Consider the following 118,059-nt stretch of genomic DNA (forward strand, 5'->3'; position numbering starts at 1 on the left):
TTTTATTTTACAAATGAAAATTGTTGTTATTTCTTTTGTTAAAATGTAAAAGTCTGTGCAACAAAATATGAAAAGTATAAACCAGCAGAAATACCGTTAAAGATAATCCTAATACGATAATTTCTGCCTAATAAAACGATATTAGTATAAAATTATATTTGTTCTAAAATTAATATACAGTCCTATTTTAGGGAATGTCTGAATATGCTTTAAATAGGCATATAAATCAATGAATCTACTGCTGCCTTTATCAGGGTAATAAATATATTCAGGAAAGTTTATTTTGAGTTTTGTGCAAAGCTACAAGAGGGCTATTTGCACTAGCTGTCCCTAATTTAGCAGTGTAAGGGAAGGCAACTAGTCATCACCATCTACTATCAACTCTTGGGCTACTACTTTACCAACGAATAGTGGGATTAACCGTCACGTTGTAATGCCCCCACGGCTGAAAGGGCGAGCATGTTTGGTGCGACAGGGATTCGAACCCGCGACCCTCAAATTAGGAGTCGAACGCCTTATCACACCTGGCCATGCCGAGCGTATTCAGAAAATAAACACAATAAAACTCTATTCATCTTTTAATTAAAAACTAGATTTTTAGTAGAAATAGCAGTAGCAAATGCAAAAAAGTACAAACTACATGGAAAAGCGTTGTAGGATTTAAAGGTTTATTGTTCGTGTCCCGTTGTTGCAAAAACGCGTACCACACTTTTGTTCTGTGAATACTCTATAAGAGTGACAGTGTTTTAGATTCGTGTACTTCTTTCTAGTTTATCACTTTAAAACTCTTTAGCTTTTAGGGTAAAATTTAAAATGGACAAACAGAACTTTTGAACTACATCGCATTGCCTGAAACACGTGCACGAATTAAAATAATTTTGGTCGAACAATCGAGTGCAACACAGAAGAAAAAACGAATTTAAAATCCGAACTGTCTTTTGGAATTTAAGTTATCTCCGAAACCATGCAGCAAAATAAGCATTAATTCATCACAGCTGAGTTTTACTGTATCAAATAAAATGTTGGCATATTTACCTGATGCTAAAAGATGTTTTATCCAGTAAGCAACAGATATAATTACAGTTTTTCACCATGAGGATGTGAAATAGCAAATTCTTTTTTTGTGTGTGATTATTGTTGTATTTATTGTTCATTTATTATTTTATTTAATCATTTGATTTATATGTGAATTTTTGGTTTTATTAAAGTGGCAACTCACCTTTTGCACAGTCATTTGTATTCTAAGTATGTATGTGTGTGTATATGACGAAACTGACACCACCTTTCCTAGCGGTGGCGCATAAATACTATTAATATAGCAGAAGAGTATGTAAATTTATTATCACATGAGGTGTACACCTCATAACCTCTCGTAACCTACTCTGTGAATAAATACCCTACCGGAAGCTTTACTAAGAGAGAGAGATTTTTTTTAAATTCACTTAATATTAAAATATATTGTTTGAATACTGTATTTGTTGTGTTTTTCTTCTTCTTTCTTTCTTATTTTGGTTTTATTTATCTGATTCCGCTATTAGCCAGTTATTAATATTTATTATACATATGGGTAAAGTTCTGGCCAGGCATTTGTTTATTAACTGTGCTGAATGTATTTGTAAGTGTCGTTATTGTGAATACATGGTGTTTTTCTTGTCTAACCCTGATTGTATAAGTGTATTCGTTTCAAACCGTTACAACGTGTCTTGTTGTATGCGTATATGTGTGTTTGGAGTCAAACACGAAGCTACATAATAGCGGTTTGAGTCCGCAGACATATTGTTGTGCCATTTTGTTGTATGAACCAACCTTTATACAGCCACAGAGGCGAGAGGTCGACAAAAATTTAAAGTTGTCTAAAGTTATCTGGACTTTAAAGGTCATGTTTCTCTAACCTTTTTATAGAAATGTATAAATCCTTCCAACGAGCTCTATAAGTTTTAAAACGTGTCTAGATATGTAACACGGATACTAAGCTCCATACACTCATTGCTTGTACCAAATGCTGCACTAAGTATTCAGACAATTCTTCGCTCTTCAGACTCCTCACAGTCATAACTGGCCGAAGTCTTTATTCGTCACACAGCATGTAATGCACGTGCACATGATACCTAATATCCTATTCTAGTTATATACTATAGGTAATTGCTTTCAAAAGCTAGGAACCTTAAATAGTATTCAGTTTATATGTTTAAAGTTAAGCAGAAAACTACACAATGTTCTGCCCGCCACGGGTATCGAACCACCTTCCTAGCATTGTAAGCCAGCAGACATACTGCTCTGCTTCTCGCAGAAGTAGAAGACCATCTATTATATTTATGGTTTTACATAAGAAAAAAACAAACTTGTTCGCTAATGTGTGTGTTTCGTCTGTAAAACTTGTGTTTTTTTTTTCACTGTAGTGGTGAGGACTTATGGAAAAACAACAACAAATAAATTAATCCTTATAGGAGTGTTACTAAGAACTTTGTTGATTATTTACAAGTTTCAGATTAGCTATTGTCAACATTTCCCGATTTCACGATTTCTCAGAAAAATCAATGAGGTGTTAAGAGATTGTGAAGATTTTCTGAGATCAAGGGCGAGCGTGGCTCAATGATTAACGTGTCTAACTGTAAGTCTGAAGTTTCGAGGTTCACGTACCATTACTGCTATGTGGTCGTAGGTGCGTGATAAGAGTGAGGGTCAGATACCACTATTCGCTCTCATAAAAGCAGCCCAGGAGTTGGCAGTAGGTGCTGACTATCTGCTCTTTTTCCTTATAGTTTATTAATTAAATTATAGATGGCTAGAGCAGAAAGTCCTCAAATATCTTTGCCCCAAATTCAACAAAGCACAAATTTTGGCGCTGAACAAAAGAAACAAATATGTCATATTATTTATCACTGTGTTGAAAAAAAAATTAAAAACTCTAACTGAAAATATTTATATAAAAGTAGATCAGCAGATTTTTATGATGGAATAATCTATGGATTAACGAAATATGTCACAAACAGAATACTCCTGAGAGACCAATGGTTTCAAACATTGGAACTTACAATCATAAACTGTCTCGTTTACTAGTTACTTCTCTTCGTAAACGTACGAACAATGAGTCAACTGTTAGGCGATAGCTCAGAATTTCCGGCTTCGTTCCAAACTTTTATGTTCAATCAGAATGTGTATATGGCCAGTTTTGATATGGAGTCTCTCTATACTAATATCTTGTCACAAGTGACTATTGATTTTTGCTCAAAACTGGCGTTTCTTTTTTCAGCTATAGTGAATGATCTTTCCAAAGATGTATTTTTATAAATTGACGTTGTTGCAGCTAAGGCTACACATTTTGTGTTTAGTGGAATAGCTGGTCCATAATGTTAGTAGGAATAATTTCTTTTTTCTTTAAAGTGGTTAAAAGATTGTTCTACAGAATCTAAACCACATTGTTATATATGGTAAATTGGTGAAGTGTTCACTATTTTTCAATAAGAAAGTCAATATTTGAAAAAGAAAAACAGAATGTCTCTATTATTTGTTAATAAACTGTATTGACTTTTACAAAATGTATAAAAACTCTCCTTCGTACCCATAAAAGTTTACTTAACTTAAAATTTTAAAGTAATGCACAATTTACTTAACACAGAATTTCTAAAATAATGTACAAATTATTCCGTGTTTTTTATCTCTGAGGCCTCATCACATAAGTATCATCTGCCTTTTAATTCGTAGTTGAAATAAGTTTTAATTTGGTTTGTTTTGAATTTCTTGCAAAAATACACGAAGGCTATCTGATCTAGTCGTCCCTAATTTAATAGTGTAGGACTAGAGGAAAGGCGGCTAGTGATCACCACCCACCACCAACCCTTGGGCTATTCTTTTACCAACTAATAGTACGATTTACCGTTACATAATGACGTCCCCTCCACTGAATGGGCGAATATGTTTGATGTGAAGGGGATTCGAACACTGAACCCTAGGATTACGAGTCGCGTGCCTTAACCACCTGGTCATGATGAAATAAGCGTTTACTGTAAACACATTTCTTCGGGACTATGTGAAGATTTTAGTGTGTTTTTTCAAACACATGCAAAATAAATTTAATTTAAATATTTATTATTCTGTTTACAGGACCTGTGACCAGTTATTAAACTTGCTTGATGAAATAACCCATCTTAAAACTTTCATGAAATCTAAGTAGGAAATCACAAGTATTAATGTTACCATATTTACGACAGTATTTACCATATATTAAACAGTAGTAGGTTTTAATATTGGGCAAAGTTATCCACAAGTCGAAATTAAATATATTTTAAATCTATTTTAAGAATAACTTTTTTTGTTCATATCAAGAATGAAATATCTAAAAATAAGAGAAGATTTGGTTTAGTTCTGTGTTTAATAATAAAGAAACTTTTCTGTGGGGAAGAATTTTAGACAATTTTCAAGCCGAGTAAAAGAGAACTCCCCTGGGATAGACCAAAAATGGTCACGTGACGAGATACCTTAAAACTTAATGAACGAAATATTATATAATTTCACGTATCTTAGTTATTTACGGTCCTTGAAGTATTAGAGAGAAATAAATATATTCGAAATGCTCATGGAACATCGTCTGAAAAGGCGAGTTCAACTTCGCGAAGCATTATATACTGTGTTCATATACATATATGTTTATGTAGTGCAACTAATCACCACCAGGTTTCTTACCAGATCAGAGAAGACCTATGGAAGAATTTAATTACTAATTGTTTATGTTGTACTAACATTCCGTATTTTAATTTTTGTTCATGAACATAATACTTAAAATTTCCAATATGTGGACTTACAACACTAGAAACCGGCTTTTATTACCGTAATGGGCAGAACACAGATAGTCCATTGTGTAGCTTTGGGCTTAATTACAAACCGACAAATGATTCAGTTTGCACAATTAACGCAGTGGCTGTTATAGTACTGATTTTCTCCTTTGTTCCCATTTCAAGGGCTTTACTGGAAATTTAAATTTATCCTGATACTTTTAACTGGCTTAATTTCGGAGACTTTCAATGACATTATTTAAAATGTTTGATGTTATTGTACGTCTTAGAAAGTGTCTAGTGTTACTCTATGTCTTAGCAGCGAATAAAACATTATAACTGACCTGATTTATGGCAGAGGTAGTTTATGTGTTATGTCTCAGCTACATAGTGCTTGTGTCTCAGCTACATAGTGCTTGTGTCTCAACTACATAATGCTTGTGTCTCAGCTACATAGTGCTTGTGTCTCAGCTACATAGTGCTTGTGATGAATGATATTGATACAATCAACTTTTTTTCACTCGCCAAGACTTTCGCAAATAATAAAAATACACTTTCAACATGAGAAAATATCTAACATGCAAGACGTAAGAATCTGTAGCAATGTGATGGAGTGTGAATAAACCATGCAAACCATTCGAAACAAACAACTGAAACGAATAACACGAAATAACACGAATTATATTACGTAGGTGGGCGGAGATGTCTTGAAATTTCGCTCATACATATGCAAGCAAGCAGATATTAAATAATCATCGTTTTATATATGCAACATTATTTACAGGGCTATCTGTGCTATGTCGATAAATAATAGTCGATAAATGAAAAGTTTCATTAGTTTTTCATTATGATTTTATTATATATAAGAGCCCTAGCTTACACTAAGTGTCACACCCTTGTTTCACTTTGAGATTTACTATAATGAGTCTCTCGCAAGCTTGGAAACTGAGTGAAAGTATTTTCAAATCACATTATTTTTCATCAACAAAAGAAAAAAATTACACACTCGAGTTTATGCTGCTTTGTTTCAATAAGTTTGAGGATTCATCAACTCGACGTCGAAAATACGGCTGTCACATGGTGATACACAAAGCGAATCTTAAATTCCCTATACGTAAGTGTGTAAATGACTACCTATTTACTGACAGTTTCATATGTTTAATGTATAGCTAATACTTAATTGCACAACTAAGGAATCACTTTTATAACTTCACGTTCCATGAACGTCATGCGTTGATTGTGTATTATATCAACAACTGTGCACTAGACATGCGTAATTATACAAAACATGTTACTTTCTACGGGCCTAATATTAAAGTCGTTTCATATACTATATGTAGATTCTATATGAAATGAACTATAATAAGTGTTGTGAAAGGATAAGAAATACTGTAATATATAGGCAGCTTTGGCTAGTCTTTAAATTGCTTGAAAGGGGGTTTTAGATATTTCATACCGATTTGAAATAAACTATTTTTTTCAATGGTTAATAACATCTGTTCTACTAGAATAAACAGCAACGCTCTTTCGAACTTCTGTAGTCATTTGGACGAACCTCTCGTGATTTTTCCAAGTTTCCTCTTCTTGATATGCATAATTTGTAGATACTATTTTAACGTAGCTGAAACTCTTTTGAGCACAGTAACAAGGAAAGAAAACTGTAATATCAAAGCAGCTCTTACAAATCTTTAAGTGTATTGCACGTTTCGCAAAACTTTGAAAACCCAGCAAAAAATACTAATCAGATAGATAAAGATCTTACAGTGTTTAAAATAGGCATGAAATTTACATTTCTGCCTGAAATTGTAAGGAAAACAACAATAAAAAGTGAGAAATTCGAGTGTCAGAAATAACACAAAACAAGGTTCTGGCTTTGGATGGCCAACTTTAAAAGAATCACTCCACCTGCTCGCCTCGGCATGGCTAGGTAGTTAAGGCACTCGACTCCTAATCCTAGGGTCGTGGGTTCAAATCCCTGTCACACCAACCATGCTCGTCCTTTCAGCCGTTATAATGTGATGGTCAGTCAATCCCACTATTCGTTGGTAAAAGAGTATCTAAGAATTGGCGGTGGGTGGTAATGACTAGGTGCCTTCCATCTACTAAATGACGGACGACTAGCGTAGATAGTCCTCGTGTAGTTTTGCGCAATATTCACAACTAACCAAATCCCACCTGATCTTGTTGTAGCTTTCTCAGGATATAAATGTATGGTTTTATGTCAAGCTGCCTCAAAATCTTAACACATTTATCATGATTAATGCAAGATCATTGAAATATAACTGTAAGTTGGTTTGTGAGCAAAATATGTAAAACTGCTGCTCACCAACCTCCCAGCTTTTTCTTATTTAATAGCTAATTATTTTTCATTGAAATGTTAATATTAAAACGCCTTGTAATATATGTTGTCCATAGAAAGACAAAAACACAGCTGAATATTTCAGATGGCACTGGTCTACAGGAAGTAATACCTTACGCCTGATTTCTACGTGATCCACGTGTCACACAAATACTTTACGTTATTTCACGTTTATCACTCGAAAATTCATTTTAGCAGAACGAACTGAGCTGGATATTTAAAGAAACAAAAATTCGTGAAATGACGTCAAGCTTACAAATTTTAAATTTATTTTTACGTTTACTGTTTGTTTAAAGAATATACTCTTTGATGTTGAACAGAATCTTTAAGTGTAATTTTATGTTAACTGTCTCACGTCTGGTAGAAAAGGAAATGATAACACTTTAACGTGATGATCCAAATGAAGATAGATGTTTTCTTCTTGACATCAGATCCCTAAGTGACTGACAAGTACCCATTAGTGTGTTTCCCTTTAAAGACTATTAGTACCACATTTGTAAGTGTGTTTTAAACTGTTTATAGACGACTTCGTTTCATTTTTGCATAATATAATTTATAATTTGATTTTCCTTAGACAGACGCGTATGAAAAAAAAACCTAAAAAATCAAAATGTATCAACCACAGGATATAATGGTTCGCTCATTACTAGAACAGGCGTAAATGTTGATAATATAATCAGTTTTAGAACCATGACTACCATACGTTGCTTGATGCCGTCTGCTCATTTTAGCTTCCTGTTATTTTAAGATGACCCAGCTGTCAGTGAGTCACAAGAGAAAATAACCCAGTGTAGTAGAAATCGAAGTAAGGCATATCTAGTGCGACAGAAGAAAGTACAGGAGATCATTACAAACTGAAATAAGTGCAGTTACAACCAACAGGTTGTATGTGCACGTGGTTACGAAAGGTCTTACTATTTGTTTATTTTCTATTTCGTCCATAGCTTTGTTTGTTTGTTTTTTACCTTTACAGCAAAGCCACAATGAGTTCCACCGGGAGAATCGATTCCCGGAATTTAGCGTCTTAAATCTATTAACTTACCGCTTTCCCATTGGAAAGGTACACGAGGACTGCCTGCCCTAGCTGTCCATAATTTAGCAGTGATAGAACAGAGAGAAAGTAACTAATAAATAGCACTCACTAACAACTTTTGTTGATGAATAGTGGGAGCGGCCGACACATATAACGTTCTCAAGGCTGAAAGGGTAAGAATGTCGTTGATTGGGATTCGAAACCGTGACCCTTAGCTTGAGAGAGGAGTGACTTAACCATCAGTTCATACTAGAGAGACCATACTAAACATAAACACGCGTTATTGACCATTATCTTTGTTTTCATTTGTTTCATAAAAAAGTGTTTGAAAAGAATGGATTACTTTGATTAATTGGATAGTATTTTTCCTTAATATATAAATACCACATGAAAGGTTAAAAGGTCCTAGTTTAAAATAGATATTTTTCTTTGAGCGGGTGTAGTTTATTCGCTAGTGTACCAGTGTGTTATCGAAGGATCAGAGGCTAGAGGTGCCACCTTTTTAAACACTTTATACTCAGTATTATTACGCATACAGTAAGCATATTTTTAGCGTTTGTTTGTTTTTAATTTCGTGCAAAACTGCACGAGGGCTATTTGCGAGCGCCGTCCTTACGTTAGCAGTATAATACTAGAAGGAAGGCTGCTAGTATTCAGCACCGACCGCCAACTCTTGGGCTACTATTTTACCAACTAATAACTGAAAGTGCGAGTATGTTTGGTGCGACAGGGATTCGAACTCGTGACCCTCAGATTATGAGTCGAGCGCCCTAACCACCTGGCCATGTCTGGTCCTTTTTTTAGTGTGCATTTAGAAATTAGCTTAATATACTCTTCAATATATCAGCTAAGGTCATTTTAATTTACTGAAAATAATCAGAAATTATCGTATGATTCTATTCTCTCAAAAAAGTTCAGTAAACAATGTTAGTTATCAAATTTAAATTTTTGCAAACTTGTTTGGTTAATCCTTTTACAAATTACAAAGGAAAAAGGTTATCAGAATGCAATACATCAGGTTTAGATTGCAAAAGTTTTCCGAGGAAATTTCAGTGGTTTCTCTATAGTAGAAGGTGTTAAAACCCCCTCCTACACCATTTCTTTCTGCCGAGCTATGCCACTTGTGAGAGAATAAGAAATAAATTATCTTAATTCGAAACGATTAGATGATGTTGAAACAGACACGACCTGAATATTAAATTTCAAAAATAGGTTATTACTCTTTGTTATTAAGTAAAAGAAAGAAAAAACGCAAGTAGGGCCCGGGATGGCCAGGTGGGTTAAGGCGTTCGACTCGTAATCCGAGGGTCGCAGGTTCGAATTCCGGTCGCACCAAACGTGCTCGCCCTTTCAGCCGTGGGGGCGTTATATAGTGACGGTCAATCCCACTATTCGTTGGTAAAAGAGTAGCCCAAGAGTTGGCGGTGAGTGGTGATGACTAGCTGCCTTCCCTCTAGTCTTACACTGCTAAATTAGGGACGGCTGGCGCAGATAACCCTCGAGTAGCTTTCCGCGAAATTAAAGAAAAACAAAAATGCAAGTACAGCAATAATATACGAAACATTCTGAAAAGTATCTCAAAGATCTGAGTAAAATGTTAAAAATAAGTTTTTGTCTCTTGGAATACTTTAAATATGCGCCCTCCCTTGTGGCACAGCGTTACTTCTGCTGAGTTATAATCCCACAAACCGAATTCCGACACTCGTGTTGGGCAGAGCACAGGTAGCCCATTGTGAAGCTTTGTGCTTAGCTACAAAGAAAGTTCGAATGCTGTGTGTAAGTAAAGTAACTCGGGTCTTATTTTAACTATTGTCGTCTATAATCTAGCAAGGAGCAAATTGTTTGCATGACGCATAGCTTGAACTACGCTGTAATGTTCCTCTCATTGAGAATTCCCATAAGAACGAGTACAATCATCCAATCCCCTAAAGTTCATCCAGTCGTGGAAGTGAGGGATCGTGACATTCTGTATTTGGGAGTGCCTAATTCTGTTTTGACCTGATTGATGCTAAAGCTGCATTCTAACGTCGAATAGAAGATAAACTTTAAACTAGAACTAACGTGTTAAATGCTCATAAAATACGATTTTAAATTGAACATTTTGAGGATAATACACTAATTTTGTTAATTTTGACATCTGAAGGAGAGAAAGACGAACTTGAATATTTGACTTCAACATAAATGCACCAAGGACATATTGATGTGATTGAAACAAATAGTTCGCTAAAAATATAAAAGGCTGTAACTTAAGAAATTGTAAACACTTCCACACAATTTAAAACCAGTTATCACTGTAGAGATATTAGGCTGTTGTTAGAAATTTATATACTGAAAAATATTTGTGAAAAGAGACTTTTACGTCAATATTAGACACAGATGTTGGCTTTAAAAATTAAGATTTATTCATTCATGTTTACATAATTTAAGATAAGAATATATAGACTGTTATGAGATGGAATTATTAGAATACTGCGTAAATCATGCATAATGTTAACAGATGTATATGGAAATATTCTGAAGATATCAACGACTGATTTTAACTTTATACAACTGGTTTGTTTTTAATTTCGCTCAAAGATACACGAGGGCTATCTGCGCTAGCCGTCCCTAATTTTACAGTGTAAGACTAGAGGGAATGCAGTTAGTCATCATCACCCTCCGCCAACTCTTAGGCTACTCTTTTACAAACGAATAGTGGAATTGACCGTCACATTATAACGCCTCCGTGGCTGAAAGGGCAGCATGTTTGGTGTGACGGGGATTCTAATCCGCGACCCTCAGATTACGAGTAGAGTGCCTTAACCACCTGGCTATGCCGGGCACTTTATGTAATAAAATTCATTTACTGTGTTTCTTTGCTTAGTTTAACTTCTAATATATTAAAATAGCACTCCCTTATGCACATACCTTCTAAAATCAAGATGCAACTAGTTTATATATTGTACTTCAGTTTTAGTAAAGGTCTTGATAAACATGGCACTCTGTCAGCCTCAACTTTACAACCTATTAAAGTTATCTCAAATGAAAGATTATAGAACAATTATTTTATTGTTTGCAATGCCAAAATGTAACGGTTTGCTCCTCAACTCTACTGCGTACATTTTCAGATATATGTTTTTATTTCAACATGTTTGTTGTCTTCAGACAAAAGGTGTGTGTTCCTTAGAACAAAGCCATATCAAGCTATCTGCTAAATCCACCGAAGGGAATCCAACCCCTAATTTATTGTTGTAAATTAGACTTACCGCTGTACCAGCGGGGGACTTGGACAAAGGGGGAAAAAGTACTGTTTAACATATATATATATATTATTTTTCATGCATGCTAGTGATTTGACTGGAGATTAATTTTAGAATGTAATTTAAAATAATTTTGTTAATTTGTAACATAGACCTTGTAAATTGTACACTTTAAATGATCGTCATTCGTAAATAAAAAAAGTTTATTATTTAGTATGTATTCATGGTTTTTTAAAAACAATACAATTCGTTGCTACATAGTATTGATTTTCTACAACTAATTTCGCGAGTTCTATGTAGCCCTAAAACGTATAAATCATAACAGACCAATGGAAATACATACTAAGATTATTGGTTTTTGGTTTTTCCAATTACGGCCTAGAAACCCGAAAGTTACTTTGTTTTCTCATTATCTTAAGAGAGGAAACTATATATCTCTTGTAATTGTTAAGAGAACCTCATCATTGGTATATTGATACCTATATAGTTTGTGGCCTATATTTTAATTAACTGTTTTCTTTTTAAAGATAATTTATATGGGGTTCTTTTTTGCATGAACATCAACTTTAGTGTCCTGTTATGATTTCGTGTGATACAAATTTTCATCACAATTTTGATGAAGGCTTCAGAGATTATCCAATGTCGTCAGTTTGTGACTGTAGTAACTTTATTAACAAAGTCTCTCAACCAGCTAATTTGTTTCTTCTGTCTCTTCTAACCAATATCTGGAAGTGAGCATCCCTTACTTCTAGTTTGCAACTATGTATGCCATACTCGTAGATACTCGATTAACACCCTAGTTTCTCTCCATCAACTAATAAATCGTACATACCAACATTACAATTAGGAGCAGTAAACTGAGAAGCAAAAGTAGGTTTGTATCTGTAGAAGAAACCTAATTATTAGATTAAAAATACTCTACTTTCAGGTTTTACAGTAACCTCTAGGACTATTTAACGTTGGTGTAAAAAAAAGAGGTTATACAACTGTTTTCTTAGTAAAAAAAATGATGTCCAGTGAAATACAATGATTTTAATAATGTGATGATCTGTGATTTCGATATATGAAATCCTTCTAAATATATTATTTTATCTACTCTATAAATAAGTACAAAGATAATCTTGAGAAAATATTGTACCATTCAGCTTATAAAATCACAAATGTTTATAGTATTTTCATAAAGATGTAAGCAGTATACATTTTTCTTGTAAAATTGTGCTTTTCCTATATATTAGAAGTTCAAAACAACAGATAATAGACGTACAAAATTTATCAACAGTAACGGTACTGCATCTGTTTAGAAATCGATTTTAATTTTCAGTAAGAAAACAATTACATAATCTTTTTCATTGAGTCTACTTTCAAATAGGTGTTTTTAAAATCATGTTGTATTAATCTTTTGAAAAAGACTTTCAATTTGTTTTTCGTTTTTTTAATTTAAATACTATATATTTCTGTACGATAAAAATATTTAACATTGTTTATAAATTCAGTTCTATTTTCGAGGCTACATATATCGGATTTAGCACTAAACGGCGAGAAACCAGTTATTGTGATATTTGAATGAGAGGAAGATATTTTTTATATATTTATCATGTAAAAATAGGAAAAGTAATTCACCTTTATCTGATGACCCTGTGGCTAGGACACTCAGTTCACGATCTGAGAGTCGCGGGTTTGAATCCCCGTTACACAAAGCATTCTTGCTATGGGGTCGTTATGATATTACGATCAATGTCACTAATCGTTAGTAAAAGAGTAGTCCAAGCGTTGGCGGTGGATAGTGATGATTAGCTTCTTTCCCTGTGACTTTGTACTGCTAAAATAGAGACAGAAGAAACAAATAAACTTTATCTAATTCTGATGAAACCCCTTGCAAATAGCCCTCGATTATTTACGTACGCAAGTTAATAAACAAACAAAATAATATGATTGATGAAAATTGTATTCGTGACACAAAATATGATGGAGAAAGCAATAAGTCGCCAGAGTGGTAGATCAATAGCTTGAGTACTTTAATCAAGTCTTAAGTAACACAAATGTCCATTTAATAAAAAAAAAAAGCATTATTTCTCTATACGTGGTAATGCCCATGCGTTGTGCATTTGCTTTCCCTTATCGCGAAGGAAACTCACTTTGGCCATAAAATCCGAGAGCTTCACAGAGTCAGATTGATATCAACTATGTAAAAGCAAAGTCGTGTTCCATACCCGCAGTTCCATCATACCACTGGGTTTCGGTTTGGCTCATGGTTGTGTCAACATGAGAGAACGACAAACAGGAAGCCTCTTAATAATCTTCAGGATTAAGTCTATCTTAGAACTCTCTCGGTAAGACCATAGGTGAAGTCAATTTCCGGTCATAAAAAAACAGGAAACTAAATAACCTTTCTTTATTTGCAAACCCACAAGCACGTGTAGCTAAGTATAATTTAATGTGCGTTTTTTTAGTTTTTCCTTTGTTATTTGATACTTGTGTTTAATGGTTTAATTTTATGGAAATATATTCTAGCAGCTTAATACATATGCTGTCTTAATTTTGTTTTCAACTTTTCTTATTAAATTCAACAGTCTGTTATAACCTAAATCGCTGCTACTGTTATTAAGTCATGAAAGCGAAATAGTGTAAGTAAAGGAAATGTAAAAGTATTATTATTTCAAAATATTGAGGATGTTATAGAATTTAGAAATGACCTCCATTATAAAAATGACTCTTTACAACGTGATCCTCGAATAGCTTTTTTTTCTTTCTTTACTTATATGATTTGCTGAGATATATTTGTTCGTTTGTTTTGAATTTTGCACAAAACTACTCGAGGGCTATCTGTGCTAGCCGTCCCTAATTTAGCAGTATAAGACTAGAGGAAAGGCTGCTAGTCATCACCACCCACCGCCAACTCTTGGGCTACTCTTTTACCAAAGAACAATGGGATTAACCATAACATTATAACGCCCCCACGGCTGAAAGGGCGAGCATGTTTGGTGCGAGTGCGATTCGAACCCGCGACCCTCAGATTACGAGTCGAACGCCTTAACACACTTGGCCACACCGGGCCGGTTTGCTGAGAAGTCACCCACTTCAGATGTTTTATATTTGATCACCTATGTATGATACACAAATAAGAGCATGTATTATTTAACATATTTAATGCTAGGGCAGAAAGCAATCCAAGTATCTGTTCACTGAGCAACTTACTGTTTAAAATAAATTATTTTGTTTAATAGTATTTCAGTCTTAGAATGAACTAGTTGTTATATTTATAAATTAAAATTTGATAACATGTAAATGATACAGAATTTCTCATTAAAAAAAACAGAATTAAATCCATTTAAAAATAGTTCTAGAATAATATTCAAGTGATAAATAACCCTACTTGAACGACCAAAAAGACAGTGTTAACATATTTCAAATTAAAACACATTGCAAACCAACCTAAACTTTGTTAAATAGTAAGTGGAAAAACATTAAGTACAACTGTCTTTATAGGCTAGTGTTGCTTTTTTGTTTATGGATTTCACGCATTTTTGATCTTTAATCAGTTTTTATTGTCGGATCTTAAGAACGAACAACTTTATTTGTAAGCTAAGTGAATCTTAAGAACAAAAAATATTTGTTAGGTGGGTGGATTTAAGAACGAACAACTTTATTTGTAAGTTAGGTGGATCTTAAAACAAAAAATTATTTGTAAGCTAGGTTGATTGTAAGAACAAATAATTTTATTTGTAAACGAGGTGGATCTTAAGAACAATAAAATATTTGTTGGGTAGTTGGATCTTAAGAACAAACAACTTTATTTGTAAACAAGGTGGATCTTAATAACAAATAATTATTTGTCAGGTAGGTGGATCTTAAAACAAAAAATTATTTGTTAGCTAGGTTGATCATAAGAACAAGCAACTTGAGAACAAAAAATATTCGTTAGGTAGGTGAATTTGAGAACAAACAACTTTATCTGTAAGCTAGATGGGTCTTAAGAACAAAATATATTTATTAGGTAGGTGGATCTTAAGAACAAACAATTATTTGTAAACTAAGTGGATCTTAAGATAAAAAATATTTGTTGGGTAGGTGGATCTTAAGAATAAAAAAATATTTGTTAGGTTGGTGGATTTAAGAACAAACAACTTTATCTGTAAGCTAGGTGGGTTTTAAGAACAAAACATATTTATTAGGTAGGTGGATCTAAAGAATAAACAAAGTGTTAGGTGGATCATAAGAATAAACAACTCTATTTGTAAGCTAGGTGAATCTTAAGACGAAAAATTATTTATAAGCTAGGTAGACCTCAAGAACAAACAACTTTCCTTATTTATATGTTTTGTGAATAATCGTAATAACTGACGAGAGAAAGCAAAGAAGAATATATGTCAACTGTGCCATATCTTCTATATCCACTGCCGACGAGGCCTTTCGTCCAGTCCTATAGATAGTTAGCCCAGCTTGTGTACAACCCACCTACACTGATGGTCCAGGTGATATCAGTTTTCATGATCAACAAGTGTTACGGTGTGAACTAGATTAAGTAAGCTAAGTGTAATTATTATCAATTATATTTAACTCTTTTATGAATCAACTTTTAAGGCAAGGATTAAAAACTTAACATTATTTACTTAATAGTTAACTCTAGCAAAGTAATACTTGATAAATAAGTAAGATAAGTTCATATTTTAAAAGATCTGTGGTGTTATTTGATAACATGATTTAATCGCGTTTGGATTTAACTCCTAAATTACATGAACTTTAGTAATATTATATGAACTTCATTATATATTTAAGCTCTGTAAGTTATGTGGACTGTAATAACATTTTATATTTGATTTTGGTGAATTCAAATTACTGTTTTGAAAATAAATAAATTGTTCCTAAAACTAACTTATTCTTTCTATCATAGTTCAGACTTAGCAATATTTTAATAACGTACACTTATCTTTCGTCCTGAGATGAAAATTAATAGTAAATATTTACGTCAGTTCAAACTAAAATCAACTAGGAGCTACACTGAAAGAGGGAATGGTGTCTCATCAATGTTAGAAAACGTGTAATCTTTTCGAAAAGGGAAGTGTATGTAAGCAGAAGATCTGGAACCATTTAAACAGTGATAACCCAAATGCATGTAATGATTCTTTTATCAGACACCCTTCTAGTGACTGCTTTAATAATTTAAAGTTTCTAGCTCTAACAATGAAAAGTGAAGTATGGAAATATTCTAAACCAACCAGTTCATGTCTTCTGTGTTACTACTTGATAATGTTGAATCATAATATCTGTGTCAGTTTATTAAATTAGATCTAATTTTCACGTTATCATACAATAGATAAGAATGGTAATTACTGAGTAAATCGTTATTTTGAAAACCAGCACATTTAATATCCTGTTATCAATGTATTTTGAAGACGTTCCATTAGATTATAATGACTACAAGATATATTTTGAAGTAGTTGTTTTTTTATAAATTATAAATAGTACAAATATTTCACTGTGTCGTTTTTCTTATGTTATCATTTAGCTAAAACGATGTCGGTGGGGATTTCAATTAGCTAATTAAATGTTTAATACTTTTACGTAAATGAGACTTTGTTTGAACAATAACTTATTACTGAAATCTGTAAGAGCAGTCATTAATCATAAATCATACTTGAACACGAACAATAGAGTTTTATAACTTAAAACTATTTACTAATATCTGTTAAGCCTAATACTTACTGATGTCAAAATAAGTACAGTTTCAGGCAAACAAAGTTATACTAATGGGTTGCGTAAAGGGATTGTAGCCATGTTAAGATATAATTACGTATCTTACACAGGTGTTTAGCCCAACATGGCCAGGTGGATAAGGCATTCGACTCGCAATCCGATGGTCACGGGTTCGAAACCTCGTCACACCAGCATGCTCGTTCTTACATCCGTGGGGGCGTTATAATGTGACCGTCAATCCCACTATGCATTGGTAAAAGAGTAGCCCAAGAGTTGGCGGTGGGTGGTGACGACTATTTGCTTTCCTTCTAGTCTTACACTGTTAAGTTTGGGACGGCTAGTGCAGATAGCCCTCGTGTAGCTTTGCGCAAATTTAAAACAAATCAAATGTGTTTAAAGAAAAAAAAGCACGTTTTGTCATTTGTGGTTTGAATTTCAAGCAAAACTACATTACAGCTGCTTGCGGTTTTTATTAATAAGGGAAACATTAATGAATCAGATAGGTTTTAGTAGAACGGAAAATATTAATGAAGCATATGAATTTTAAGGATAAGAGGAATATTTAAGCTACTTACGGTGTGTCTCTAGTTGTCCCTAACTTTGAAGTTGTATATTAAAAGAAAAGTCGACATCACCCACCGCCAACTAGAGAACTCGTCAAACAGTGGGATTTGACTGTAACTGTTATAACGTACCCAAAATGCGGGTTGCGATTTTGTTTTTATCGGAAACGGGGTCGTAACGTTTTGCGTATCACAAACCTCGAATCCACATTCTGGGGCACATTAAACACTGGGTAGTCAATAGCAGAAGAGTCTTAATGAATAAAGAGAATAATAAGTCAGGAGGGTTGAATAAAAAGACTGTTAATGAGTCAGGGGGGTTGAATAAGGGGACTGTTAATGAGTCAGGGGGGTTGGATAAGGAGAATGTTAATGAGTCATGAGGGTTGAATAAGGAGACTGTTAATGAGTCATGAGGATTGAATAAGATGACTGTTTATGAGTCAGGGGGTTGAATAAGGAGAATGTTCATGAGTCATGAGGGCTGAATAAGGAGACTTTTAATGAGTCATGAGGGCTGAATAAGGAGACTTTTAATGAGTCATGAGGATTGAATAAGGGGACTGTTAGTGTGTCAGGGGGGTTGAATAAGGAGAATGTTAATGAACCAGAAAGAAAAAAAATATTTCAATTAGGAAAATGTAATGGGTCAGAAGAGTTGAATAAGAAAAATGTTAATATGTTAGCAAGAATGAATAACGAAAATATTAATAAGTCAGAAGATTTTAATTAGAAGACTGTTAATGAGTCAGGATGGTTGAATGAGGAACACGTTAATGGGTCAGGAGGGTTGAATAAAGAGAATTTAATGAGTCAGCAGGGTCTTAAGGAATCAAAACTTACAGATATCAAAGGGTTGAATTAAACTATCATTTTAGAGTAAAAATATATATGAGCAGTAAATAATATTATTGTATTTCCTGTCACTATGAACACTTCAATGTACATGGAGAAATTAGTTCGAAGTTAAAGACATTTATAACTGAAATAGATTAATTAGTTCTTTCAACACTAACAGTGTTCTTTGGTCGTGTTTCTTTTTATTGTCCTTTATGTTTAGTAAAACCTTATACACATGACTGACTTACTTAGATTTATTAAATCATGTAAAGGGTTATTTTCGATAGTTTCTGATGTTTGGTTTGCTCTTAACCATCTCTGACACACATATAGTTCAGTTACAGCAGTTCATAAAGTGCGGACCAGAGAAAAAGAGAACAACTAGAATATCTGTCACTCTTATGGTTCGTTTAGAATTTCGCGCAAAGCTGCTCGAGGGCCATCTGTGTTAGCCGTCCCTAATTTGGCATTGTAAGACTATAAGACTAGAGGGAAGGCAGCTAGTTGTTACCACTCACCGCCAACACTTGGGTTACTCTTTTACCAACGAATAGTGGGATTGATCGTCACATTATAACGCCCTCACGGCTGAAAGAGCGAGCATGTTTGGTGTGACAGGGATTCCAACATGCGACTCTCGGATTGCGAGTCGAGTGCCTTAACCACTTGGTCATGCTGGGCCTCACTGTTCTGACACAACAGCATTTTTATACGCTATCCACTAGGCCATGACTGCCCATTTTATGTCTGAAATAGTAAATAGTGCAGCTACGTTGAGTTGTTCTTCCATTGGAAATATTTAATAGTGTGGCTTAACATAAAAATCAGTGACAATATTTTCTTACAATGAAATTGTTTGTTTTTACTTAAGTTTTCTTCGTTTCATTTCCATTTCAGACTTTTTAAAGCATTTAAGGCTGATTGACTAACACTCGTTTATTAACAACCTAAACGTTATTACAGAAGTGCTAAAATAACTTAAAAAGGAGAAAGTATTATAAATGTAAACTCAGAAAGAGTTGTTTGAACAGTGATAATTCATACTCATGCTAAATGAACCATAAATACTGATAATCACACTAGATGGAGCCACATACAGGTTTTTAAGTGAAGGTCCTAAGACAATGAAGAAAGATGTTTGCTTGTTTGTTTTTTGAATTTCGCGTAAAGCTACACAAGGGCTATCTGCGCTAGCCGTCCCTAATTTAGCAGTGTAAGACTAGAGGGAATGCAGTTAGTCATCATCACCCTCTGCCAACTCTTGGGCTACTCTTTTACCAACGAATAGTGGAATTGACTGCCACTTTATAACGCCCCCACGGCTGCGAGGGCGAGCATGTTTGGCGCGACGGGGATGCGAACCCGCGACCCTCGGAATACGACTCAAACGCCTTAACCCACCTGGCCATGCCAGAGAAGAAGGAAAAATCTATTTAATATAATTAAACAGCACAATAAAAACACACAACAGTTTTTTTCTTACATTCAGTTATAGAAAGCAATAACAGTTAAATAGATCTTTGAACCAAATAACAATCGACGTACGGTGGCGTTGTAAAACTAAATATGTTTAGAAAGTGGGTGTAGAGCTGTTACTCAGATTGTGGCATTTCTTGTGAAAAGGAAAAAACAGTATCACAGTGATCATCGGTTATATTAAAGTATAAAACAGTTAATATCACATTAGTCATAAACTATATTGATGTGTAAGACAATTAACATCAATGTTTAATTAATTACTTTAAAGTATAAAAGAATTAATCTCATAGTTGTATTTAATTAAAGTATAAAACCATTACTATAATATCAGTCATAAAGTATATTGAAGTACGGCAATTAGTATCATAGTATTCAGTAATTATATTAGAATATGAGCAGTTAGCACCATACTAGTCGCTAAATATACTGATGTATGAATAAGGTATTTGTTGAACTAGTTTCTCCCCCTATTGGTGAAGATTCTCTTACTTTTTAACATTGCAAACAGTTTCATATAGAAGCTGATATCAATATCAGTTAGTAACTATTTCATTGAAGTTGTAAATGTTATACTGAAACTGATTATTTATTTTCTTCTGGTATACTTTGATAATTCCTGATTATTCAAGGTTAGGTTTGAGTTGTATTGCTTTCAGTCTGGTTAAAAAATTTACTGATAAAATGTTCACGACACTAACTTTGATACTGGGTAAGTGAAATAAGCTAAGGGCCAGAGATGGAATTTCTTAAGTTTAATAAGCCACGGGTCAGAGATAATTTCGTAAGTGAAATGAACCAATGGCCAGAAAATTAATTTATTAAGTGTAAAGAGCTAAGGGTTAGAGAGGTAATCTGGTAAGTGTAACGAGCTAAGGGTAAGATAGATAATCTGGTAAGTGTAACGAGCTAAGGGTTAGAGAGGTAATAAGAGAGGTAACAGGTAATGGTAACGAGTGGGTAAGATAGGTAATCTGCGAGCTAAGGGTTAGAGAGGTAATCTGGTAAGTGTAACGAGCCAAGGGTAAGATAGGTAATCTGGTAAGTGTAACGAGCCAAGGGTTAGAGAGGTGATATGGTAAGTGTAACGAGCCAGGGTTCAGAGAGGTAATCTGGTAAGTGTAACGAGCCAAGGGAGAGGTAAGTGGTAACGAACCAAAGAGAGGTAATCTGAAAGGTAACGAGCCAAGGGTTAGAGAGGTAATCTGGTAAGTGTAACGAGCCAAGGGTTGGAGAGGTAATCTCAGTGAAAGTGCTTACTAATTACAGAAATAGAAGTCAGCACTGTGCTACTTTTAATTATCTTGATAAAGTATGTTTAAAAACACTCATTAAACATGAATAGTTTAATTCCTTTAGACTTGTTTATAGTATATTCATATGATGATTGTTTTTTACATTATCAGTGAAATAAGTAAACATTGTTCCTACATCACTATAACAGCAGACAAAAATAAGGTGTTATTGACAGCATGTCTTGCACTCTTTGTGTAATATTTATTCACTAACTTGACAATATCCTATTGATCTTTGTTATATAATTTTGTCACATGCGATCTGAATTTATAGCACAAACATTCTAACAGACTAGATCATAAAAGTGTCGTATTTCTTTCAAGGTTGTCTTCAGCTTACATTCTTGGTGTACAGGTAATTGAAAAACAAACAAAAATATTTTCAGAAATTTGGACTGTACTAAACTTTCTAAAAATTGTCTTATTTGTTTGTTTTGAGTTTTGCGCTAAGCTACATGAGGGCTATCTGCGCTAGCCGTCCCTAATTCAGCGGTATAAGACTAGAGAGAAGGCAGCTTTTAGTCATCACCAGTCACCTACAACTTTTGAGCTACTCTTTTTCCAACAAATAGTGCGATTGACCGTCGCTTTATAACGGCCCCACGCCTGAAAAGAAGAGAATGTTTGATGTATCGGGGTTTGAACCTGCGACCCTCATATTGCGAGTCAGGCGCCCTAACAACCTTGCCATGACGCGCCTAAATTGACTTAAACATAATTACAGAACACAAACTAATTTATTTCAGTAAACATTTAATAAGACGAAATGACATTTTCACAAAGGTAATTACTGGATGGATTTTGTTGGCTTGAATTACTACTAAAATTGTGATGAATCATAAATGAACGCATACTTGAAGTTTTAATCTGAGTGAAACTCATAACAGTATTGTGTTGTTCTTATATTATACTTGACCACATTTTTATCTATTGCTTTGAGCAGTAACAAAACTAAAAGAGTTTGTTGTGTTAACAAGCATGTTTATTATTACCCAGTCGTAAGGAGAATAAACAGTACTGCAATTTGTTGCAAGGTAGCACGGGGTGTAAAACTTTATTCTTATTAAATTACATGCGTTTGGTTTCACTGCTATGGAAACAAGCCCTTCAAGCGAGCATTTCTCATAGCAGTTTGTTTTTCAAATGAAGATACACAGCAGTATCTCCAGCCAAGCTGAAAGGAAGAAGTAAACCTGCCATGACACTACACGTAGGATCGAACCTTGGGCCTATTCTATATATTTGTCACAACTATTCCAAATGCTGGAAAACTACTATCAGTATGTCTTTAGACAGATCTGGACCTTCCTGCATCACATAAAAACAGCAGCTTCCTGTCTCTTTTAAATTAATAGCAATAGTTTTTGTTTCTTTTGGGTTATCTGTGTTTTGTCCGTAACGGAAAATCTAACGCTTGTAGGGTTTTAAGTCTATAATTTTATCGCTGACCAACCAACGGGAAAAAGGTTAGATGAGAAATAAAAAGTATTTCATTTCTTTTTATTGTTGAAGAAGCAAAAACATGTAGTAAACAAACGAGGACTTGCAGGACTGAAGAAAAAGCTTTTTGATAACTTTAACATTGAACTACTTTCCAATGGTCAAGGGACAAATGGAAACCTTAAAATGAGAGAATAGCGAATCTTTCTCAATAGTTTCTTCCGCCAGCTAGGATGGAGTTCTCTCTTGAATTGGTTTCAAAATATTTAAACTATATTTAAATACGAGAAGTGAAAGACACAAAATCCATCTGTTATAAGTTCAGAGGAACTGTAGTTTAAAGTATGGTAAAAAATAGTGCAGTTTTATTGTTAGTGTCTTTCTTCTTTCGTAGTATCAAAGTCATTTAATTGCACCTAGGCCTCGCGTGGCCTGGTGGTTGGGTGCCCCGACTCTCAACCTGAAGCTCACGACTTCGAATTTCCGTCACCAAACATACTCGTTCCTTTAGTAGTGAAAGCTTTATATTAAAACCGCCAATTCCACAACTCCTCAGTAAAAAAATGTATCCAAAGAGTTGGAGTCTGGCATGGCCAGGTGGTTAAGGCACTCGACTCGTAATCTGAAGGTCACGGGTACGAATACCTGCCACATCAAACATGCTCGCCATTTCAGCTGTGGGGGCGTTATAATGTTACGATCAACCCACTATTCGTTGGTAAAAGAGTAGTCCAAGAGTTGGCGGTGGGCGATGATGACTAGCTCCTTCCTCTAGTCTTACACTGTAAATTAAGAATGGCTAGCGCAGATAGCTCTCGTGTAGCTTTCGCAAAATTCAAAACAAACCAAACCAAAGAGTTTGGCGGTGGGTGTCGTTGATTAGCTGCTGTCCCTCTTATCTATCACTTCTAAGTTAGAGACGGACAACGCAGATAGCCCAGTGTTGCTTTACGCAAAATTTAAAACAAATTCAACTCTACTAACACAGTTTTGTTGTTGTTATCACTATACTAACCCAGTGTTATCACGCTGTTATCGACATAATTATAAACTTAGTAATTATTAAAAAAAATTAGTTTTACTGAATAAACATAATTTTACACGAGAGTAATTTGGAATGTTTTTATCATTAAAAATTGTTTCTTTCCTAATAGATCTCACAATATTTACCAAAACCATTAATTTCGAAGTACACACACAAAACAATGGTGACACAGTGGTATACGTACTGTGTTATTCACCATCTTGTAGTAGTAAAGTAAAACATGCTTGTTTGTTTGTTTAGAATTAAGCACACAGCTACACAAGGGGCTATCTGTGTTCTGACTACCACGTGTGTCAAATCTCGGTGTGAGTTCACAGATATCCCACTGTGTTAATGGGAAACCAAACATATTGTAAACAAAGTGGAGATGTCACGAAAAATCACACAGATACGTATTGACTGAAAGTAAAAATACATATACTGTAAATAAACAAAGGTGTTTCATACTTATGATATTCTACACATATTACAGCCACTAGCAGTATAAATGTGAGCTCAGTTAATACACGTAAAGATTTTAGTGTTTAGGAACGATTGGAAAACTAAATGATAGTATATTTATATGATAGTAGTCGCGGATTTATAAGTGATGGTGGCAAACCACCTAGGTTTTTATATTGTTTTAAATATAATTATGCCACTTTTTTAAAATAAAATATATACTATCATATTTTAAAACAATATAAAAATATTAGAGGTTAGCTACTCCCCTAAAACTGCCTATGAATAGTGTGGGCCAAAATATATTTTAGCTTAGATGTTTACTTTTCAGACATGCTGAAATTATATGACACACTCTGATAGAAGAAAACTGTTACTTATACATATAAGTATCATATATACACGAATGTATGTAGAAATATTTTTAAATTCAGTTTTTTGCTGGAAATAAAAAACTGATATACATGTTGAAGATTTAATGGATAAAAAGGGATACGATATTTAACGAGTTCAATCATAGTTTTTAACTGTAGAAGTGAAATAATGTACGATTACTAACACATGCACATATGTTTATATATATATATATATATTACTATTAGTAAGGATTAAGCAGCCAATGGGAAGAGGTTATTTGGTATGATAGTGTTTCACTCGGGCTGTATCTCTACTTAAAAGTTTATAAGGGAAGGAAATGTGCGAGTAGTTTTATTGCTGTTGAGTTTAGCATAGCTTACTATTTAAACTTCTTTAGTTTTTATAAACTTACAATAATTTTCTTGGCTTACGGTTTAACAGTTTGCATTATGAGAAAACGTTCATAGCTGTTAAAATGTTCTAAAACTATGGGAAATCTGTAATGCGTTCTTAAAGTCTATTTTTATGTATGGGATAATTGAACACATTTTTAGTACAACTGGAACAAGCAACAAGATAAATATAAAAATATCGATTTTTTCATAATTTTCTTAGTTACTTCAACGCTACATCTTCACAGTAATATATATGACCTGGTACATCTGTTTTTCAAATTTATTTATGTAGCATGTATGACTAGTGGCTCAGCTGTATGTCTGTGGACTTATAACGCTAAAAGCCCCCGCTAGTACAGCGGTATGTCTCTGGATTTACAACGCTAAAATCAGCGGTTCGATTCCCCCTCGGTGGGATCAGCAGATAGTCCGATGTGGCTTTGCTATAAGAAACACACACAATGACTTTTGCAATTATAACCAACGTTTAAGGTTAAGATAACAGAAAAACATAAAAGTGAAGTTAATTAGGAAACGTTAATTCGTCATAGAAACCTCGATCTTGCTGCCTAGGTAACTACCGTGTTTCTCCGATAATAAGACCTAGTGTGATTTTTGGGGATAGTTTTAATATAAGCCCTACCCTTAAAATAAGTCCTAGTTAAGAGTGGCAGGAAGAGGAAAGAAATAAAAAAAATTAATTTATTAATTAGTTTAATAGTTAGTTAATTAGTTTGTTTAAGTATTAATCAGTTAGTTTAATAGTTTAATAAAAGCTACTCGTATCTATTTTAAATGGTTAGTTTAATAGTTTTCATTTGTAACTTCATTTTTTTTAATATATCAAATTTTAAATGGTTAGTTTAATAGTTTTATTTGTAACTTCATTTTTTAATATATATCGAAAATAAGCCCTAGTGTCATATTTTGGAGTGAAAATTACTATAAGCCCTGTCTTATTTTCGGAGAAACACGGTATGTCGTAAAATATTTACACTTCTTCTAGTGATCGCTGGCAGTAATTACTTTGTTTCAGAGTTTCACCCAAAGCTACGAAAGAGCTCGATAGCGCATCTGGGCCTCCAAAACTAGATTTTACGGAAATGGATAACGAGCATTGAATCGTCGGATTAACAGTCCAAACAAGCTAACCACTTGGAAACGACATGCTCCACTTGCCAAAAAAAAAAAATTGTTACGATTTCTCAAATTTCAACAATTTATATAAAATGTTTGTACAATCAAAGCAGCAAAAAGAACCAACAACAAACGATAACTTTTAATTTAATATGTTTCAGTTTTAGTTTATGTCTGTATAGTTGAAATAAACGATTAAAACAATAACTGTATATATATATATATATATATAAATAAGTGCTTGCTTTGTTGAAATGCGAAATAAACCAGACAAAAAGAACGCTTTAATTTATGATGCCTGTGCAGTAGAACTAAACCAGAACAAATAATCATTCTACTTAATGATGCTAGTTCAGTTGGAATAAACCAGGAAAAACGATCGCTTTAATTTATGGCGCTTGTATTGGAAAAGTGTAAAAATAACCTATTAGTGTGATTCTGCTTTACAAATCCTATTTACGTGCGTAATAATATGTTAGTTACAGTTGTCTTGTGACAGCAAGCTGTGTGACTGAACTTTAGAAGGAGGACACCAATCACAGCGACGTAGCTAATGTGTGTTCGCATTACACATGACTGTAAAAGCATACAACGTGTATATCTATCGCATACAACGTAACAAAGCGTTGAAAACAGTTTTCATACATGAATACCTTTCACACATAATTAAATTCTTCACGCACAAGAAAGAAAACAAAAAGACCAAATCTACAGAAAATCTATGGCTTAAATTACACGAGTCAGAGCTTTTTTGATGTGTTTGTATTAAGTAGAGGACTGAATTTTTATAATTACGCGTAAATGTAATACATTTGTGGCGAAGTTTTGTTCTTTGTGATATTGCCCGGCATGGTTAGGTGGTTAAAGCACTCGACTCGTAATCCGAGGGTCGCGAGTTCAAACCAAAGATGCTCGCCCTTTCAGCCGTGGGGCGTTATAATTGCGGTTAATCTCACTATTTGTTGGCAAAAGAGTAGCCCAAGAGTTGGTGATGGGTAGTGAGGACTAGTTGCTTTCTCTCTTAGACGTAAATTGCTAAATTAGGGAAGACTAGCGTAGGCAGCCCTAGTGTAGCTTTGCGCGAGGCCCGGCATGGCCAAGCGTGTTAAGGCGTGCGACTCGTAATCTGAGGGTCTCGGGTTCGCATCACCGTAGCGCCAAAACATACTCGCCCCTTTTTAGCCGTGGGGGCGTTATAACGTTACGGTCAATCCCACTATTCGTTGGTAAAGTAGTAGCTCAGGAGTTGGTAGTGGATGGTGATGACTAGTTACCTTCCCTCTAGTCTTACACTGCTAAATTAGGGACGGCTAGCACAGATAGCCCTCGAGTAGCTTTATGCGAAATTCAAAACCAAAAACAAACAAGCTTTGCTCGAAATTCAAACCAATTTTTGTGATATTTTTTAAAAAGCATATGCGAACTTAAGTGATACAAATTTAATGGCCAGTCTTGTTTTATTTTAGTTCACTTATTATTTAGTATTCTCGTCCTGAACGACACCCTATGTGTGACACGTGGCCTAAGCGGCAGGGTCAGATACCCTAAAGTTCAAGCACGAGGAATCGGTTATAGTTTGAGATGCAGCGACATAGCTAGTTGATTGATCAACTTGGGTTCTAGGTTACGAATTAGGAGTGTTTCCTTTTTTTTTCTTAGCGTCCTTTTGTATTTCGCTAAGTATATTATTCTGAAGTGTTCACTGTTCTGTGTTTCGTTACAGCCTCCTCTTAGGTGGTTGTAAATATACGAGTTATTTAAAGGGCTGTTATGCACATGGTCCTTGACTCTGGTATCTAAAAAGCGGAACATATATTACACAATAAGCCTTGAAGCTTTTGATCCACAGACTGACACACTAACTACAGGCCACGCCCACCGACCTAATCAATGTCAGAAGATTTCCAAAAGATTTTGTTATTACTGCAGCTTCTCTAAGCAGGAGTAGTGCTCGTTTCTTAAAGCCAAAATGAATTTCTTATCGATAATTCCTGGTATAGTTTTGTCCGTTCCGTTTATTCGTGTTATTTAGGATTACTCATTTCTCCTGGTTGATTCTCTGTCTTCCCATTTAGCTAAATCAAAATATAGTTCCCATTGTTAATTCAAACTTCTTGTTATTTGATTGAATATCTTCTACGAAAGAAGTAGGCAGTTCTCGTTGTTAAATGTCATTTGGGCAACATTCCTTTCAGATATCGAATCAGCATTAACCTCAATATCAGCTATTCATTAAATTTATATTCACGTTAAGATTTATTGCTGCTACTTCCATTCCTAAAACCTCACTCTGAGAGCATATTCTTGTTGAAAAATAAAATCCCATCTAAGAAGTATCGAATGAAGGGTTTTTCTTGTTTTAAAATGTTTGCGCAACGTTGCACGAGAGCACTTATGTACAAAATTGTCTCTCATTTTGAACTGATAGGCTATAGAAAACGTGGCTAGTAAATAAGACATATCTTCAGCTGTGGTGCTACTTTAACCGAATGGGTGGATTTGGTCATCACTCTTGTAATGCAACTAAGAACTCTAAGTGCGACACACTTTTTGCGGCATCAGAACATGTTTCTTTGGTTGTTGGTTGAATTTCGTGCAAAATTAATAAAGAGCTGCCTGCGCCAGTCGTTCGTAATTTTTAAGAGATTGGCAACAGAAAAGAGAACTAATTTATATTCGGGGTACTCTTACCAGTGAATAGTGAGACTGATCATCACATTGAACTGTTCTCATGTTTGAAAGAGCATTTACGGTGATGGGACTCCCTAACTGCCAGATCATAACAGGCCCGGGCCATGGATCACGAATCTACAGATACGCCAACCACTAGGCCACGCTCACCCTGTAGAAAAAGTTTTTTTGTTTTTTGAATTTCGCGCAAAGCTAAAAAAAAAGCTATCTAGACTATCTGTCCCTAATTTAGTAGTGTGAGACTAGAGGGAAGGCATCTAGTCATCACCATCTACTGCCAACTCTTGGATCACTCTTTTACCAACGCATAGTGTGATTGATTGTAACATTATAACGTCTCCACGGCTGTAAGGGCGAGCATGTTTAATGTGACGGATATTTGAACCCACGACCCTCAGAATTCTAGTCCAGTACCCTAACCACCTAACCATGCCGAATCCAGTAACAAGAATTCAGTTGTCGAGAATCAATTTCTTCGTTTAAAAAATTTCTGGAAAAGCTACATATAAAGCTAAACATTGCCAACCCTAATTTTGAGCTGAGACTAGATTGAAAACAATAATCAATATCCATAGTAGTAGTGCAGTCAACAGTACTTACAGTCAATTCATATCTGACCGAATAGTTGGGTTTGACTGTCGTTCTTATAACACACTCATAGCCCTGAAGTACAGACCAACTTTTTTTTAGTAACGAGCTGGAGTCCTTGGATTCACAGTCTGAGCACAAACACCATCAGAATCACGTCTAACACTCGGAAATATCAGAAAAACATTTCCACTAAATATTTGCGAATTAGATTGATGAGTGAGGAGAATTAATAGTGAACCATTGGTTTGATATATTTCACGTTAAGTTGTTTTTTTTTCATTCATGTCAATAAACGGGAAAAATTCGATAAATAGCAACAATCTAAACCTTTCTTAGTGCATTTCTTTCCCAATATGTAATTAACCTCGATTAGTCAATTGATCCTTTCAAGTTCATTGATATTTTGTTTTGTCAAGGACTAGACATTTCACACATTGCTAATCTTGTTGAAAAACAACAATAGAATATTTTATAACTATAATCTAATATAATTTTCTTCACGGTTCATTGTCAAGGTCTAAATCCTTTCGTACAGATATTAGGCGGGTCAAAGACGTATAGTTTCCAATACAGCCATTACACTCTACTAGGCCTAATGGCAACAGTTTTATTTGACTCCTCACTTCTGTGCATTAACTCCACGAAATCTTTAGCCTAAAAAAAAATCTCATATATTACTTCATAACATATACGATCAACCAAGTGTACCGTGTGTTATTATTTTTGATAACAGGATAACAGAAACAAACCCTGGTAATAACAAGCTAGTTCTCAGTGAAAGGAATCTAGGTCAAGAGAAAAACACCAATCGTAAGATGCGCATGTCTGGCTTCATATGCAAGTCTAAACCTTTGGATCATCGTACAGCCATGTACAGACCTAGATTAAATACAGACCTAGTTTAAATAGTCTCTTTTACCAGTAGGTCTTCCAAACATCTGCCATGTTTATCGACACCGTTTATATCCGGCTTCTTCTTGTCACGCTTTTGTATACAGGTAGGCATTCAAACTGTATTTCGTTGCGACTAAATATGTATTCAACTTCTGAATACAACCAATATTTAACATCTTAAGCGACATCTGGTTTAATATAAATATATACCATTCCTTGAGATAGGTACAGATCTTTTCTAAAAACGAAAAAACAATTATGGTTGTAAAGAGTGGGATGTTGTTGTAGAATAAGTTTTGTGTACCAACTGTTTTATTTACTAAATAACTTTAGAATTTTTGCGACAAGAATGCTTCATTATTTACAGGAACGTAAATAAACGACAATAAAATGCTAAATTATAGGTATATAGGCAGTTTCAATGATTTTTATTTAACTTTACAGACCACCGCAGACTGATTGAGAAACTGCATGCGTTGCGATATCTAATAAAACAGTTCACGACCTTCTCGTAGCCAGTCAGTCACCCTGCAACATTAACATTAACAGAGCGATTGATTTCGTATGAAGAACTCATAAAACACCTTATGTCCGCATTGAATATTTTTTAACTATGTATGCATGGTTCATTCAAATTCAAGACGTGTACTGGGCGAACACGTACCTAAACTTATACCTAAGACACAAAACACCTTTTACATATAATGAAACAATATCTGGAGTTTTATATTTGATTTCAGTTAAAGAAAAATATATCCTAAAAACGATATTTATTTTTAAATGCATTGTTTGATTGTTTTTTAAATTCTGCGCAAAGCTACTCGAGGGCTATCTGCGTTAGCCGTCCCTAATTTAGTAGTGTAAGACTGAAGGGAAGGCAGCTAGTCATCACCAACCACTTCCAACTCTTGGGTTACTCTTTTAGCAGCGAATAGTGAGATTGTCCGTCACTTTATAACGCCCCCACTGCTAAAAGGGCGAGCATATAAAGGGATTTTACTTACTAAGATAATCGACTGTTAATGACCCTGAAGTTGTCAGATGTTACTAACACATAAAGGATGTTGTTAATGAGCACTGTTGTAACAATACTGATGTTCCTACAGATACTATTATTTTCATGTTAATATACCTATGGTTACCGTTGATACCATATTAGCCTACCCACAGATACTGTTAATATCATGTCAGTCCCTATCTACCGACAATGTTGACATCATGTTAATCAACTTACAGACACTGTTGATACCTTATAACTAGCCCACATCCAATCACTGTTAATACTAGTTAGGCTACCTACAGATATGTTTTCATCTTAGACAAGGTACAAACACCGCTGATTTAATATTTGATACTACGCTAGCCTAACTAACATTATTGATATCATTGTAATGTAACTGTAGACACTACTAGTATTCTTTAAGGCCACTTAAAGAAACTGTTGATAATTATTAGCCTACCTGTAGACAGTGTTGATACAATAGTAGCCTATTCGTTTTCAATTATGAATAGTTCACAAGACCAGAATTGTTAAAAGATAGGAAGTGGCAGTACTTGTTGAAAGTTTCATGTTAGTATGTAAACATTAAAAATATTTTTGTCATCATTCTTGTGAATTAACCATTTTCTGACGTACAGCATCAAAGACTGAAAATTTATACATAACGCATGTATCTACATATATATCTACATACATATACGTATGTTCATGACAAGATATATTTAGTACCACTATTCCTATATACACACTCATATATTCATATATAACTATCGATATATTATTGTTAGATACACTTACTAAGCTCTTACTTAAGTCAAGTGTATTCTGTTTTTACACACGCACAACATTGACGATAATCAGCCGTACAGATCAACTGTTGATCAAAATACCTAAATCTGATCAGATTATTTTGGCAAAGAGAGATATAGTGAAATTAAGACGATAACATAAAAAATAATCAAGGTTTTTATTTACTATTTGCGTGACGAAAAATGACACAACTATTCCAACTATATTACAGAACTGGTCTTAAGGCAGAACGTGTCTTTGTACACAAACACGCATAAAATAAAAGCTACTGTACACGGAACACGAGTGATAGTATTAAATACCTGCATTCAGTGTAATAATACTCTATTTACATTAACTTCACGTCGCAAATACCGGTAAGAATGCATCGTAAAATGTATCTCGTGAAATACTTAAGAATAACCGAGTGAGAAAAAAAATCGCGTGGCATAATTCTCTTTCAGAAAACTCTATACTGGGGACAAAGTGTGCTACGACTTTTACAGCAGAACTGAGTTATTGCCTTGTTACCAGTTGCCTTTAACGACTGTGTGCTAGTGTAGGTTTTAAATGTTTACAAGGGTGTTATATAGAGACATAAAATACCAAAGAGATGGCGATAAAATAGTTCCTTTCTGTGTCTCCAGATATCTATGAAACGTTTTGGGACATAAACATTTCCGACAGTTCTTTGTTTTCAGAGTTACGTTTAATACAATATTAGGGCTTTTCGAATAACGAGTAGAAAAGTCGCTTATACACAAACTAGTTGGTTAATTCAACGTGTCAGTCTTTAGCCATATCCGGAACGTTTTGATTTCAATCGATGTATTTTCGAATTCATTAATCACCAAGGTAACGAATCTCTGAAAGAAGCGTGCCCTTGGTTATTACCTAATGCCCTTCATATAATGTTCGTTCACCTATATTTTAAATAACAGCACTGTCCCTGGCTCACAGCATCGTCTTTAAGACCGGTTTACACAAGGTCGAAGTTAGGTACATGTTCAGACTTGGATGAACGGAATTCGCGTTATATGTACGAAGATGACCTAAAGTTTGAATTACGTTTGTCTCGCAGGCAGTAGAATAAAAAAAGAGTTACAACCTTATATACTGTCGCAATGTGTTCGGCACTGACACATTAATGACACTATATGGAAATCTTTAATAATGTGAGTCAAAAACACCCTCAATATTTCTCCGCATATTCAAGTTACATAATATTGTTTCGAACTATAACTTGTGATATACGTCTCATTCGTAACACCAGAACAGTTTCCACGTGAGCCATTTATACCGAAAATTCTCTAAAGACACAATCAAAATATTGTTTTCTGGTGAGACGAGATTTCTTTTAGTCGCAAAGCAGTTAGTATAATGCCAATGTTATTTATCCTTCTTAACACCAGAGAACAACTGGAACTTTAGGGTTAACCAAAGAATAGGAAAATGTAGCTCCGAGTTTTACTGCCACTGGTGTTAACTTTATCTTTAAACAGTGTTTCATTTTTGCACTGAATAATTTGTATCAGAAAAATTAAAAAGTATAAAAACTTATAATATGGACCCGAACAAAGATATAAACAACATGAGTCAAACATGAAAAAAATTATCCATCTATAATCTGAACCCGAACAAAGATATAAACTACATGAGTCAAACATAAGAAAAACCATTCATCTATGATGTGAACTCGAACAAAGTTCTAGCGTCACTAATTGTAGGTTTATATCAAATAATTTATTGTTTATGTTTGTATTTATTTATTGGGCCCGGCATGGTCTAGCGCGTAATGCGTGCGACTCGTAATCCGAGGGTCGCGGGTTCGCGCTAAGCATTCTCACCCTCCCAGCCGTGGGGGTGTATAATGTGCGGTCAATCCCACTATTCGTTGGTAAAAGAGTAGCCCAAGAGTTGGCGGTGGGTGGTAATGACTTGCTGCCTTCCCTCTAGTCTTACACTGTTAAATTAGGGACGGCTAGCACAGATAGCCCTCGAGTAGCTTTGTGCGAAATTCCCAAACAAACAAACAATTTATTTATTGTATTCTGTAACCTAATTTGTTATAGATACTAACAGATCCCAGTAACATTGAACTTCTATTTTATATTACTCGCCGATGCTTCTTCAAAAATCAGTATCTGAGCTATTAGAATTTGTTTTCCATATATACTAGTGGAATAAAATCAATCGATTTTCGTTATGTTGAAGCAAATTTGAATACGTTGCTTAGGCTTAAGGAGAACATGAATACCAAACTAGAAGTAAAAAGTTATCAAATAATCACCAGGATAAGATAGGACTGGAAAATGTTCAAAGGTTTATCTTATGGAATTAACTGCTCGTGCATGTATGGTTATTACGTGTTCTGGTCTCACCGCCGTGTGAGGTCTATACAAGTATAAAAATTCTATCTTTTCAACATTTTACTTTCAAATGACATACCACTAGAGACTGTCCTATTTTATAATAAGCTTTTTGGTATTCACAGCTGTCAAGATGGATAGTTTAACACACTCGTTTTACAACGTGTTGATCAGGCTTTCATATGCATGATGGCTAATTAATATTGTGTACGATCTGCTACTGGGACAATCCCTATCGACAACATATGTAAGTCTGCATGGATTTTCTCACAATATATAACGACCAACGATATCATCAGTTTGGTTCCTAAAATTTTAATTAGCAATAATTAAAGAATTGCATTAAGAGTACTTCAGTGTAATTAATAAATATAAGTGAGAAGATGTGTTTTATAGTTACCGCATGACAGTTATCAGTCATATTACGATGACAGAGAGTGGCCATGTTAAGAACAACGTGCGCAACCTACATATGTGTAGTACGTTTTTCTATATGTATATAACACACTGGGTGTATCCTCCATGTATTATACGTCTCCTGTTAAAACTACGCGTGTATGATCTTCATACATGATACACTTCCTGTTAAAACACAGCGTTAACATGGTTTGTATACTATAATATCTTGCTAAAACACAGCGTGTACATCCTTTATATATTACACATTACCTACTAAAAACTCAGAAACGACACCATTTATGCATTGCAGTCTCATATTAAAACACAGTTTGCACATCTATTGTATATTATATATATACAGCTAAAACACAGAGTCGACACTATTTATTTATTATAATTTAAAATACAGCATCTACATCCTTTACATATTATAGTATTCTGTTAAACACAGCACCTACATCCTTTACATATTATAGTATTCTGTTAAAACACAGCATCTACATACTTTACATATTGTAGTATCCTGTTAAAACACAGCATCTACATCTTTTATATATTGTAGTATCCTGTTAAAACACAGCATCTACATCCTTTATATATTATAGTATCCTATTAAAACACAGCATCTACATCCTTTATATATTATAGTATCCTATTAAAACACAGCATCTACATCCTTTATATATTATAGTATCCTGTTAAAACACAGCATCTACATCATTTACATATTATAGTATCCTGTTAAAACACAGCATCTACATCTTTTACATACTATACGTTTCCGTTGTGTATTACGTGATGTTCGTCACCAGAGCTCATGATTCGTGCGGTTATACATTGTCTTCTACCTCGTCTGGAGTTAGCTTTTAAAATAAACTGTTTATCAAGTTCTCTTATGGGTTTTTTTTTTAAAAAATAAATGCGGTCAATTTACGTTTTTGTAGACCCTTTTCATCAGGAAAAACTGTACAAAATGTGGGTTTCAAAATGAATTGATTTTTAAACAGTAAGTGTATATATATTTATAACTGCGTTTGAAAGAAATGTATTTGTTTCTAGGTCAACTAATTCTCGAAATAGATGTCCACGGTTGAACTGCTTTCCACGTTAATTTGTAACATAATTGATTTTTTTGAAGAAAATATAAAGTAGAACTGAAAACGCTTTTTTGCTTACGAACATAATATTTTTTATTTGTAATTTCAATAGTTTATTTATAAGAATAAATTCTACGAAATTTGAATTTTAAGTTCAATAATTATGTGGTTTCTCAGAGCTAATATCTCAAATCTTCTTTTCTATAAAATAGTAAGATTTACACAGACGTAAGTCTTGCTAGCTTAGTGCGCAGAATTGGTAACCTATTCGTTTGTTTGGTTTGTTTTGAATTTCGCGCAGAGCTACACAAGGACTATCTGCGCTAGCCGTCCCTAATTTAGCAGTGTAAGACTAGAGGGAAGGCAGCTAGTTACCTCCACCCACCGTCAACTCTTGGGTAATTCTTTTATCAACGAATAGTGAGATTGGCCGTAACATTATAATGCCCTCACGGCTGACAGGATGAGCATCTTTGATGTGACGGGAATTCGAGCCCCCGACTCTCAGATTACGGGTCAAGCGTCTTAACCACCTGGTCAATCCGGGCCTAGCCTATTCGTAAAATTCATAAATAGACTTCGAAATCGTCACGATTAATATTACCAAATTTATGTAAAGATTAAGCATTTCTTTCGGTTGTAAGAAATGAAAAAAAAACTTTCCTTTCTTTTCATATTATACAGTAGCTATAGTTCGGAATTTTGCATAATGGTTATTGCTGTGTTTCTATTTGCATTATGTATAAACACTGGTAAAAAAAAACAACTAAATAAAACTTTATGGAATGATGTATTAGAAAGTTTGTACATGTGAAAACTGATTATAAGTAAAATAGTTGGGCTAACTGGTGTTTAGAGTATGTTGATACTTCAGTGTTAAGTTATTTCTAAATATCAACAACATTCCAGTTTCCAGTTGATTCACAATGAAAACAGTTTGTTTACTTGATAGAAACGTTTCTTTTGAAAGCTACGCAAATGGTACTGATTCTTTTGTAATCTAACGAACACTTACAAGTTTATTTTGAAAGCTAACCGAATAATACCATAATAATTTGAAGGCAAACCTAGTAATGGTAGTTTTTTTGAAGACTAATCAAATAATATGTTCTTTTAAAAGCTAACCAAGTTAATCTAGTATCTAAGGTTAACTACATAAATTATATCATCATCTTTGGAAGGATAACCAAATTATACTAATATTTAAGGCTAACTAAATGACATCATTTTCTTTTAAAGGATAATCAAATTATACTAGTAATTAACGCTAACCAAATGATGTCTTCTTTGGAGGAATAACCAAGTTATATTAGTATTTCAGGTTAACCAAATGACATCATTTTCTTTTGAAGGATAACCAAGTTATTCTTGTATTTAAGGTTAACCAAATGACATTTTCTTTCGAAGGACAACCAAGCTATAATAGTACTTAAGGTTAACTAAATGACATCATTTTATTTGGAAGACTATCGAAAATATATACCTGTCAAAGTTCGCGAAGCAACAAAAATCTGCTACAGATAAGTAATCAATAGTTGACATCATTGTTATTATGAGATAACATCATATTGGATGGTTGAAAATTTTATGACTTCCATGTAAATAAACTATTTTAAACATTAGAGTATGTTATATAAACCAGAACATTGTCACCTTAAATCATGATGCTCCTTTGTTTTCTTGTTAAGTATAAAAGCTACAGAAAGAGCTCTCTGTGCTGTACTCACCACGGGTATCGAAACACGATTTCTAGCGTTATAAGTCGTCAAACATCCCGCTGTGCCACTGAAAGTTACCTCATAATGGAATCATTTCATATGTATAACCTTGATCATGTAAATAACAGTAAAATAAAAGGTGTCGTAAACACTTGTAACAGATATCTAAACAACGAAGCTTATTAGGTTATCACCTAATAACCTTGCCATAATATATAACATGTAACAATTACTGAAATTCGGATCGTAATAAATTACCTTCTTAAATACCAATAGCTACTTTATTAATGTGTTGATTCACATTGTATGAGATTTACAGAACAAAAAACGAAAACCATTCAGGCTAAAAGGGAATGTTTAGGAGTTCTAACGAACAGATGAAAGCTGTATTATTGTTACTTTTAAATTCTGACTAATTTATAGCACGCAAGCTATTCAACCTCTCAATCTCAATTACACATTTTCCTCGAACAAGCAACTGCCTTAAGCTGTTTGGAGCAACGAAACTTCTCAGCTACATTAAGTAAGGAAACGACCCTCTGCTGCTCTCTCCTGGCCCACATTTTGTAGGTTATTATTCTCTTTTGTTTTCAAAGAAAATGTAGTAAACTGTCCTTCCTGTTTCCTAGTAACCATAGTAGTAATGTGGGTAATAAAATAGTTTCAAAGCGTTTCGCCGAAACGACTGTTTTATAAAATTATGATGACGAGAAACACACTTGAAGTAAAAAAGGTATTCTAAAGATGGCTGGTATGGGTATTTCAGCTTTAATTAAAATAAAGTACGGAACAACCTTCTTAGGTCATCTTCGGGTAAACAAAAAGAGTTAGCAACGCTGTTCTGTAGTTTATTCGAATTAAAGTTGAAATACTCATACCAGCCGTCTTTATAATACATTATTTTATGAAATCATTGTAAAACCATTCTATTTATATATGTCTAACATTTTTAATGTAATTTTGAAAAATAATGTTACTGAATTTATTTATACTTTCGTGATGACGAGAAACTAGCTTGAAGTAAAAATGTATCTCAAGACGGCTGGTTTTTTTGTTTTTTTTAATTTTGTGCAAAGCTACTCGAGATCTATCTGCGCTAGCCGTTCCTAATTTAGCAGTGTAAGACTAGAGGGAAGGCAGCTAATCATCACCACCCACCGCCAACTCTTGTACTATTCTTTCCCAACGACTAGTGGGAGTGACCGTGACATTATAACGCTCCCACGGCTGAAAGGGCGAGCATGTTTGGTGCGAGCGGAATTCGATCCCGCGACTCTCGGATTACGAGTCGAACGCCTTAACACACTTGGCCATGCCGGGCCCAAGACGGCTGGTATGGATATTAAAACTTTTACCAAAACAAAGCAGATTACACGTTTGTTTTGTTGAATTTCGCGCAAAACTACACGAGAGCTATCTGTCCCTAATTTAGCAGTGTAAGACTAGAGGAAAGGCAGCTAGTCATCACCACCCACCGCCAACTTTTGTACTACTCTTTTACCAACGACTAGTGGGAGTGACTGAAACATTATAACGCCCCCACGGCTGAAAGGGCGAGCATGTTTGGTGTGATGAGAATTTGAACCCGCAACCCTCGGATTACTAGTCGAGCCCTTTCACCACCTGGCCATGTTGAACCAGCAGAGAACAACGTTTCGACGTTCTTAGGTCATCTTCAGGTTAGCAAAGAGAAAGTTTTCAATTAACCCTTGCTGGGCACAAGTTTTAGGGACGAGAGTATAACCAGTACTGATTGTAGAAGGCGTTGCAGCTAGATGTTAGATTATTAATTAGTATAGGTATAAAGGTGTTCCCTTATGTTGGTTTAATTTTGGTTTTAGTTCTTGTATAAAATCTTCTTTGATTTTGCATTTGTTTATATTTGTTTCCCTACTTAGTATATGGGTGTTTTCTATGGTTATGTTGTGTTTATTTGAATTACAATGTTCAAAAACATGTGAAAGTATTTTTTTTGTGTTATTTGAATCTGGTTTCCGTTTTTCTGCTTGTTTCTCTAATATACAAATTGTGGCAGTTATTGTATTGTATTTTATAAATAATGTTGGTGTTGTGTTTGTCAGTGTAGTTCTTACATAGTATAGTCTTTAGTTGTGTACCTTGATTTTTGAATATGTTTGGTGTTTACTGAAGTGTTGTGTTTTGTTATAAGTTTTCTTTCAAATGTTGGTTATTTTTCCGCTGATGTCAGAATATTTTGTATGCGGCAGTTTCTTGGATTTTATTATTGTTTGTTAATTAGTTGATTTAAGTGTTTACGTATAATTTTTTCCACGGTTTATGGATGAAATTTGTTGATGTTGATGAAGTGTTGTTTTATTTTGTTTATTTCATCGTTAATTTTATCAGGTGAACATAGTTTTGTGGCTAAGTTTATTTAGTTTCTTAATATGTTGAGTTTTTGTTTTGTTTTATGTGCTGAGTACCAGTAAATGTATAGTCCAGCATGGGTGATTTTTCTGTGGATTTTTGTTTTGAATTGTGTATCGGTTCTTGTGATCTTGAGGTTAAGAAATGCTATTTGTTTAGTTTTTTCCTGTTCACAGGTGAACTTAATGTTATGGTGTATCGAGTTAACGTGATTAAGAAAACTAAGTATGTGTTCTGTAGATGTGAATCCAGCAATTGTATCATCAACATACCTGTACCAGTATAATGGTAGATGTAAGGCTGAATTGATCGCTTGCGATTCAATCTGTGTCACAAAAATGTTGGCTAGAACTGGTGACACGAGACTACCATACTTTGGCCATTTATTTCTAGATAGTTTTGGTTATTGAACATAAAGTTACTTTTGGTGGTAGTTAATTCTGTAAGGGTTGCTAAATGGTTGCTACGGGTGTGCATCAGTGGGTTGTGGTCATGGATATAAAGCTCTAAAGCTACCTTGCAGGCTTCAGTGGTTAGGACTTCTGTAAAGAGGGAGATTACATCAAAACTGACCATTAAGGCTTTATGGTTTAGCTGATTAAGAATATATTTAAAGTTGAAAGAATCTTTGAAAAAGGACCCTGCTGATGTTACATATTTAGAAAATGCCCACGCTATATATTTACCTAGGTTGCAGTTAAATGATTTACAGGTTGACTTTATGGGTCGTAGTGGACAATCAGGTTTGTGAGGTTTAGGGCTGTTGTATAATTGTGGTGTGCGTGACTCGGTCTTTCGAAGGTGAGAATAAATGTTTTCTGATTTTGTGTTGTTTTTTCATTTGTAGTAGTATTTTGTTTAATTGGTTTTCATGTGTTTTTGTTGGAGTTGTGTTTAGTAGTTTAAATTCGTTTGTATCTGACAAGAAGTTCATATGTGTTCATTTTAACTATAGCATTGCCTTTATCTGCTTTTAGAATTTTGATGTCGTTATCTTGTTTTAAGTTGTTTATAGAATTAATATCTTTTCATGTGAGATTATTTTTTTTTAGTTTTCTTTTCTGTGAAATTATGTTGATAGCTTTGTGTGAAATGTTTTTGAAAGAAGTTGTTTAAGATACTATTTTGAGGTGTTTCAGGAAAATAGATGTTTTCAATTATTCCTGGAAATATAAGTTGTTGGTTGTTGATGGAGTTGTTATCAAAGTTGTCTTCTTTCTGGTGGGGACCGGCATGGCCAAGCGTGTTAAGGTTTACGACTCGTAATCTGAGGGTCGCGAGTTCGCATCCCCGTCGCGCCAAACATGCTTGCCCTTTCAGCCGTGGGGCGTTATAATGTGACGGTCAATCCCACTATTCGTTGGTAAAAGAGTAGCCTCAGAGTTGGCGGTGGGTGGTGATGACTAGCTGCCTTCTCTCTAGTCTTACATTGCTAAATTAGGGACGGCTAGCGCAGATAGCCTTCATGTAGCTTTGTGCGAAATTAAAAAAAAACAAAAAACTTTGTGGTGATTTTTTTTCGTTGTTTTGTTTTCGGTTTGTGTGGTTGATCGTCAACCAACCTCCTAATTAACAGATTCGACCAGCAGTTAAGCAAAGAGTGATACATTTACTCAACAAAGGACTCAATTTCACAATAACACTTAGAAATATTCCATCCATCGAAATGAAAGCCTGCCTGAAAGACCTGACTAGCAGACTAGTGATGCATTCTACACACACATACAAACAACCACCAGAAAGAAGACAAATTCGAAAACAATTCCATCCACAACCTATCTTTCCATGTAGAACTTAAAACATCTATTTCCCCGAAACACCTCAACATAGTATCTTAAACAACTTTTTCAAAGAATTTTCACACAAAACCATCAACATAATTTTACAGAAAAGAAAACCAAAAAAACAACCTCGCACGAAAAGATATTAATTTTATTAGCAACCTAAAACAATACAACAACATTAAAATTCTAAAAGCAGATAAAAACAATGCCTTTGCACTCTTGTCCATAAAACATATGTCCGACAACAGTCAGTTGCAAACTCTCTCTTTGTTAACCTGAAGATGACCTAAGAAGGCCGAAACAGTGCTCTCTGCTTTATTTTGGTAAAAGTGTTAATACTTATACCAGCTGTCGTGAGACATAACTGATACCTTTCCACGCTCATCAGGCTCAGTAAAAAGGAATAGAATATCAAATTAGAATGGAAAGGAATGATTAATTAAATATAATATAACTTTTATAATTAAAAAATATTACACAGTATTTGAATATACCAATTAATGAAACACTAAAAATATCTCATTCCTAGCACGCGATGATTAATTCCCTTACATAGTGGAAAACCTTCAGAACAAATGTAGATGGACCTCTCAAACGCATTGCATCAATCAGAAGAGTTCTATTGAAGCAACTTTGTCAATTAGGACTTTTAATGAGCCTCAACAGTAACTGAACACGAAAACACTTAATATTAATTGATCAAAAGGACAGAACGATATATCAGCAGTGGCATCATTACAACAAAGTGGACACGTTTTAGGTCCAGACAAAGAACAAATTTCACTTTCACAACTGTTTACGAGTTACCTGTGTCCATTCACCGATTTTTCCATTTGAATGCAAACGTACACATAATTAGAGCTTCCGTCTCTATTATTGTTCATTTCGAGTCAGAAGTGCTACTTTGATTTATACTAACATGTAATATGCTTCAGTTAGAAATATGTAACATATTTTAAATCCTTGACTAGGTTTCAGCTAAAGAAAATAGCGCATGCAATTTGATGTTTTTCTTAGATTTTTATAGAAACTTCACGTTGATTGTAAAATTTGTTCGTCACGTTTAATAAAAGGTTTAACTTAGGCTAGTACTAAAACAATTCAATTTTTATTAGTATCTTAACAACGCTAAAATCAGGTATTCAATTTCCCTCGCTTTTACATATAATAGTATTATCTCAAATGTACAAAATAAAAATGTGAATATAATACAATTAGAAACAGTTGAAATATATGTTTTTATTTAGAATTTGCTCTCTGTTCTTAATGAGTAGGCACCACACGAATACATATGTTGTATGTGACAAATGAACATAATATGTGTAAGAAATGAGAATGTTTCTTTTTCTAAATGGATATAGACTTGCTCATGGATCATTTATCATGTTATACATTTTTGTCATTTACCAATATCAATGGTGAGTCTTTTCATATGTTTAATTTAAAATCAAATAGTAGAAATTTAACAAGATTTTAACTTTTCAGTTACTAAAAAGGGAATAATGTGAAATTTTGTACGAGTTTCAAAGAACTATAGAACTATAGAACTAGGAAGCCAAATACTTTTTATAGATTAAAATATGTATACATATTCAGTAATTTAGTTTGTTGTTGTTTACACAACCTTGGATGATTAAAGATTCAAAGCAGAATTTTACCTAAAAACAATATAACAATAGATAAACCAACTTGGAGTCCTAACGTTGAATCTTATAAACGTTGAATTTATTCAGTCATTAATGTTTGTAGGATAAGTTTGATAAGTATCACTAATTCCTCAAGATTTTAGTAGTGAAACTAATATAATTTTTTTCCAGTAAGTTTACTCTCTCCGGACTGTGTTTCTCAACATGTGGTAAGTGTGAAAATCTCTCTCTATTAACTGTTCATCTTAAACAGGTAATTCAATTAGAAATGCACATTAGCCTTATTTTGAATGATGTGCCCAAAATTGTACCAAACTTTATACGTAACTGTTTTTACAACTTAACATCTGAGAATAAAAAAAATACGTATTTATAAACATAAATCTGTGAACGAGACAGTATGTAATATATTGTGTAAGATAATATATGGAAGAAGTTTCTATACTTTGACATCCATTTATCCCTGAGAGTTCACTGAAAAAATGAATTACAGTGACAAAACATTATTTCGTATTGATTGATAATGATATTTTTAGGATATTTTTTACCGCTGTTGTGTTTTACCGCTGACTTTTTATATTCCAAATCTAACAAATCATTTATATCTCGATAGGAAATGATAGCTTGGCATTACATAAGGGATAACTGTTAGTTTGGTTTATTTTACATTTTATTGTGTCTTTTTTGTACTGATTGAACAATTTCAATTACATTTCACTTAAAATGATCTTACTAATAGAATACTGTTTTCTGAGACTTACTGATGGGATTGAAAATGGCTATTTCCGAAAAAACAACGTTTGTTATAGCTTTATTATAAGTTTATGATAAAGTACCTTCTGCAGACAAAGGGAACGAAACTCAAAAACTGACCCTAGCCAATATCAGGTTAATTATTTTAATATATCGACATATATTTAAAACGAGACTGACAAATATAATGAGATATCAGGAAAGTAATAAAGATATTCATTTTGAATAAATTGTAATTTACTTATGATTTCCTTAAGCTGTTTTATCATAACTTCTACAGAGTAAAATGTAATAATAATAATAAGTCTTGACAAAAAAATAAATTATGTTAGGTTTCTAGAAAATCAACTCACTCGCACCAGTTTTTTCCAATAATTTTCGGTGCTATGTTAAAATAATAAAGATGGCTTTTATAAACAAAATCTATCTATGTAGTTATGTAATATAAATTTGTTAAAATGTCGCATTGGAAACATAACATCTACAATATTTTCAATATTTATTATTCAGTTCACAATGGAGCTATAAAACGAATAGAAGCTCGTTTTTATAATATATATGTCTTGTTCCCACCTGTAACAAAATGTGTTATCTGCTGGGTCTAATGCGGGTAACCGACCTGTGGATTTTAGCATCGTTGGTCTGTAAACTTATTGTTGTTCCACCAGAGGACGGTATATCTATGTATGTGTGATGGTTTTCTTTATACAGTTGGTGAATGTTAATAGCTATGGCTAAAGAAACCATTGTTGGCTTCTCTCCAATCAATAGCTCAAAATTAGCGACAACTATACCCGAGTCTTACTGAGTTGAAGTTTATTCTGAAATGTTGAAGGTAGTAAAGTTAGAAGTACAGTGTTTCCATTAATTAGAATTTTCAATGAAAATGTAGGTATCAACATTAAATGATGAACATAGAACTTAATATTTTCATGTAAAAACGAAAAATGTTTTCGTGCATAGGTTTTGAAAGTAAGTCTGGCATTTAGATAGATGTCCACACTATTTCACTTGACACTTGTTACGCATGAAGATTAATATATATGAAAAGAAACCTTATTGGTAATTTTCATAAACTCTAACCGTCTAAGTAAGTTTCAAAATATACTGCAGTAGCGAGTCAGAAGCGATAACAATGGCGAAGTCTAAACACAAAACAATGCTTTTTGACAACCAATGATTTCATTAAATGCTTAATAGGAGTTTCTGTACGTTGCAGTATAAATAGTAGTAAGCTCATTCAATAACACAAACACTTCACAATGTAAAATAAAGGTAAAGCAATCAGAAACTGGCATTTTAGAAAAAGGTAACACTTTTATGCTCTCCATTTTAATACATTCACTTAAAAGTCACTATGTGACATCAAATAATTAGGTATATTTTTTGCAATTGATTTTAGAGTGGGTAAGAGGGAATCCTCAATAGTCACGGTGGTAATTAAATATCAAATCGTCCAAGAGATAGAGCTAAAAATTGTACTTTAAAATAAAAAATTTATAAGCTATGTGTGTGCTTATTTTAAATAAAAACTATAAGCCATGTGTGTGCTTATTTTAAATAAAAACTATAAGCTATGTATGTGCTTATTTTAAATAAAAACTATAAGCTATGTGTGTGCTTATTTTAAATAAAAACTATAAGAAATGTGTGTGCTTATTTTTCTCAATCAGAAAACTTAATTAAATTGCTTATTAAAATCACGAAATGTATCAGAACAGAGAGCGTTTAATTATCAGTTGTTAGTATTTACTTATGTTTTAACATTAAAGTGATTTTGTTTTCTTTACACCAAGATAAAACTTCCTCTTTGGTGTGTGTAACAACTGTTTTCTCTACCCTATAGCTCGGCATGGCCAGATGGGTTAAGGCCTTCGACTCGTAATCTGAGGGTCTGCGGGTTTAAATCTCGGTCGCACCAAACATGCTTGCCCATTCAGCCGTGGGGGTGTTAAAATGTTACGGTCAATTCCACTATTCGTTAGTAAAAGAGTAGCCTAAGAGTTGGCGGTGGGTGGTGATGACTAGGTACTTTCCCTATAGTCTTACACTGCTAAATTAGGGACAGCTAGCGCAGATAGCCCTCGAGTAGTTTTGCGCGAAATTCAAAACAAACAAACAAACAAACAAACTTTACACTACACTTATACAATCGTACTTCTCCCTCAAGCACTGTCTATTAAACAGTCTAAAAAACATTTTAGTACTTTTTTCTTGCATAAACGTACATAAAAAAGAGAGAAAGAAAGTGATGACACAAAAGAAGAGGGAACTTATCGATTGATCATTAATCAGGATTGGAGATTTAAAACAAAAGTTGTGGTACCATCCACAATGCTGTGTTTTAAGTACAAACACTTAGCTCATGGCTCCGTCATTTCTTTACCAATTTGAGATAAAATTACATTTTGTAATTAATAATCGTAAGTTTATAACAATTTCTTGTTCATTTCCACATTTTACAGTAGTTTAGACTAATAAACAGTTAGCCCCCAGTGGTACAGCAGTATGTATACGGACTCACATAGCTAAAAACCGGGTTTCGATAAGCGTAGCGGAGAGAATACAGAAAGCCCATTGTACAGTTTTGTATTAATTTTAAATAAAAGGTTTTTATTCGATATACCCATAAACAGAATTAAAACGGTATTTTGAAAAAAAAATTAATTTTTAAACAGTCTGGAAGGAAACAAGAAACAATAAAACAAAAAAAGCCCATTGTGCAGTTTTGTATTAATTTTAAACAAAAAGTTCTTATTCGATATACCCATAAACAGAATTAAAACGGTATTTTGAAAAAAATTAATTTTTAAACAGTCTGGAAGGAAACAAGAAACAATAAAACAAAAAAAGCCCATTGTACAGTTTTGTATTAATTTTAAACAAAAAGTTTTTATTCGATATACCCATAAACAGAATTAAAACGGTATTTTGAAAAAAATTAATTTTTAAACAGTCTGGAAGGAAACAAGAAACAATAAAATTCGCTGTAACTATTAAATATATTCTTTATTGGATTTACATGTAAACAAAAATAAAACAGTGTTTTGGAAAGGGGTAATTTTTTACAGTCTGAAAGGCTTCTTTGTTACGAATTTCGCGCAAAGCTACACGAGCGCTATCTGCGCTAGCCGTCCCTAATTTAGCAGTGTAAGACTAGCGGGAAGGCAGCTGGTCATCACCACTCACCGCCAACTCTTGGGCTAATCTTTTACCAGTGAATAGTGAGATTGACCGTCACATTATAACGTCCTCACGGCTGAAAGGGCGAGCATATCTGGTGTGACGGAGATTCGAACCCGCGACCAAGTCTGAAAGGAAAGAAGAAAGAATAAAAATCGCTGTAACTATTATATTTGTTTTTTATATTTAGTGAATTACTGTATACTGTAAATGTCTTCCTATTTAGTATCTATGCATATGATAACTATTTTGATTATTCTTTCGTCAAGCGTGAAGATGCGCAGTTCGTTCTAAAGCAACCAAAGCAAGGCTATGACTCTCCAGTCACGAAAAGACCAGGGAATCTGCAAGTTAGAACAACTACAGAAACCCCTAACTATTATTACTACGATGACGACTATTACGACTACTACGTAGACCATTTCGTAACAACAACAACTACCACAACCACTACAACACCTCCTCCTACAAGACGACATCGCCAATTTGGTCGAGGCCGTCTACGGAACAAATTCCGCCGACCAATTCTTCGAATCAGACCAGTTATTGTTGGAAACGACTACACGAAATCGCATGAAATTTCTCTTCAATCGACTTCAGAAACGACGCAAACACCATCTACTACATTAACTACACCAATCACTGACAAACCTCGTCGTCACTATTCCCCGCGTGGAGATGGCAGATATATTGATTACCTGTCAGACCCCAACCGTCCAAGAGAATTGAATGGCGTAGATCTATCTACCTACCCTTTTTATATCAGCGTGCCAGAAGACATCGACTTCAAATGTGAGGGTCGCCATGATGGCTACTATGCTAGTATTTCCCATAAATGTCAGGTAAGATCATATTCAACATTATTTTCCATACAGAGACTCATCACGAGTTAGTACATTATATTCCTGCTACTGTTATACGTATTTCGAGTCTTGACATTTCAGCTGCTTTGGTCAATTAGATAATTTTTTTTCTAATTCTGTAATAGCTTACAGTGTATATGAACTAAATTTATGAAATCCGTGACTACTGACTCAGTATGCCCGAAATGGCCAGATGTGTTAAGGCGTTTGACTCGTAACCTGAGGGTCGCGGGTTCGAATCCCTGTCACACCAAATATGCTCGCCCTTTCAGCTGTGGGGACGTTATAATGTTACGATCAATCACACTATTCATTGGTAAAAGAGTAGCCCCTGAGCTGGCGATGGGTAGTGATGACTAGCTGCCTTCCCTCTAATTTTACACTGCTAAATTAGGGACGGCTAGCGCAAATAGCCCTCGAGTAGCTTTGTGCGAAATTCAAAAAACAAACTGATTCAGTACTCTTAGTTTTTGTCCATTTCTTTTCTTCCAAGAGACAAATGGAACGGAAGGAATATTGCAGCAGATGATACTACATATCTGGTTGGCTGTAATTATGGATTTTAGGGTTTCTTGTTCCTGTTCCGTTGGAGCGTAAGCAAGCTTCTGATTTTGGGATCTTGGTTGCATTGGTCAAATTCCAATATCCAGCCAGACTAGCATATATCTCATGATTTGGCTGAGAGTACTTTTGACAAGATACCTTTGATTTAGTTCACCAATTTTAAAACTAAGAGTGGTTACGCTCAGATAACTCATGAAAATTCTAAAAACAAACAAAAATATATGATATTTTATAACCCTATCATAGTATAACTTGAAAAATATTAAGAGTTAATTGTAAAAAGTAAATAAGTTATTTAAATAGTTAGAATGAATTAATTGCTCTATCTATATAAATGACAGTTCTTAGAGGTATGGATTATTTATTGTGATTATTCAATTATACTGCGCTTGTCATTTTGGACTTCAATGGTTAAAATGGCATGTCTGTTTATTTGATTGTTTTGAATTTTCGCGTAAAGTTACACAAGGTCTATCTGCGCTAGTCGTTCCTAATTTAGCAGTGTACGGCTAGAGGGAAGGCAGCTAGTCATCACCACCTACCGTCAACTCTTGGGCTACTCTTTTACTAATGAATAGTGGGATTGATTTTCCTATTACAGGGTCTCCACGGCTGAAACGGCAAGTATGTTTGGTGTAGTGGGGATTCGAACTCTCGACAGTCAAATTACGAGTCAAGCTCCCTAACCACCTGGCCATGCCGGGCTCGATGCCATGCCCCCAATTTCAACGTTCGGATACAGTCCTCAATAATTTAGAAGGTTGCGGATTCGAATACCCATCAGGAACGACTAGCGCAGATAGCCCTTGTATTACTTTACGTGAAATTCAAAAAAAAACCAGTAATCTAGAACTAGTAACCAGAGAAAGAGAAAAGCTTGTCAGCCAAAACCGCCGTCTACGCGGTATCCCTCAACCGAATAGTGGGAGTGAGTGTCACTTTAATAGCTCGCTCAAAACTGTAAATCCAGAAGAAAATCTTGGCGGGGGCTTAAACCTTGATTTGGAAATATTTGTATTAAATATCAATTGTATCTCACAGACATTTGTTAATATTAAGTTTAAATCTTGTTGACGGAGTATAAAACACGTTTGTAACCTTCATAAGTCTCCCGCTGACACAACGGTAACTCTACGGATTTACAACTGGAAATCAGGGATTCGTTTCTTCTCGGTGGACTTCCTCAGCAGCTAGCCCGATGTGGTTTTGCGAAAAAAAACACATAAAACTTCGCAAACAAGAAAAAGTACACACTTTATGGAACATTAAACTGACTGATGGATTAAATCAAGTGAAAAACAAATAATTTGGTTAAAGTATTTTAAACTTTTAAGTTGACGTAGACAGCATTGAATTCCGTTTACCACACATCCGGCTTCACATGAAAACCAAAATTCAAATAAATGGCACAAAACAACTTAATAAGTTATTTCAATTCTTAAATGGTGTAAAACAGCTAGTCTATTTCTTTACACAAATGTGTAAAACTGTTAGTATATTTCTTCATACAAACGTGTAAAACTATTAGTCTATTTCTTCACACAAACGTGTAAAACTATTAGTCTATTTCTTCACACAAACGTGTAAAACTATTAGTCTATTTCTTCACACAAACGTGTAAAATCACATAAACGTGTAAAACTATTAGTCTATTTCGACTTGTAAAGGGCAATTAAAAATGACATCAAGAAACTGACCTATTAAAATCTTAAATATCATAAACATTTATAATACTTCAATTTCTAAACAGCAGAAACAGTTCGAAAATGGAAATGGCAATAAGAAACAGTTCTATTTCAGTGCACTAATAGTATAAAGATATAAAGTATACTAGTTAGTTCAATGTAGTAAGCAATCAAGTTTCGTAAAACACTTCGTCTATTTTATTGTCTAAATAAAATACGTAAGGCATATTGTGAATTTCGCTAAGTAATACACGCGAAACATCTTGTATGTTTCATTAAGTATGAGAAATTAAACACCTTGTTTATTAACATAAGTAACATACATAAACATTCTTGTCTATTACGGTAAATAAAACACATGAAACATCTAATATGTTTCAATAAGTATGAGAAATTAAACACCTTGTCTATTCCAAAAAGTAATATACATAAAATATCCTATATATTTCAGTAAATACACAGATGATGTGAAAGAAATATTACTGTAGTTTGTTTTTTGTTTGGCAGCTGTAATGAAGAAATACAATGATAAGTTCTTTTGTCACAAGAAGCTTAAATACGACGTATTTTATATTGCCTATAACGTGAACTTGCTACACGTATTCTTCGAAAGGCAAGCTGTAACAAAAACTACCTTAATAGTTCCCATGCGAATGTTTCCTTTTGTATAATCATGAAGACAGAAAATATAAGTACTTATGGGAAGCTGAGGCGATTGTATATGAATCGTTGTCTGGGTTAGTAATGTACTGTGATTACCTAAGCCTAATTAAGTAATTTTATAGACAAAACTTGAAAACCAGAGAAAATACAGTTTCATGGTTTTGCGTTTTCTTAAAGGATAATAAACTATATTCTTTTTAAACAATACAAATTTGTTGCTGGAAACAAGCCATACGATGTTGTAATTGACACTAGTTTTTGTTCTTTTCCGACATACCTAACAAAACTTTTTGCAACTAATCAATTTGATTTCTTTTTATTTGTGCCTTAACTACTTATAGAGAGTGGTCTGAAATGATTCTTGGTAGCCATTGGTGAAATTCCATATAGTAAAGAGCGGTCATTCATTTAAAACTCTTATTCATACAAGGTAGTTTTAATTATATTTTGCGTGATTATTAATTCAGTATGAATTAAATTATTTCATATATTACTTTCTTTTCTTTCCCAGTTGCTCAAAAGTAAAGTTGAGGAGTTATAACGCTGAATTTCGAGTTTAATACCTGCAGTTGACACAACACATATATAGCATGTTCTGTAGCTAAGAGCTTAAACAAAAATAAACAAATAATACTTTGTTAATGATCTTCCACAGTCTTTTATTTTATCTTCATATATTAACAAATTCTTACACATCACTAAACATGAGAAACTGTTAGGACATATGATAACGACATAATACACTTTTAGAGTGTGTGATAACAACATAAACTTTTAAGATATATGATAACAACATAAGAAAATTTTAGGGTACGTGATAACAACATAAGAAATGTTTAGGGTATGTGATAACAACATAAGAAACTTTTAGGGTATATGATAACAGCATAAGAAACTTTTAGGGTGCGTGATAACAACATAAGAAATGTTTAGGGTATATGATAACAATATAAACTTCTGAGGTATGTGATAACAACATAAGAAATGTTTAGGGTATGTGGTAACAACATAAGAAATGTTTAGGGTATGTGATAACAACATAAGAAACTTTTAGGGTGCGTGATAACAACATAAGAAATGTTTAGGGTATATGATAACAATATAAACTTCTGGGGTATGTGATAACAACATAAGAAATGTTTAGGGTATGTGGTAACAACATAAGAAATGTTTAGGGTATGTGGTAACAACATAAGAAATGTTTAGGGTATGTGATAACAACATAAGAAACTTTTAGGGTGCATGATAACAACATAAGAAATGTTTAGGGCATGTGATAACAACATAAAAAACTTTTAGGGTATATGATAACGACATAAGAAACTTTTAGGGCATATGATAACAACATAAACTTCTGGGGTATGTGATAACAACATAAGAAACTTTTAGGGTATATGATAACAATATAAACTTCTGGGGTATGTGATAACAACATAAGAAACTTTTACGGTATATGATAACAATATAAACTTCTGGGATATGTGATAACAACATAAGAAACTTTTACGGTATATGACAACAAGTTTGAAATAGGACTAGTGCAAAATAGGACTAGTCTGGTTTGTGCTAAAATAATTTCAGTTTTTTTAGAATTATTGGTGCTGTTTCTATTTCAATACATTTTAAGTAACGAAAACGCCACGCACTAGGAAATCGAAGGAGTTTTAGTGCTTTACGCTTATGCACTTAAAAACGATTTTTCTTGAATTATCCCTTCTTAAAAAATAGATGTATTTGTGTTTATATGTTGTATTCCTAAAAAAGAAGGTTTAGATATCGGTTAGTGTTTATAAACAGGTTTGATAGTAACTGAGTAACCACAATGCTCCTTGTGACCTGTTTGTTTGTTTTATTGTCTTTTTCAGTTATTTCATTGGTGTTTCGGAAGGCGGCGTTTTGACTTTTTGTGTCCAAACTATACTCTGTATGACCAGACCACATTCACGTGCCGGTTTGTGAACAAAGTGGACTGCGAGAGCTCCGAGTTATATTACGACCGTAACAATGAACTTTACGTAGAATCCACTGACGTCCCGGAGAAAGAGCGAAAAGAGGAAAAAACGGAAGAGGAAATGGAAGAGCAAAAACAAAAACAAGAATCGAAGTAAGAAAAATGACGATAACTATGAAGATGAGGAAGTAACATACGATGTAGATGATACAGACTATGATGAAAGAAAATGAACTGAGTTTTGATACTAAGTCTCTATTATGTCTGATCTCGATTACATGATGTTTATACACAATATTGTTCTTTCAAGTTCAGTAATTGCTAAGCAAGGAATAGCTTCTATCATCGTTCGTAAAGGCAAAAGTTATACTTAAAAAATGATATATCATTGTATAGATATATATATATATATATACTGTGATTTAAAGACCTATACCTGCACACTGTTTCTTGTGAGAATTTTGTTCTCAAATGTGACCTTAAATAAGTCGCAATAACATCACATATATGGCAAACTGTGCAATATGCGTACTTATAAGCAAGATGGCAAGGACTTGTTGTACACCCTAAGAATATTACTACATTTTATTTTACGTGATGAAATAGTTACCTTTGCTCGAATTACTAATTTACTCAAACATGTACGTTTCTAAAAATATTTTTTAAATCGATGGATAGAAAATAATGACAAAATCTGATGCAAAAAATTGTTATTGTAGAAAACGAAAACATGGTAACGAATTTTAATTTTTACCATCGAATTGAAGTGCTGTAAGAATAGGAAAACGTGTGAACTTGTGCAAAAAATCAATAAATGTTTAGCCTCTCTCTTTCAAAGCACGTGGTTCAAACAGAACTACTTATTGTTTAGAAATCAGTTTCTGAAGTTCTAAAACACACCCACAGTGTTTCAAAACTGCACCAGAAAATAAAAATAGTCGAATGAATGAAATCGCCAACACATAAAAACATGAGACGTCTTAATTTCCAATTTAAATTATATATATATATCTCTATTTCTTAATAAATAGCACCTTGCTTGCTAAAGTTGTGTTCTGTGTTTCGTTTTATGTTGTTGTAAAGTAGATATACTCGTTTATTTATGATATAAGATGGTATCACGTTTCCACAGATTAAATTGTATCTCAAACAGTGGAAAAAGTAATTGTATATCAATGGTACTTATTATTTTCTATTAATACTTTCTATTAATACTTTCTTTAATTGTGATACTTAAAATCTGTTATTTGTTAATGTACAAACACATGTTTTACTCGTGTAAGAGTAATCCTGTGAGAAAACCCCTAATAAATAAAATGTTTACGTGATTTTGTCGTTTCATTTTGTGCAACTGCGTGTGTTTTCCTTTCAAATGGATGATAGTTGGTGCAACAGTTAATTTTTCTCACAATGAAGACATCTCTCTCATGCTTCTGTTACTGGGAAGTGGCACAGTGCCTTATCACTGCTTTTTACTCTAACACTAGTATGTATCACCGACAGTTGTTTTACTTATGGTCGAATAGATTGCCTCTTCACTTGAAAACAGTTTCAAATGTACCAAGACTTCTGGTTCCGTGTTTTCTGTTCATGAGACGGCGTTTCAACACATCCACGTAATGTAATCCAAGTAATCCAATTTAAGTTGGGCCAAGGCAGATTCTTTTCCCAAATGCTGCATTAAAATACGTGTGACAACTATAAATTAATATTTTAACTTTTTGAAAACTTCTGTTAGTACTATTAAAGTAATTCTATAAATAACAGTGGTTATCTATTAGTGTATTCTGTTCTTAGATTACTTATGTACTTAACGGGTTAAAAAGCTATAAAAGGACTCCTATGAGTTAAGAAAGATCTTGAATGTTTTAAAAATGAGATCCAGGAGTAGAGAAACTAGATGGCAGCGGCTGCTTTCTGAAGCGGCTACTCTTAACAGAATTGTATAATTGACTGTCACTTTTATAACGCACCCACAGCTGAAGCGTGTGTAGTAGCATCTCGTCCTTAACCCAAAGCATTTGAAACGCTAGCCATTTAACTAAGGTTTTAAATGTTATTTTGCTTGTTTGTTTTTGAATTTCGCGTAAAGTTACACGAGGGTCATCTGCGCTAGCCGTTCCTAATTTAACAGTGTAAGACTAAAGGCAAGGCAGCTAGTCATCACCACCCACCGCCAGCTCTTGGACTAATCTTTTATCAACGAATGGTGGGATTGACCATCACATTATAAAGCCCCTATGGTTGAAGGGGCGAGCATGTTTGGTGAGACGGGGATTCAAATCCGAGACCCTCAAATTACGAGTAGAGCGCCCTAACCACCTGGCCATGCCGACCCATGTTATTTTGTTTACCTTTATTCCATAAACAAAGATATATGACAAAAAGAATGGTTCGGATTTAAATCGTATTGAACGGTAGTTTCTGTCTGTATTGATTTGTGAAATGAAACCATTTTTCGCGAAAAAAAACACAGTGTGAAGCGTATTAAAGATGAGTTAATTTACCTTTAATTAAATGTACAAAAGAATTTGAATGAAAAACATTCAAAACACCTACAAACTGTACGATCTTTTTAGTCCGTCTATAACTTAAAGATATTAAGCCTCAGAAGACTTGTAATACATTTTAATGTTGCGTCCTACAATTTCAAATTAAGTATTATTTGCTGCATCTGAACGCTATTACGCTTTTTCAGTGGAATTTCCTGAGGAGTTTCTCAAGAAAAATTAAAATATAGGTTGTTGTTTAAAGTCACACAACAACTGAAATATAAAATTAAAAAAAAACTCTACTTGTTGCAGTCTGTAGTAACAAGAAAGGTCGAATCTGATAAAACAGTTAACACAGAAGACCAGAACTCGGGCCCGACATGGCCAGGTGATTAGGACGCTCCACTCGTAATATGAAGTTCGCGGATTGGAATCGTCGTCTCATTAAACATGCTCGTCCTTTCAACCGTGGGGGAGTTGTAGTGTAACGCTCAATCTCACTATTAGTTGGTTAAATACTAGCCCAAGAGTTGGCGGTGGACGATGAAAACTAGCTATCATCCCTCTAGCTTTACTCTGATAAATTAGAGACGGCTAGAGCAGATAGTCTTTGTGTTTCATTGCGCGAAATTCCAAACGAACCAAATCTCGAGCACTTTTCAACTTTAATTGGCGATTTGTTTGTCTGTGTGTGTATTTGTGTGTTTTCTTATAGCAAATCTACATCAAGCTATCTGCTGAGTCCACCGAGGGGAATCAAACCTCTGATTTGAGTGTTGTAAATCTGTAGACTTACCGCTGTACTAGCGGGAGACTTTTTCTGCGTGTGTGGAAACTGCGTATTCTTGGTTTCGTACTCGTATGGAAATGAGATATAAATTACAACGTTTATCAGCAATTCTTTTCTAGACGAATATAAGTTCTTCGTCGATTTTGGGCGGTTTCTGTAACAATACAAATCGTTAATTATATTCAATTCAACAATTGTGCAGAGCGTAAGTTTGTTTCGCGACTGATATGCGTTCACCTGTCAGCTGAAGTACACGGAAAAAAACGTCATGCATTTTAACTGGTTCGAGGTTAAATACAAACCAATAGTTTGAACTACAAAAACAAACTCACAGTCTTTGTTAGCTGATGATTATAAACACAAATATTTATTTGGCTTGCTCCAGTGAAACTATGCAAGTTAACTTGAGAATAGGAACAAAAAACACCAAAACCTACAAGAAGCCGAATACATATATATATATATATATATATACACATTGTTTCACTTTTTTTCTCTTCTCAATAAATATAAACATGTTTAGTCAAAGTAAAGTGTTTAATAAACTATAAAACCAGTTTAACATCAAAAGTATTTTGCTAATTTTCTCTGAATTTATTCCATAAATAAAGTAAAACATTTACAAGAACACTTACAGCTTTATGGTCTTCATTATTTTTGGTTCTTCCATAAATCAGCTTCTGAGATTTAGTACGATTTTTATAAAAGTACATCTTGTCAGAAATAATGTTTGCAAGATGTACAAACTTGATAGTGAATATTCCCCTCGGTGGACTCAGCAGATAGCCCGAGGTGGCTTTGCTAAATGAAAACACTCACTCATAGCGAATATATGACCAAACAAAATGGAAGAAAAGGGCATTTATTAGATGACAATAGACCTATGAAGTACATGTTTAAACTTATAATGACAAATATTCATTGACGTTGCCATATCAGCATCTTCGAAGATCAAGTTGCTATTTAATTAAGATATTCTCCTGATGATCTTCAGGTTCACATTTCACTTCTTCAATAGCTATACAACCGTTGACTTCTGTATCAAATGCTGTCCATGGTGGGCAGGTATATCTGAAAAACAAAGTTTAGTTGTAACTTCAAAATGGTTTTACTGTATATAACTCTGTTATAAAAACAACAATAATATACTAAACAAACTTTTAAATTATAATAACAAGTGTTTCTGATAAATTTTCTACACAATGGGCTATTCGTGTTCTGCCCACTACTGGTGTCGAAACCCGGATTTAGCGGTATGAGTCCGCAGACATGTCGCTGTTCCACTAGAGAACGTTCTCGTTCGTACTAAAACTCATTCATTCATCTTGATCAATGATTTCCGGATTTTGGAGCTGACGAGCGAGGATCGAATTTGTGCAATATCCCACACATTTCACTACTTTACTGAAGATGTGTTATAATAGCGACAGTCAATCGTTTAGCGAGGATGGAGAACAGATGGACGCTGCCCACTGTTTGCTTCCTCTCTGGTTAGTACGTAGTTCAAATTTAGAGACGACGACAAGCAGTCCTAGTAGCTTTATCAGAAATTAAAACATATATATATATATGTCACAAGAATTATCAGGCATTTTCAGAAATTAAAAGGTAGTATAAAAGCCTAATAAATAATTCCACAACACTAAAGCTCAGAACTGATTAATGACATTGGTTTTGTACACATGTCTTTACTGATTTTCACATCACGAACTGCACATATTTCGCTTGGAAATATTTGAGCCATCAAGTCTTTCGTTCTCTCTCTCTCTTCAGTTGTAATCATACTTTTTATAAATATATATGTATTTTAATAAACCAACACAGCTAACCAGTAAAGAAAGTGCAACTTGAAGAATTAGAGACATTTTTTGTGTGTTTTTTGTCTGCTGGATGGTGAAATAAATGTATTTTATAACAACTGTACCTCTGTGGTGGGAACTAGGAAAAAAATATCATTTCAGTTCAGGGCAAAAATAATAATTTTATTAATTTTGAATTTCGATTATCGTTTATTACTTCCTAAAATATTGTATCTTGATTTCAAATATTTGTTGTTGTTCTTTTCCTTTTTCAAGGTTTATAATTTCAGGGTTATGCTTGTCTCAGTAATCCAACAGTTTAAAATTGAAGCTAATTCTTTTTTCTGAAACGTTTGTTATTCGATTTTGGTTCAGTGAAAAACTGAATAACAGGCTATCTGCTCGGTGTTCATGTTGGGGTTTCTTCATCTCTTGTGAAGAAACTACATTTACCAATATTATTTAACCTGCGTTGCTTCGATTAAAGTTTCTTCATCGAAGTATTTTCATATTGTTTAATAAATACCTTTGACTACAAAAACTATAAAAATCAATTCCAAACTTTCACTGATGAATGATTTTTGTTATTCTAGAATAAGTTTCCATTTTAAGAATTTTTAGTAAACTCACTGTTTTATATAATTTGGTTTTTGAGTTTCACGCAATCCTACACGAAGGCTATTTGCGCTAGCCGTTTCTAATTTAGCAGTATAAGCCCAGAGGGAAAGCAGCTAATCATCACCATCCACTGCCAACTCTTGGGCTACTCTTTTACCAAAGAATAGTTGGGTTGACCGTACATTATAATACCACCCATGGTATTATAATTGCTATACACAATTGTGAACGGCACAATAAAACTGTTATAAAGATTTGTTACACACTGTGGAACAACAGCAAAAAAAAAAGAATAAAACATGTTAAATACCACAAAAAACACACATACACACAATATACATCAATTTTTTTACAGTTATCTCAAGACTTTTTTAAAAAGACCAAGACAAGGATAAAAAAATAAACTAGGAATATTTTATCTGGTGTACATAATTATACGTTTTTTTTTCTAACTTCGCATCACTAGCACATGTCAGTTCTTCTGAATTAAGTGATCTGTCACTGTCTTTTTTTTTCAGTTTTTTTCTCTCTTTGTCCTGTAAAAGGTAATCACTTAAGTGCTGTTCAAAAGAAACTGTTGAAGACGGATTACGTGTAATCCGAAACGTCCAGAACGAAATGTTGTTTATTATTATGTTAGACTTAAGCTCCTCGATTAAATTACGATTCCCCGGCGAATTAAACCATCTATGACATCCTAACAATGTAATCTCTACATCTTAAATCGCCTTTAAGAATGCAGTTGTACGACAAAGCACTGTGTCTGGGCGTATTTAGTTGAAACCTCAAATGAAGATGAAGAAATATCAGGCCACCGTGACGGTAAAACATAGAGAAGACAAACAAAACTGTAATTTTAAGTTTGAGGTTTAGCAAACAAAAATTGTTAAATTAAATGATGTCGCTAGATGTCGTATTGTTTATTATTAGGTTTCAAACTAATTGGTTAAAAAGCGCACAAAAAGGAACTGTTTACGAGAGTGTATAATCATCTGTACCAAACACTATCTCTCATGAACGTTTGTGTTGTACAGTCAGTAATTTTCTAATACTAAAAACACATTTTAATTTGAAATGTTTAATACACGTTAATTTGCACTTTGATTTTAAAGCATATCCTCTGTATGGCTGAATAAGAAACAACTATTGAGTAATAATGGCGTACGATATAATTAAGACGTGTATTACGATATCTTGTTTTATCTTCCTTAACTATATTTATTCGCTTTTTACCCACTCCATTAAAACGAGAGAAACTGACAGCAGCCATTTAGAAAGCACTTAAAAACGCAAAACCTGTTGCTATGGTGACAATATATTTTTACGTGATTATTGGTTGTCAAACGTTAATTGCGGGTTCTTTAAGAAACACAAACGTTAATATCACTCCTTTCTTTATTTCTATTAAACAAACAAAACGAACAAAGTTGGTGACTGAGTGCTTCTGCAGCACTTGATGTATTTCATCTAATATAATTTTAATTGAAGAATATTCAGCAACTGACACCACAAACACAGTTTTTATAAATTAAATATATTTATATTATAATAAAAATGAATGCTCACCGCTAGTACAGCGGTAAGTCTACGGATTTACAACGCTAAAATCAGCGATTCGATTCCCTTCGGTGGGCTCAGCAGATAGCCCGATGTGGCTTTGCTTTAATAAAAAACAAACACACACTAAAAATGAATGATTCACCATTTACAAACTTGTATATGGAAACGGTTTCTCAAAAATAAAATTCATTTAAACGTTAATCAAACATTCGAATCTAATTAAGGTTTGCTTACTCGTATTTCTTTCCATTTACACAGCGATAAAAGCGACGGCAATTTCGGATAAAATCGGCAAAAAATCCATTTTTACCTTCACAGCTAAATGTATGTTCAACTGGGTATCTGTGAGAGGGGGCCTCCTGCAAATCATGACTGTTGAACAAAGAAAATAAAACATAAATCAGTTTGATACAGAAATGGAAACAAATGTACGGAAACAGGCAGAACTGGCTAAGTAAACGACACATTTCGCATTTTATAAAATATCCCTTGAGACAATATCGATGATTTTGTAAGATTTTGCACTAGCGACTTGTCTATTGTGTCGAATATTCCTGTAGACAATTCTAACAATTTCGTTAGATGTTCCGTTAGAAATATTGCCTATTCTTTAGAAATACTAATATTTTTATAAGATGTTCCTTTAGATAACTTGCCTGTTATGTATGATACTGACAGTTTTATCGTATGTTTCTTTGAATAATTTAAACTCTATAAGTGTTTATAAACTGTTTTTTACAAAACTGAATATGAACATCGAATTTAGTCTTAATGTTTACCTTTTACGCTCACACTTCACGTTTTCAGCCTTTATACAAGCATTGACTTCATCATCGAAGGCGGTTCCTGGTGGACAATTGTACCTTAAAAATGGCACCAAATCTTCGTCAATAGAAAAAACTGGTTTAATTTAAGCATTTTTGTACTAAAGTATATTTACTGGTATCTCATCTTGATAAATTACTAAACGAAACTTGCTGTTTCTTTTACTCTTACAACATTGTTTGGTATTCTTTTGTTAGATGAAACCATAGTTTAAAACCGTATTTGGTTTGTCTTTAATTGTTGCCAAGTTGTTATTGGTTTTTATAAACAGTTGTGATCAATGATACAAGAGAAATTATTTGTTGCTATCTTTACTCCGGGTTATCGCTCTTACCTCATCTCTTTGTCATTGTAACAAAGTTATTCTTTGAATGCGTCTAATGGATGACCTGATGCCATATAATAAATCTATCTACACAATAAGTTTATTATTGGCTGAACCTCATAGAGAGAAAGCGTTCTCCGTGTCACTATGGAAATGAAACGAGCCATATTTACACATATCTTGTTTGTTGAACAAATTACTTTACTTACTCGTATTTCTTCCCGTTAACACAACGATAGAATTGACGGCAATTACGAATATAATCGGCAAAAAATCCATTTTTATCCTTACAGGTGAAGATAAGCTCGTCCGGGTATCTGTGAGCTGGAGTGTCTTGAGGACGTTCATCACTTCAAAACAAAAACACATAAGATAAAAATAACTATCTAAAAGACACGACCACAAACCTATATTACTGTATCATTAACTTTTCTGCTTTTAGGAAATTTATGAGCAATATATATATATATGAGTCATAGTTTTGGACAAACACTGCTAGACGTATTAACGACGTTCTGCATGGCCAGGTGGTTAAGCCACTCGACTCGTAATCCGAGGTTCGCGGGTTCGAATCCTCGTAATACTAAACATGCTTGCCCTTTCAGCCGTGAAGGCGTTATAATGTGACGGTCAATCCCACTATTCGTTGGTAAAAGAGTAGTCCAAGAGTTGGCGGTAGGTGGTGATGGCTAGCTGCCTTCCCCCTAGTCTTACATTGCAAAATTAGGAACGGCTAGCGCAGATAGCCCTCGTGTAGCTTTGCGCGAAATTAAAAATAAACCAAACCAATTTCAATAAACTAATTATCATTCAGTAGTCATCTTTGAGTTTACAAGTTCACGTTGACGTATTTAGTTTCAACTCAGATTCGTTTTTTGCACTTCGAACGTTCTAGTTAAATTCTATTTAGCTAGTAGTTGACTGCTTTACAGCATAATTACAAGCTACTTTTCAAATAAAGGAAGGCACGATGCTGACCGAACTCGTAACTTCGCGAGATACATTCATTTTTGTTGCTTTCACACGGAGAACCGCTAAAGAATTAATCACCTATAACGTGCTATGTGTCTTTTAGTTTTCACTTTTATTTCACTGAAACGGTAACTTGAGATGTTCAGTACTTCTATGTGTATGTGTTAAGAAATAGTAAATAGACAGTTAATCTCAATCTTAACATTGTTAATTTGTTGCTAAGCAACACACAATTATATATTGTTTTTATGAAAATAATATGATTTTCGAGCTCGCTGCCTCATATCAAGGTCATATCAATGTTAAGCTCGACCAATACTTAACAAGTACTTTTTATACTGTTTGTTTGTTGTTAGGCGTACAGCTACACAGTGGGCTGTTGGTGCTCTGCCCACCATAGGTATCGAAACGCGATTTTCAGCGTCATAAGCCTTCAGACTTTCCACTGAGTTACGAAAGAGGGTGTGACACTTGTTATTAGGATTAATCTTACTTAATAAGAATGATGTTCCAGTGCTGTTTGGAAACTCTCTGTCATTGTTGGTGAAGCACATTCATAATTCATGTTTGTCCATCACAAACATATTTTCTCCGCGATATAAAAAATTGTTTTGAACACAAGATTTATAAAATAACATAAAATTGACAAAAACTGAAATAAATCAGCACTTGACATTAATACAACCAAAGGAATATTTTATCTTACTTCACAACCTCTGTAAGGTCCTACACGAGGCTTCAGTAGTGGTGTAAAAATATGTGTTATAAAGCTTGCCGCTTTGTGGTATACACCCACAGATTGTATATGTGTAATTCGTTGCTTATTATCAGTGTGAACATAGAGAGTAAATCACCTGAACTGTTTAAGACACTTAATTAAAATCCTTTTCTACTATTCAATTTTATTGGGTAACCATAATGAAAACCTGATTTAAAGGGCGAATGAAAACAGGTGGCATGCAATGGAATTGTTGGTGCAATTATAATTTTAAGTATTGCCATCTAGTGCCCAAAAGCTACACTATATTTAAAAATGGGTTAAATGACTAATTAGAATTGACATAAAGTAATACTGTTAAAACTTAATTCCTAGGATCTAAGGTTGTTCAATAAATTAGTTTTTGAATTTTAATCTACTTCTAGAAAATTAAATACACCAGCATATCTAATGTGCTGTATTTTATTTTGGATTGAATTTAAAACACACTAAAATGAAGATAACGTTATTTTTTCGTAATAAGTAGTTTGTTTTATAAAAGAAAATCACATTGGGCAACCTGCTGTGTTCATTGCTGGTAATAAAACCCCATATTTCAATATTGCGAGCCCGTACATTTACCGCTGACCCATCTTTAGTGTATTTCCCATACGTATCTAAACTCGGTTTTTACCGTTATAGGTTCTCAGACTTAATGCTAAGAGATTAATAAAATAGACAAATAATATCTAAATTTTGCAAAGAAATCTCACGCTTTTTCATGAATTCATACCACTTAAGTTTGATCTTAATCAAAACGACGTATAAAATAACGTTAATCCGACACAGGTGTCGGATAATAAATAATAATGCATTACGGATAGCAGTCGTTTTAAATTCATTGTTATTGTTCATGTTAAATTATTCTGATCAAATTAGATGTGATACAGATTATTTTTCTTACAACAGAAACACATCTAACTATCTGCTGAGTCCACCGAGGGAAATCGGTTCTCTGTACCAGACGTGATACAGAAAACAACAAAGTTAAATAAAAGAGCGGTCTGTGTAACTATGCAGTGTAAAAGTGGCTAAGATAATCGAAAAAAAAATGGAGAATTCTTTGATTTAAATGCAACCAAAAGTAGTTATAACTTTCCCAAGTTTTTTCTGGTTGACTTGTTCACTTTTACATTATTAGAAGGTTTGTCCTTTCATGCATTTTAGCTTCTACTGATATTGCATATTTACTTTCAACTTAGCGGTTTTTGGCCATAAAAATTGTTTTGATCTGTTGTGTAAACCTTTTCTGGATAGTAAACTTCACTTATTTCCTTTATATTACAAGCGTTAGGCAGATGTAAAGTTCGCACTTCATAAAACAGCTGTTTGTACAGAGTTTTAATGTGCATATTAAAATAATTTCGGAGCCTTAAACCATTGTTAAACTCCATGTCACAACGTTCGGTCGTGATCTGCCTGACGACCGTACATTTTGACAATAGATCTGCAGCACAGTTTCTATTATTAAAGGCTCTATCGTAAAGTTGTTCAAACACACAACTCATAACTAGTGGTTTTCCAAAACCATATGGTGTACGAGAACGGTGTCTTCCCAACACTCGTTTAAACAGTTCGATTGTACAGAAAGAAAGACATCCCAATAGAAACACATGAATGTCTCTTTCATTTCCTCGTGCTTGAGATATGACTAAAAGCTTTGTTTGAATTTTTGGTCCGTTTCTATACAAAGCCGCTATTTCTATATTGTACAGAGTCCAAAAGATTGGTCTGATAGTACCCAGAGTTCACGATGACCTTTGTACCAACTCTTTTGATTACTAACTTGCTCGTGGCCCAGTGACCGGCAATGACCATGGGCAACATTTCATGTTTGTAAAGCAACAACAACAATCACTTATTAACAGGTAGAAAACAGTATGAAGGTTATAACTAAAGCACACACACACATATACTTCGCCGAATGTCAACACACACTACCATTTTCCACCGACTAGATTCGGTTCATAGAGTTTTCTACAGTAGGTACAGTAGTTAAAAATCATATTTAGTGTTTCAAATGAGCTGGCATGGCCTGACAGTTAGTTAGAGCACCGATTCGAGTTCCATTACCAAACATGCTCGCCTTTTAAATGGTGGAGGCGTTATAATAGACGGTAAATCACAGTTTTCGTTGGTAAAATGCAGCCCAAAAATTGATTCTAAATTGTGTTTTCTGGATTCCTTTTCTCTAACCTATCACTTCTAAAGTACAGACGGTTAACACAGATAGCCCTCGAGTATCCATGCGCGAAATACAACAAACAAATGAAAAAAAAATCTAGTACATGTTTCAAGGTTTAGTTCCAATTGAGAATTGTGAACAAAATTGTATTAAAGGGTTCAGCTTACAGAAGATCAAGACTTACTAGGAGTCATTCTGCTTCAAATGGCTGTGTTTCTGTATTACTCTTTTACGCTGTTAAGTTTGCAGACTTACAAAACTAAAAATTGAGTTTCGATACCCGTCGTGGACAGAGTACAGATAGTTCATTGCAAAGTTATGTGTTTAAGAACAACTGACCACATGACTTGAGAATTTCATAAAGGTAAATAACAATCAGAATTAATTAAGAGCACTTACCTGCAATCTACGTTTTCTTCAAAATCACAAAACACTCTGAGTTCATTAAAAGCAGTTCCAGGAGGACAGTGAAAACTGTGAGAGAAATAATCGTCATATTTTAAAAGTGTGTACATTAATAAGGAAAGGGTGACTTGACAATTCATAAAAACAAATGAATCAGTTTAAATTATCAATTTAACTGCTCTCGCCTTTCATTTGCAGCTCAACTGTTAGTGTGTGGGTTTGAACGCTAAAAGTTGGGGTTAGAACCTCGAGGATCATATAGCTCTGTGACTAACAACAACAAACCTAACCACAGCTACAAAGAATTCTTGCTATACGTAAAGAAATACTTCTATTTGATAACATTACCAACAGAACGTCAAAATAACGTTCTAATAGGTATTGTATTACCACGTCTTGCTGTCAAACAACCTATACAAACAATATAGTTCTAGTGCAGTTGAAATGCGATGTTACTGTTGATTTAACAGGTACTGGTAATTTTATGAATAGTGATTAGACCAATGGTAAAAATATAGCTTCTCTAAGATAAAAAGATTGAATTTGATAATAATGGACTTGTTTACGTTATCTTTTCTTATAAACAAAAGCCCCAAAAAATAAAAAAACTCTACACTAATCGAAAAAATCCCTAGAGTACAAGTTATAATGTGGGATATAAAATGTACCCTAGATTTCGGAAGTGACTGCAGAAGTAGGGCCCTCACTGACAGACGGTGTATCCCTACCGCAATGTGGGTCCTTCTTTTCTAGCTACCTCCAAAATCTGGGTTACATTTTATATCTTACTTTATAGCTTGTGCACTGAGGATCCTTTTGATTAGTGCAGTGTTTTTTATTTTAGTTTGAGCTTGATTTTGCTTACAACATATTACCATTCGTCAGAGGTTTGGATTTTCTTTTGATTTTGTTTTACTTGTCTGTTAATTGTTAATATTATATAAAGTTCTTTTCTATTGCAGTCAGCAAAATGACTGCCTGAAATCAGATTCTAATACTGAAGATCTTACGTAAGTAATAATGTTTACATTTTGGTTTCTACATTTAAACTGTACACAAGGAGAACGATAAACCCAAATAGTTCTTTAAAACAATCAATAATTGTATTTTTTTATATCATTAACAATGTTAAAACTATACCCAGGGCCTGGCATGGCCAGGTGGCTAAGGTACTCGACTCATTATCTGAGGGTTATGGGTTCGAATCCCCGTCACACCACACAGACTCGTCTTTTTAGCTGTGAGGGCGTTATAATGTAACGGTCAATCTTACTATTCGTTGGTGGTGGGTGGTGATAACTAGCTGCCTTCCCTCTAGTCTTACAGTGCTAAATTAGGGATGGCTAGTGCAGATAGCCCTCGGGTAGCTTTGCGCGATATCCAAAACAAACCAAACCAAAAACAAACTTTACTCAATGTCGTTTCATTGCTTTCTCGCATTACGACTGTTACTAATACCATTCAATAAACTCTTTTTAAAAGCATATGATGACACAATTTTGTTATAGTGAAAACATATTTTTAGGTGTGTTTTTTTTCTTACAATCAGTTTTAAGTAAATCATTTGGAAATTGATTTAGATTATAATTCTATAGGCCTAAAATTACCTTTTACATAGAATAAAATATTGGAGTTGGAAGAAAACCTGTGGAGATGAATAATGAAAATGAATAATTTAATACTGGTAAGACGTTGTCGTTATAGTAACGTAATCCCTAGTTCATCCAATAGGTGTTTTCCCATGTTCATATCAGGAAATAAGTTCTTGAAATATTTAAAAGAAGGCTAATTTGTTAACAAATACTGCTGAAATTAACCGAAATAAGTAAGGCCAAAGTAAGAAGTCAGATGGTTTGGAAATATCCATACAGTTTTCTGTAACGTAGTTACTACTAGAGGGCGTTAGGGTTAAGATCTGTATGATAAGTTTAAGTGCAGTTCGTAAATAAAACCAGTACGGTATCCTTTAAAAGGTCGAATTCAGGCTCCTATGCATATCTCATAAAACAACATAGCCAGCTCTACTATGACTTTAAGCCTTCTTTTCAGACAAGTCATCATTAAACTGTCGTTTCCCTGAAGCATGAATATCAATTAGTCTATATAGCTCTTTGGTATAGTAGAGGGACGTAAGACATCCAGTCGACTGATAACTAGGAGCCCACAGTGGAAAGACAAATCTCACATAAAGTAGAGTATTTAACTTCTTGATTTTTGTACGTCTCATTCAACATCGTAAGAATGAATCTAAGAAACTTCGGGCATATGGTAAAGGTTAGTATAAGTGTGATCTAAAGCTTGAGAGCACACACACACACAGACTTACACATATGCAGGTGTATAAATAAAAGTAAAACGGATCTACCTCACAAGATGGGCGAAGAGTAGAGTATGGAATCTCTACGAAACTTTAGAGTAAATATTTCACTAATACGAGCAAAAAATTTAATAAGGTACCATACGGGGTTACATACAGTTTAAAGACATATTTATAAATTATATTTTTGGCTTCTGTAGAGGTTCAATAATTATCTAAGTTCCACGAAAGTCTGAAGAAATGTATCGGTGAAAACACAATAATAAGTATAGGGAAAGTTGGTTTCATAATGTTATATATTATAATTGTATTGTTATTTATATTAAATGCTGTTCAATAAAATGTATACCCAAAAATAATGGTACTACCACTCATGGAAAAGCGTGAAAATAACTAATATAGACATCATTCTTATCAATAATAAGAGAACCTATCCGTACTGTATCATTCTTATCAATAATAAGAGAACCTATCCGTACTGTATCATTCTTATGAATAATAAGAGAACCTATCCGTACTGTATCATTCTTATGAATAATAAGAGAACCTATCCGTACTGTATCATTTCTATTAATAATAAGAGAACCTATCCGTACTGTATCATTTCTTTTAATAATAAGAGAACCTATCCGTACTGTATCATTTCTATTAATAATAAGAGAACCTATCCGTACTGTATCATTTCTATTAATAATAAGAGAAACTATCCGTACTGTATTATTCTTATCAATAATAAGTAAACCTATCCATACTGTATCATTTCTATTAATAATAAGAGAACCTATCCGTACTGTATCATTTCTATTAATAATAAGAGAACCTATCCGTACTGTATCATTTCTATTAATAATAAGTAAACCTATCCATACTGTATCATTTCTATTAATAATAAGAGAACCTATCCGTACTGTATCATTTTTATCAATAATAAGAGAACCTATTCATACTCCATCATTCTTATCAATTATTAGAGAATCTTTCGTTCTGTTTAATTCTTATCAATAATAAAATAAACTATCCATTGTGTATCATTCTTAGTAATAATCAAGAAAACTATCCACAGTGTATCATTCTTATCAATAATAAAAGAAACAATCCCTACTGTATTATTCTGATCAATAATAAGAGAAACTATCCATACAGTTTAATTCTTATCAATAATAAAAGAAACTATTCATACTGTATCATTCTTATCAATAATAAAAGAACTATCCATACTGTATCATACTTATCAATAATAAGAGAGACTATCCATATTGTATTATTTTTGTCATTCACCAGGAAAAGTATCCATTCTTTATCATTCTTGTCAATAATCATGAAAACTATTGATAATGTATAATTCTTATCAATAATCGGGAAAACTGTTCATACTCCATCATTTTTATCAATTATTAGAGAATATTTCCGTTCTGTTTTATTCTTATTAATAATAAAAGAAACTCTCCATACTGTATCATTTTTATCAATAATCAGGAAAACTATCTATACTGTATTATTCTTATTAGTAATAAGAGAAACTATCCATACTGTATCATTGTTATCAATAATAAGGGAAACTGTCCGTACTGTATTAGTTTTATCAATATTTAGGAAAATTATCCGTACTCTATCATTCTTATCAATAATCAGGAAAACTATTCATACTGTATTATTCTTATCAATAATCAAGAAAACTATCCATACTGTATCATTCTTATGAATAATAAGAGAATCTATCCATACTGTATCATTGTTATCAATAATAAGGGAAACTATCCATACTGTATTAGTTTTATCAATATTTAGGAAAATTATCCGTACTCTATCATTCTTATCAATAATCAGGAAAACTATCCATACTGTATCATTCTTATGAATAATAAGAGAATCTATCCATACTGTATCATTGTTATCAATAATAAGGGAAACTGTCCATACTGTATTAGTTTTATCAATGTTTAGGAAAATTATCCGTACTCTATCATTCTTATCAATAATTAGGAAAACTATTCATACTGTATTATTCTTATCAATAATCAAGAAAACTATCCATACTCTATCATTCTTTTCAATAATAAGAGAAACTATATTTACTGTATTATTCTGATCAATAATCAGAGAAACTATCCGTACTGTATCATTCTGATCAATAATCAGAGAAACTATCCGTACTGTATCATTTCTATTAATAATAAGAGAAACTATCCGTACTGTATCATTCTTATCAAGAATTAGGGACATTATTTGCATTGGCATCGTACTTCACAAATTTAGGGAGGCTTTTGATATAATACAGTACGTTTTAAGTACTTATAAATAACAGTGTTGCATATCAATAGCCTGCCCTTGATTAACACAGTTCCATTATCGAAATGTCTAGAAGTTTATTGGGTTTTTAATGTGATTTTGTCATCTATTTTTGGTCCTACGTTTTTCTCCACTATTACGAGCATATCAAGACTTAAGAGTATTTTTGGCGCTTAGTCATTATTTAGAGATATTTTTTTTACAGGGGCACAGTTACCAAAATTTAGAATTACTTCTAATACATTTACGTCGATACTTGAATGCTTGTTAAAATTTAGGAATACCTGAAAGTGACAGACAACACCTATTCAAATTTAGGGTTATAACTAATATTTAAGTTAAAGTTAATTTATGGATTAATACTGACTTTCGATAACACACGATATTTTTTTTCTGTAAAAGCAGTAATGCGTCAAGCTAATTATTTCCATAAGTTACATAAGGAAAACACAGATAACCCTCGTGTTGCTTTGCGCGAAATTTAAACAAAACAAAAACAAAATACATTAAGAAAGTATTAGAAAACAGGAGTTGCCAAAAATGCGTACGTTATTAAATGGTAATTTTTACATATACGTAATTTAACATGATTTTTTTAGTAATTTTTCTGGGAAGAAACCATGTCATTTTGGTTCAGAATGCCAAAATCAGAAATGGTTAAATAATTCGTAAATTTCATAGGATTATTATATTTTATCATTTAAATGTGATATGTATAATTTTATGTTTAAAGTAATGTATACTTCAGCATAAGAATTGCAGAGGTCTAATTATGTTGCTATCAATTGTTTTAACTAAATACCAGAAATTTAACCCCCACATACCCACCCACCTCCAGTGTCACAGCGATATGTCTGCGAATTGACAACACTAGAAACCTGGTTTTGATACTTATGGTTATCAGAGCACCGATAGCCCATCATGTATCTTAGTGCTTGGATACAAACACTCGGAACTAGAAATGTCTTTACAATTTCTTTGCCCTATTTTCAAGTTTAAATTTGCAACAAGTTTTAAGCTTTGCTTACTTATGTTTGAAATACTTGTTTAAATTTTAAAGACATGCAAAATCCTCTCTCGAATATGGTCAAGAATAACAAGAAGTAAAGATAAAAAGGCTTTGCTTGTGAATATGTCATTTAGTTGTCACCAAAATAAGACATTGACTTAGTTGACTTAGTCTAATATCACATATTGACTTCCACACACGTTAACACTATTGTAATTAAATACGGTAAACTACTTCATTTAAAATACGTCGACAGAATTTAAATGATTTACACTCACATTTTTGAATGTTTTAGCACAAGATTTTTATTGCACAAAACTACACAAAGGGTTATCTGAGGTTTGTTCACCACGGTTATCAAAATTCGGTTTCTATTAGTATAAGTCCGCAGACATACCACAGGAGGACACTTCACTTGAAGTTACATCAAAAAGTCAAAATCTTAGTTTGTTTATTAAACGTAAGACTAAACAATAAGTCATCTGCGTTGTGTCTACAGTGTGGAATCGGATAACAATTTTAAAGTTGTAAGCCCAGAAGCTTATTGCTGGGCGACAGGGGAAGAAGCAACAACTTTATGACTAAGTATGATATATTAAGCTGTAATAAATGTGTTAGTACAAATAATAAGCATTTCCTTCTTTTTACCTGAAAATTCTTTTCTGCCTTGCAGTATTCGTATTTTAACATTCGATCACTAATGCATACAGTGTAATGAAAATATATTTATTTCTAAATTGGTCAAATATGCACTCAGAATAAGCAAAAGAGCATATCTTAATTAATTAATTGTTAACGAAAAAGTCAATACATTTTTAACATTTAAATGGTAAGCACAAAACTCGGTTTATTTAATTGAAGTGAATGTTATTAGTTGTCTACGTGATAAATGTTTATACACTGGTTGTTATACAAAGATTTTTAAATTAAAATTTAGTATTTTTCTCTACTGTGCTCATTGTGGTTGACATATTCTTTCCAAGATAGCTGGTCAGTCTTGACAATTACATATGTCTGTCCAGTGTAGCTGGTCAGCCTTGCCCACCTTGGTTGGTTACTTTGAAGAAATATTAGTTAAATAAACTTGCATCATTGATTGGAAAATTAAATAAATTTGATGTGGAATCGGCTCGAAAAACAATGGTGTATTTGTTCCACCTTACAATGGAGAACCAAATCAACACTTGGTTTTTTATTTACAGGTTTGACATTTAATGTTTTATAAAATATTTAATACGTACTCGTAATATTTGCCGTTAGATTCGCAGAAGTAAAATTTCCTGCATGTTCGAGCGACGTCAGCTACATAGCCAACCCTACCGTCACAGCGAAATTCCAACTCATCCGGGTACTTATGTGCCTGGGATCTAAAGAGGTATTCCGTATTCGTACCTAAAAACACAGTGGCTGAAAAAAAAAAAAATGGTGTTATTACTATTTTATTTATGTATCTGATATTTACATTCATTTACTAAGTTGTTCTCTGTTTTGTTTCAGGGAATTTCTCGTGATCTCTCTCTCTCTCTTGTTTAATATTTTAGAGTTGAAATGGAATTAAAGTAAAAAAAATATGTTTTTATGTTTCAGAATTTTCGCTCAAAGCAACACGAAGGCCCATCAGCGCATAGTTGTCTATAATTTGAGGCTGATAGTGTCGAAGGGAAGTAGCTATTCAACAGCATTTACCGACAGCTTTTGGGATGCTGTTGTCTGAGCGAATAGTGGGGTTTGGCCGCCACTCGTGAAGCGCAACTACTGCACCTAAGTGCGGAGAACATTTCTGCGCCAACGGGCTGTGAACTATTTAGAAGAAACTGGGTCTTCTTATTAGTGTTTATATATACACTATGATATAAATATTTTTCTCTCTAAATATTCTCCTCGTATCTTTTCTGAAAAACAACGTAGTTAGTTTGTAAGAGCAAAATAAATTTTTAGAACTGAAAAGTACAGAGACATTCTCGCATAAACAGAGTTAAAGACGTCATTTTACGTTGTATGCCTGTTCGAGAAGGCGATGCCTAAACAACAATAAAAAAAACACATTAAAAATAATGTGACACTAATCTAATGCTCTTCAACTCTGATTTCTCTATCGTCATTCTTAAAATCACTGTGAAGTTTTAATTTCATAAAACAGTTTTTGTAATCTCTGAAATGTTTTCGGCTTTGAGGAGATGTCGCTCTTTAACCTGTTTCAGAGTCAAACTGCCCTCTGTGGTTGCTTGCCATGTCGATTAATTTTGTGTTATTTAACACCAAATACTGTACGAATTAAAGAAGGATAAAGGTAGGAGTGCTCCTACTTGAAGTTCGTTCCTTGTACTGGTAGCTGTGTTTAGCCCCTAGTGTCTCTGAGAAATTACACGTGTAATAATCAATCGTATACGCCACCAGATTCTAGTAAAAGCCGCTGGCTAAATGACCTTATATAACTAAAGGTCTTTGACCGGCTGATATCAGGGCTTGTTCGTTACTATATATGCACAATATAAACGTTACCTGATTTAATATATTACAGAAAAGAGGCTACCAGGTTCCACGAAACGTTTTCGTGAAAAAAATAGTCATTTTACTCGCTCACTTTTTTTTATTAGGAATATAATCGTATATTTTCACAAAAGGCAGCGTTGCAACTTGGGTTTATCATTATCAGACCTGTAAATGTCTTCTAGTTCGTTTGTTTTGTTTGTTTGTTTCTGTGAATTTCGCGCAAAGCTACATGAGGGCTATCTGCGCTAGCCGTCCCTAATTTAGCAGTGTAAGACTACAGGGAAGGCAGCGAGTCATCACTACCCACCGCCAACTCCTGGGCTACTCTTTTATCACCAAATAGTGGGATTGATTGTCACATTATAACGTCCCCATGGCTGAAAGGGCAAGCATATTTGGTGCTACAGGGATTCGAATTCGCGATCCTCAGATTACGAGTCGAACGCCTTAACCACCTCTATGATACAGCACAAAACAGATTTAAAATGTTTCAAGAAAACAAGTGATAATTTTCGAAGAGCAGGGTTTCAGAATTGTTAGATAAATGTTAAAAATTACTAACAATATTTCACAATCGGTAAAACACTCGCAAACATCGTATAAAACACATGAGTTAAAAAACGCTTAGTCACTGACAATGAATGGTTATAATTCCAAATATGATAATATTTGTTCCATGCGATTAACTAATTATCGACGTTAACGCACTACATTTTAACGCCCTTACTTTAGTCGATAAGAGCATGTGAAAAATGTTAATGAATCACAGCCAAGTGGCGAGCGTGAAAATATTCCGACTTCCATCAAACTTGAGGTGACTATTAACGAAAGAAAACTGTTGGAAACAATACTTTATGCCTGAAAGGAGATTGTAACAAAGGCAAAGCACAGCGATAAGAGACACCAGCACAAAGCACAGCGATAAGAGACACCAGCACAAAGCACAGTGATAAGAGACACCAGCACAAAGCACAGCGATAAAAGAAAAAGATTACAAATTATATATTTACGTCAGATACCATGGATCGGTCAAGATATTTGTGGATTATTTGTTTGTTCGCATACCAGGTTTTGTGATATAAGACGTCAACATTTGAAATCTTTTTGTATCAGACGATTCTTTAGCCATATACATACAAAATATGAGAAAAATGAAACGTAAAACAATGACTGCAAATTTTATTACGATCGTAAAAGTAGTAGAAAACAATTATAAGTACTACTCGAATGAAATATTGTGCAAGCTCAGATTGACCCTCGCTAAAAATCTGTAATGTGTTTAGTTTAAATAAAATATTTAGTTCTTTTTTTACTCCAAGTAGGTGTAAAAAAATGAAATATGTGAAAGACATAATGAAGGCTATAGAAATAAATACTTTACGTTTTCTGAGAGCTCGGTATGACCACGTGGTTAAGGCGCTCGATTCGTACGTAATCTGAGGGTCGTGGGTTCGAAACCCAGTCACACCAAACATGCTCACCCTTTCAGCCGCGGGAGTGTTATAATGTGAAGATCAATAGTTTTGTGAATGACACGTAGTTGATGCGCTCGACTCGTACGTAAGCTGATGGTCGCGGGTTCGAATCACCGTCGCACCAAACATGCCCACTCTTTCAGCCGTAGGGGCGTTATAATGTGACGATCAATCCCACTATTCGTTTGTAAAAGAGTAGCCCAAGAGTTGGCGGTGGGTGGTGATGACTAGCTGCCTTCTCCCTAGCCTTACACTGCTAAATTAGGGACAGCTAACGCAGATAACTCTTTTTTAGATTGCGAGAAATGCAAAAACAAACAAACAAATGTTTTCTGAAATAATTCTTAAGTCCATAAAACCAGAGATTCTAAAAACATTAAAACATTCATGTCAGAAAAAGTGTATTGGACATAGTTTGGAGCATATTATAAAACTTATATACATCTCTGTGTAGTGGTATGTAGAACCAGATGTGATCCATGGCACCGAGAGTGACATACTTAGTACCCATGTATTTGGCTCACCGTAAATTCACGATAATTCGACGTAAAATGCTACCATTGTTGTCTTAGTGCTATAAACAGACGCCGCAGTATCTACTGAGGTAGAATATTCTCACAGCGACGCCTAGAAATAAACAACTACTTTTCAGAATGAAAAATAGTGTCGCATCATTTCTATTCGAATATACAACGGTTAACTATCCAACAAAGTTCTAATAGATTTTTCAACCTTTGGTATGCTTGTAGGTTGTTTTTAAATATAATAAAACCATATATGATGTCCGTAGAAAATTAATCAAACCGTGCGCTCTTACTCCAACCTTGCTGTCTTTCGCAAGTGAAAGTACTTCTAAGAGAAGCACGATACTTAGAACATCGATCTTTGAAAAGAAAATGCAGTTAACTTTTAGTAAGACGTTCCTACCAAATGGGAAAGATAATATATAGTTTACGGCAGAATAATCGTTTTGTTTTCAAGGTATTAACTATTACTAAACACCTCAGAGAGTTTAGTAAATTACATGAAAATTGTTTTGGAACCTCAATACGTACGTATAGTCCGTATCATTACGTCCATTTATACTCTGCTGCTAATAGAACATTTTTACAATAACCCTGGAACGTAATTTACATTGAAAAAGACTCCGTTTTAAAACTGTCATACCCAAAGCACACCACTTCTTCCTGTTTGCTCTTCACAATCTACTTAGTTCATGAGGGTGACCGCTACTTAGTATCTATATCTAGAGTTGGATCGCACAGAAATCCGGCAGTTTGACGAGTACATCTTCGAGTAGAATTCTTTGAATGTCTGTTTCGTTCTTCAGCTACTTGAGGTGTACTTAGCTGAACGAATATGTCACGGAACGATCTTTTGTCGGAAAGAGTGGCTACATACTTACCCTCTTAGCAATTGATTTTTTGATGACATTACACTATCAAAATGCAACGTCAAACACCGTTAACATGTCTTTTTGATACATTCTACTGTACTGCAGCTTTATATTGGCTGTGGTTGTCGTGCGACTTGTTTGTTGATTTACACAATCTGAGTCGTTTTAACGTAAAATATTCAACTCGATAATATTAAACTGTCGCATCGTACGGTTGTATGCATCACAGTAACGCAGATAGTAAAATGGATACCTGGCCAAACAAATGCAATGCAATTTGAATAATTTCCATAGTTCAAATGATCTACTTACGTCTATGAATATTTGAGAAGTCTGGTTTTGTTCTATGTTGTTAAGTGTTTCAAATATTGGCAGAAAACTAGTAATGTCCTTCATACATATTCAAATATTAACAGAAGTTATAAATTATGTTTTATGTTCTCATGTTCTCGTGTGTTTAACTGATACAAACTTAAAGTTGGGATCGGTTGGAAAAAACGGATAAATGTGTGAGGCGTGTTATTACTTATGCATGTGTTGTCACTTTCTGCATTAAAAACCTATTTCTCAAGCATAACTTGTGCTCTAATTCATATTTACACTTCACGTTGCATTCCTTCAAAACTACGTTAAAATATAAATTTAAATTACTGAGAAAACTGGAACTGGTAGTTTCACCAAAACTATAAAATACTAAATATTTCAATGCAAAAGATGTCCTGAAAGATGTTTATTTATGGTTTAGAGACAGAGGTCTTAAGCGTCTGTAATGCTTTGTAGCTCTCAGCTATGCGGTTTACAAAATGGACTGACAGTATGAACTTTGGTATTTCACCATTCAGAAATAATTCTTACTAAATCTGTTAACGTAGTTTCCGAGCACACTATACAGGAGAAATTAATTAAATACGGGGCCCGGCATGGCCAGGTGAGTTAAGGTGTCCGACTCGTAATCTGAGTGTCGCGGATTCGAATCTCCGTTGCACCAAACATGCTCGTCCTTTCAGCCGTGGAGGCGTTATAATGTGACACGCAATCCCACTATTCGTTGGTAAAAAAGTAGCCCAAGAGTTGGCGGTGGGTAGCGATGACTAGCTAGCTGCCTTCCCTCTAGTCTTACACTGTTAAATTACGGATGGCTAGCGTAGAAAGCCCTCGAGTAGCTTTGCGCGAAATTCAAAACAAACAAACAAAACAAGTTAAATATGGTAAACAGTAAACGACTGAATTGGATAAATTGGTATAACTTACCTAGATATAATAACAGAAACTTCATTATTCAAGTATAGTGTTTCTTGAACTAATGATGAATTTATTAACGTTCTTTTTTACTTTCGATTGACCCCTTAAATATCTTCAAAGAGGCAAGGAGTGGCTTTCTGTTATCTATAATAACCTCTACTATAACCTCTGTTTGAGGAATTTCATAATCTATGGAGTGACTTATCGTATAGTAAACAGTTGTTTGTTGACGTAATACCAGCTAGTTACTATGGCATTAAAAGTGTCTGAGAAACTTTTACTATTGAAGTGTCAAAATCAGGTTCAGATTAGTTGATTGTGCAAATACTAGCCAAGCAAGTACTTGGAAATGCAACTGATACCGAGGAAGTTTTATTTAAAGTTGTATGTATCTATTAACTTTCTTTCTGGTATGTAAGAGTTGAGCGTCCATCACTTGTTTTGAATGTTTCGGTGAAATAAATAAAAAGTTTTAAAATATCCAGCGAAGTTATTTAAAACGGTATATTTTTTTTATATTACTAATATCGTGTGTTTGTGTGTTTTTCTTATAGTAATGCCACAATGGGCTTTCTACTAAGTCCACCGAGGGGAATCGACCCCATCATTTCAGGGTTGTAAATCCAGAGACATACCGCTGTACCACCAGCGGACTATTTAGAGTACCCAACAAGTTGCTTGCACTGTTTCGATCGCGGGTTAAGTACAGATTTAGCACGTGTTAAAATTACCGCTTGGACTAGTTAAATGTAATACTAACATATGATTCTAAGCATATGATGTCTGGATATTCCAATATCATAAACACATAAGTTAATATCATTCGTGTGTTCAATAATATTATGCTAGATGCATTGGATACATGTTTATATACATATGAAGGTTATAAAAAGTTATTTAACATGTGTTCTTGAGGTTATTTACAAAATCTTTTTTATTATTCCCCTTTTTATGAGCCAGGTGGTTAAAGTTCTTGACTCATAATATGAGAGTCGCGGGGTTCGGATCTCCATCTCACCAAACGTGCTCGTTTATTCGGCAGCTGGGGTGATATAATGTCACGGTCAATTCCACTATTCGTTGTAAAAAAGAGCAGCCCAAGAGTTAGGGTTGAGTGGTGATGAGTAAGTGCCTTTCCTCCAGTCTTTCGCTGCTAAATTAGGGACAAATAGCGCAAACAATCCTCTGCTCAAAATTTATACAAACAAACGCTTTTATGTGACTTGAGGAATAAAATAACATATAACATTGTGAAGGTTTGCGAGAAGTTATAAGGTTCTTTTATGCACACACTTAGAGCTTCTCTAAATTGTTTGTTCGTTTTGTTAAAATCGGACCAAAAACGCAATAATGATTATTTAACTATTATTATATTATTATTATTGTTTCTGTACTTTCTTTCATACAATATAATTGAGCATCAATAGGTGTAGATAAAAACAAACACAACTTGGAATGAATAATGTATATATAAACAGTGATTTTTCTCTGATGTTCAACGCCATCTACATACTAGTTTTACTTAAGGATAAAAGCGTGACATTATTTTATGACAAACGAAATCGTTAGTGTGGGTATACTAAAATACACGTGTATATAAATGTAACAAAGACAAGATGTGATCGCATGAAAAAACAACTCTTTAATACCACAGAGTGATGAGTGTCGTTTTATGTTAAAAGAATGTAAACACGTACATTTTGCTTCGATTTTTAAGCCCAATTCAGATAACAAATGACACTTTTGTGTATAGTTTATTTTTTCCTTTACGTTTTCCAAAGCTAAATTTAAATAATTTATAACAGGAATCGTGTTCATATATCTGAATAAGAAGGAGATATATTTAAATGGGAATAAATAAACTTGCCGAAATTATTCACCTCCATGACATGAATATCTAATATTAAAGTGCATATACTTCAGAATATACGAGTATCATGTTATGTACTTAAAGACTGACGAAGCTAAAATCATCACTTGCATAATTTACTTACGATCTTTAGACTTTTTTTATTTTTTCTGGCACTTTTAAATTAGTTTTTCCGCAATATTTCCTTTAAGTAGTAACGGATGTGCCTCGTTTCCTTCTATTTATCATTACAAAATTATATTACTTCCTTCACAACATATAAATTATGTTTTATTACTTTATGTTCCTAAAGGTTTAGTTCGTGTTTTTAGTTTAACGTCAGTGAAGCCTCTGGACCAGTTTAAGCTACGTGGATGTATTTTTGATAAAGTAGTGGGTTTTTATATTTTGTTTTGGATATTCGCGCAAAGCTACACAAAGATTATCTGTAGTAGCTGTCCCAACTTTTGAGTTAACAGACCAGAGAGTTTGTTCGTTTGTTTGGAATTTCGCGCAAAGCTACACGAGAGCTATTCTTGCGCTAGCCGTCCCTAATTTAACAGTGTAAGACTAGAGGGAAGGCAGCTAGTCATCACCACTCACCGCCAACCCTTGGGCTATTCTTTTACCAAAGAATAGTGAGATTGACCGTAACATTATAACGTCTTCACGGCTGAAAGGGCGAGCAAGTTTGGTGTGATGGAGATTTTACCTTTTGTTACTAACAAAATAGTTAAGAATAAACTTAACTCTTCAGTTTGAAATAATCACTTTAGTGTTTGAAAGTATCATAATTTGGCGTCTTAAGCTCTTCCTGTATAACTAATTATTCATTCTTGGTTCTCATCAGTAGAACTCGTTAATGGACACCAAGCAGACTTCGTTCGTTATACTTTAGATTAAGGGTGTGCTGAAACGTGACATTAAATTTAGATTACCATTCAAAGGGGTCTATACAAAAATAAAGAACAAAAAAACATAGTTCTTCGGGTAATTTTTATTTTCAGCCGCGGCATAACAGCTCATAGAACGTATTTCGTTTATCGTGTATGAACTTTCAGTTCATACCTCCGTCATAACTTGACAGATTTGAGATTTAATTACTGTTTTGGACTCAGAAGGCCAAACCCTTAAGACTGACGTATTTGACTTTGTTTGATGTCTCATATTAATATATTCTAATCCTACCTAAAAGTGATTTCAATTTGAGGCTTGTCTTATAAAGACCTTTGGTTTTGTTAGAGCATCAACGTATAGCTAATAGAAGGGAATAAAAAAAACTGGTTGATTAATTCACTGCAATCCTGCCTTAAATAATTTAAAGTGCCGCGGTTATTGAAGATTCCTTCTCGTTTTTTGTATGGAATGTCAGAAAAAATATATTTTCTAAAGTTTCCAGAAGTTCAATTGAGATACATCAGCTGGAAAAAATATTTAGCTTTTACGAACCTGTTTGGTGTTTTTTGGGGAAGCTGAGTCGAAAGTTTTGAACACATCATTCTCAGTTTTGATAGGCTTAGAGGGCTCACTTTTGGCTTTTGGACTACTTTCATTTCATCTAACAATAAAAATTAAACTTCCACGACCCCGAAGTGCAGACTGCGTTATTGTACAAGCAGAACTTAGTTCCTCGGACTTACAGTCCGCACATGTTAACCACAAAACCTAACTTTTTTTTTAGTTTATTACTTTTTCTATATGTATATCATCTTACATCAAAGAAAAGACGTCTCTTTTTACCTATACAAATATTATTTTAGTTGAATATGCGATACACATTCAAATTGACCGCAAATATCTCAACCATATTTTTGGTCCATACTTTATACTAATAACATACTATTTGATAACATAGTTACCACTGTCTTTATTTCTTACATACATATATATATATGAATAACAACCTTGGACCTGAAAGTTTCTACGTCGGTAAAATAATTATGTACGTATTAAAATGTTGAGAACGAAGTTTACTAAAACTCTGAATACGCTGATTTGGATTTTACTTTAAAAATAATATGAGTAAGAAATGCAACTTAAGTTTGTTTGTTTGTTTTGAATTTCGCGCAAAGCTGTACAAAAGCTAGCATATATAAAATTATGCATTTTTATGAACCATTCTGTATGTTTCTGAATTTCGCTCAAAGCTGCACAAAGACTATCTTCGCTAGCCGTCCCTAATTTAGCAGTGTAAGACTAGAGGGAAGGCAGCTAGTCATCACCACCCACCGCCAACTCTTAGGCTACTCTTTTACCAACGAATAGTGGGATTGACGGTCACATTATAACGCTCCCACGGCTAAAAGGGCAAGCATGTTTGGTGTGACGGGGACTCGAACCCGCAACCCTCAGATTACGAGTCGAACGCCTTAACCCACCTGACCATGCCTGGCCTGAAACTTAAGAAAAAAAGGCTGAAATATAAGTCATAAAAACTATTGCATATTTCAGAAAGATATTAAATGATTGTTATGAATATTTAAAATATATTAACTGGGCCTTGTTTTAAGGGTTCCTTTACATACATTTATCTTCTTCCAAGTGTTTCAAAATGTCATATATTGTAAAATGTCAAAACCTTCGTTGCAGCTCCAGGACTTCATATACGAATATATTATTTAAATAGTTTTAAAAGTATGATAACAAATATTGAAATATAATCCCGCAGTAACGTGGCAAGATAACATTTAAAGATAACTGAAGTGACAATTAAGATGGAAACTAATAATAGCAATAATTATTATACAGTTTCACCAAGTAAATATTTGCGTTAAGATTCTCCTTCAATAACTAGAGTTTTCAGTAATAAAAAGGAAGTTTCAGCGACAAGGTTTAGTATTTTTCAAATATAAAAACTATCGAACAAGGCTTACATTTTTGTCGCGGGTTTGAATCCCCGTCCCACCAAACATGCTTGCCCTTTCAACCGTGGGGGCGTTATAATGCTACAGTCAGTCCCATTATTCGTTGGTTTGTTTTGAATTTCTCACAAAGCTACTCGAGGGCTATCTGCGCTAGCCGTCCCTAATTTAGCAGTGTAAGACTAGAGGGAAGGCAGCGAAGCTCAAAACAAAACTTACATGTTTTTACTTTAAATCAACCATTCATTTCCTTTTATCTATTCCTTTGCTAAATGTCCTTATCTCAAAGAGTGAAATGCGAGGAATCAAAATTCTAATAAAGTGTGTTTGCATGTCACAGGAATATAGGGTTTCAAGGTTATGGTACATTTATATTTGCATTTTAGTTTTGTAGGTTTTTTTTTAGTATTCTAATTATCAGTTCCTGACAACATCTATTGAAATTACTGATAATAATTTCTGTCATGAATATTCTTATTTCTGCTTTATTATGTTTGCAAATAGTTTTGTGAATGACAGGTCGTATTTCTAGCTTAAATTAACTTTTTAATTGTAGATTGCTCTCGTGATAACTACCTCAGCAGGGGGCGTGATTTATGGTCTGTTACGGAAGTCACCGATTTTTGCACAGAATGAATTATTTGTTTAAGGTGTCGTATAATAAAATGTGGTAATATACGACATCATGTTTTAGCCAGAGCTTCTACGAACACCTGCATGACCGAATGCTAATCTTTAAAAAATACACAGTTGAATCGAATTAGAAGAAGGAATAATAGCTGCGAAAAAGGAACGTTGACTTAGAAAATTTCATATTTTAAAAGTGTTTTTGTATCGCTCTTCAATTAAAATCTTTGCGTATTTCAATGTTCATAAATATGGATGGTGTTTAGATATATATTTCTTTAATTTTTGTCCCAAGGGATTTACCAACGGCCGCGTTTAGATAAAACTGGTTTATAAATTATGTAGTTTAACAGATGTTAGCGTCTAATATTATTTATCCGCTGCTTAAATCAAGTGCACTTTGCGTTTGATTTTGCCGGCACAAGGATTATGAGACATTTTAGGCAAAGATTAACGGCCATATCTTTCAAAAATGAAAAGAAAAACAGAATTGTGGGTGATATATGCTCCACAGAACTAGATAGCCTACTTTAACACTTAATTAGAAAGAAGAAATAATGTGGTTAATTATAATACTTAATATTTGTATACATACTCAGTAATGAAACGGCCGTGTTGCTGTCAAAAATGGATAAAACTGTTTCTAATTCACATTTATAAATTTAATTTTTATTTACTATTAGTAATATTAACTAACCACTACTTCTGCCAAATTGGACTCGTTAGAAATGTTGTAGTCGAATTATTAGAATATTTTAATAATTATTATGTTTCTTCATTTGCTGTTTCTAGCTCATATTTAAACAATAGGCTGTTTACGTTCTGTCTAACGCGCGGAATGGAACTTTAGTGCATTATTAGAAAATGCCACATAGCGATATTATCCAACAAGTCAGGTTTCTCTAACTCGGTCTTGAATTCTATGGAACATCTGAGCGGGCAGGCTTACGGTAAATGCTAATTCATCCATTATGAATGTGACGTACCATAATACATTTCAAGAACCTTCATTTCATCAAATCTTTGTTTTTGGATTCACTGTACTTTCAAAGTCCTATGTTTTTAAGCCTATATGTTGTATATTTACAAATAAAAAGGAGAAGAGAAATTCATAGCGTGATGTGTAAAATATTTCATTATATAATTATATAAGTCTTATAAGTGAAACTAAATAATATTTTTTAGATCATAAGTTACTAAATAAGTACTAATCTCATAGTTTAAATACATAAAACAACATGTAACAAGAGTATAAAGTCCAGCATTTCAATGAAAGTTGTGTGCACTTGCTGAACACGTGTATATTGAGGAAAAAAACTTGGAAAAATGAACAATTATTGAAAACAACTGACACTCAAAACGATCTTTTGTAGTTGTCTCTATATCGTTTACAGTTTTGAAAATAACGCATCGATCAAACTTATTAAATGTGTTTTATTCGATCAATGATATTTTAATGATAAATAAATGCTAGTCAAAGAAGTTTTTAAATGTTTTGCAATTTATGGTGATGGGTGATCATGATCAAAAGAAAACCGTGTTGAGTTAGCGATTAAATTACGCAAAGAAAAAAAAAAGAAACTTGCAAATTTGTATTGGTTCTTAAAGTTTGCTGTAACTTTATACAGGAACGTTACAAGGTAATAAAGATTTTACAGTCTAAATCCCTAAATCATTTATCGACTCAATGATTTCCTGTAATGTTTTAACGAAATCATTACACCTTTCATCTTATATCTATCCAGCTATATATGGTTGTATATAAAGCAGAGTTCTCCATATTTTTGTCTGATGCCAGAAGTTGTTGTGAGGTATCGCTTGGACCAATTGCGATGTCATTAGTTTGTTTTGAATTTCGCCCAAAGTTATACGAGAACTATCTGCACTAGCCATCCCTAATTTAGCAATGTAAGACTAGAGGAAAGGAAGCTAGTCATCAGCACTTACCTCTAACTCTTGGGTTACTCTTCTACCAATGAATAGTGGGATTGACCGTAGCATTATAACGTCCCCATGGCTAAAGGGATGTTTGATGTGACGGGGATTCGAACCCGCAACCCTCAGATCACGAGTCGAATACCTTAACCACCTGGCCATGTCGGGCCTTCGCGATGTGATTATACAGAATAACTAAAAATAATGCTACGAATCTAATTCAACTGAGCTAGAACGTCAGAAGTAAAATGCGTGAAATTGTCACCATCCGAAAAGAACGTTTAATACCACGCTTAGCGCGGGACCTTTGTATTGGTGGAGAAGTTCATGTTCTGTGACTCAAAAATAAAGAAGTTGACCCGCGCCCGGATCTATATCATTAGTTTCAAGACTGTCATTATCGATTATATTTACTAGCACTTTAACACACAATGAACTATCGATATTGTGCCCCAAACGGGAATCGATTCCTCAATTTTAGCATTATAAGCCATATATTTACTTGAATAAATAATCACTGCTATAGCAGCTTTACGTTTCTTATTGACATGTCTTTTGTGTTTCTCAGCAGAACCAGACATTTCTAATTTAGAAGCTATTTTTATATGCTGTAATTCTGATAGTTATAAACAAACCTTTGTTTCAAGGTCAAAGAATAATCTATAGTATCAAACATGATCAGAAATACAAATTACAAACAAAAAAGTAACCTTATAGCTGAGTGAATTATTTTATCAACTATGTTAACTGGCGTTTTCAATAATTCTATTTATAATATGCCACACGGACTGAATCACCAGGAGATTTACTTTTAAGATTAAGCCCTACTAATATACTGAATGAAGGGATTCAGTGTGGCAGCGGGTTTAAATTCCCGTCACACCAAACATGTTCGTCCTTTCAGTCGTGGGACAGTTATAATGTCACGATCAATCCCACTATTCGTTTGTAAAAGAGTATCCCAAGAGTTGGCTGGTAGTGGTAATGACTAGCTGCCTTCCGTCTAGTCTTATACTGCTAAATTAAGGACGGCTAGCGCAGATAGCCCTAGTGTAGTTTTGCGCAAAATTCAAGACAAACCACACGAGTGTCACAGTTATAAAGTCCCCACGTCTGAAATGATGGAATGCATTTTGCGGATTATCACAAGTAAACCTTGGACCTTCAGAGATGCAACCAAATAAGCTTACCAATATGGGTCACATGTAGCCCATTTTACTAGACACTCAAGAGGTTCCAATCATCAGTAACTAAGTTTCTTTAACACCACATTAAACATTTTTTTTGTGGCTTTTTTCAGCAAACCATCGATAAACGTCAACAGTAACAGTATATTTCAACGAAAATAGTTAATAAATGTAAATTATGCCGTTAATAATAGAAAACTGTCACAATTGCTATTAATCTGTTTGGTGAGAATACATTTTAACTCCGTGATTGTGCTGTATATACATGAGATTACTTTAACGCTTTCTTTGCATCATGGTCACGTGATGATCCTCCTCATGCTTAAAGTGTAAAGTGATTTGAATAGTTTGTTGTTTTACAGTCATTACTATTTTTGTCATTAACCCCTGAGAAACACAAGCCCTGAGGACTTATACTGTCATAAACCTCTTGTGAAGGCTAAATCTTCATCAAATAGATCTTTAACATCTAAAGTAGACACGTTTATCGGTTTTAGTACGAACCAGTAAGCCCTCAGAGCTAGACGGAGGCCTTCTAAAGGCCATTCTACATTCTAAACACGTTAACGGCAGTCGTTGGAAAAACCTTTTTTCTGATCGTCAAAGCATTGGTAGTTTTATTGATGACGTAAGAAAAACGCCCTATAAGGCATAGATAAAAATAAAATAGAGCTGGGCGTATTGTGTTATTGCCTAAAGGCAGTAGTGATATGCCCTGTCTTATCTCAGATTATTAAGTTTTTTGTGGTCAAAATGATTTGAATATTTTAGGGTCTTGAGCTCTTCCATGTACATACTAAATAATAACGTAAAATCAGACTTTAATATCTTCAGTTGTAAACCATCGCGTGTGAAATTAATTTTCTAAAATAACACGATCTTTCTTAATCTTTAACTTAATACGTAAGTTCGATTGGGATTTATTAGCAAGGAAACTCTGCTATGTCCTGGAATTTCAACAATCTGTTTATTTATCAGTATAATTTATGTTCCACAAAGACTCAATATTGGTTTTAACACCGTTTGGTACGTAAGAAAGACAAGAATGTTTATAGTCTTGTCTGCTCTTCAAACGAACTAGATATCGTGCCCTAGTTATCAGTTGATGTTCTGTGAGACCGACGTAGGAATATCGTCAAATCCTGTTACGAGCAACTGTTTAATTTGTTATATCTCACCATTTATTTGACAAGTCAGTCTTAAGTAAACTTTGGTTATTATGTAACAATCAGAGTAACGAATCGTTCAAAGCATTTTTTTTTTTTATATGGTGTACTTATATCGAATAATAATTTTATACAATACATTAATATACTTAGGAAGGTATTTCCAATGACATTTCTAAGTAAAAAGAATACAAATAATGCAAAAATATATTAATTAAGAGCACTATGGGTCCAAAGAAAAGCAAGAAATTTAACTCTAGCTTTGAGTTGTTTAATTTTAATAAAGTCCAAGTGATTTGAATTTAGCTAAATCTTCGTGTATAAGATGTATCACTTATGTTGTATGACATCACTTTCACTGTATAGATGTAAGATTGGCTAAATCTTTATGGACAAAGTTTGTCATCACATTCACCGTACAAATATAAGACTGGCTAAGACCTTATATACAAATTGTGTTACTTATGTTGCCTTATTTCAACAAAACCTTTATAATTTCAGATTGGCTGGACCTTCGTCTACAAATTGTATCATTACGTACTTTTAGATGATGGAAATGATCGCTCTTAACTTAATGAAAAATATATAAGCTAAAAGACATAGTGAAATCAGTGTGTAAGGATGCCAGAGAAACTGGCCTAAACTTCCATCATCTAAAAGTGCATCGTGAAACAAGCGTGTAAGGATGCCAGAGAAACTGACCTATACGATCGAATATTTGAGATTTTAAACTGTCAGAAGTGATAATGTGTAATATGACGTTTAACTATAACTGACATCAATCTTCCATTCATATATATGTTCTGTCAGTCCAACGTTTTTTTTACTTTATAAAAGAACCTGTACTATTGCCATTTACGAAATAAATTGTTAAATGTATTTTGTGTTACAAATTACATCTAGTACAGATCTAAAACAATCAGGCTCGCATGCCATTGTTACTGTAATTTTACAGGTTCGAGATTGGAGTCATAAGTTCTAGCTTCTTTCATCTGTTTGAAATTTGTTTCAAAAATTGTATTTGAAGCAGGCGTGCTGGGTATTTTGATATTTTAACATTACGACCCTAGTACTTTAATTTAAAGAAGTATATAAAAGTATATTACCCTTACTTTGACTTTATTGCAATCTGTAAATCATGACTATTAGCTTTACAGGGAAAAAGAAACACTAGTCTTACGTATTACGTTCAGGAATGTTCCGTACAGTAGATAAAACATACATAAAAAATTCATCATAGTTTTCATGGTAGTAAAAAGAACAGGTACTTAACAGTGTAATTTATTGCTCTCAGAGTATAAAATGAAGTAAGCACTTTAATATTTTAATAACAGTTTATAAACACACACGTGTTTTAAAATAAATAAATAGAAAATAACAAGCTTAGAATTTAAGAAAACAAATAAAATGTTGATTTCTTCTTATTTAAAACTTTATTTTTGAGATCAGTAACTTGCTGAACCAAACTGAAGCTAGTTTTGAGTTTTTTGAAACTTTGATTATGTTACAACACACACACACACACAAATATGAATATGTGTGTGTGCACATGTAGTTACTTTGATGAGAAGTCGTTAAACTTTGGTCACATGCCCTTTATTTCTGAGACGGACTAGTTAAACAAATAATTAAAGTCATTTTTGTATTTTGTATTTATGGAAAATGACTAATACTACGTGTCACTCTTCCTAATTTTGAACCAATAACCAGTCAATAGCACCTTTCAACTCCACACTATTCACCTAGAGGGCTCTTCACTGTATAACGTACCTACAGCTTGAATTCGAGGAATATTTTATGGTATCACAGGAATTCGAATCAGACTCGCCAGCTTTTAAATCCAGAGTTATAATGCAGGAACTATCGACATCCATTAAATTAATTATTATAATTTAACAGCTCAGATATACCAAAGCAAATAATGGTAATTTAAAAAAGAAACAGTCCATTTTTTAAAACGTGAATTCAAAGAAAAAAATCTTATTTTAAACTGTTGTCAAATTAAGGCCACGTGATTTTTCAACCGACGACATTTTCTGTTACAAATCTGTGACTGGTAGTTAACGGAGAAAAGTTCTCTTTTTTGGAAAAAATAGCAAAAATGTTTTTATTTTGTACAGTTAATCGCTGAAATCGCTTAGCTCTAATGAGTTTAAGGCCAATCCAAGAGTGGTGTAATAAATGCAACCGGACTGTTAAGTCTCAGATTTAAGGTTCGTGTTTTGTTGTCGAAAAGTACTTTGGAGCTGCGGGTAGGCTATTAAAAGAGCGACGGCCAAATATCATCATTGGTTCAGAAAATAGTAGCCCAGAAGTTAGTGGTGGGTGTTGTTGACTAACTGGTTTAGTTCTAGTCTATTAGTTCAAAATTATAAACGGCTACCTGCAAATAGTTATTTGTGCCACTTAGCGATAAAACACACCAAAAAATAAAAAAATACAAATTTATGTATATACCTCCTCTTCAAACCTATCTAATACATTCTTCTGTATTACATAACAAGCTTTAAAGTGAAATATCTCATTTCTTGCTCACAACACGTAAATTGTGAGAATTTGTAGAATGAATTTAGGTAACGAATTTTTTTCTAAAAAGTTCACTTGTTAATGCCATCTTCAACCTGAAGGAACCCGGCATGGCCAGGTACTTACGGCACTTCAACTCGTAATATGAGGGTTTGCGGGTTCGAATCCTCGTCACACCAAACATGCTCGCCCTTTCAACCCTGGTTGATATTATAATGTAACGGCCAATCCAATTATTCGTTGGTAAAAGAGTAACCCAAGGTTTGGTAGTGGGTGGTAATGACTAGCTGCCTTCCCTTTAGTCTTACACTGCTAAATTATGGACGGGTAGCGCAGATAGCCCTCGTGTATCTTTGCGCAAAATTAAAAAAAAAAACCAAACTAATCAACCTGAAGGTTCGCAATAACGTTTCTTGAAGTTTTCATGTTAGACTTTTTCCAGAGACTCATATTTCAGGTGTTAGTCTTAATTTGTTATAACAAATTTTAATTGCATTAAACTTTGAAGGAATATGATTCAAATACGTCAATGAATAAATATCCCTTTTTCCCATTCTACCTACTGATTATTCTCTCTATGAAATATATTAACAGTTCCAGTATAACTGACTTACATGGCTGGTTTAATAATTATTCAGCTGCTCGCATAATCCAATTTTTGAAGCTCCAAACGCGAATACTTAAATAAATGTAGTTAAACTTGTCTCAAGTATTTTTTTCTTGCTTTAACGAGATGTAGTTTTACCCGGGTGATTATCTTCCGTCATTTCTTTTTACAAGGATTAAGTGCATCAGATATTTTATTATATACGATCTTACAGAGCGAGCCGCAACGAAACAAATGCTTTGATGGGATTCTTTATTTCTAAATACTTTTATACGTTTCTTTGTCCTTAAAATCGAGTTTGTCAGTCCATTTTATGTTACAGCTAAATATCATTCATTATAATGCTCCCGCTGTGATCTCGTCTACTGGTGGTCGACATCTGAAAGTTTTATCTCGGATCAATCATGATTAAATTACTTTGGAAAACACTGTTTAATGAACAGTCAAACCGCACATCTTCCGATTGGAAACAAAGAGAGGCTGTCAATTCAAGGATGAACTTTGTGTAGATCCTACATTCCAAAGGACGAAATACACTCGCCTGTTAAACTCAAACATTATTGTTAATTTTACTTACACATTATTCTTTACTCCGCTACTGTCATGTACTCAATTTTTGTACGAGATTGACATGTCTTAAGCTTCTTAAATACTCAATTCCTCATTAAGGTAGATCCCAAGATATGACCAGCGCAACTCTAATATTAAGAAACACGATTATCTTCTGAATATAAAGGTCATCGATTGGATAGCTACTAGAAGAGGAACATTGTTGATATGTATACTAGAACCACGTACCATGTTTTTGGAGTCAAGGAGTATGAATATTTTATTAGTGACTAAAGTGAATGGCCACCAAGAGACTTTAGCTGACATGAAAATAACGATTTGGTATTGTTCTGTTTTTGGAAAATGAAAAGCTAAACATTCATGGTTAACGTGTTAAAATAACTGTGGTAAACCAAAAAAAAGAGTAGCGTGTATGTAATATAATTCCAGGTGTAATTATTATATTATTGCATCCTTTACTAATATATTTTTTAAATTAAAAATGTACAGAATAGTAATGGATATTTCTTTTGATTCTCATCTTTCAAATGTTTCTTGTTGTGTACACGTGTTTGTATATGTCCGTGTGTATATAAATAAAACTGCTTTGTTAAAGTACTAGTATGAATTATGCATTGTTAGTCAAATGCGATCGAATATAGTGTGAAATGATATAGTTTCTCTGTATAATAATACGGACTTGACCAGCAACTACCAGTATCAATTACAATATTAAAAGTACTTTTTGCCTACATTTTCATGCATTTCGCGAATTTCCAGATACTCATTTTAAAAACAAAGCCATATATCCACAAGTAGTTTGGTGTATAAAATATTTATATGTATGTTTAAACAACCAGTGCATTGCAAGACCCATCTATAATTCCAGGGTTAACGCGTTCCTCCATTTCATAATAAAACATAAAGTTTATGGACAACACGGGACCTATTCTTCCATCTCGGCTGTCACATCTTTCAAAGTAATCTATTATAAATGTTTAAAAAATATCTTAAAGCCAGCACTTATAAACATTTTATCACACTTTCTCTAAATTTAATTTTACTGCTTGCATAACATCCAAAGTCAACCCCTTCCAGAGGCCAACGATCGTGTTAGAAAAATAAAACTGTTTCAGCTAAAGATGTCAACACTTAAATTTGTATCCCCTAGCCCTAACATTTCCAATATTAAGTATGGAGAATGTTGATACATCATTAGTATTAATTTCATTTACAATTTTAAACAACTCAATAAGATCCTCCGTAACTGTTGTTTTTCTCTCAAGAGAAATCAATTTTAAAGACCTTAATTTCTTCTCACGTGACAAACCTTGCATCCCAAGCATCATTCTAGCATCCCTTTCCTGAGCCCTTTTCAATTCTTCTATGTCTTTCCCGAAGTAGAGAGCTTAATGAAGAGCATATGTGGTTCAGCCAGTGGCCTGTACAAAAATTAAAAATTAAAGCATCTTTAGACTTGTATTCAATATTTCTGTCGATTCAACCTAAAATCCTATTTGTCCTACACCTGGCAACAGCACACTGCTTGTATGGCCTTAGAGACTGATACACCATTACACCAAGATGCTTTTCTTTCATGGGTTAACATTACTCCCATCTAAATTATACTTATAATTCAACTTATGATAACCCACATACATTATCTTGCATTTGTAATTCATCTGCCACTTATTTGCCCAACTCAGTAAACAATCTAAATCTTTTTGTAAATAAACGACATCCTCTTCGGAGCTTGAAACACCAAGACCTTGATATCATTGGCAAATTTAAGTAATTTATTGACCATTCTTTCATCTAGGTCATTGACGTAAATCAAAAGTAGCAGAGGTCCTAAGATTGAGCCTTCAGCTACCCCCCTTGTGACAAATCCAGTTTCACTGAACTCCATTTGTAACAACCCTCTATTGTTTTTTCATAAGCTAACTTATCTTTCCACACCTATAGAGATAATATTTTTATAAATCTTTCATGTGGCACGCCAAGGGCTTTCTGAAACTCCAGATAACCAAATCTAAATCATTACTATCATCTACATAAGGATATATCTTTTAAAAGAATGTCAGAAGATTTTGAAGGCAAGATTTTCCGTGAGTGAAACCATGATGACTGTCCAATAAGTTCGAATTTTTTTCTTAAATGATCTTACAAAGCATTTTTGACAGGCTTTTCAAAACATTTCCCTCAACTGAAATAATACAAATAAGCCTATAATTATTGGAACAATCTTTATTACCTTTCTTAAAAAGAATAGTGATATTAGCTAACTTCCAATCCTTCGGCACCTTCCAACTATTCAAGGACTATTATAGCAAGTGACTTGCATATCTAATCCATAATCTTCTTCCAAACTGTTTACATTTTGCCCTAAGATTATAATTTTCGTCATCCTGAACAAGCTTAGTCAATGATTTATGAGTATTTCTAAATACGATATCAAAAACACAGCGTAATTTGGTTGACGTCTTTGATTCAATCCGAATAGAAAATCCAATATATTTTTTTTATAATTTATAGATTGAACTGAAAATAATCCGCTCATGAAGAAACTGGTTTATTTTTAATAGGTTTAGGGTTACATACAATTTATTATTCTGACGAATTAACTCTTCCAACGCTTTGAAAAAAAAAAATGGATATAAATCTTGGTGTCCTGACGTCCAGTTTAACAGGTTTGGCTAATGCATTCTTTTATTGTACGAACACTTTATACATGTCGAAATGTAAAAAGTACATGACATACAGATGTAATGAAATAAGCATATCTAAGTGTTGAGTGTGATAGCTGTTCTACGCAATCGTTTCTACACATGTATTTCGCATTTCTTCTCCAGCATATCACACACACTATCTATCTCGACATAAACAGATCTTTCATCATTAACCAAGTGATAGCTTATTTCACTATTGGGAATTTAATATTATCTATTTGACACTCCCGGAAGTTTAAAATTAGAGGAAAAACTACAGTGAAACGAAATAATGTTCACAAAAATGAATAGCATCATTTCGACACGACTTTTAGTCATCTGTTTACAGTGTAGCGAATCTTTCTAACAACGAAACACTTTCATTTTTGGCTATTGTATTTAGTTTGTTTATTTTTGAATGTTGCGCAAAGCTACACGAGGGCTATCTGCGCTAGCTGTCCTTAATTTCGCAGTGTAAGGCTAGAAGGAAGCATCTAGTCATAACCACCCACCGACAACTCTTGGGCTACTCTTTTACCAACAAATAGTGGGATTAATCGAACATCATAACATCCCCAGAATTGAAAGGGCGAGCATGTTTGGTGCAACGAAGATTCGAACCCGCGACCCTCAGATTACGAGTCGAACGCCTTAATCCACCTGGTCATGCAGGGCTATTATATTTGGAGATTCAAATTCCAAAATAAATTCCTTTTAGTTGAAAGAGTACTCAAAGCAACAACAAACAACTTTTAACAAAATTTATTCCACTAAAAACAGTATTAATGGTTTATAATGATTTACTTCACTGCAATTCAACTAACGTTTTCAAATGAGAGACTTCACTTTTACAGATATATAGTTTGAAGTCGGTATAGTCATACACATAAAATTTGCTTTCTATATTTAAACACCTTCTTATAAATACGTCTGATTGTCCGTGTGGCCCATCATGGCCAGGTGGTTAAGGAACACAACTCGTAATCTGAGGGTCGCGGGTTCGAATCCCCATTACACCAAACTTTCTCGCACATTCAGTCGTGGGGGCGTTATAATGTTACGATCAATCCCACCACTCGTTGGTAAAAGAGTAGCCCAAGAGCTGGCGGTGGGTGGTGATAACTAGCTGCCTTCCATCTAGTCTTACACTGCTAAATTATGGACGACTAGCGCAATTGGTCCTCGTGTACCTTTGCGCAAAATCCAACACAAAGCATAATCCGTATTTAATTTATGTTTTTGAGCTGTAGGATTGTAACATAGAGTAGAAAATACTTATTCAGCGATAAAAACTGACCATTAGTTAGGACTACGTTTTATTACTCCAATGATACATGTAAGATGCGTAACATTTTAAAATAGTTTAAAGAGCTATTAGGGTAAAGCTACTTAGCGAGTTATCTGAACTTTGTCCGTCGTAGAGGATCAAACTCTGGATTTTAGTGTTACAAGTTCGTAAACTTACGCTAACCAAAGGGGGAAGATAAGACATATATTCGAAATAGTTTTCTTGTCAAGGTGTCAATCACACAAATCATTCTTGTTATTACACAAAGTTTATTTAACAATGGTTTAAATGTTTGCATTTAATCATGTTTATCTTCAATTAATTTGTTACTGACGTTAATTACAGATGTTATTGTTGTTGAGCTTCAAGTACCTGTTATAATTTTTAAACTTTTAACATGTGTTATTCCTGTTAAGTTTCCAGTAACTGTTGTTGTTGTTAAGGTTCTAATACTTGCTATTGCTGTTAAGCGTATAGTACCCATGATTACTACTAAGCTTCCAGTACCTGGTATTGTTGTTAAGCTTCTAGTACCTGCCATCATTTTTAAACTTTTAATATCTGTTATTGTTGTTAAGGCTGTAATACCTCTTACTGCTGTTAGGGATCTTGTACCTGTTATTGTTATTATTAATAACCTAATTCCTTTCATATTTTTTTTAAACTTCTAGTACCTGTTATTGTTTTTACGTTTCTGGTACCTGTTATTGTTTTTACGTTTCTGGTACCTGTTATTGTTTTTACGTTTCTAGTACTTGTTATTGTTTTTACGTTTCTAGTACCTGTTATTGTTTTTACGTTTCTAGTACTTGTTATTGTTTTTACGTTTCTAGTGCCTGTTATTGTTGCTAAACTTCTAGTATCTCTTACTGTTGTTAAGCTTCTAGTACCTGCTGTTATTATTAAGCTTTTAGAACCTGTTATTGTTGCTAAACTTGTAGTACCTGTTTTATATTAAATTTTAGGAATAAATTCCTTATATCTATCTAGTCGTATCAGGTTTTTGCTTTTACAGGATGGGTCACAAAGACTGAATTCATAAAGATACAAAGAATATTTACTTGGTTAACTGTGGACACTTGTAATATTGAAATGTTTTATTGATCAAAGAAATTACAGTTTAAAAAAAAATATTTATGTGTGTTACTTATAGTTTAGTTTTTCTTCACTAGGGATTGGTAATGCATCTTCTCTTGTCGTGATCACAGGTTTTTATGAACAGTAGTTCACGAATTTAAATGAAAACAATTTTACGTGTAAAAAAAGGGAAGTACGTAACACACTGCACACAGTCTTTAAGCCTTACTATACTAGTATATAATGAAATGAGAATGCATGTATTTGTCGAGTGCACTGAAGATAGAAAAAGCAAATGGAACTACACATTTGCTGGTGTATTCCTCAGTAAATTGCGGTTTGAGAAGTAACTTTAAGAGTCGCTTACGCTTATTTTTGGTTGACCTGTCATGTAACAGGAAGTGTGTAGCCGTGAGAAAAGTCATTAAGAATGCCATTCACATAAAAATACTCGTGTATCTGAGAGAAACATGCTAATTGTTAAACACCCAGAACAGGAACTCGGTTGGTGTGGGGTGGAGATATCTTGTGTAGACTACCAGTTACTCAGTAATTAGTGCGGCTAAACTTAATGTAAATCTTTATTTCTGGATAATTTATCCCAACTAGTTCACAAAGCAATGATAAACCGGTTTCAACTGTATTAGTGCATAAAAGACCTCCTCAGTATAATCACTACCGATATATCGAAACCTGGACTATACTTTTGAATTATGCACTTGCTTAGTACCATGCGTCTACCGATTACAGAAAGATGCACCAAAATTGTTAATGAATGGTTCACAAATGAACCTATTTGCATTATAAACTTATGTTACATTTTTCAATAAGCTGACTGGTTGTTTTAGGGTAAAACCACATTGGCCTATCTGTTGTGTTCATTACGGGGAATCGAACTTCGAATTTTAGCGTTGTAAATTCGTATGTCTACCGCTTTCCTACCGGGGTACTTTTTTTAAGATGTAAAAACCGAATTATATTTTCTCTACTTACCTTACTATTGCAAACCAACGCTTATATAATAATGTTAAACTATTTTTATTTCTATGAAATCTAACTAAAAGCTGTAGTGGCATGATAAAACCATTTTCCAAGCAAGCGACAATACAGGAATGAATAGATGTGGCAGTCATTGCTAATGTCTTTTAAACAGAATCACGTCTCTTTCTGAAGACTTAAATAAGACATTATGTTCCTACATACAGAAAGACAGAGATGATTGGTTTGGTTTGTTTTGAATTTCGCGCAAAGCTACATGAGGCCTACCTGCGCTAGCCGTCCTTAATTTAGCAGCGTAAGACTAGAGGAAAGGCAGATAGTCGTCAACACCCACCGCCAACTTTTGGGCTACTCTTTTACCAACAAATAGTGGGATTGGCCGTCACATTATAACGCCCCAACGGCTGAAAAGGCGAGCATGTTTGGTGCGACACAGACCAACTATGCAAAAGCAGTTACCTTTTTTTCATTATAAAACAAGCAATCATCGCTTCGTAACGTTTCGAATTAATACTTGATTTGTTCAAGTAATACATTAGCAACACAAGTTCCTTTATACAAGGATAATTTCTAAAATCATATTTTACTTCCCTCCACCCCGTTTTGTTATTAGCTTTAGGGATTCACAAACGTATTTATATGCTGATCCATACTTGTCCCTCCCTACTTGTATAATATCTTCCTTAATATACAATATACAATACATTTATTAAAGTCACTGAGCCCATTACAACGTCAACATTTTCTCTTCGTGGGAATGTGTGTCAATGCTATATTTGTAATATTTGCTTAACTCGAACTGTGAAGTTTTTAACTGGTGATAATTAATCACCAGTGACTGCTGGCGACCGTTCAACAATGGCAAAGATTTACTTAGACACACAAATGTGACGAGGGTGGGGGAAAATGTGGATAAGAAAAACAAGGCTTAAAGTTTGGAACGTGTGCAGCTAAACCACACTAACCAGTCGGTAACACCAGCTACTTCATGTAAACACTTAAACAGGGCGGATACTGTACTTAAGAAACGTTGGCTGAGTCTTTAAACTGCCTTTTGCCACGCCACCTGCAGGCATGCCCATTCATCACACAGCTTGTAAGAAAAGGGGGGTAGATATTCGATATACCAGTATCATCACAAGAATCGACGGAAATAAGATTTTTCTTGTAGCTACAAGATGTAATTAGTAGTCATAGAAAAGATGGGGGAAATACAAATAAGAAAACCAAGTTTTAAATTAAAACACAAAACAAAACAAACATCAAATTGGATCGTTTGAAAGTTAACGTGTATTTAAAGTTTAAGTACTGAATATCAAACTATGTCATATTTAGGTAATCAAGCATTCAGTACCAAGCTGCAGTTCCATGAAAGACTGTTGGTCTAAGATGGAAAGAATGACAGCGGAAGTAGCCAGATTTTTGAAAATTTGAAATTAATTATTTGTTCTTTATTATTGACGGTTTCATCTTTTTACTTGTTAGATGTTTTCCGTTGAAAAAAGAGCTGTTGGCGCTCTGCTACCGCGAGGAATCAAACCTCAGCTTTTACCGTTGGGAGTTCTTAAACCACCAAACATATAAATGGGCACTTGATAAACATAGAACAACATATATAAAAATTAAATTGAAATATAAACCTGAAGTACATTACTGACTCATAAGGTGTCTGCGTGTTTCTTATAGCAGAGCCTCATCAAGCTATCTGCTGAGTCCACCGAGGGGAATCGAACCCTTAATTTTAACGTTGTGACTCATAAGGAATTACACTCTTTAAACGTCAGAATTCGTTATCGGAATTACGACATTAAGGGTTTTTGCCATTGGTTTAGTTAGTAGCTTTTCCCTGATATTAATAACTATTGTTTATACTCTGTAAATGATATTTACAATTTATAATAATGAACTATATGTATTCAAAAACTAGGCAAAACGTAGTAACAACGTTTGATTGAATATGTAGAAATAATGATTTGATTTGGGTGGAATTTCGCGCAAAGCTACACGAGGGCTATCTGCTCTAGCTGCTCATAATTTAGCAGTGTAAGACTAGGGGGAAGGCAGCTAGTCATCGCCATCCACTACTAACTCTTGGGCTACTACTTTACCAACGAAATTGATCGTCACGTTATAACACCCCCCACGGCTGAAAGGGTGAGCATATTTGGTGCGACGGGAATTCGAACCTGGGATTAAATTCCCTTCGGCGAACTTATCGCTGACAGCCAATTGTGGTGCTTTGCGCTAAATCAAGGACATAGGATGTCGCAATAATTATGATTATTAAAATAACTTATTAGATTGATTAGTTAAATAATTCTCCAACAACAGAACACACCATGCAGAAAAAAAACGGATCTAGAATGAAAAGTTGACTAGACATAACTATGTAATAGTTGAGCAACAAGGATAACATTTATTAAAGCAACAAATTGATTTAATGATAAGGCTTAGATAAATAGAAGTGTTTCACGATTTATGTCATCATTTAAATAGGTTTCATTTATATGTAACTATAAAAACATTGATCTGATTTTAGATGAGTAACAAACTGTAGTGGTTTACGACTTGGATTAATAGCAGTTTGTGTTTCTGAATCGGTATTTTGCTTCATCAACATGCTAGACAACGACTTTTGTAGGAAATTAAACATGAATGTATATATTTAACACGCACACACATATACACTTAGATATATGCATATATATACAAGCCTATAAGAGAATTTAACACTTGGAACCTTAATAAATAATGGAATATTTGAAGAGTATTTCTTGAATGAAACAAGCGAACATAATTGCGTAATTTTATGATTCAGAAAACTAACATGTTATTTATGACTAAAATAAGAAATATTTATTTATTTTAAATATAATATACACAACATTACATTTCACGAATTAGATATAGAATTATTAGCTATTAAAGTAAATGGTTTCATTCATAAGCATTTTTCAACAAAATGATATTAAGGTTAATAAGGACATAAACTATCGTCATTATCTGGTTGAAATTTTAATTTATTTAAAATGCGTTATTTGTCGACTATTTTCTGTCTACGAGAATAGCACAGGAGTTGAAAATAGCTCAATTTTGCTTTTTGGTTTCTGGGTTTTAGTTTCGTTTCAACTTAATATTTTCAGATCTTTCGTAATCACATCAATAGAAATTTTAAAATTACAAATTGTAATATCTGATTAGTTAAATGTATTTATGTTTAATGTGTCAAACCTATTTATATCGCTATGTTGGTAACTCAACGTGCTCAAATTATCAGCCTCATCTATAAAAATGGAGCTGGTCTTATCTTATGATAGAATGTCCCAGTTTAAGGGAGTTAAACTTAACTTTGGTTTCATTTATGGTTTATTTGTATATGGTAAGTGAAGAACAATTGGTGCAATAAAAATATTCTTTGAGTTGAAAATTTTGTTTTAAAGTTTAAAAAAAAGAACATATCATTCATTTACTTTGCATCCTCTTGAAATAAATCTGCGTAAACAAAATTTGTTTCTAACATTTGTAAAAACAGAAAGTGGGCGTCTCAAACCACTATAATTAATCTTTAACACAGTTCTTGAATAGCATAGTTCGAGATTAGTAAAAGATAAATATTGTTAAATAGGGATTTCAAATCTAATTTTTTGTATGTTACAAAAAATGAACAATCGGTCCTTTATCACTAATAATAAAACAAATATAAACTTAAATGTTAGTACTTTAAGTAAATTTCAAATCCTTATTGTTTAGACACTTACGCATGATCTTAAGTTTGGTTGAGACTGCCTTGCACGAAGAATGTTTTAGAATTCTGTGATTTACCAAAAAAGTGCAAAAGAAAACGCATAATCGTATCTTTAAAATTAAAAAAAATCTTATTTGTAAGAAAAAAGCCACCTATAATAAAAAATAAGTTAGTTAAGAATTATTGAAGTGAAGCAGAAAAAATGAAATTATTAGAGATTATCATAAGATTCCTCAGACTTCTTTATAACTATTTGTTCTTAGATCCATTAACTGCGCTAGCTTTATCACTTTTGTTCAACATATTCTTAACGAATTTGAAGCCAACTACAGAATTTAACGTCTTCTCGTCAAATGGTAAATTTACCTCTTTTCCGATGTCTTTAAAATTTGAGACACGAATAAGCAGTTTAAATAAGGTATTAACAATAACTTTTATTTACCAAGTAGAACTAACTTTTAATTTAGTAGATAATGAAACTTATTCAAAAGCTAGTGTTTGTCATGTCACGCTTGATTTCTCGAAATCGGAGGACGTGAAACTTTATAAGTGTAGTGAGTGTTGGTATAATAAACCTAAAGTAAATAAGTAGTGCGTGATTAGCTAGACTAGAGACAAGCGCATAAAATTTATCATGAAAGTAAAAACGTGGATTTAATTTTAAGCTTAGTTCATTTCTGCTTTAAGCTGTTTTCTGTTATATCAATAACATTTGTAATTAAAACAAGCATTTTTAATCAATGGAGACTGTAACTTTATAAATCAACAAATAACGTTCCACGTTTGTTGTCTATACACTGCATTTTATACATTAAGTATATTGACTAAAAACAATATTAGATTGTACTTTAGATGCAAAGCAACATGATATGAAAGCCATTGTTGGAACCTAGTGTCACCAAAACGCACTGGTTTTTCGATATATTAGAATTGTTAATCTAGCTGATTTTTACCAATAATTATTCTATAAATAAGCTAAAAATTAATTTCATGATTCATCTTCATTTTGATTGGCTCTTAAAGGAAATTAGCAAAATTTGATTGTTAATGATACTGATGTAACTAATATAAACAAATTAAAATTTATAATCCTTACATACGCCCCCATAGGCTTTATGGTAAATCTTATAACGCAAATACCAGGATTAAATATATGTAGTAGGTTTAGCACAAGTGGCACATTGCGTTGCTTTCTGATTAGAAGGTATCGCTTTGTCTGTTGAGCAACCTCGCTGTTAATAATTATTTCGGACATAATATCTCACTATCTTCTGCTAATTTAAGGGATATGGGCTAGCCCTAGTTTCATATATTTAGATAACGATGCAAAATAATTATCTTAAATGTAAAAATATAATAAAATACTAAACGTGCACAAACACACGCACACACATATGCGTATTGACCCTAATCTTACTTTTGATGAAATTAATTTTATAAATAAAATCAAATACAGATTTTTTTTTAAATACAAAACACATAGAAACTCGTAGTTTGTTTCATGTATTGTATCTTGGCCCAAGTACAAAAATTAGTTTAATCAATATGTTTTAATCAAAATCATAATTATATCTATATAGAAATCAATCAATCAATAATCTTAGTTTACTCAAAGAACACAAGTAATGTCGATAATTGTTAAATTAAAGCAAACAAACTCTGGATTTAGATACATTTATATAATTACGTAATTTAAATAGCAAGACGTATAAATAGTTTATCAATAAACAAAATTATATTTCATAAGCCTAATGTTAAGTAAAGGATCTCGTCGACAACTGTGTACAAAATACAAGGCATGAATGAAATGCCCAGAAAACCTGCACTGGACCAATTAAATTGATCTGTTTTAATTTGGTGTCAAACTTTTTGTACGTTGTTTATATTATGTTAGAAGTCCCAGTACTTAATACTGAGTTCCGGAGAAATAAGAAGAAAAACAGATTATATTTGAAATTTCATATAAAAAGAAGAAACTGTGTTGTATAACTTGCATTTGTTGAAAAATATTATAAGATTAAAATCTAAAAGTCATGAACAAAAACGTTACTTGGACTATAATAATGACTAGTAAAAAACACAAGAAAAAACGAAGTTCGTTTCTATGCAATGATAAAACAACGAAACTGTAATATCTTTCCTACTGCTATCAATGATATATAAATTAAAACTGTAATATCTTTCCTACTGCTATCAATGATATATAAATTACACAATGAACGAGATGTACAATTGCTTTACTAATTATAGTATCAAGATAACAAACAACGAACGCCAGACTTTTCTTTACTACAACTGAGGACCGGCATATATAGCGAGGTGATTAGAGGGCTCGAGTCCTAATGTGATGATCGCGGTTTCGAATCCCTGTCACACACGCTTTTTTAGCCGTGAGGACATTATTATGTAACGTGCAATCTCATTATTCGTTGGTAAAAGAACGGTCCAATAGTCTTATACTGATAAATTAGGGACAGCTTAAGCAAATAGTCCTCGCATAGTTTTGCACAAAGTTTTAAAAACAATCATTAAAATTGAAAACAGTAAACTTCGGCGTTTATGGATCTATCAAAAAAGATGTCTTGGTTAGAAGTCCTTTAGAGTTAGTGGACATTTTTATAAGTTAGAAAATGTACTTCATAATGAGCAGTCACTGGTAACGTGGTTGCAGGCTTGTCATCCTTCCTGATATTTGCACCGATAACCAAAGGCATCGAAAGAATAAAAACAATAGTTTCAAGTAATATAATTTATTTTGTAAAACTATATTTTAATTTAATAGAATAATCCGTAGTTAACAGTTATTAGTACTTATGGCAAAACGATTGAAATTCTCTGACGCTTAGGCCTGGCATAGCCAGGTGGTTAAGGCACTCGACTTGTTATCTGAGTGTCGCAAGCTCGAATCTCCATTACACCAAACACGCTCGCCATTTCAGGCGTGGGGGCATTATAGTGTGATAGTCAACCACACTATTCGTTGGTAAAAGAGTAGCTTAAGAGCTGTTGGTGAAGGGTGATATCTAGTTGCTTTTCCTTTAGTCTTACACTGCTAAATTACGAAGGCTCACGCAGATAGCCTTCGTATAGCTTTGTGCAAAATTAAAAAAAAAAACAACAACTAACAAACCAGTCGATAAATTATAATAAAATTAGATTCTTCGTAGAACAATTAAATTAACTTACAGTTCTTCTTATGACGTAATTTGAATTTTGTGTTTTATTACCCGCAGTTTAAAATCCCTTTAATTCCATTCCCATTTTTAATATGATCAGAAAAAGTATCTACAAATTGTTTAGTAATCATATAGCAGGTTTTGAGACGCCAACACAAGGGAACAACTGTTTGATCATTGCTAAGTAAAATGTTATTATAAACGTTATTTTCGAAAATATATTTCATAACCACAACATGAAAATAGATCATTATTAGCTGTAAAATAATAATGCGAGTTTTTTCTCTTATCGAGTATATATTTTATGTATCATATTTCATTGACTGAATAATTGAGCTATAATTCTAATAATAGGTGAGTCTAGCTTTAAATATGAAAAATTAATTTTAAAAATAAACTCATTCCGTTAGTAAATTAATTTTAGTCACTTAAAATACGAGTGAACGAGGTGGATTCTATCATCGCAATTTATATGATACTTAAATACCTATAGAACTAATAGAATATCCAGTTGAAAATAATCAATTATAAACAATTTATTTGTGTCTCAGAGTGTTGAATAGTGAACAATTTCCATGAGTTTTAATTTTCAAAAAATGATTGACTGATTGACTGGTTTACAAATAACTATAATTTACTTTATACTTCTAAATAATACTGTTAGAGTGCAATTCATTCCTCCAAATGCGGCTCAAATACATCTTCAGAACAAACCTAACATGAATAAGTAGACATTTCTCATTTTTGGTGAATTTGTTCGTTTCAGAATAGCAGCACAGGGTCATCCTTAAGTTGGTACTGAACGATAAAGATGAGACAACATAAAACCATTACCACCAACTCTTGAGCTATTTTTGTATGAACAAAATGTGGGATTTAACCGTCAACTATATATAAATATATTTATAGTCAAGAGCTCCCATTACTAATTTTTGGGTTACTTTTATATGATATAATAGTGCGATTTAATCGTTATAACCCGAAACTGACATCGTGTTCAAAACTAGGTTTATTAGGATTCACATTCCAAGTAGTCTTTCTACTAGGTCACATCAAGGCCATCTTGCTGAGCTGTGTGGATCCAACCAGCAACTGACTAATGTATTTGTGGGATACGCAAGTTTTAACCTTACTCCATTTTTCATCATAGTTCATTGGTTTTTACGTTTAAAAATGTTTTGAAAGTTTAGTATTAATACGTATTTGTGATTAACATCACAACGAGGCTCACCATAATGGAGAGTACATCTTTCTTCGCCGGCCTATTATATGTTTCTAATAAGAAAAGTGTGTTCACAATATTTCATCTCTAGCTTTTTGTTGCATACCACTGCCAACAAGGTCTTTAGCCCGATATCAGAGCTTATAAAGCAGGTTGTTTTACAGCATTTAACAACTCAGTTAAACACTATTTATATCAGTCGGTCTACTCCCTATATCACAAAACTCATAAAAAAATTTGTTTTAAGTATTCACTCGAGTTATATTTACTGTTATAAAAATTATTTTCTATTGTTGGATTAGTGTTTCCTTTAAGGATTAATCTAAAACTTCTGAACCTGTCAAACCTCATGAGATATAATTGGAATTAAATATGACGATATCATAAACAACAAAGGTAATCTGTTCACGACTTCAGGTACGAAGTTTTTCTTTTTTCATCTCCTTTTCGCAATCATAGACACTTCTAACAGTCTGCTAGATCGGTTTGTACAAACTGAAATATATTGTTCATTTAGTTTACGTCCGTTCTCGTCTTTACGGGCCTGACATGGCCAGGCGGTTAAGGCACACGACTAGTAAACGGAGTTCGAATCCCCGTTACATCAAACATACTCGCCCTTTTAGTCGTGGGGCGATATTATGTGACGGTCAATCTCCCTATTCGTTGTTAAAAGAGTAGCCCAAGAGTTGGCAGTGGGTGGTGATGACTAGCTGCCTTTCCTTTAGTCTTACACTGCTAAATTATGGACGGCTAGTGCAGATATCCCTCATATAGCTCTGCGTAAAATTCAGAACAAACCAAACCAACCTGGTCTGTATAATTACCCCAGTTTCAATGAGAAGTACTTAACAACATAGTAAAGGAGATCCTTCTATGCTAGTGTGGTAAAGCATATACTTGTTTAAAACAAAAAAGAACTACTTTTCTGAGTAAAAGATCAATAAAGCACATCCAGACATTACTGAAAATTCCGCATGTTCAACGCAAATAACCTTCCATTAAGGTAACTAAGTTAACTAAGAGTTTGTTTTCTTATAGCAAAGCCTTATCGGGCTATCTGCTGAGCCCAGCGAGAGGAATCGAACCCCTGATTTTAGCTTTGTAAATCCATAGACTTACCGCTGTACTAGCAGGGGACTAGGCAAATCTGAGGAATTATACAAGTAAAAATCGGGTTTCAATACCAGTGGTGGGCATAGCACAAGTAATTTATTGTGTAGCTTTGTGCTTCACAATGAGGACAAAAACTATGTTAAGAGACGGATCGATCATTTAACATGCAAGTCCTGAATAGTTCTTCTTGTCTCGGAAATAAACCAAATATTAAGAGTCCTTTAAATATACGTTCAATTTATCGTTATTCTAAGAATTGGAAAACAAATATTTGACAACTAAAGAGTAAAACACAAGGCCTGATTTCTTGAGAGTGCCATATATTTTTGATATAGACAAATATTACTGAATTTTCTGAACACGTTTATGTAAATACTCCTCGGACCTTATTTTTAGCTCAAAGTGTTATTTCGTGTGATTTGGTTTGTTTTTTTTCCAAATTATACACAGTCGTCAAAATGTAACGGAAGTGAAAAAACAACAACATGCACACATTAACATGAATAATTAACAAAGAAGAAGCTAGTTAATCGTCCCACGTTTATGTATGAATTTGATTAACTCGTTTTTCTTCAAGATTTATTTATGAAATGTCGTCGTAAATTAATTATTGAGAAAATTTTTACTTATATCGAGCGAGCGTAACATAGCATTAACAAGAGCCAATCAGGAAAGAGCTGATTCAGTAGTTTCAAGCTGTCATATTTTATTTAAAAAACAACAAACATTTCTGCAAGGTGTGGAACAGGAAAACTAACACGGAGCCTGAAGTATCATTCCTGTATAAATCAGAATTAAGAGGAACCTGTTACGGATGCTAATTGTTACATGTACCTTCCACGTTGTTACTGGAATAAGTAGATGGGGAAGCTACTGATTAAGCTCAAACAGGGGCGGAGCAGGGCTCTGGTTAATATGGGTTAATGTACCACTCTTCTGGCTCTGGTTAATATGGGTTAATGCTGGTTTTATCAGAAATATTTCGTGACAACGTGGCAGAACCAGACACTGCTTCTCATGTTTCCATGACCACTGCTCAACGGCAACTTTTTCTTTTTTTCCGGGCGACAAAATTGTTGTTGCGTTGTCAGTATACCTAAGTGTCATTTGCCTTCAATAGTTATTTTAGTTGTATAAATTTACATGTTTATCACATTCAGATGTATAATGAGGATGTTGACGTTATTTCTCTCCTGTTAAATCAGACACACGAAGATCGTTTATTATAGATAAGTTTTCTTTGTTTCTTTGTTTAGAATTAAGCAGAAGGCTACACAATGGGCTATCTGTGCTCTAACCAGGAGGGGTATCGAAGCCCGGTTTCTAATGGAGTGAGTCCGCAGACGTGCCACTGTGCCATTAGGTGTATTATAAATAAGTTTGATTGGTTGGTTGCTATTTGAATTTAGTGCAAAGCCACACGAGGGCTGTATGCACTAACCGTCCCTAATTTAGTAGTGATAGACTGGAGGAAAGGCAGGTAGTCATCATCATCTTCCGCCAAATCTTGGGATACTCTTTTACCAACGAATAGTGAAACTGACCGTTACATTATAACGCCCCAATGACCGATAGGGCGAGCATGTTTGGTGTGTCAAGGGTTCGAATACACTACTTTCAGATTACTATTCGAGCGCCCTAACCACCTGGCCATGATAGATCCTTACAGATAAGAAACAAAATTTGAAAAATGAAAAGTATATTAAATTATATGTAATTGTAAAGAATACAGAAAATGTTAAATGTTCCTCGAAAAGTATTTTTATCGTAAAATTTACATAATAAAGAATTTTTTGATATTTTCCTTTATGGCAATGTTACTAAAGCTATCTATCCTCCAGTTCCTCGATTCAGAATTGTACCAGAGAGCCAAACTGCGACTTTATCATAAAGACGGTATGAGAGAAACAAAGCACAGTGTGTGAATTTTCAATTGAATATTTTCATTTTGTCAAACATTGCAGTTCAGTGAATTCATCTTTCGAATGTGTAAGAAATAAGGCCTCTAATACCTGATTAAAAAGACGGTAGAATATTAATTTATGGATTCATAATTATCATTTTGTGGATTGATCGTAATACATGACTAGTTGTTGGCATGTTTAGGTAAAAGAGCAAAGTTTACAAACATTAGGACGTTTTTGGAGCATATCTTTTGGGAGGAAGCCCAGCACGGGAAATAAATACATAAATCATATATACACGTAGATATGTATATAAAACATGATAACTTTAACATGCACGCAACTAACTGATTAAAATGAAAAGTGGCAAATTTAAAAAGACGGAAGTGATACAAATATTAGAGCGCATATATGTGTGTATATATATATGTAGTTAAAATAAGTATCACATTATTGAAGTTGGGCCTAGCGCCACGAATTTTAAATCAGCTTTTCAATTTTTTATTTCCACTAGGAGGCATGCTGTTTAACTTTCTTATCGTGTTTGTCGCTAGTGTATTATCATATGGAATTAAAAAAGTTGTTTTCGCTCCTTTTTATGAACTTAAATTCATAATAAACAATGTTAGAGGAAAGATAAAACTTGTCTATAACCTAATGTGATTTTCACTTATTAACTTATTCAAAACACATATAATTGAGGCTATAGCAAGGCATAGCTTGAATTAAAGTTTGCAATTAATAATTTAGCAAGAATATTGCTTAAAATGTTTTAGAGTTGTTTGCTTTGAATCAAGCATTATATACTTAATTTGCTGATTTATTGAAAATCACTCAAAAATGCGCTGTTTAAAATAATTGACGGATAAATTATGGATTTTTATACTATAGCTATTGACAAGGCACTAATACTCTGGGTTAAAATATTAATAACTTTCTGAACCAATTCTAATATAAAAGAAATGTCAGATGACGTATATTCTCGTATCATATGCACATTTTGGTTATATATAAAAGTGAAGGAAACAGTTTGTTCTTAATTAGCAATATAGACAAGAGCAGAGTATGGGAAGAGTTCGATACTTATAGCAAAACGTCTTCAATAGTGCTATTTAGACGTTTCAGTGATGTCGAGGGCAACAGTTTGGCTATAAGCAAATCAAACACAACAAATTGTTGTGGAATGGCTACAAATCTTAAAAAGTATTGTAAGCAAAACGTGGACTCTCTTTCATATCACTAATACAATTGGCAGAAGGCACGAGCGAATTGAAAATGTTTCAACAATCATGCAATAGAACTGCTGTTTGACCTATGAGCTTGAAGCTAGAGACGAGTCTTAGTTCTCCAATAAAATACAACAGTTCAAACATCAGTTAGACGTTAGGTCAGTACGCAAACGATTAGAAACAGGTTTCTTAACTGTTGGTCTTCATGCCAAACGGCCAGTAATGTAGTTTTAGGTTTTATAGCGGTTGGCCCTATGTCAAACGACCAATAGAGTAGTTTCAGATTTCATAGCAGTTGGCTCTCATGTCAAATGACCAGTAGTGCAGATTAGGTTTCATAGAGATTGTCCCTATGACAAACGATCATTAATGTAGTTTCTATTTACCACAGAAAATCGCGTATCCAAACTACATGCAATGAATGCCTTGCTCATAAAGGAGTCTAACTTAATATTGTAACCAGATATAAGAGATGTACACATTTCAAGAGAGTCAGAAACCAGATTCAACCACAATCTAACAAAGACATAGGTATATAGTGATGGTAGTCTATATATATACTGATTTGGGCAGAAGCATCATTAGTACCCACATTGACCTTTATGTATTTCGAATCCATACCGTATAGAGATGCAATCGTAGATCCATGAGGTTCGTTGCATTTAGGTGCAATTGGTTAGAACTTTCTCTTTTTAGATTATAAGAGTCAAACACATCGTGTTTAGAAGTTTTAGAGCTTCCTGGAAGAAGATGTCAAGTAAATTGGTTGGACAGCATCCTCACGAAACTTGAAACTGATTGAGTACATATGAAATGATGCAGTAAGACGTTTTACAGCAATTAGTATTGATTAACTGGAAGCAGATCAGATAAAGGAGTGAGCCACATAATTCTAGCAGCTCATTAATTCACTCGTTTGAACAATACGATGTCTATGCACTATAAAATTTGTGTCCGAGGTTGGTCACACGTCTTATTAATATGTTTTAAAATAAGCTATTGGTCTGCAAAGCTTGTAAGACCAAATAAATATTTATAACTTGGAAACTAATGGCAAACATCTGTATATTAAATCATACATCTGATCATCTGACACGTTTTTCATAAAAACTGACTCAAGAAGGCCACTGACATTATTTAATAACAGTAATAGAACCTTGTCATAACAACGACATGAACAATTCTAATTATCCTTTAATTATTATAAGTAACGTATAATATTAAAGAAGTTCGTACCAAAGACAATATAGTTTCTTATTCCACACTGAAAGGTTAACCAACTGATAGAATCTTAAGGTCATTTGAATAATTAAAATGAACAAATAGAATAGCAAAGTTATTAGCCACTAAACAAGACTGAACCTTCTATATGTACTTGTGAATATATCGATAAATTTCATACATAGATTCAACAATGCTGTACCTATAGAGTTCATTAATACTTCTTTGACTTTTCTTTTTTAGAATTATTACTTGACAAACAAATGAGAAAGGAAATAATGCTGTTTTATAAAACATTTGAACGAAGCTATGGAACGTTGATTTTTATAAACTGAAGCCACAATAAATTATTTAGTGTCATATTACTCTATATTTCAAATAACAGGTATTATCACTATGTCTTATACAGATGATTGAACAAACTTAAATATCCTTAATACAGGTAATTGGTCTAACCTATCTGGTATAAAGGAAAGGTTAATCGCACGTGGTAAGAATGATTATGTTAATAGGATGGGATGTTGCTACAGGCGCGAGACATGCCACAAACGACACGAATACTAACATATTTGCTTGAAGACGAATTTCCGACGAACAACGCTGCCTAAAATAAATCACAACTTGATAAACATGTCAATGTCCTTAACGAGAAAGAATATAATTTTAGCGGGGTTTGTAAATGATACAGAGCCGAAAAATCACATCGCAACCTCTTGAAAAAGGGTTTGGTTTGGTTTGTTTTAAATTTCACGCAAAGCTACACGAGGGCTATCTGCGCTAGCCGTCCCTAATTTAGTAGTGTAAGACCAGAGGGAAAGCAGCTAGTCATCACCATCCACCGCCAAATCTTGGGCTACTCTTTTACCAACGAATAATAGGAATGACCGTCACATTATAACGCCCCGCAGCTGGAAGGACGAGCATGGTTGGTGGGACGGAGGATTGGAACCCGCGACCCTCGGATTACGAGTCTAGTGCCTTAACCACCTGGCCATGCCGAGCCCTGAAGGATGGAGTCTTTAACGTTATCCAGAAAAACAAGAAAAATAAAAAACGTACGTTTATAGTCCAATTTTTCTTTACTGAAAATGAATATTTGAAGACAAATTTTTGACTCTATAGTTTATGATAATAGAAGTCTTGAAAAAAAAAGTATGTTAATACATCAAATCCTCTACCATGACACTATATCATTCAGTTTGTGGTTCTTGTTTGTTTTACCATTGAGCTTTGAAACATACTGGAATAGCATAACTTCTTTCAAGCCATCCACAGTCCATATATCTCAGAACGACTGGTATGGGTATCAATACTTTTACTTATAAAGCAGAGAACAACGTTTCGACCTTTATAGGTCATCTTCAGGTTAAGATACATTTTTACTTCAAGTGGGTTTCTCGTCATCAATCATTCACAGACCAACTTAGAGCAACAACTCCATGCATAAAATAAACAAGTATTTGAAGCTCAAACACTATGAAATCACCGACATAGATAACTATACATACAAGATTCACAGCAATTCGATTGAGCTACTGCCTACCATGACCAGGTAGTTAGGGTACTAGACTAGCAGTCTGAGGGACGCGTGTTAGAATTACACATTTTACCAGCCATGCTCGCCCTTTTAGCCGCAGAGGCGTTATAATGTAACAACAATCCCAATATTCGTTGAAAAAAAGAGTAGCCCAAGAGTTGACGGTGGATGGTGATGATTAGCTGCCTTCCATCTTTTCTATCACTGCTAATTTAGGGACGGCTAGCGCTGATAGCTTTCGTACAGGTTTGTGTGAAATTCAAACTAACATTCGACTGCTTTCAAGACTACTGTACGATTCCAAGGTTCTTCTGTACATTAGGCTTGCACAAACATTGCATTAAAAACCAACGTACAATGTGTAGAAAGCTTGAAATTTATATCACGATGTGTGCTTAAATATAATGAGTTCGCTGTCTTTCGTAGAGACTCGTTACTGAGGACTCGTTGTGTCAGATAGTAGTACGAAATTTGCCACCAGACTGCCTATGATCGTCTACGGGAGAAGCAGTTCCAAGGAAACTATAGATTCTACGGTTAATCGTCAGTATTTCCTTTAACACTGACTACGTTTTAAGCGACCCAGCATGGCTAGGTGGTTAAGGCACTCGACTCGTATTCTGAGAGTCGCGGGTTCGAATCCCCGTCCTACCAAGCGCGCTTGCCCTTTCAACTGTGGAGGCGTTATAATGTGAGGGTCAATCCCACTCTTCGTTGTGGGATTGCAGCCCAAGAGTTAGTGGTGGGTGGTGATGACTAGCTGCCTTCCCTCTGGTCTCACACTACTAAATTAGGGACAACTGGGGCAGATAGCCCTCGTGTAGCTTTGTGCAAATATTAAAAAAACAAAAACAAATATTCTTTGTCTAGTTATTTCAACTTTTAGACCTAATAGTGTATGATAAAGAAAGTTGAATAAAGCGTAACGTAAGATTGTTTACAACTCTTACACACCAACTTTGATAAAAATAAGGAATAACGAATAAACTATGGATGTCTTTGTATATATTATTTTTCTAGACGAATTTCCGACTATGAAAAGTCTTGATATCAGACTAATCTTTCAAACTGCAATAATAACATTGTACCCACGTTATGCAAGAAGATGTAATATTCACTTTTCTACATTGACATTGTAAAAGTCATGTTTGTTTAAAAAAAATGTAATGTTATGGTTGGTATGCTAATGGTAAGTTATTTAAAGACAATGTAAACTGCTACTTATATGAATCTTGTAATTAATTCTTTAAAGTTTTTGTGTTTATTTGTTGTTGTTGTTCAGGGTTTTTGTAAATAACTATATAGAGGATTATGTGCACGTAATCGCCTCTAATTTTGAACTGATAGGTCAGAGGTAAAGCATCCAGTCATCAGCACTTGACACCAGGTCTTAGGCTAGTCTTGTTTGACTGAATAGTGAGATTTAACACTCAAGTATAACCTCGGCCCAGCAGTAACGATTACTTTTGGTAGCAGGCCATAACCATGAACTCTCAGATTTACTGTGTGTAACCAACCATTGATATTCAAAATTATCTTGTTATTCCGGATGAAATGTCTGTTATTCTTTTTTGTAACTTTAGGAACTCTTAAATCGCTGGATTTTATTCGAGATTCACAAGTTACGTTTCATATAATCAATATACCAACAGTTTGTGATATAGCAAGCTCAATTTGTTTTTTAAGGTACGGTGGTGTTTATCGTTCATTTGTTATTTTTTTCCTATCGTTTAGTTTATCTAAGAATTTTAGTTGCATCAACACGTCTACTCGGCTTCTAGCTAATAATTTGAAATGAGACTGACATCAACTTTCCTAACGATGAAGTACAAGTACTATTAATGTGGCAGAAAATTATGTAAATTTATGATCATATGAGATGTACTCTTATGACCTACTCAGTGAATAAACACTATGCCAGAAGCTACACTAAAAGAGAAAGCCACGAGATAATTAGTGAACACAACAGTTAGTGAATTACTGTTATTTATCGCTCGATATTGTTATTAATGTTGAAAGTTATTTTTGGAATACTGTATTTGCTGTTTTTTTTTTTTTCGATATTAAGTTTTTCTATCTAGTTCTTTCCCGATTCCATTATTGGAAATAACATTGATACTTATAATATAGTATTCCTTAACATTAATGTCAAGTTCTAGTCAGGCATGTGTTTAGTTAACTGTTAATAATTTTGAATATTATTCTAATTGTCTTTATAGCTTAATAAAATGATTTTTGTTCTTGAGCCCCTGATTGTAGCGCCGTGCTCATTTTAGACCATTTTAATCTGCCCGAGGTATTTTTTTCCTAATAATACAAACCAAACATAATTTTATGTGGAGTCATTACCATAATTAATGTTTTCCTAAGTGTTTCACAAATAACATGCAATAGATGTTGTTTAATTCCCATATTATAAAGTATATTCTTTATTTGCCTTCCAGAAAAACTAAAACCTCATGGCTTTAAAGCGGGACTACAACAAGTAATCTTCTATAACCTTACTCGCAGTTTTATGGGCTTCTAATACATTTGTTTTTTCTTTGTGTGAAAAAAACAAAGCTTTTGTTGTTTTGTTTAGTCATGGTTAACCTATTAGTTCCTGCAATTACGCGTGTCCATTCTTGGTAAAATTCAAACGTCCCGAAAATTTACTTACTGTTTCCTGTTCATAGCAATACAGAAAATAAAATAAAATAGAAAATCAATAAAATATTTTCGTATAAATCTAAGAGTTACAACGGTAAGTTTTCGGAGCTATAACTCTACAATCAGGGGGTCTATTCCCCTTGGTGGACTCAGCAAACATCCCAATGTGGTTTTGTTATAACAAAACACGCAAACCTGAAGATAACGTTATCATTATTTTAAAGTTTTTTGAAGAATTTAGGATTAGTGATGATGATTGATTACATCGTCCAAACTAATGAGAGCTTTTGAAAGTTGTTATATGTTCAAAGAATCATACGGCTGTCGATTAATGTGACAGAATTTTTTAGTACCACGCGAGCACTCGGTCGTCGGCAAAGAAATATAATTTCGAAAACTGATCGGTGCAAACTGGTAATTATAGAATGATACCCACAGAGACTCTGTAATTTTATTGTCCGAGGCTGAGGAAAAGACGGATTCTGATAACTGAATTTAATATAATTAAGTTGTTCTAAAATATGTGTTTTTCTGCTTCCCTATTAATATATAATTTAATACTAGATTTAATCAGTGCATAATTTTATTTGGATTAAAGGTAGAATTTATTTGTTCTTGAAAAAACTTTGTTGACTTACAATTTACTTAAAGGTGAAAAAACAACTATCAGTAGGAACTGTGATAGTTAACACTAGTACCGTTATTTAGAATACAAAATACTTAATGTGAACTGTGGTAGTTAACACTGGTACCATTATTTACAATACAAAATACTTAATGTGAACTGTGGTAGTTAACACTGGTACCATTATTTACAATACAAAATACTTAATGGAAACTGTGGTAGTTAGCAATGGTACCATTATTTACAATACAAAATACTTAATGGGAACTGTGGTAGTTAACACTGTTACCATTATTTACAATTCAAAATACTTAATGGGAACTGTGGTAGTTAACACTGGTACCATTATTTACAATACAAAATACTTAATGTGAACTGTGGTAGTTAACACTGGTACCATTATTTACAATACAAAACACTTAATGTGAACTGTGGTAGTTAACACTGGTGCCATTATTTACAATACAAAATACTTATTGTGAACTGTGGTAGTTAACACTGGTACCATTATTTAGAATACAAAATACTTGATGGAACTGTAATACTTGACACTGGTACCATTACTGAGAATAGAAAATACTTAATGGAACTGCAATACTTGACACTGGTACCATTATTTAACATGCAAAATACTTAATGGGAACTGTGATACTTAATACTGGTACCATTATTGAGAATACAAAGTACTCAATGGGAACTGTGATACTTGACACTGGTACCATTATTTAGAATACAAATACTAAATGGAACTGTGGTGGTTAAAATGTTATTGAAAATGCTGAGTGTTACAACCGTCACTGCTTATTACGCCGATTGATTAATAATATACAGAGTAAATACTGCTGCAACCATTTAATACGAACAATAATTACCACTGCTTCCATTTGAACATCCAAAGTAACTAACGCTATGACCGCTGCCACCAACAAATAACATAATTACAATTACAGCCACTTAATACACATAGTAAATAACTGTACACCAACTAATACATAGAATAATTACTGATACTTCCACTTAAATATGGAGAATAACTTTAGTTGCGCTGGTTTAATATACAGAGAATTACACCTACAACCATTTAATATTTTGTATCTGTGTTGAAGCCCATGAACTTAATAGTGTCGTTCACAAACATAATTAGTTTCTGGTGTATTTTTGTCGAACGCTACTTAAGACATAAAAAGAAAAATTGTTTCAGATATACTCCATAAATGTGCATGGAATATTACGTAAACTTGTTGTTTTGAATTACGCACAAATCTACACAATGGGCTATCTGTGCTTTGCCCACCACACGTATCGAAACCCGGATTTTAGCGTTGGAAGTCCGTAGACATACCGTTGAGTCACTGGAGGGCTATTACAGTAACAGATAAATGTTCACTGTAATTTGCTTACAGTCTGTATTAAAGAAGTAATTAAAGACGCAAAACATTACTCCTTTCTGAACGAGGCCCGCATGATCAGATGGTTAAGGCACGCGACTCCTACTCTGAGGGTCGTGAGTTCGAATCCCCGTCACACCAAACATGTTCGCCCCTTCAGCCGTAAAGGAGTAGCCCAAGACTTGAGTGGGGGGGAGGCGACGACTAGCTGCCTGCACTCTAGTTTTACACTGCTAAATTAGGGACGGCTAACGCAGATAGCCCTTGTGTAGCTTTGTGTGAAATTGAAAACAAACAAGCCTTCTGAATGAAGGCGGGTTTAAGTTTTGAAATTCACGTTTATCATAATTTCTAAATGTCGCTAAGGATTGATTGTCTTTCGTCGAATTCACACAAATCTAAACGAGAGTTATCTATTTGTTTGTTTGTTATGAAGATCAGCGCCAAACGAGACTTCTCTGTTCATTATTAAGCACCAAGCAAAACGAGGGTTATTTGTTTGTTTGTTATGAAGATCAGCGCTAAACAAGACTTCTCTGTTCATTATTAAGCACCAAGCAAAACGAGGGTTATTTGTTTGTTTGTTATGAAGATCAGCGCCAAACGAGACTTCTCTGTTCATTATTAAGCACCAAGCAAAACGAGGGTTATATGTTTGTTTGTTATTAAGATCAGCGCTAAACAAGGGTTATCTGTTATTTTATTATTAAGCACAAAACAAGTCAAGGGTTATGCGTGGTAGTCATTCCTAATTTTGGAGTGATAGAATGTAAAGAAGACTGCTAGTCAGTATCACCCACCGCCA

At 33.7% G+C, this 118,059-nt stretch overlaps 2 protein-coding genes across 3 annotated transcripts; one reads left to right on the forward strand and one right to left on the reverse strand.

The window, feature by feature from the left end:
* The first annotated feature begins 30,183 nt into the window (after positions 1 to 30,183).
* Positions 30,184 to 54,442, forward strand: LOC143255191 (uncharacterized). The gene is made up of 4 exons (XM_076510460.1): positions 30,184 to 30,366; positions 43,624 to 43,661; positions 47,658 to 48,230; positions 53,029 to 54,442. The coding sequence occupies exons 1-4, from the start codon at positions 30,312 to 30,314 to the stop codon at positions 53,269 to 53,271; spliced, it is 909 nt and encodes a 302-aa protein (XP_076366575.1). The 5' UTR covers positions 30,184 to 30,311; the 3' UTR covers positions 53,272 to 54,442.
* Positions 54,443 to 57,242: 2,800 nt separating this feature from the next.
* On the reverse strand, positions 57,243 to 92,908 carry LOC143255192 (peritrophin-48-like). Of its 2 annotated transcripts, none has more exons than XM_076510462.1 (7): positions 92,701 to 92,908; positions 72,699 to 72,864; positions 65,837 to 65,911; positions 61,733 to 61,873; positions 61,153 to 61,236; positions 60,608 to 60,745; positions 57,243 to 57,467 (listed from the first exon to the last, which is right to left on the reverse strand). In XM_076510462.1, the coding sequence occupies exons 1-7, from the start codon at positions 92,717 to 92,719 to the stop codon at positions 57,356 to 57,358; spliced, it is 735 nt and encodes a 244-aa protein (XP_076366577.1). In that variant the 5' UTR covers positions 92,720 to 92,908; the 3' UTR covers positions 57,243 to 57,355. The 2 variants fall into 2 exon arrangements, with proteins under 2 accessions (XP_076366577.1, XP_076366576.1); XM_076510461.1 differs by lacking the exon at positions 92,701 to 92,908 and adding an exon at positions 78,073 to 78,207.
* Positions 92,909 to 118,059: the final 25,151 nt, after the last annotated feature.

This window comes from Tachypleus tridentatus, chromosome 7, assembly GCF_004210375.1.
Source record: "Tachypleus tridentatus isolate NWPU-2018 chromosome 7, ASM421037v1, whole genome shotgun sequence".
Taxonomy (NCBI): Eukaryota; Metazoa; Arthropoda; class Merostomata; order Xiphosura; family Limulidae; genus Tachypleus; species Tachypleus tridentatus.

Coding starts and splice junctions, on each gene's coding strand:
- LOC143255191 (XM_076510460.1), top strand. CDS start 30,312: ATGTTTATCGACACCGTTTATATCCGGCTTCTTCTTGTCACGCTTTTG. Junction 30,367..43,623: donor TGTCACGCTTTTGTATACAG/GTAGGCATTCAA, acceptor ATTTTTTTCCAG/TAAGTTTACTCTCTCCGGAC. Junction 43,662..47,657: donor ACTGTGTTTCTCAACATGTG/GTAAGTGTGAAA, acceptor TCTTTCGTCAAG/CGTGAAGATGCGCAGTTCGT.
- LOC143255192 (XM_076510461.1), bottom strand. CDS start 78,097: ATGAAGTTTCTGTTATTATATCTAG. Junction 65,912..72,698: donor TCTAACGGCAAATATTACGA/GTACGTATTAAA, acceptor TTTCTCTCACAG/TTTTCACTGTCCTCCTGGAA. Junction 61,874..65,836: donor GAAGAAAACGTAGATTGCAG/GTAAGTGCTCTT, acceptor TTTGTTTTGAAG/TGATGAACGTCCTCAAGACA.